This window comes from Panthera uncia, chromosome D4, assembly GCF_023721935.1.
Source record: "Panthera uncia isolate 11264 chromosome D4, Puncia_PCG_1.0, whole genome shotgun sequence".
NCBI classification, from domain to species: Eukaryota; Metazoa; Chordata; class Mammalia; order Carnivora; family Felidae; genus Panthera; species Panthera uncia.
This window is the reverse complement of record NC_064807.1, coordinates 58,778,262-58,921,515: the sequence shown is the minus strand read 5'-3', so window position 1 is coordinate 58,921,515 and position 143,254 is coordinate 58,778,262. Positions and strand designations below refer to the sequence as shown.

At 43.0% G+C, this 143,254-nt stretch overlaps 4 protein-coding genes, 2 long non-coding RNA genes and 1 other non-coding gene across 12 annotated transcripts; 3 read left to right on the top strand and 4 right to left on the bottom strand.

Moving 5' to 3' along the window:
* Window positions 1-1,011: 1,011 nt before the first annotated feature.
* Window positions 1,012-23,580, bottom strand: NANS (N-acetylneuraminate synthase). Of its 2 annotated transcripts, none has more exons than XM_049627076.1 (6): window positions 23,382-23,580; window positions 18,802-19,017; window positions 7,194-7,293; window positions 6,226-6,380; window positions 3,236-3,502; window positions 1,012-1,247 (listed from the first exon to the last, which is right to left on the bottom strand). In XM_049627076.1, exons 1-6 carry the CDS (start codon window positions 23,511-23,513, stop codon window positions 1,038-1,040), a joined length of 1,080 nt encoding a protein of 359 aa, XP_049483033.1. In that variant the 5' UTR covers window positions 23,514-23,580; the 3' UTR covers window positions 1,012-1,037. The 2 variants fall into 2 exon arrangements, with proteins under 2 accessions (XP_049483033.1, XP_049483042.1); XM_049627085.1 differs by lacking the exon at window positions 23,382-23,580 and adding an exon at window positions 19,984-20,004.
* A 40-nt stretch (window positions 23,581-23,620) lies between these two features.
* Window positions 23,621-34,750, top strand: LOC125920131 (uncharacterized). Its single transcript, XR_007456960.1, has 4 exons — window positions 23,621-23,928; window positions 26,250-26,368; window positions 34,195-34,323; window positions 34,483-34,750. It is a non-coding gene; the product is annotated as an uncharacterized LOC125920131 (long non-coding RNA).
* A 561-nt stretch (window positions 34,751-35,311) lies between these two features.
* Window positions 35,312-61,818, bottom strand: ANP32B (acidic nuclear phosphoprotein 32 family member B). Of its 3 annotated transcripts, XM_049627116.1 has the most exons (7): window positions 61,462-61,818; window positions 52,074-52,223; window positions 48,443-48,565; window positions 42,876-43,065; window positions 40,152-40,276; window positions 38,855-38,924; window positions 37,419-37,870 (listed from the first exon to the last, which is right to left on the bottom strand). In XM_049627116.1, exons 1-7 carry the CDS (start codon window positions 61,513-61,515, stop codon window positions 37,803-37,805), a joined length of 780 nt encoding a protein of 259 aa, XP_049483073.1. In that variant the 5' UTR covers window positions 61,516-61,818; the 3' UTR covers window positions 37,419-37,802. The 3 variants fall into 3 exon arrangements, with proteins under 3 accessions (XP_049483063.1, XP_049483073.1, XP_049483056.1); XM_049627106.1 differs by lacking the exons at window positions 37,419-37,870; window positions 61,462-61,818 and adding an exon at window positions 35,312-35,460 and having other exon boundaries at window positions 52,074-52,365; XM_049627099.1 differs by lacking the exon at window positions 61,462-61,818 and having other exon boundaries at window positions 52,074-52,298.
* Window positions 61,819-73,622: 11,804 nt separating this feature from the next.
* LOC125920063 (uncharacterized) lies at window positions 73,623-110,107 on the bottom strand. The gene is made up of 4 exons (XR_007456938.1): window positions 110,019-110,107; window positions 109,473-109,557; window positions 77,378-77,455; window positions 73,623-74,327 (listed from the first exon to the last, which is right to left on the bottom strand). It is a non-coding gene; the product is annotated as an uncharacterized LOC125920063 (long non-coding RNA).
* HEMGN (hemogen) lies at window positions 92,302-104,946 on the top strand. Of its 2 annotated transcripts, XM_049627006.1 has the most exons (5): window positions 92,302-92,412; window positions 94,799-94,925; window positions 96,678-96,771; window positions 101,060-102,273; window positions 104,794-104,946. In XM_049627006.1, the coding sequence occupies exons 2-5, from the start codon at window positions 94,847-94,849 to the stop codon at window positions 104,898-104,900; spliced, it is 1,494 nt and encodes a 497-aa protein (XP_049482963.1). In that variant the 5' UTR covers window positions 92,302-92,412; window positions 94,799-94,846; the 3' UTR covers window positions 104,901-104,946. The 2 variants fall into 2 exon arrangements, with proteins under 2 accessions (XP_049482963.1, XP_049482971.1); XM_049627014.1 differs by lacking the exon at window positions 92,302-92,412 and having other exon boundaries at window positions 94,825-94,925; window positions 96,678-96,776; window positions 101,064-102,273.
* On the top strand, window positions 110,034-129,651 carry TRMO (tRNA methyltransferase O). 2 transcript variants are annotated; one of them, XM_049627023.1, is made up of 5 exons: window positions 110,034-110,111; window positions 114,699-114,873; window positions 117,311-117,468; window positions 119,731-120,384; window positions 123,468-129,651. In XM_049627023.1, exons 1-5 carry the CDS (start codon window positions 110,036-110,038, stop codon window positions 123,725-123,727), a joined length of 1,323 nt encoding a protein of 440 aa, XP_049482980.1. In that variant the 5' UTR covers window positions 110,034-110,035; the 3' UTR covers window positions 123,728-129,651. The 2 variants fall into 2 exon arrangements, with proteins under 2 accessions (XP_049482980.1, XP_049482984.1); XM_049627027.1 differs by lacking the exon at window positions 110,034-110,111 and adding an exon at window positions 110,207-110,483.
* TRNAR-UCG (transfer RNA arginine (anticodon UCG)) lies at window positions 113,095-113,179 on the bottom strand. Its single transcript has one exon. It is a non-coding gene; the product is annotated as a tRNA-Arg (tRNA).
* Window positions 129,652-143,254: the final 13,603 nt, after the last annotated feature.

Genomic DNA, 143,254 nt, shown 5'->3' with positions numbered 1-143,254 from the left:
GGATACACTTTGAAACAAGAAGTGATAGTGAACAACGTCAAAGAAATATGAACAAAGATTAGGAATCTGGAAATACATTTGAAAAGAACTGTTCATCTTAGCACTCATTCAAAAGAACAAAGGAGAGTCCGATATGGACTCCCTGTGAAAGGGTCATGCGGTTCAATGAAGCAGTGAGAATCTTTCTTGTTAGCTGGGTTTCATTATGGATTAGGGAAGGGCTGATTTCAGCATTACCACTGTATTAAAAAATCACCACAAGCTACAAATACACCAAGCCCCACACCCCCATCTCCCTTACCCAGCCCTATTCCCCACTCCCCCGCCCCCACTGCACATAGCACCTTCTAACTTACCGTGATTTACTTACTATGCTTATGGTTTGCTGTGCATCTATCCCCATCTGAATGAAGTTCCATGAAGAAATGTGGGCTGCTCACCGCTGAATCCCAGTACCTAAAGCAGGGCCTGGCACAGAGCAGAACCTCCATATTGTTGAAAGGAATGAACATTTCTCTCTCTTCGCTCACAGATATATGCAGGCTTTTAACATTTCTCTGCCTGCAAGATCCTTGACCAACCCCTTCTCTGATGCCCACCAATCACTATACAGCTCACTGGATACAGAGGCCCAGGGCAGGGAGAGAATAAGGGCAACGGCGAAGAGACAGCTGGAGGTCAGGACAGAAGGGAGATTTGGGGTCATGTGGACTGGCTTTATAGGCAGGATGAAAGAAGGCTTAAAGAAGAGGGCCTTGTACAATGAGCTTTCGCCCCTGTGTACCCACACAGCAGCTGGACAACAATGATTTGCTTTTGAGCCCACCTCCCCTTCTGGGCCAGCCAACGTGAAGCAGAGACTGACATGTTTGCTCTTTGTATCCCTCCTATGGGATTGAGACAGGGCCTGGCCCAAAACTGTGTGTCTAGGGAGGAGGAGTAGATGAAAGCCAGGTTTCTGGAGACCATCACTCCTACCCCACCTCCCCTGACAGTACGAGCAAGGCAATTCAGAATTCAGAGAATGGCACTTTATTTTAAGACTTGATTTTTTTGCCATGATTTTCTACCGATTCTTCCAGGATGGTGTCATCTTCTTCAACAGTGACCAGGACCTTCTTGCCCACCAGACTAAAGATGTCTTCAGGAGGGTAGCCTTTGGGCTCACCCACCTTCACAGTAAGCATGTCCAACGTTAGAACAGTGCCTTCTGGAATTTTCACTTTGGCCACCACGGACTTGCCCAGCTGTGGATAAAATTAAGACTCAGTGCCAGCCTCCCAGAAGTTAACTGGAACATGTTGTTTTATACCCAAGGTCCCTGACCAGTCTTCACAGGTACCCTGGGAGCAGGGACTTTGTTCTCCCACCGGTGCCTAGAACAGAACCTCACACAGAGTGGGGACTCAGCCAGTGTGGGGTGAACTTAGAGACTCAGAGAGGGGCCTTAACAATAAAGTGTAAAGGAAAGGGCTCAGATTATACAGCCAAACAGAGCCAGGTCCAAATTCCCTTCAGGCGGGTACAAGCCGTGCCTGAGTTTCTCTGTAAAATGGGAAATAATAGCGCCTCCAGCATGTCAGACGACTACAAGAATTAGTGGTAATAATATGTCATCTACCTGGAACATGCTCCCAGTACGTGAACATTATGATTTGTCATCATTCAGTTCAACATCTCATTTTTTTTTTTTTTTTTAAATTTTTTTTTTTCAACGTTTATTGATTTTTGGGACAGAGAGAGACAGAGCATGAACGGGGGAGGGACAGAGTCTAGAGAGGGAGACACAGAATCGGAAACAGGCTCCAGGCTCCGAGCCATCAGCCCAGAGCCTGACGCGGGGCTCAAACTCACGGACCATGAGATCGTGACCTGGCTGAAGTCGGACGCTTAACCGACTGCGCCACCCAGGCGCCCCTCAACATCTCATTTTAAACGCGGAGAAACTAAACTGAGATCCATAGAGGGCAGAAAACTTGGCCAAAGTTGCAAGAAACTGGGATTCTGACTCCTGGCCCACTGCTCTTAAGGGACACAAACCTTACAGCCACCATGCTCGGTAAAATAAGAATATGGAGGGCTCACAAAAGACCGAGTGTGCCATTATTCAGCGGACGGGAAAAGGGGCCGCCTACAAAGGGGCAGGCAGGGACAGGCAGCCGAGGGGAATGAAGGGTACCAGAAGCTCATGACCAGTCTTTCTATGTCTTGTCCCTAAATGCTGTTGAACAAGTCACTGCACCATGTGAGGGCCAAGGAGTCAATTCTAAAAGTAAGTGCCAGGACAAAAGGTCTGTCAGCGGATGTTATCCGATCACGCATCCCACCATCCATCGCTGTTTGCCCAGGGAGCCAAGAGGCTCAAAACCAAAGTAACCAAATGCAAACTCTCCCGCATTTCTGGTGTGATTCTCTCTCCCTTTCTTCTGCAAGGCAGTCTGTTTCCTTTTACTGTTATTTTCATCTCCTGGTACTTCGCATCTTTAATTTGAGGGAGGCAATCAGGCCCCACTAGAATAAAAGATGAAAACATTCTTCACGCATGCCTGGTGTTTGGTCTTTGCCTCGACCCAGACAGCCACAGCAGATCAGGAGCGGCTGCAGTCCTGGCAGCCCCAGGACACTGGGCTGTATGACTAGAGGCCAGGACAGGTCTAGGCCACAGCTTCCAAGAAGCCCAGGTGGTCAGCAAACCAGGCAGTCCTTGGCCTCAGCGTCCCCTCTGTCTGAAGGTCAATGCTGCACAGCTCACACTGCTCCTGAGGGAAGATTCGCCACCCCCCCCCCCCCCCGCCAACCCCCTGCACCACACACGGCCCTGTCCATCTAGGGCCTCCTCCGTTTAGGGGTGCCTCTGTGTATCACAGGCCCTTCTCCCGGTGCCTCACGGAACCCCTTGGCCCAACTGTTTCTCAAGGCTTACCTACTCCAAGGGACCCCAGGCTTGACCACCCAGGTGCCTTCTACCCCCACCCCCTTACATCTCCTGGTGTCTACAGCACTGGTGCCACAAGCTTCAGAGACTTGGTGGGAAACCGTAACGTGATTCTAGGAGGCCGGAGAAACTGCTGAGACTCCCTTAAGTGACAAGCTTCTCCTGCGGCTGATATGAGCCCAGAGACACAGAGACGGTCGGCCCGGGCTCAGGCAGGGTTGGTACTGACTCCCCTGGCACGTAAGCCCACTGAGGCCCCACTCAGAGCAGTGCAGCCTGGCAGAGTTGTGCAGAACCCACCTTCTCGTTGCAGGCCATCTCACAGGGCAGCAGCTGCTTGGTCGGGGAGCCCATGGCCCTTTCCACAAGGCGCACGGACCGCACCAGCTCGGCCAGCTCTCCAGGCTCCAGCGAGGCAGAGTGGTCACTCCCCTTCCAGGTCTTGTCCAAAGTTATGTGGCGCTCCAAAACCTTGGCGCCCAGAGCCACTGCGGCCACAGATATCGCTATGCCTGTTTCGTGGCCAGAATACCCTATGGGAATGTCAGGAAAGAGCTTCTGATACTCCTTTAAAATAGAAAAAAAAGAGAAAAGGCTAAATTATGCATACAGTGCAGAGTCAGGAAGAGCTAGGTTGGAGTCCCAGTTGAGCTGCTCACTCTTTGAGCAACTACAGGCAAGATGCTGAGGCTCTCTGAGCTTCTCCTTCCTGGGATAACAGTGGTACCTGTCCAGGGCTGCTCCAGATGCACGAAAAGCACTCAGCGCGCTGGAATGCTGCCAAAATAATGGCTACCGTTATCAAGAATGCACTCCAGGAATGCTTCACACTACGCGAACCACCAGGAATAACAACAGAACCACGGCCGATTGCCGAAACTCATTCAAAAAGCAGCCGTCACATTTAATTAGCCTGAGCTGCTGAAAGCAAGTGTGCTGTATGCACACATATCATCATCAATAATATATGCAGCCCAATCTCGAAACAATCCTTTGGTGAAAATGCTAAATAATTAACTAATCTGTGATCTATAATTCACTGAATGTAACAAAAGACATTCGTCAAGTGAGTCTTGTCATTGAGGGTGACCGGAAAGCTTAAGAGTAGTAGGAAGACCCAGATGGGGTTTGATATAAGATTAGGGCAGCTGAGTGGCAAAGGCCCCGAAAACCAGGCTGTAGGGTGCATAATGAACACAGGAATGCAGGTGACAGGGTCAAACTGCTCTAACATGGTTGTACCGGGCCCGGGACGGGGCAAGCGGGCAACTGAATCCTCACTGTGCCCTGGTATCGAGAGAGGCCACGACGGCAGCCTGGGTGAGAATGGAAAGAGGGGCCACACTCCACAGAGAAAGAAAATCAAGGAAAATATCTGGAGTCTCAAACAGTAAACTGCCCATTATAGTGATCTCTGTGGGATGAGATTCCAGAGCACGTTTACTTTCTAGATTATGTTTTCAGAGCTGTTTGAGTTTTTTTTAAAAACCATGTTAAAATTTTTAAAATAACATGGTTTAGAGATAAGCTAGAAATGGAGAAAAAACCACCAACTGGGAGAGACACAAATTTAGGTAAAGAGACAGCAGTGTCCGTTTTCAAAAAAGGCTAATTTTTTTTTTAAGTTAAATATGAAGACTGTGTAGCAACATGCACAAAAGCTTATACTCTCGTGGAAAAAGCCAGAATGTCAAATACTGTTACTAAAAGGAAAATATAAAAGGGCACTGGTTAATTGCAGTATCAAGATTAACTGTGTGTCTGTGTATATTTGCAATTCCACTAGTATCACTACAGCGTTTCTGTATGATAATTACATATACATGTTTCTAATTTTTTTTTTTTAACGTTTTATTTATTTTTGAGACAGAGAGAGACAGAGCATGAACGGGGGAGGGGCAGAGAGAGAGGGAGACACAGAATCGGAAGCAGGCTCCAGGCTCTGAGCCCTCAGCCCAGAGCCCGATGCGGGGCTCGAACTCACGGACCGCGAGATCGTGACCTGAGCCGAAGTTGGCCACTTAACCGACTGAGCCACCCAGGCGCCCCACATGTTTCTAATTAAGTGGAGCTTCAGGTGCTACGAGGCGAAAGCACATAGGGATGGAGATGGCCTGAGACTACAAGAGACAAAGGGTTGTAGTCCCAGCTTTGCACCACGACGCTGTGAAAGCTCAGGCAAGAGTCCTTTTCCCTCTGGGACTGGATTTCACCATCTGTAAGATGACTGAGGTGGATAGACCAAATCCTGGGAGAGAGAAAGCTCCCTCAAGTCTGTCACTGTAACCCATCTGGGCCTCAGGGAGGCTCAGGATTATAGGTAGAAAACAACAGAGCTGGCAAGCAGCGCAGAGAAGGAAAAGCCAGAAGTTTCAAGAAGGTCTCCTACAACTCAGTATGAAGAAAACCGGACAGATATTTGTACACCACTGTTCCTACCAGCATTATTCGCAATAGCCAAAAGGTGGAAACATCCCAAATGTCCATCGACGGACAGATGGGTAAACAACACGCAGTACATACGCACAATGGAATATTCTTCAGCCTCAACAAGCAGTGAAATACTGGCACACGCTACAGTATGGATGAACCTCGCAGACATTACATTAAGTGCAAAAAGACAGACACAAAGGACACATATTGTAGGATTGCACTTAGATGAGGTCTCTACAGGAGTCAAATTCATGGAGACAGAAAGCAGAATGGTGGCTGCCAGGGGCCGGGGGGAAAAGGGAATGGGGAGTTCGTGTTTAACTGGGACAGAGTTTCAGTTTGGGAAGATGAGAAAGTTCTGGAGATGGATGGCGGTGACGGTCGCACAACGGTGTGGATGTACTTAATGCCACTGAACTGTACACTTAAAAACGGTTAAAATGGGAAATCTTTTATTTTGCCACACACATAGACACTAAAGACAACGTACTAAAAAAGGGTATGAACCAGCAGTTTACAGAAGAGGGACCTCTAATGGCCAATACACATGATACAGAAAATATAGAGAGGCAATTATGAGGACTCACACCTAAAATTTCATAGTGGGAAAAATTAAGATTGGTTTTCAGAAAATTTAATTTATAATCACCCTCTTTAGAATATATCTGCTTCCTTAACTGCACAGTTGGTTCTAATTTAATTCTATAACTACGAGATTGTGAATGGAGGGTCAAATTACACGAAGCATGTCAAGATGGGTTAGAATTTTGGTTACAACGAAGGCCCCCTCTTTCCCACAGTAAATGACCCAAGAAAAGCCATTTTGTTGTGGCCCAGTCAGACAACGGCTTGCTCACCGTGATGATGCATAGGTTGACGTCCTCGGGGGAGAGCGGGTACGCACTGGTACACTGGAGGAAGCAGAAGTTGGGGTTGAGGGGCTTCACAATCTGATAGACTTGCTTCATGGTGTCCATCGACTGCATCCCGCTGGAGATCACCATTGGGCGGCCTGAGTGACCCAACGCCAACACCATCATCACTTTCTCTTTAGGGGTTCTGACTGTCCCTCAAGCATACCCCAATTGCTCGTCTCATCATTCAAATGAACCCCACAGACATCTCTCCAACAGTGTGCCAGCCGCTGCGTGGTGAGAGGGGAGCTTGGTGGATTCTTGCCCTCAACCCAGAGGAAATGGAGACTCCCTTCACCCTCAATATTACTGTTTGGCAAAGTGAACTGAATCGAGGAGGCAGAGGAATTTCACGCTCCTCAGAGAAAGGTGAGCATCTCATTGGGGTAAGAGTGTGCACAGCATGGTCGGGTGAGCACTGCCCCCGACTCGAGAGCAGATGTGTGAGCCCCGGAGCGGCCGCCTCCCAGCTGTGTGGCCTCGCATGCCTCATCTATGAAGCAGTATGAAGCATCATAATCAAATAACCAACTTCAGTCCCAGGGCTGTTTTGAGAATCAAACGAGATGATTCAGGTTGCAAACCCACTTTCCAAACCATAATGGAGGAGGGTAGAGACTCTACAAGATCAAGACTATTTCTCCAAGTCAGAACTTCCTCTGTACTGCCATATCCTCAATTTCATATAAATCAACACAATAAAATAATTTTTAATTTTAAAAGTTCTTATCAAAACTGACTTGTTCTTAATTTCTTTCAAGTCAGCACATGCAACTGTGGAAGTATATGCTAATTGAAAAAAGAGGTTTCTAAAGTCTGTCTTCAGGAGACTTCATTAGCGGGTTCTACTAAAGGAATAAAAATGGGAAGGTTTGGACTCCCTCATTTTAGGGCAAAAATTAAACACTTACCTTTTTTGGCGGTCTTTTCCAGATAAGGAAAATTGTTAGTGTCCCCAGATCCAACTTTGAAAAACGGAACATTCAGCTCATGCAGAAATTCAACTGCCATCTATAAAAACCAAAGAAGGAGCTCTTTCTCACCACCATTCAAAATTACTGCCCTCGGGTCAGGCGAGGAGCCACAAACAGAAAACCCCCCTGGTCTTGCCCAGCAAGAGGGACTCTCGCAACAACATGAAAGCAGGCAAAGATGTGTTACCAGTCCTTTCATTCACATTCAAACCTTCTTTCATTCCTAGCCACCCATCCATCTGTCCAACAACACTGCATGCTGGCCTGTACTGGTGATGAGATCTGCCAAAGATTCAGACCCCAGGCGAGACATCCCTTCCCAAGGGACCCAGGGAGTGTGTGTTGGTGGTATAGTGGTGAGCAGAGCTGCCTTCCAAGGGACCCAGGGCCCAGTGAAGAACTGGAAAAGGGTTGAACAACCTAATCCTGACCCAGGAAACTGGGTGGTGAGAAAGTTGAATGGCTCCCAAAGGCCTCACCCTTTACTCAAAACCAAATAGCCAGGGAAAGAGGCCATTTCAATCCTTGCCAAAAGCGGGAAAAAATGAAGCATTTTATGGCCCAGGCCTGACATAGTGATCCACAGCTGGCAGGGCCCATCAAACCCAAACCCTCTCAGCCCCCAAACAATGCTGCCCACAGGAAAAACAAACCTCATTCACTTTTTTTGACACAACATCACTGCTTGAGGTTACCTATGGAGGGCCCTTTACCATCGTTCACCTCCACTGGGATTCATCAGTAAGACTCAGGATCAGGAAACTGGCAAGTGCCAGTGAACACTTGCTAAAGGAATCAGTGGGCCACAAGTTTTAAAAGTCTCAGTTGGTCATCAAATTACAAAAACCCCAAAAAACTACATTTTTTACTATTTTTAAAAATTGAAGTAGGAGATCAGAAGTGGGGAGAATCAATATCTCAGAATGTTTCCCTATACCTAAGTTTGATCTATTGTAAAATGCTGCCTGGGTTTCGGAAGTAGGTTTGGAAGGCCTGATCAGCTACGTCACTGCTTCTCACACTTTAATATGGGATACCAATCTCCTGGGGATCTTGCTCAGATGAAACGCCAATTCTGACTCTGCTGGGTTAAGGTGGGGCCTGAGGGTCTGTGTTTCCATTAAGTTCTTGGGTAAGACCGCCGCTGCTGCTCCGTGAACCCTATTTTACAAGGAGGTAGGTCACCGTGCCTGAAAATCCAGAGGGCATAGGGTGGCCAGGAACAGCATGAGGTCATTCGGCCAGCAGGCGCTTTAAGTCAACTCGCCGCTGCCTGAGCTTCCTTCCATCTTGTCGGCAGGTGATAAGTTACTCCAATCACTGGCTGCAATCAGAGACTAACTTTCCTCATCTGTAAATCCTCTAATATCGTGAAGGTTAGAGCCGCCAGAAAGCCACACCCGGTGCGTAACCAGCCAGTGAACAGTTCAAAGGCAGTTCACAATCCCCTGGGTCCAAGAGACGCCGTCCAGTGTAGTCTGAGTTCTACTCCCAAGCCTGCTAAACTACCTGTACTGCGGTTCTCACGGTCTTCCCTCTGCTATATTTCTTCCTCACCTCTCTTCTCCCTTCCATGTTGTTCCACCTGGTCTCTCCTGCTCACGTGTCTCTCACACTGCTGACCAGCCCTATGATGGAGGATGAAAAACATTCCTTCTAAAGTGTTTATTGAACAAAGTTGACTTCCCCCACTTTTCTCATTCTATCTGGCAGATAGAGTGTTTTCTATTGTAAGAGGGAAAACCCTATGCTAAGTTTTCTTCTTTATAATGTTCAACTTCTAAGAGAAATGGCTCCTGATGAAAAAGCCCCCAAGGGCACAGAGGATGAGCCCACTCAGGAGAGGCACAGGGCGAGCAGGAGCGAGGAAAAACCAAATGCAGGAGAACACACTTTGCAGAAGCTTACCTACGAAGGCTGGAAAATCTGCTTGGAATTCTACAGTTTTCAAGTGAAGAAAGGGGACAAATTCCTCCCCAAAGGGAAAGGGGCCTGTCTGCAGTCCTCCCAGAGAACCAGTCCCACCTAGCGGTCACTCCGAACACTACCACTGTGGCTTCATCTCTGCAAAAAGGGTGCCAACCTCAGTAATGGGGAAGATCCTAGCCTTCCATCCTGAGGCTGTCTTGCCGTGCCCAGGCCCCCTGAGGCTAGGTTAGCGCCGGTGCCACCACCCCCCCCTCCCCCGTTCTCCAGGGACTCCCTGGCTTCCCCTAGTCTGCCCACCCTGCTGTCCATCCCCTTTTCATCTAGGGGTACAGTGAGGCCAGGCAGCCTCACATCTCCCTCCCACCCCGCAGCACAAAGGCTTTCAGTCTGTCTGGAAGGAATTCTGCTGACAAGACCTTCCCTGGGCATCCAGCCGGCTTAATACACAGAAAAGGGCCCAACCAGCAACCTGGTTTCAGTGAAATGCTGCACTGCCAGAACTCCCTCTTACAGAGTCCCAAGAAATCACTTGTCTAGCATTTTATTTTTTTAATTCCAGTGCTTCCCAAACTTATTCAACTCAGAACCTTGCTTATTGGGGGGGGGGGGGGGGGGGCGGGGAGGCTTTATTGCCAAGAATTAATTGGTAATAATTATTATCAACGAGGATCGATAATGTGTGCCCACAGAGTCCCCTTTCTGCATCATGGCCCACAGATCTGAGGGGTAACCAAAGCAAGAAGAGGAGTTGGGATTTTTCTAAAGCCCCTTCCCCTGCTCTCAGCTTTTGGATCCTGTGGAAAAGGAAAAAGAAGCCCAGAGTGATGAGTCGTGGAGAACAGGGTCCTGGCGAGCTGCCCAGCGTGACAGAATGATGAGGGGGGAAGCATGGGACATGAGACTCCCCGTGGCCCTGTCAGAGTGCATCACGGCTTGGGCAGGGGGGTGCCCTGCTGGTGGAGGTGGCAAAGGAAAGAAGAGAGGAGGAAAGAGGGCGCCTCAAAGGGCACCTCTGCTAGGATGGGGCACCTGTGTGTGAGGGCAGCACGTCCTTCACCACCTCGACCGTCATGGCCTCCATTTGCTTTCTCAATAGAACTCTCCATTTAGACCAAAGGAACTCTACTCATCTCAGCCCCATCCCACAAGCCTCTCTGCAGCTTTGGCCAGGTGCCCTGGTAGTTTTCTCAGCCTTAATAAAATTCCACGACACCACAACCTCTCCTCAGCATATGAAGAACACCTCGGGACAGCACAAAGAGTGGAGAAAACAGGCACTCCACAAATGGCTACTGTCCACAAGGAAGTTAAGGTGGGTAAATACTCAGAGCCACCTGCCAGGTAAACACAGAACAAGGGACCAACCTACTTCCAATAGCCAGGCAGACAGGACGTGCAGGTTCAGCAAAGCGACCTGGTAAGCAAAACAAATGAACTCTTGTAAAGGCTCTTAAGAACGCATTTCCCCTCACTGCCTTCGCCCGGGTCAGCCGGGAGAATCCTTGGGAACAAATGGCATTCCCAGGGCAGAGAAGCCTCCTTGTCCACACAGTGTGAAACAGAACAACCCCAAAGGGTTCTGCATAACAGAATGGCCATCATTCGGTGGATGCAGGTCTGGCACAGCCCTCGCACCCAACACCTCGCCACTGCCACGTGGGGCGGGCACCTTTATTATCCTGTTTTTACGGATGGGACACCTACAGCTCAAAAAGGTCACATGAGGCACCTGAACCCACAAAGTGTCAACTTGAGAACCTGAACTCAGGCAGTGTGGCTGCAGAGCACGCGCTGCACACACCACACAGAAGGGCTTCCTGGGGAGCAGAGAGACAGGAACCGAAGGGAAAGGCTGAGGGGCAGATGCCGCCCACCAATCCCCGGGCTCTCCTCCATCTCCCAGCTGCTCCTGCTTCTAGCTCCAAGCCACCTACGAGCGAACGATCTAAAGATCTAAAGAGGTGACTTTTCCCAGGCAGCCTCACAGATGCAAGGTGGTGCCCTCTCTCCTTCAGAGTCCACATCCTGGAGCTCACATGCCTGGCGACACGGACTGAGAAGGAAAGTCCTCATTCCAGGTGTAAGTGCCCTTAGTGACCTCTTCTCCGGCTGGGAGAGCCCCTGGACGGCAGCGGGTTCACACTCGAAAGGAAACAGAGACCCAGAGAGGGAAGGGTCTCCACAAGCTCACACTTGAGATCAACTCAGAGCAGAGTCAGGCTAAGAAGCCAGCCGTCCTGACACTCGGCACAGGTTGCCTACCTTCACCGTAGCTAATGTTTGCTAAGTGCTGGCTGTGTGCTATGCTTTATATCAACAATCAGGTTTCATCCTCACACAACCTTGCAAGATGGGTTCAGGTACTAACCCTACTTAGCAGCCGAAGAAACAGGAGCACAAAGAGGTTCAACAACCTCCACACAGAATGACAGGCGGAACCACATTCAAACTCAAAATCTGACCCCAGAGTCCATGCACTTAACCATGAGATCAAACGGCCTGGGTATGTGACATTCGGCATGGGGTCTCAAAGGTTTACACTCTTTAAAATTACTATGGACCCTACAGGGCTTTTGTTTTTGTAGGTTCTAGCTACTTATATTTATTGAATTAAAATTACAACTAAGGAATTTGGGCTTTTTTAACTTTAAACTTTTAATTTTGAGATAATTTAGCTTAACAGGAAGCTCTAAGAAATAATACAGAGAATTCCTATGTACGCTTCACCCAGTTGTCCCCTATGGTGACATCTTGCAAAACTAGAACACAAAATCACAACCGGGAAATTGACATTGAGAAGAGTCTACCGATCTTACTCAGATTTCACCATTTTTACATGTATTCGTTTGTGTGTGTGTGTATTTAATTTTATGCAGTTTTACCATGTGCACAGACTCACGACTACCAGTCACAATCCAAAACTGTGCCATCACTCCAAGTATCCCATGTATTACACTTTTACAGCCACATCCCCTTGCCTTCCTTCCCCTCCCTAACCCCGATAACCCTTTCTCTGCTCTCCACCTTTGTAATTTCGTCAGTTCAAGATTGCTCTATAAAATGAACGGTATAGTATGCAACCTTCTGAGACAGGCTTTTTCACTCAACGTAATACCCTGGAGATATATCCAAGCCACAACATGTATCAGCAGTTCATTCCTTTTATGGCTGGAACCATTCATTCACCTACCTACCAGAGAACTATCTGGGTTATTCTAGTTTGGGGGCTGTTACAAATAAAGTTGTTATGGACATGCACGTACAGCTTTCTATGTCAATGCACGTTTTCATTTCTTTTAGGAGAAATTACCAAATGACGCATGGCAAGCAACATGATGAGCACACATCTAGTTTGTGGTGGTGTTTTTTTCAGGTATGCAATAAATGGTTATTTTCTACGGAGATAAAATGGACACACAGCAATGTATTAGTTCTGAGTGTACAACATGATTTGATATACATATATATTATGAAATGGTTAGTTCAGTCATTACCCATCCCCACACATAGGTACAAAATTCTTTTACATGTCTGGTTTTATAAGAAACTACCAGTATCCTCTAAGTGAGTGAATTGTGATATGACACCATATGTGAATTGTACTAAAATAGAGTTGTTTTTAAAAAAAGGAGACTACCAGGGCACCTGGGTGGCTCAGTCGGTTAAGTGCACGACTTCAGCTCAGGTCAGGATCTCCTGGTTCATGAGTTTGAGTCCCATGTCAGGCCCTGTGCTGACAGCTCAGAGCCTGGAGCCTGCTTGGGATTCTGTGTCTCCCTGTCTCTCTGCCCTTCCCTGCTCATGCTGTCTCTCTTTCTCTCTCAAAAATAAACATTAAAAAAAAAAAAAAGGAGACTACCATATTATTTTCTAGAGCGATTATGCTGTTCTACATTCCCACCAGCTATGTATGAATGATCCATTTTCTCTGTGTCCTTCCCACCTTTGGTGTTATTGTCACTTTTTGCTTTAGCCAGACTCACAGCTATGTAGCAAGACCACAATGTGGTTTAAAATTGAGAAATTTTTAAATCATAAGAATAGACAAGCACACACACACACACACAAAAAGATGAATTGGACAGCATCATAATTAAAGATGTTTGTGCTTCAAAGGATATCATCAAAAAGTGAAAAGACGATCCAGAGAATGGAAAACATTTCCACAAATCTGTATCTGACTAGGGACTCCTATCTAGAATATATAAAGACAAATAACCCAATTAAAAATTGGCAAAGGATCTGACAGATATTCTTCCGAAGAAGGTATACAGATGGCTAATAGGCATATGAAAATATGCTCAACATGATCAGCCATCAGGGAAATGCAAATCAAAACCACGACCAGATACTATTTCACACTTGCTAGGATACCTAGAATCAGAAAGTCAGATCATATCAAATGTTGGTGAGGATGTGGAGACACCGGAACCCTCATATACTGCTAGGAGGATTGTAGGTGCAGTCACTTTGGAAAAAAAACAGTCTGGCAATTGCTCACAAATTAAACACAGAGTTACCATATATCATCCCAGAGAGAAATGAAAACATGTCCCTAAAACCTGTACAGGAATGTTCATGGAAGCATTATTCACACTAGCCAAAAAGTAGAAACAATCCAAGTGTCCATCAACTGACAAATGGGTAAATAAAAGGTACTCTATATCCATAATACTGAATATTACTCATCAATAACAAGGAGTGAGGCACTAATACACACTACAACACGGCCGAACTTTAAACACATGTTACTATGTGAATGAAGCCAGACACACAGGACCACATACTGTCTCGTTCTGTTTATATGCAATGTCCAGAAAAGGCAAATTTATAGAGACAGAAAGCAGATTAGTGGTTGCCTAGGCCTGAGGGAATTGGGGGGGATTGAGAAATGGCTGTTTACGGGTACATGATAAAAATGTGCCAAAATCAATCGCGGTGATAGTCACAACTCTGTGAATATGCGAGAAACAACTGGGGGCACCTGGGTGGCTCTGTCACTTGAGCGTCTGACTTCGGTTCAGGTCGTGATCTCATGGTTTGTGAGTTCGAGCCCTGCATGGGGCTCTGCACTGACAGCTCGGAGCCTGGAGCCTGCTTCAGATTCTGTGTCTCTCTCTCTCTCTCTCTCTGCCCTTCCCCACTCACTCACTTGCTCACTTTCTCTCTCTTAAAAATAAACATTTAAAAAACAATAAAAACAAATGAATTGTAAAGCAAGCTTTAATTGGTGAATTGTATGGTCTGTGAAAAGAGTTGTTACTAAAACAGAGCATACAGCATACCTTTCCTTAGGTACTGCCAGCGGAATGGCGTCATCGAACATCATGCAGCTTCTGGAAAACTCCACTATACACGTGGGAGAGTATGACAGTGAAAAAGGCAAATCACATTTGAGTATCACTACGAAAATAGTCTGGACCTGGTAGAGCTTCTGAAAGGTCTCACGATTCCCCCACGGTTCCTGGACCACACTTTGAGAACTGCCGCCACACTCTTCCCGTTACTCTCATGTGTTATTGTTGATCTCAGGTGTCACTGCTGCGGAATTCCCAAATGACCTCTTCCACTTCCCCCTTCTATGGACTCAATATTGGATACAGTCAGGTTTTAGGAAAACTGTCCTGGGGAAGCAATTATGTGGTGGAGGAGGGGGGCAAGTACACCCCCGAGGCTAATTAGTTTTAACAAAAAGACCAGGCAAGACTCAGTCCTCAAATGCCAGTGCTTCTTAAAGTAGCCACTCTGGGAAAGGCTGTGTGCTTATTGCAAAGACAACACTAGGGATCCAAAATATTTGTTGTAATCTTCTTTGGAAATTCTCTCCAGAGCTCTGTGGGCCCTACAGAAACAAACCTGCCCATTACTGACTCGTTACTAAGTCAATCAGACCAAAAGTTTCACGTTTAGCATAGGAAGGATGAGTAGTTTCCTGAACCCAAACCTGCCCTCTGAGGACGGGGGCTCAGTTGTCTCTGAGTGCCTGAGTCCTAGGGACTGCTAAAGGGCAATCCCAAAACGCCACGAACCCGCAGTAATGCGAAACAGGCATGTTATGAAAACAAATGTCACTTTCTAGGTGTGAGCTTCCTTCCACCAAGGCACTGACTAAGCAGGTACTGGCATGTATCAGGATCACTATGTCAGGATCTGAGTTCACGGTGAACACACAGACCTAGTCCTGCCTTGAGACGTGTGCTTTACACATATGGTCTCACCAGTTCCAGAAAACAAGGCCTGCATGTTCTGTATTTTAATCAATGGGTGGCCCTTAAGAGGAAACAGGCCCAGAGAGATGAAAGGAGAGCGTGGTCAGGCAGGAGGGCTCTGGAGTCGGCCTGGCTTAGCTGATCCGTAACTACTGACACCCTCCCTGTGAAATGGGGATAATAACTATCCTACCCAGGGCGCCTGGGTGGCTCAGCTGGTTGAGTGTCTGACTTCAGTTCGGGTCATGATCTCATGATTTGGGAGTTCAAGCCCCACATGGGCTGGCTGCTGTCAGCTCAGAGCTTGCTTTGGATCCTTTGTCCTCCTCTCTCTTCCCCTCCCTCATTCATGCTCTCTCAAAAATGAATAACTATTTTTTTAAAAAAATTGTCCTATCTGAAGAGGCTAAGAGGAGTAAATGAATTGATATTTTTAAAATACCTAGCACAGAACTTGGTACATTGTAAATACTCAAGAAATGTTAGCTAATAGTAAAACCAAAAACAACACCCAAGTCTTTTAGATCCTAAAGCCCACATTCTTTCCTGCTTAAACTTTTTTTTTTTTTTTTTTTTTTTTAAATTTTTTAACATTTATTTATTTTGAGACAGAGAGAGACAGAGCATGAAGGGGGGAGGGGCAGAGAGAGAAGGAGACACAGAACCGGAAGCAGGCTCCAGGATCTGAGCCATCAGCCCAGAGCCTGACGCGGGGCTCGAACTCACGGACCGCGAGATCGTGACCTGGCTGAAGTCGGACGCTTAACCGACTGAGCCACCCAGGCGCCCCCCTGCTTAAACTTTTTTTAATTTACAGATCGTTTAAGAATCTGATAAAAACTATCTAAGTGATGAGTAACTAAATTCTACTCCTGAAATCATTATTACGCTATATGTTAACTAACTTGGATTTAAATAAAATTAAAATATTAACTAAAAAAAAATCCACTAGGGCGCCTGGGTGGCTCAATTGGTTAAGAGGCCGACTTCAGCTCAGATCATGATCTCAACATTCATGACTGTGAGTCCCATGTCAAGCTCTATGCTGACAGCTCAGAGCCTGGAGCCTGCTTTGGATTCTGTGTCTCCCACTCTCTCTGCCCCTCCCCAACTCGTGCTCTGTCTCTCTCTCAAAAATGAACTATTAAAAAAGACCAAACAAAAAAAACTCCACTAATCCTTTTTGTTTGGTTCATTCATTTATTCCTTCAACAAGTATTTCCCAACCACCTGCTGCACGCCAGGCACCAGGGATGCTGTGGGGCTCGGAGTTTAGTAGGGAGGAGTTAACACACAAGAGTACACAAGAGTACACACACAAGAGTAACACACAAGAGTACGCAATTACAAAAGTACCAGAAGAATACATCTGGAGGGGCCTGAATCAAGCCAGTGAACAGGAAGAATTCCCAGAGGAAGTGCTCTTTAAACTGGGATCAGAAAAATGCCCAGCAACCTCTTTAGGAACATTTTCCATAAAAAATCTCTCCCCTTGTTCCCAGGAAAGCTCTTGGGCTTAGAGACTCTCAGGCCATCAACATCAAGGCGGCGAAGAGCAAGGGAGATGCCCACAGGCTCTGCTGAGCTCTGCAAAGCCACACACACCTGCACGGATGCCCAGGCAGAACTGAAGGACCAGAGAAAGCACATGGTACCACACATCAGATCTGCCTTCAAGACCCATTTCCTAGCTGTATGACTTTGCACAAACCTCCCAGCCCCTCAGAGCCTCTATTTCTTCATCTGCAGAGTGGGGCACAGTAGGGATAAAATATATTTACTGGACGGGAAGATGCTCTGTAAGCCGTAACATATAACTCAAAAGTAGAAAATTATGATTATCAAATGCACAACTGGAGCTGAAGAATGTCATGCTTATGAAAGCTGCAAATTAAGGGATGAATTTGGGCCACAGAACTGAAGCCTGGATGCGTCATTTCCCACAGATGCCTAGGTTCTCTGCCTCCCCACCCTTGTTAAAACTACCAACAGTTGGGGCGCCTGGGTGGCTCAGCTGATTAAGCGTCTGACTCTTGATTTTGGCACGGGACACGATCTCGAGGTTCGTGAGTTCAAGCCCCACATTGAGCTCTGCACTGACTGTGAGGAGCCTGCTTGCGATTCTCTCTCTCTCCCTCTGTCTCTGGCCCTCCCCTGCTCATGCTCACTTGCTCACTCTCTCTCTCAAAATAAATACACATTAAAAAAAAAAAAAAAACTACCAACAGCCTACACTAGACTTCCGTTTCTTTTCAGCTCAATTTGCAGCCCTGTTTTGGGGTTGGAACAGTGGCACAAATGGTCAGAGAGGCCCACAGAATGAAATGGAAGTGTTTCAAATATTCTGATCAACTGAAAGAATTCCAGATGTTTCAAGTCATAAAAATGCTCATAGGTTTCATCTAATGATCCATGTCTAAAAAGCTATCCCGAGGAAACAACACAAAACACAGAAAAACGATGTCCATGTCCACGTGCAGCATTATTTATAAGCACAAAGAACTGACCACATGTCCAAAAGTAGAGAAACGGTTAGGTACATTATAAATCCTCAAAAGAAGCACTGTATTGCTATTAAAAATATTAAGCACAAGATGTGGGGATACATATGTCAATTATATCTCAATAAAGTTGGAAAAAAGAAAAAACAAGATATGGGTAAAAGCTGGTGATATAATGGTAAATGGGAAAAGCATGCACAACTAAATATTCACAAATGTAGCAACCAGGCAATGAAACATGTATATAAAAGACTTCAGGAGGAAATCTACAAAGAGAACCACCCTATAGGGATTATGGGTCAGTTTTCTAAACTTTCTGTGATTATCTATTATTTTTACAATTACAGTTTTTACATTCAAAAAAGAATTCATGAAAGGATCTCACAGAGGCAGGTCACAAAGCAGATGGGACCTGAGACTTGGCACCAGCTGGACTTTTCCAGGATGTCAGCATGCCATTCTGTGAGCAACTCAGGATGACACCAATGTCCCCCATCCAAATCACCGAAGGCCACTCAGCAAGTGCCTGACCCCTATCAGAATGGAGGTTTCCTGATTCCTAGTCCAGGCCATTTTCCACTGGGAGAAAACTGGTCTGGCACGGGTCTCCCACAAGCTTTGAGGGATTCAGGGATTCCGGTGTGGCTGCCCCCCACTCCCAAAGACAACTGGTTTGGAAACTTCTGGTATTCCTCCCACAAAACTTCACTGGGCCTCTGCTCCCATTGGCTTCCCATTTAGTGGGGCATTGATATGGTTAATGTGATGGGGAACTCTAGGTCCAGAAAGCACAAAAGTCTCAAGCAAGGGCTGGAGCCAACTCTAGGCCAAAACCCACCAGGCCGCCTGCTGTCCCCTGGGTCTGCTAAAGTGGCAGGTAACAGAGTGGGAATCATGAGGACTCACCTCATCCATTCCAGAGGCAGTGAAGAAGATGCCAATCTCCTGGGCATATCTCTGCAACTCCCTGTACTGGGCATGGCTGAACTCCAGGTGGCGCTTGTGCTCCCCATACGTCTTCCCCCAGGAATGCTTCGACGTGTAGGGCCTCTCCAAGGCTTTCCGATTAAACTTGTACTCCAGCTCACTCTTCTGGAACTTGGCACAATCGGCCCCACACTCCTGCAACACACAACAGGGCTCCTTCAGTGACTTGTCCTGGATTCTCACAGAGGAGAGAAATGTTGGAGCAACTGCTCTGACATCAGTAACTTTAAATATAAAGATTGACTGAGGGGCACCTGGGTGGCTCAGTTGGTTGCGTGGTTGAGCATCAGACTTCGGCTCAGGTCATGATCTCGCGGTTCGTGAGTTCGAGCCCCACATCGGGCTCACTGCTGCCAGCCTGCCGGCACAGAGCCCGCTTCGGATCCTCTGTCCTCCCTCTCTCTGCCCCTCCCCTGCTTGTGCTCTTCCAAAAATAAATAAATAAATAAGTATTTTAAAAAAAAAAAAAAATAAGGTTGACTGACAGTGGCAAAAGGGGCAGAAGGAAGAAAATCTTGAAATAAAGGCTGGGGATGGAGCTTCCCCCTATTTTTCCCCCTTAAAATGCAAAAAGGAAAAAATGAAGGCTTTTAAAATTTTATTTTATATTAGAATATTGAAAATAATTCAAGAGCTAAAGAAGATTTTAAGTTGGGTAACTCAGCAGAAGATAGCAAAATGAGCCCTAGGCCAGAATTGAGGGGAAGTCAGAATCTGCTAACCCTTGGAGAAATCACTTCCTGTCTCTGGACTCGGCGTCTCCATCTACATAAACAGCAGCTCTGGGCCAGCTCCAGGACCCTTCACCGTTCTGAGGAGCCCCTTATGGGGCAGGAAACAGACAGCTCTGCTTTAGCTGTTTTGCACTTGTGCGTTTTGCATGGCATCTTGTTTGAACAAGAGGTTCTGGAGCAAAAAGCAAACAAACAAGACTTAGAACTAAGTTCCAGTCTTACTGAACCAAAACTATAACATAAAATCTGGACTGTCCGACTCTAAAAGCCACAATTCTATTGCCACACAGCCCCCAAGCTCTTAAAACTGCTTTTAAAAACTACTCAATAGAAAGATGAAGGAAAACCCTCTGAAGTCTCAACTCACGGACATTTAGGGAGACAGAGTTATTCACGCTGCTGAAAACCTCAGCTCCGGAAATATCTGTGCTAACAGTTCTGCTCCCACTCCTGGAAAGACCACAAGATGGCATGGTCAGGAAGATTCAAAACACAGAACTGAAAGTGACCTTGGGCAACAGAGCTCTCATTGTCCACAGGAAGATCCCCAGGCCCAGAGTGACCCAAGTACAGCTGCACAGCGAATCTCTGGCTGGACTGGACAGACTGCTTCCCTAAGGCTGCAGGACAGGTCTGTCTCCTGGCTCACGACTACAACCTGACTGCAACCCGGATCTCGCTGCGACAACCAGGCCTCCAGCAAGCCAGGGGGTAGGGTCCCACAGAGCGCTGCTTCCTGCCTCCTTTGCTTCTCAGCTCTACCTCAAGGAGTGGACTTACCTTCAAGAAGTGAAATAGCTTGTCTGCTCTGGGCAAACGTTTCCTTTACAGCAAGATGAGAAAAGTAAAGTGGCAGAGACTACTAAAGACAAGAGGTCAGAGAAAGTTCTACCACATTCCACAAGACAGCAGTTGTATGAGGAGGAGAGCAGGGTCTTCCTCTGCTTTCCTCAGCTTCTTTCCTAAAACTGAGCGACGTCTTTTAACTGTTTAATTCTATGGTGAACTCCAGGTTCAGAAAACACAATCCCCATCCCTGTTTTACTAAAATGTTGATGGTTTCTCTGTTCAAGGTTTTATGGATTCTCTCCTGGCAAATGACAAGCGGCAGAACTCCAGACGGGCCAAGGTGTGATGCTCCATTTGCAGCAAAATTTGGCAATTAAAAGTACATTCAATTAGGCAACCTCTAATTATAATACATTTATATTTTATATATAGCATATAATTACAATAATATTTTGCTGTAAGAAAACAAAAATAATTGAATGAACTCAACTTTAAAAAAAATTTTTTTTTTAAATGTTTATTTATTTTTTTGAGACAGAGAGAGACAGAGCATGAACGGGGGAGGGTCAGAGAGAGGGAGACACAGAATCTGAAACAGGCTCCAGGCTCTGAGCTGTCAGCACAAAGCCCGACACGGGGCTCGAACTCACGGACCGCGAGATCATGACCTGAGCCGAAGCCCGACACTTAACCGACCGAGCCACCCAGGAGCCCCTGAACTCAACTTTTAATATTGCAAATAGATTCGTTTCATGGTCTGAGCAACTCTGGGTAACTAAACATGGAATGTGACTTTATTTGGCAGCAAAGACTTAAAAAAATCCTAAAATACAAAAGATTTCAAAAGATTCCACTACTGTAAATTTAAAACCAAAAACAAGCACACGCTATGAAACAAGTGACACTGAAGCTTAGAGAGGAGGAGTCACCCGCCCAAGATTATTCAGCTAGTAAATGGTTCTCTTGACTCCAGTCCAGTGTTCTTTCCACTACACCAAAGCCTCAACCTCTTCATTCTCCTCCCCTGTCCCAAAACTAACCTCCAAAACTAAAAGAGCAGGAAAACAACAACAACAACTCTGTTTCTTTCCATGGCCTCAACACCTCTAGGTATTTTTACAACTTTAGCATTCAGAGGTCACATCTCCACAAACAGGTTGTTCCCTAAATTAAGAGCAGGAATTTTCCCCCTAGAAAACAACGTTACAGCACAAAGGCTAGAGCCCTCTGGCTAGGAGCAAAGCTATGCAATGTAACATTTACTACCTGTGTGCCCTTAGGCAAGTCATTTCTCTGAGCCTTTAAAATGAGACCAACAGGGGCACCTAGGTGGTTCAGTCAGTTGAGCGACCGACTTTGGCTCAGGTCATGATATCGCAGTCTGTGAGTTCGAGCCCTGCGTGGGGCTCTGTGCTGCTGACAGCTCAGGGCCTGGAGCCTGCTTCGTATTCTGTGTCTCCCTCTCTCTCTGCCCCTCCCCCGCTCACGCTCTGTCTCTCTCTGTCAAAAATAAATAAACATTAAAAAAAATTTTTTAATGAGACCAACAGCATCTACCATGTATATTGTATTGTGGGAATGAAATGAGATGGTGCATTTAAAGCATTTAGCCCAGTATCTGATAGGGTAAGCACTCAAAAACAGCAGTTGTCACTCTTTAAAAGTGTTTTTTATGGGGACGCCTGGGTGACTCAGTCAGTTAGCATCTCTTGATTTTGGCTCAAGTAATGATCTCACAGTTCGTGAGTTCAAACCCCACATGGGGCTCTGCGTGGATGGTGCAGAACCTGCTTGGGATTCTCTCTCCCCTCTCTCTCTGCCCCCTACCCCGCTTGCTGTCTCTCTCAAAAACAAATAAATAAGCTTAAAAGAAACTGTTTTTATGATTCAGTAGACTTCCATAAAAGCAGAGTTACTCTGCAAAGAAGAGTAAGGGAAAACCTAATCACAACTGATGACATCAGGTGAACAGCTTTGACTGAAGGGAAGAGGAAAAAAACCCAGATGCAGTGAGCAATCTCTAAACCAAGGAATCACAGTGCAGACCTCATGCTGGGGGCTAGAATCACAATGAAAACACCACAGTCCCCCCACTCAAGTGTCTCACAATCTAAGACAAGAGAGAAAGAAACTTAGACAATGGCAATGCAATCTGGTGGGAACAAGGATAGGGGCCCATCCTTGAGGGGAAGGGTTGGAAAAAGCATCCAAGTAGATCTGTACAGAGGTAGAAATGTGCCAAGAGGGAGCAGTTAATAATATGCATAAACCTCCTATCGCTACATTTATTGAGTCCTCTGTGCCAAGTACTGTGCTAAGAGCTTAACATAAATCATCTCATTTGATCCTTACCACTCTGAGGTTAAGTACTATTACCAAGCCGATTTTCAAATGATGAATCTGAGGATCAGAGAGGTTAAGTAACCGTTATCCCATGTTCACACAGCTTATAAGTGGTGGCGTCCAAATTTGAACCCAAAGTCCTAGCATTTTAACCCTTTCATATTCCAAACACAAAGAATGGCAAGTGAGAGAGACCAAAGCAACTTCCAGGAACTTCTAGAACTTCCTGAAAGTAATTCACTGTCGCTGAAAGATATGGGAGATGAAAATGATAGGCAAGAAGGAACCAGGTCATTAAGGTCTTGAAGTCTATGTTAAAGGGTTTCGACTCTACCCGCGGCCAACGGGGAGCCCCTGAAGTTGTGAGGCAGGGGTATGACCTGATCAGACCTGTGTTTTAGAAAGATCACGGTGCCATCAGAAGGGGGTTAGGTCGGGTTAGGAGGCAACTGCTGTAATGCAGTCAGGAGCGTGGAGAGGGATGAGGAGAATTCCAAAGATTCAGAAACGCAACTGCAAGCTGGACGCCAGGTCGCACACGGTGCACCGAGAGGCACAGGAGTTCCCCGCCGACAGCTCTCCCGCGGCCCCGCCCCCGGTCCCCGCCCTCTATTTCGCGGGCTCTGCCCTTACCTTGGCCGTGCGGATCATGCGCTTGGCCACGTCCAGGTCGCCCTGGTGGTTCTGGCCGATCTCGGCAATGATGAAGCACGGGTGCTGCCCGCCCACCCAGCGCCCGGGACACAGCTCCAGTTCCAGTGGCATCGCGGCGGCTTGCGCTCCGGCGCCGCACTGCCCGCCGCGAGTCCGGTCCGCAGCCCAGCGGGGACCACAGGCCTGCCCAGGCACGTCAGCTCCGCCACGTCAGCCCGCCGCCGCGCAGCCAATCCGCGGGCCCCACCTCGATCCCGCCAGCCAATCGAGGCAGGGGGCGGAGCCACCCGTAAGATAGGCGTTGCGGTGGGAAGGGAAAACCCAGCAGGCTCTGTTCGCGAGATCTGGGCTCTAGGCTCACGGCAAGGAAACCAGGGCCCCCACTCCTGGTTGCAGCGTACCTGCGTGCACACTTTAGCAAATATTCCCGAAGAGGGGGTGGGGAGGTGACGGCTGCCTTGGGCGTGGGGAGAGTGAGCCCTGCGGTGTAATGGAAAAAACGGATTCTGGAGGTGGACTTACTGAGGTGGGTGGTTTGAGCACAGCCCCTCCCACTAACCGGCTCTTGATCGTGAATAGTCTCTCTGAACGCTCTTTTCTTTTTTCCATGAAATGGGAAAATGATATAGATTCGTGAGATGATGTATAGAAAGCCCTGCTCACGGTACTTGGCCTGTAGTAAAGTTTCAGTAAGTGGTCTCCATTCCTGTTATATGAGACGCAACAGGTTCAAAAAGTTCCACTGACTCGCCCAAAGCCACCCTGAAAGCCTGAGCAGAGCTGGGACCAGGACCCTGGACTGCCTCTCAGTCTAGGGCTGTTGCAATATGTTGTTAAGTTGCAGACAAAGTTCAGAAATAAGAGGCAGTTTGGAGAAAAGAAAAAAACACTGATTTCCAGCTTGACTTACCAGAACTGATGAGCAAAGTAACACTAAGAGAAAGGTAAGGAGGTGGCACCTCCAGGTGGAAGGCGAGAAGACATGTTAGTATAAATATGCAGGTGAAACTGCTTACCAGGTAGGAGGAAAGGCAGGGCTGAGGCTCAGAGTAGCGGTCTGGGCCAGAGAGAAACCTGAGCCATTCAGAGCAAGACCAAGACCAAGGGTAGTTAGACTGCTGGCGGAGAGAGCGTGCAGAGGAATGAGCCTGGGCAGATGGGAAGGCAGGAATGGAGAAAAGAGACTAGAAACCGGTGATAGAACTAGGGTGGTCCTGAGGTGGGGAGACCCACAGGGTCAAAGGCCCAGTGCAGTCCAGGAGAATAAGGAAGAAGAGACCAGGAGACTTGGGGATCTGCTGGAGATAGCAGATTTGTTGGCCAAGGGAGGTGAGGAAGCAGACAGGACAAAAATAGACCTTTTCTGAGTCACATTGGTTGTTAAAGCAGATGGCAAATGGACCCTGGGCTAAACAGGGTCCCAGAGTTGAGGGGTTTTGAAAAAGTGCACCTTTGGAGGCCAGGAGGAAGCAACCAAAGGAAAGAGGGGTTCACTCATCCGTGATATGTGGGTGTGCTAGACCGGATGGCACATGTGTTCTGTCAAGTTTAACTGACAGTCAACCTCTGGGTGAGGCTGAGCAACAGACCCTGACTACAGAGAAAATTAAACGCAGCGCTAAAGTAACTCAGGAACTTCATGCTAAAGAAAACCATTATGGTTTTGAATACTTTGTGAATAAGTGAAAATTAAAGGGAAAAAAGGTGAAACCACATTTAAAAATACAACCACACCACAAAAGCAAATTAGGCTGATGTCATTTGTGATGACATAAAAGACTTCGGTAAATTAAAGTAGTGCTATATACCTTACTAGAGTAAGGGGAAAAAGACAAATTTTTTATTTCATTCTCCCTTTTTAAAAAGCCAGTTTCCAGAGCTTTCTGAGGCGTTTTCTGCTTGGGTAATGAATCAATGTTCAATATATAGAAATGGGTGAGAGCATGTGGGAAGGTCTTAAAAACAAATTAAAACCAATGAGGGATTTTTTTTTTTCCTGTTATTGGCAAGAGAGGGCAAGGAAGAACTTAGCTTTGCAGAAACTGGGGTAACCCAGAGTGATGGGTCATGGGGATCAAGGTAGAGCAGGGAGACCCAGTTCCCAGACCTGAGACCCCTGGGTCTGAGGTTCCAGGGGTCAGCCCTACTATGCTAAGCCCCTTCTTAAGTTGGTCCCTATAAAGCATCCTACCACCTGGTAATACTGCCTAATCATTTGCCATTCTGTGCTCTAGCTACACTGAACTATTTTGGGTTCCCCTAAAGCGTCATGTTTCCTTACCTCCAGGCCTTGGCATAGGCTGTTTTCTGAGCCTGTAGGCTTCCCACTCCTCCACCTCCACGTACTGAGCCATGACTGACCACCTTCTGGTCCATTAACATAGAAGTCACTTCCTCTCACATTCTTCTCGGGTCTCCCCAACAATCTTCTCTGGGCTCCCAAAAGACTCTTATTTGCCCACTTATTATCTCTTACGGTAACTGCCCCTCGTCTTGTCTGTCTTCTCTTTAGATTGTGAACTTCTTTGGGTTGGGAACCATTTGGAGCACCTGCTCAGCACGAATAGCCTAGGGATACCATGGTGAACAAGATAGTCCATACCTCTGCCCATATGTTGCTTAGATCCTTCCTTGAATTATAAGTGTCCTGCAGGGCCAGGAGCTCCTTGCGAGCAGACCTGGACTGTTTCTGACTATATCCCTAGCACCAAGCACACAATTTCTTAGCACTTAATAGGTGCCAGTAAATATTTTCTCAGTGCCCAAGTGCAGAAAAGGAAAGATGGCATGAATACTGAGGCATAGCTGACTTCATATGTTTATTCCTCGGGCCACATTCAATCTTAGGCAAACATGACTGTTCCCTGGGTTGCTCCTGAAGTCAGCCTTCTGGAAAGTTCCTCTGAGGAAGAAGTGAATTGTTGATCCACCCAAGTTTCCCAACCCCAGCCGCCAAGGACCTGGTGGTAAGTGGCCAAAGTGTCTGATACTCCCAAGTTTCTCAGTTGTTCCATTTACAGGCACCCTTGCTAGTCACACTCCCACCCACACCTACTTCCTGCTTCCTCAACCTTGGTCCCCATCCCTGTGACATAAACATCATTTTTCTACTGTCGCTGAGAAAATAAGCCCACCATCACACCCTGGGGGGTATGGAAGGTAGAAGTCAGCTCATACTGACTCCCTCAGAGAATTTTGACCTGTGTATACACATCTTACCTGCCTCCGTTTTCCAAATGCGACCTCACCCCCCATTCAACAAATAATTTCTGAGTGCCTAGTATGTCAGGCACCTCGCCAGGCACCAGGAATAAAATGAGGAACAAAGAGTTTTCTTGCAACTTGTAGTTTACAATAAAGATCTTTAAAAAGTAAATTTGAAGATCTACTGGGGTTTATGAAACGGTTCATGAATTGGGCAGCACTCCCTCTAGCAAGTAGAGGAATTGTACAAAATGAAAGGTTTTTCTAGACAGAGAGTGGGGCAAGAAAGGTACTCATGAAAGAAAAGGATTGCTCCAGAGAAGGCTGCTTGCTAGGGAAAAACAAGGTATCTTATCGTGCAGATCACCTCATCTTTCTTTGGGGGATGGAGAGAACCCAGGTGGCAGATTTCATTGCCTCTCATGGAAAGAAAAATTTCCTGACCTGTTAAGACCATATTTCAGTGGGGGGTGGGGGAGGGTTTGAAACTGCAATTAGATTGGGTACTAAGCCCTGGTTTGGGAACTTGGTCTATGTGACACCATGTGGGGCCTATGGTTTTCTTTATTTAACAATATAAAATCATGAATTATAATAATAAGGGCAATGAAAAAAACAAGTTGAGTGCTGGTAAGACTAACAAGGGGTGGGGCTTCTTTGCATGGGGAGTCATAAAGAGTCTTTTTTTTTTTTTTGAGAGAGAGAGAGAGAGAGAGTGCAAAGTGGAGGAGGGAGGGACAGAGGGAGAGGGAGAGAGAGAATCTCAAGGAGGCTCCATACTCCACACGGAGCACGATCCCATGACTGTGACATCATGACCCAAGCCTAAATCAAGAGGGGGACGCTCAACCAAATGAGCCACCAAGGCACACCCAGGAAGAGTCTTTCTGAAGAGTTGACATTTAAGGTGAAAACCCCCATCCCAAATTCCTTCCAAATGATAACAATCTCTTCCTATGTCGGGTCACCACATGAGACTGAGACAGAACATTGTCCTGGAAAAAGCAGGACATTCCAAACAGGGTTTGGAATAAGTCAGGCCTGGGTTCCACTCTCAGCTCTGCCCCTTCCAGAGGAAGAACTTTTCAACTTCCTGCCACAGGCAGGCAAACACCACCAGAGGGCAGGAGTGAGGATTGCAGCAGAAGAAATGTGTGAGACCCCTAACAACCCAGATCTGTCCACCCAGATAGTGGTCTCATTCCTGAACTCTGATTCCCTGGTCTGTTTCCACTGCCTGTGGCCTCCTGGGACCTTCCCTACCCTCAGACCTCATCCGGACAGTCAGCAGCCTTATCTCCCAAATTAGGATAGTGGATCTCCATGATGTGTCTCTACTTGCTCTTCTCACCTTTAACTTCCAAGAGTCCCCAAAGCTTTAAGAACTTTAATTCTTCTCCCCTCACACTTAGAGATGTTGGCAATCTTATCTCTTCACTGGGTTTTAAGATCTCATGTGTCCTCATGGGCAACTCCCAGACATTCATCACCAGCCCAGACAAAGTCTTCTCCCTGGTTGTCTGCTCAGCTCACAGCCCCCAGTAGCTCAGAATGCCCCATAGCAACCCCGTCTCAACCATGGATACTGTCAACCTGAGGACAACCAGATTGATCCAGACACGTGCTAAAAGATACTATCCCAGGGGTGTCTGGGAAGCTCAGATGGTTAAGCATCATACTCTTGGTTTCAGCTCAGGTCATGATCTCACAGTTTGTGAGATCAAGCTCCTGATGGGGCTCTGCACTGACATTGCAGAGCCTGTTTGGGATTCTCTCCCTCCCTGTCTCTCTCTGCTCCTCCCCTGCTCTCTCTCTCAAAATAAATAAACTACAAAAAAAAAATATTAGAGAGCCTGGGTGGTTTAGTCGGTTATGCAGCTGACTCCTGATTTCAGCTCAAGTCATGATCTCACGGTTGTGGAATTGAGTCCTGCATTGGGCTTTGTGCTAACAGCGTGGAGCCTACCTGGAATTCTCTTTGACCTTCTCACCCCTCCCAAATAAACATTTTTTTAAAAAGATACTATTCCAGGGGCACCCGGGTGGCTCAGTCTGTTAAGCATCTGACTACAGCTAAGGTCATGATCTACAGTTCGTGGGTTCGAGCCGCACGTCAGGCTCTGTGCTGACAGTTCAAAGCCTGGAGCCTGCTTTGGATTCTGTGTCTCCCTCTTTCTCTGCTCTTCCCCCACTGATGCTGTCTCTCTCTCTCAAAAATAAACATTAAAAAATTTTTTTAAAAAAAGATACTATTCTAGCAAATAAGCACATGAAAAGATGCTCAACATCATTAGCCACAAAACCACAATGAGATTCCAACTCACACTCATGAGGATGTCTAGAATCAGAAAGACAGATCATTACAAGGACATGGAGACATAGGCACCCTTAGACACTGCTGCTGGGAATGTAAAATGGTGCAGTTGCTTTGGAAAACAGTTGGCAGTTCTTCAGAAGGTTAAACACAGAGTAAACATATGCCCCAGCAATTCCACTCCTCACATATACCCAAGAAAATGAAAACATGTCTATACAAATATAAATAAAATGTAATATAGCCATACAATAGAATATTATGGGAAAAGAAAGGAATGAACTAGTAATCCATGCTATAACATGGATGAACCTGACACTGGGGTCTTGTCATGGGGTATTCATTAGTTGAAACTTGCAAGAACATTCAAATGAGATAAATTTTGGGGAAAAGAGGTTGGATGTTGCAGGGGCATGATGGATATCATCAAATATTTACAGGACTCCACTGAAAAAGCTGGATTAGTTCCCCCCCCCCCCCCCCCGCGGCTCCATATGCCCAAGAATGTTAGAGATTTGGATAAACAAGAGTTTTGTATAGGGGCACCTGGATGGCTCAGTCGGTTAAGCGTCCAGCTTCGGCTCAGGTCATGATCTCACAGTTCATGAGTTCGAGCCCTGCATCGGGCTCTGTGCTGACAGCTCAGAGCCTAGAGCCTGCTTCAGATTCTGTGTCTCCCTCTCTCTCCCCCTTCCCCGCTCACGCTCTGTCTCTCTCTCAAAAAAAATTAAAAGAAAATTTTTTTAAATCTTAGAAGTTTTTTACAAAGACTGCTTCCCTAACTAAATAATAAAAGATAAAGATGCCTTATTATTCTAGAGATAAAGAACTTTGTTTTTCTAAGATGGAATATACTGGCTTATAAGGAGTGACCTCCCCATCACCAAGGCATCCAACTAAAGTCAGGCATGTTACAAGGCGGGGGCTCCAGCATTAGCAGAGGGATTCAAGTAGAAGAGATCTCGTTTCTTCTACTTTAGGGAGCTTGGATTTCTTGGCATTTTAGGTTCCCATAGGTGTCTGGAGATAGAACTTTGTTAGTTCCAGATTGGTGGGCCCTGATTTTGGGGTCAATACAAGACTTCCTTGTACTGATCTGTATTATTTGCTGCCACTTTGGCTCTCTGTTCCTCAAAATATACTCATTTTTCTGTTTGGGTTTAAAGGAGGGTAAGATAATTAATGTGAATTAATACGGTTTAAAAGAGAAATATGGTTTGAATAATGTGAATTAATACGGAAGAGAAATGTGGTTTGAAATAACTGTCACACAAGATCACAAAATTGATGGGAGGCAAATCAGGGTTTGTGCTCTCAAAACCAGAGTTCAGGCCCTCCTTTTAATCACATTGCTTGTATATCCAAACACCCAAAGGGAGATGGTGGGGGAGGGGGAACTAAGCACCTGACAGCCATTCTCTGCCCAGAGGTTTCACAATTCACTCATTTGGTGTTATGAATTGAATTGTGTTCTCCACAAATGCGTCTGTTGAAGTCCTAACATCTAGCACCTCAGAATGTGACCTTGTTTGGAAATAGCATCTTTGCAAATGCAAGTAGTTAAGATGAAGTCATTAGGGTGGGCCCTAATCCAAGGTGACCAGTGTCCATATAAAAAGGGAGAATTTTCACACCAACATGTACAGAAAGAGAACTCCATGGAAAGAGGCACAGGGAGGAGATGATGTCTATAAGCCAAGGAGAGAGGCATGGACCAAACCCTTTCCCCATGGCCGTCGGAGGAATCAACCCTGCTGACACCTTGATTTTGGATTTCTAGCCTCCAGAACCGTGAGATGACACATTTCTGTTGTTCAAGCCACCTAGTTTGTGATATTTTATTATGGAGGCCCAGGACACTAATACACTGGGTCATCGAGGAAATGTGCATGGAGTGCCAGCGTGAGGCACAGCAATGGCTAGTGCACACGTAGCCAAAGCACCCACTATCTGCAGGGAAGGAGACAGGAAGCAGAGAAGCCAGTGCCAGGATGGTGAGAGCAAGTCACCAAGGCCATCAAATGAGGACCCCAGGGAAGAAACCCTGGCTGCAGTCCACTGGGGAGGCTAACACCTTTGTGGAGGTTCTTGAAGATGGGGTGGGTTTTGCTCATGCAGGTGGAGGAAGAATGAACAAGTCTCGTGCAGGAACATGCAGATGGCTGGGCCAGGAAGGACTTGTGGGGACTGAGGGGCAGGGAATGAGGCTGGAAAGGTGGGGAGGTTTTGTGTGTGTCTCTGGGGTGAGCAGCGTAGGGATGACAGGTCCAGGGTGGGACACTGAAAGATTGGTCTCAAGTGGCCCATGACGTGGGAACGTGGATTTCCTCAGCTTCATTTCTTCTTTTTCCCTCTATCTGCCACCTACTGAAGCATCTGCATCACTGAGAGCTCTAGATTTCAAAAGTTCCCACCCACATGAGCTTCTCCCAAGTCCAGTGGACCTGGTCCAGTAGCCCCCATTAGCTCTTTCACACCAGCCTGCTATTCTCTGGGAAGAGCACAAAGTGGGAAGAGAAGCCGGTCTTGCTCTGCACTCTGGGGTCTTTCAACAGTCACTCTGAGCCTCAATTTCCTCATCTGAAAGATGGGGTCAGAATCCTCACACTACCTCCTTGAGTAAGATAATGGGCATGTAAGAGCCATACAAATTGTCGTGTGCCATGAACACACCGGGGCCAGCATTTCTTTTGTCAGAAGTGGGGCTCAGGACCGGTCAGACTGGAGCCGGTCAGGGTGGCAGGGTGATTGTTGGTAGGATTTAGACAGGTAGTCCTGGGGGGCACTGGGTGGCTCCGGAAGCAGGGAAACAATGGTCTGATGCCCCAGCAAGAGAGGAACCTAAAGGCCAATCAGAGACAAGGTGGAAGAGGACCTGGTCCCTGGAATGCACAAAGCCAAGAGCTGGACAGGAGTTCCCAACCCAGGAGCTGGCTGGGGTCCTATGGACTTCTCAAGTTTCCCCAGGGTCCTGCCATCCACTCCCAGAATCCCTCAATCCCAGGCTACCCCCCCTGCTAAGCTGCCTGCTTCTCATTCAACTGCTACAGCAGCTCGTAGGTGCACAGCTGGTCACATGCACGCGTAGCTTAGTCGACCACAAACAGAGGCCAATGGCATAGGCTGTTCCCAGGTCTTCTGAAGAAGTTACCCCTCATGGGCATCGAGCACTTTCACACTCAGCAGAGAGAACAGCAAAGCACTCCCAATTTACAAATGGACAAATGGGAGAACAGAATTCCAAGATTGCAAAGGGTCTTTAGCAAGTTCACCAAAGTGGTATATGACAGGACTGCCTTCCACAACACAAAATGGTTAAAAATGGGGACTGTATTTGCAGAATGCTCAGTTTGCCTGCCCCCCACCCCCCACAAGCATTTTACGTCTCCAGCTCTGAAAACCTTACACTCAGTCCTGAACCTCTGGAACCAACAGGGTGTGGTTAGCCAGCCTCTACTTTGTCCCAGAGTGAGGAGGAAGACATATGCCCACTTACCAGAACAGAGTCTGGAGCCAGAGAGCCCTAAAGAGGCACATTCATAGAGAGGAGAAGCTTTGGATTTGGGCATAGCTGGATTAGGATCCCAGCCAGGCTAGCTATTTACTGGCTACATGACTCTGGCTAAGGAACTTCATCTCTTCTGTTTTGTGTGTGTGTGTGTGTGTGTGTGTGTTTTGAGAGAGAGAATGGGAGCAGGGGAGAGGGGCAGAGGGAAAGAACCTTAAGTAGGCTTCATGCCCAGTGTGGAGCCTGACACGGGGCTCAATCCCAAACCCTGAGATCATGACCTGAGCCGAAATCAAGGGTCGGACCCTTGAGGACTGGGCCACCCAGGTGCCCCCGTGCACTTCACCTCCTGCTACTTCAGTTTCCACATCTGTGAAATGGGGATTACAGTTTATTATTTCACAGGGTTTGAGGATTAAAAAAAGAATCCTTTCTCAATAAATAGCCATCTGCTCCTTGACTGGAAGCATTAGCGCCCTCTAGTGGCAGATATACATCCTGCTCATGCTGATGAGTCTGCAATGTTACTTCCAGAACACTGAGTAGTCGGACTGGTCAAGGCGGATTTACCAGGATTTTTCTTTCTCTTTTTTTTTTTTAAGTTTATTTATTTTGAGAGAGAGGGAGAGGGAAGGAGGAAGGGAGAGAGCGAGAGAGATAGAGAACGAGTGGGGGTAGGGATAGGGAGAGGGAGGGGAGACTCAGGATCTGGAGCAGGCTCCGTGCTGACAGCAGAGTCCAATGCGGGGCTCAAACTGAGATCATGACCTGAGCCGCAGTGGGACGCTTAACCAACTGAGCCACCCAGGTGTCCCGCTAATATTTCTATTGCAGTTTTTGGAAGACATCTCACTCATCAGTCCTAGAGGTGCAGCCCACATCTGGCCTCCTCACTGGTCTCCAGCTACCAGTCTATCCCTTTTACTCCATCAGCCTAAAACAAAGCTGACATTTTCTATCAGTTCAAACCCTTACCTACTCCTTGGAAGGGCTCTGGGGTAACGGAGTAAAGCAGGAGTAACTGAAGGATTCCTGTTGCTGAAGAGAACTTGGGATTGTACCCCATTCAGATCTGTACAGCTGGAAGAGAGCTGTAAGCTCATTTTAGTTCAGGCCCTGTAATTTCAGCTGAGGAACTGGAGACTCACAGAAAGGAAGTGCGGTGGGGAGGGGGCCAAATACCAACCAGTGGCCAGGCTGGGGCTAAAACAGGGTCTCTGGATTCTGAGACCTTCCTCACCAAGTACCACTCCTGCTTCTCTAGGGTTGAGGTGGGGCAGTGCCTTAATGGATACCCATCTCCTCACAAACCCCTCCTGCCCTGGAGTGAAGTCCCTTTCATCAGACAGAATAGCTCCAAGGGTCATTTTCTTTCTCTATATGCCCTCCCAATACCTCTGGGACAAGTTATAAGATACTTGGTCAGAGATTATGAGGCTGACCTAATTGGCTCTAGGAAGAATTTCTACACTTGCTGCAATCTTGGTGGTTTTCCTGCAGAGCAACTGTTTGGCCGACCTAAGCTTAAGTCTAAGTCAGCTGGTAACTTGACTCCCTTTTCAAACTGTCAACACAGCGGTATCATCAGCCTCATTAAAATTGATGTCAGCACCACTTGACAGGGCTGGAGAAAAGGGAAGGTCATGGCCTAAGGGTAGAACCACCTTCATGGTTCTGTCTCACCTTTCTCTGGGGGTAGAGTAGTGTAGCCCAAATAGGAATGCCAGAATGGAAACATGGGACTGTCGTTAAGTACCCTCATGCAGGCACTGGTCAGGAGTCCTCATGCTGGTGAGGAGTGGGGACTAGCGTCTTACACAATGCTTCTGCATTCCTGTCAGAAGAGGCCAGCACTCTTGGGCTTGGATTCCTGGAGCAGAATGAGAAAACTAAAGGTAAGAGCACCAAGTTGAAAACTGGGCCATGTGGCTTCTAGGCCAGGTTCTTTCACTTCACCAGGAAACCTTGGGCTAGTCCTTGATTCACTTGCCTGTGCCTCAGTTTCCTCGTCTCCACAATGAGTATTGGTTCCTTTTTATTTACAAATGTTTCAGATGCAATCAAGACATTCCAACATATTACACAGGGAGAGAGCAGCTGCTGTGGCTGGAGGGCAGGTGTGAGGAAGAGACCCACTCCACCTACGCCCCGCACAAGCAAGGTGAGACCAGCCATCCAGCCCAACACAGCTCCCACCCAGCTTAGACAGTTGATAACTCACATTGACTGCAAAAGCTGGAAGCAAACCTGCTCAGTGAGGGTCTCCTTCAGATGGGAGACAACTCCAGAAATAGGGTCCACTCTGTGGCCTCATCACCAAAATGCTTGTCAACAATTTAAAAATAATCTTTAGTCAAGAGCAGGTGAGCCTCAAGGCCCTCCCAGAGGGCAGCATGTCACAGACTTCTGGAGAACCCTATTTAAAAAAAAAAAAAAAAAAAAAAAAAAATGATAGAAATGAAAACCTGGCTTGGTAATTTCCCAGACATCTTCACCGGCCACATGTAGTAGGTCAAACTGACATTTTACAAAGTGAATGCCCAAGAATGAATGACCTTCAAAGGCCCCCTAGAAGTCCCAAATTAGTGCTGCAGTCTCACCTGCCATTCCTGTATTCTTACCCATCCTCTAGGCAAACTTGCCCATTTGAATCTAAAGGTGCTTATCAGGTGCCAACCTCAGACCCCTGTTCATCATGCTCCTCCCTCCTTCCCCCATTCCTCTTCTAAACCGTTTTATTTCTAAACCTGTAGTGGCAGCATGTACAGCCGAAATATTTTTTCTAGTAGACATTCCCAATCCTTCTAGATGGATGCCACCTTTCCAGTCTCTGTATTACTCTCACACTTACCGGAGCTCTAGCTGCAGGTACTAGTTAAGTATCACTCCTGCGTCTGTCTTCTCTTCCCTACTAGTTACTGTGAGCATATCCAACAGCTCGCTTGTCTCCATCCCAGCCCTCTCCCACTTGTCCAGCTAAGGAGTCTGGCACAACCTAAGTGCTTTGGTAGATACTGGAAAAATTCTGTAAACTTAAAGAGGCAGGAAAACAATCATCCAAAGTTACTGTTTGATATTTGGCAATATATGCAAAACCTGGGTACGGAAGAAATTGCTTTATAATGTTCGAAGATTTGCCAAATGGCAAAGGCCTTGTGGCTGAAGAAAATATAGTAGTACCTGTTAAACCAGAAATAAAAATTTAATTTTTTGGAATTTCCTTAGCAAGAAGCAAACTCCACTTTATAGCCTAGAGACTTCAATTTTAAAGTACACGATTTGGGAGTACCATTGACACTATGTAACTTTTTCTACACACTCAGATTCCAATCTTTAACACTACTTCTCTGCATAAAAACCCTACTCCTATCAGTAGCTTATAGTGTTAAGATTTGCTAAAAGAATCCTCAAATCTTCTACTACAAAAAGCATTGACAACAAAGTCACGTATCTATTAAATGGTTGAACCATTGAACACGCAGACTGCCGAACATCTTACCCCTCCCCCAAATCCCTTTAGGATCTTTAAGAATAGAGAAAATTTCCATCTTCTGGAAAAGCTGAGTTGACCTTGGGCAGTGCCTACCCGCTTCCTTGGCAAGGCTTTTCACATGTCATTCCTCTTTAGCACGCCTGTCTTGATAACAAACCATACTCTGTTCACTTGTCAGTCAAACCCTACATGTTTTGGCCTTGATGCAAAGCCCGTTTTTTTTCTTCAGACCTTCCTGTCAGTGAGGGTCACAGACCATCAGTGCTACAAGAGACTTCAGAAGCCATTTGGTCACACCCCCTCAATTTTACAGACTGGGAGGTGATCCAGAGGTCAACACAAGGTTATAGAGGAAACCACTGGCAGAGGGAGTAATTAGAATTAGGATCTCCCAGAACCCTGAGTAAGGCTTTTCCCTTTATACTTTTTGTTTTCTTAACTCACCTGTTACTTGAACCTAACATTTTTTATTGGCTTTCAGGGACTCCAGGCACTGAATTTCAAATGTTGTTTTAAAAAAGTCTAGGGGGGGGCGCCTGGGTGGCGCAGTCGGTTAAGCGTCCGACTTCAGCCAGGTCACGATCTCACAGTCCGTGAGTTCGAGCCCCGCGTCAGGCTCTGGGCTGATGGCTCGGAGCCTGGAGCCTGTTTCCGATTCTGTGTCTCCCTCTCTCTCTGACCCTCCCCCGTTCATGCTCTGCCTCTCTCTGTCCCAAAAATAAATAAAAAAACGTTGAAAAAAAAAAAAAAAAGTCTAGGGGTGCCTGGGTGGCTCAATCAGTTAAGCGTCTGACTTCAGCCCAGGTCATGATCTCATGGTTTGTGGGTTTGAGTCCCATGTTGGGTTCTGTGCTGACAGCTCAGAGCCTGGAGCCTGCTTAGGATTCTGTGTCTCGCCCTCTTTCTGCCCCTCCCCCACTCATGCTCTATCTCTTAAAAATAAACAAACGATTAAAAAAAAAAAAAATCAGTCTACTCCCAGGGCACCTGCCTGGGTTGCTCAGTTGGATAAGCGGCTGACTTTGGCTAAGGTCATAACCTCATGGTTCATGAGTTTGAGCCCTGCGTCCGGCTCTCTGCTCTCAGTGCAGAGCCTGCACAGAGGATCCTCTCTCTGTCTCCCTCTCTCTTACCCTCCCCCACTCGTGTACGCTCTCTCTCTCAAAAATGAAAATTTATAAACAATAGTCTCCCACAGTAGAGAAATGAGAATCAAATTTAAGTGTTCAAAGATCCTATACACTTGTGCATTTCCTCTCAACCACCACCTAATACATACAAATGCCAGAGAAACCAGTTCTGTAGTGTTTTAACATGAGCTTACAATTAAAGTCTAATTTAAAAATGTAAGCATACAACTAGGCTTTACCAAAGAGGAACGTGTTTATTTCACTTAAATTCTTAAAAATACTTTTTTTGGCAGTTGACACACAAAATGTCCTAATGTAAAAAAAAAAATCTCATTAAAAAGAAAAGAAAAGCATGAAAAAACAGACCCAAAATGTTAAGATTTTATTTACAAAGCTTCTTTGTTGTACAGAAAGTAAAAATGCTGTTACAGTCTCGGTGTAACTGGTAGCCACAGACGGTTGACTCACCAATCACAGCTATCCACGCTACAGCAAGAGTCTTACACGAAAACCTAACAAACGCTTACAATTTTGTTGGGGTGAAGTCCCCAAGCTTGGTGGTGAATTTCCAAGAGGGACTAAATGGAGGAAGGTGGAATGTCACAGGAACTATTCTTTGGCTCTTTGGGTGGGTGGGTATCCTGGGGTTTGTATCACAGCTACCTTTTTTTTTTTTTTAAACAGCTACCAAATCCATATGAGCAGTCCAACCAATACTGAACAGTTCTTTTTTTGCAAGTTATTTGGGGTCTTAATCATCTTCTCCTTCATCGTCTGTTTCTCTCTTCCTCTTTTCACCTTTCCCACTTTCTTCCTCCTCTGCACAATAACAAAAATTCACTTTAAGACAATGGGAAAGGCATTTGTCTAAGTTACTGCTAACGGAGGTAACAACAATGAACTTCTGATGGTTGGGAGATGAAAAAAATGTTAAGACTGATCAAATTGGTAGGTTGTCGATTTTAAGAAGGACAAAATGCACAGCACATTTCAAATGACAGCAAGGTTAACCCAGTTTTCTCAACTTTAAGCTGCCATCTAAAAGATGACTCAAATTGTAGCAAGTTAATATTAACTCAAAACGTATTTCTTAGAATTCTTAGGTATTTGAGCCAAAAATACCTATACATCATCCTGTTCTTTCCAATTAGTAAAAATTCATGGCTATGTCAATAAAATTACTTAAATTTGCATTATGTTTCAGAAAGCTCCTTGAAGGCAGGTACTGGACCCCAACTCTTGTATTCAATGTAAAATCTGGTCCAGTACCTGGCACAGAGAGATGTTGAGAAAGTATGAACCAATGGAAAGCAGAGCAAATAATCTGGTACACTGAAACCTATACAGGTAGGAGAATCTATACTCTCAATGAGTAATAAACAGGTGTTTCACTGGTTTTGGCTGTGGTAGGGAAAAAGAATGAACAGTAATAAAACTGGAAAGGTACTATTTATACACTCTGCAAAAATTATGATCCAATTAGAAAGACTTTTTGTCAAAAGAGAGAATTCCAAAACCAGAAATCTCCTGTGTGGCAGTAACCCAAATGATGGGGTCTAAAAACACATTTAAAGTGCGGGACTGAAGGCCAGCCTCCTGCCTGCAGACAGGCATTATTAATCACCATAGAGTAGGAGGTCTGTACCAGCACAGGCTCACTGACAGGGCTATATAAGCCCCTGTGAAGACCACCAGGGCAAAGGGAATTTTATTTTGTTCCCTGTAGTTTTAAAATTCTAAATTCATGGACATTTCCCCATGACTTTTAACTTAGGAGGACCAACGTGCGTGCATCAGACCCACCTTCATCTTCATCTTCATCCTCCTCGTCTTCATCTTCATCAACTTCTCCATCGTGTCCAAATTCTTCTTCCTAAAGAACAGTAAATAGCAACCACTATTAGGTTGATCTGCCAAGCTGAGACGTACAAAGAGAAAAATAACTTGCCAATAAATGTAAAAATTCACCAAGGAGAAAACTTTAATATTATCTTTATCTACTTTAATGTTCTGAGATCTGTTCGTTTTTCTGAATAAATGAATTAAAATTTTCTTTAAAAACTGCTTTTCAGAAGTAAGCATTTTATTTGCCAGACATGTTTATTTAATATACTATTTATAATGGATAATTCGAGAAATGATTAAAAATTTTTTGTAATTTTTTAAATGTTTATTCATTTTTTCCCCCCAAGAAACAGACAGCACGAGGAGGGGCACAGAGAGAGGGAGACACAGAATCCAAAGCAGGCTGCTGGCTCAAACCCACAAACTGTGAGATCATGATCTGAGCTGAAGTCGGATGCTTTAACCGACTGAGCTACAGAGGCGCCCCTAAAAATTTTTAATTTTAGAACAGGTTCAGACAAAACTCTCTGTATTCCCATCCTTATAAAAACCTTTTAGGAACTTAATTTCATTAAATACCTATGAGATTACATAAATGCTCAGCCTTACTTTTTTTGTACTACAAAGAACATGCTTTTTGATGACATTTCATTTTCTTTGCCTGTCTTCACGACCTCCCTGAGGTCTGTCAAAGTTAGGTCAATCCTTTCTCCTGTCCTCCTTGGCAGTCAGCTCCTCAAAGATACTGTATTACTGGGTGTCCCATAAACTAGACTACCTGCTCTTTCAAGGCAGGACCACATTCTTGCTTAACTTTACATCCCCAAATCTTGAAAACGGCAATCGTAGAACATATTTACCGAATCAGGCTCAACATACAAGAACAAGTTCAGACTTGGTAAACATACCCTCCCGTCCCTTCTTCAACACAACAGAAGGGACAGACCATACATCAGCTCTCAACATTTCCAGTTTTCTCATCCTATGGAATGAACACCCAACTCACTACTTCCTCCCAATAAGTTAAAGGGTCAAGACTGATAAGTCCACAGAGCCAAGCATTTCACTTAGTATTTACTAAAAGAGGGGAACACGAATTAACCATCAAACTGTTAATGGTCTATTTACAAGTTTACTAATTACATTGGAAGTCCTTTTTCTTTTCTTTCCTTTTTCTTAAAAACAATACAAAATAAAATCACCCACATTTTTAACTACAAATAGGAAACAGAGCAGCAAACATAGTTGCACCAACCTCCCCACTGACTTCGTCTTCATCATCTTCCCCTTCTACATCTTCGTCTTCATCTTCATCGTCTTCATCATCAAACTCTTCCTCCTCACCATCCTCATCCTCCTCGTCCTCCTCATCTTCTCCTTCTGAAAACAGTCCAAAGGAATTCATTAAACACCCTTGATGGCCCATAAGGCACACCTGCTAAGGTGCTGGGGCACTTCAGGTTGAGCCACAGAACAAATGCTGTGCTACACCAACGTCCGGGAAACCCATGCCCCTTGGCCACCCCCTTTCTCCCAGGCTGCTGCAACTCAGTCCCTTTGTCCATCATGATGCCATTACATCTGGAGACCAGGAGTCCTGGCGGACTACATGTATGCTACAACAGTCAGTGATGAAATGATATTATCTCTGGGATTTGCTTCAAAATAAGGAAGGGGGAAGTGGGTAGGGATGTGTATGTATAAAATAAGATAAGCCACAAATCAGTGATTGTTGAAGCTGAATGATGGGAACATGAAAATTCACTTTACTATTATTCCTATCTTTGTCTAGGTCTGAAATTTTCCGTAGTAAAAAGTTACCCCCCCTCCCAAAATAAATAAATAATGAGCTCCTTCTCTGAGGGAAGGGCATCACCATAAAGCCAGCTGCCAGATGAGGAATCTAAGAGAGTAATAACCCTGTGAGAGGAAGGAAATAAGAGGCAGGCTGAGAGGTACCTGCACCCTCTGCGTCTCTACTCCATTTGGCTCAGGCCTCTAGGCAACCAGTTCTTACCTCTCCTGGTCCTGAAGCTCGCTGTGCTGTCCTGCTTCCTAGTCTCTGCATATTTTTCCCTTTCTTCTCTGCTTGGCTAACAGTGATTCAAACACCTGGGTCTCAGTTAAACATCACTTTTTTCTTAATTAATTTTTAATGTTTATTTCTTTTTGAGAGACAGCATATGGACAGGAGAGGGCCAGAAAGGGGGAGACAGGATCCAAAGCAGGCTCTGAGCAGTGAGGACAGAGCCCAATACGGGGCTTGAACACACAAACCATGAGATCACAATCTGAGCGGAAATCAACAGTTGGACGCTCGGGGAGCCTCAGAGGCTGAGTTGATTAAGCATCCGACTCTTGGTTTCAGTTCAGGTCACACAATCTCATAGTTCCTGAGTTTGAGTCCTGCATCAGGCTCTGTGATGACAGCACAGAGCCTACTTAGGATTCTCTGTCTCCCTCTTTCTGTCTGCCCCTCCCTTGCTCGCTATCTCTCTCAAAAAAATAAACTTAAAAAAAGGATAAAAAAAAAGCAGGGGATTGGGCGCTCAACTGAGCCACCCAGGCACCCCTAAACATCACACTTCTCCAAGGTAGACTCACCAGACCTCCTAATCCCAGCTCACAAGCTCTTACAGAAGCACCTGATGCTTCTCCTTATCTCATGCTTTACTCACTTGTGATTATTTAACATTTCTCAGTAGACAGTAAGCACCAAGAAGACAGGAACCAAGTCTGGTTTTTACCTTCAGAACTATATACCTCAGTGCCCGACACCTAAGAAATGCGCAAATTTGTTGTCTGACTGATACTCCCTCTCAGGAGCTGCTCTCCACCCTCCAAGTAATTTCCTTACATGCTCCTGCACACACAGCCATTCAACCTGTTTAAAGTGAGCTTAATTAAATAGACAAAAAGGCACAAATGGTTTTCAGGAATAACGGAGAACCTGCAAGTGAAGGGAGTAAGTGAACATTTGGAACAAAGGGAGATGTCCTATTCTGTGTCCACTTTACAACCTACATCCCATCCTTTATTACCTTGTCTCAAATCTGCCATAAAACTGCAAAAGTGCTACCAGAGTACTACACTATTAATTTGCACCCAAGCTGCCTGATAGATTTCCTCCTCTACTTTTCTTGCCCATTTCTTTTTGTGGATTTTTATCTTTAAAGAAAAAGACATTTAAAATAATGCTTCAAATACAGTAATACCAGATTCCAGCAACATCAGGAACTCTAAGAGAGTAAGTTTTCTTCATGCTGACTTATGTGAAAAGTGATCGCTCTGCTTCCTTTTAAGCCAGTGGAGAGGCGAGAAACTATTTATCCTAAGTGGCTCAGAATCAGTGGGTCACCATGCAAGGAAAGCTGCTTTATTTACATTTGGATAGAACGGACATGTACCTGGTATCTACGAAGTGCTAGGCCTTGTGAATAAAGATGAAAAAGATAGTTCCTACCCAAGAAGATCGTAATAGCATAGCTCAAAGGGACAAGAACAGCAGAGAGACAGGTTATGAAAGAAGTAAATGAGGGGATGCTTTAGCACGCACAGAAACCTAACCTAGCTCACGGGCATCAGGAAGTGCAATCTGGAAGTGCTGACAGAGCGTAGTTTGTGAGGATTAAGTCAGACAGTAACCAAGAAAGGAGAATAACTAGAACAGGCAGGGAGACATGAGAGATGATGGTCCTTTTAGTAAAGGGTAAACCACAATTACTTCAATATGTTAGGGCACAGTCTATGATCTCTCCAAATTCAAGACTAACTAGCTAACAAGCCATTTTTATTTCGAATCATTTGAAGGCTTCAATGTCCCAAGGGCTTCTTAAAATTCAACAGAAGTCCTAATCCCAAATTAATGGAATGCCTATACACATGCATACTATTTTTCTCCATAACAACAACATTCTGGAGCTTCTTCATGACCTTTGAAAGGCAAAAATTAGGTTCACTGGATGTTATGGCCACTCACCTTCATCCTCCTCTTCTTCATCCACACCATCCACCTCAGCATCTGAGTCAGGCGCTTCCCGATCCTCTCGGTCATAGCCATCCAGGTAGGTCAACTGAGGCAGGAGCTTAAAGACACTCTCTCGGTAGTCATTCAGGTTAGTAACCTCACAGTTAAACAGATCCAGGCTTTTCAGATATTCCAACTTTTTCTGAAGAAAAGGATCAAAAAACATACTTTCTAAACCAAAGGAACATAAGCAACAAAACCCATCTCTCAAAGAGGTAAAATTCTAGGCTCTGTTCAGTTAGCTGCTACCGACTCAGTTTTATACTCAGGAAAACATTTCAAGTCCTTTGCAACCTTTATAGTAAGTCACCAGATTTTACCTTCTACAATTTACCTTCTACATCTACCTTCTCAGAGAATGGTCTTTTTCTGGCAGCATTAGTAGTTTTAAGAAAAATAAATTTGAAAAAATATTTAAACTAGATCTTTTCACTGTATGAGACAAATCAAACAGGTTCAATAAATTTGGTTCAAAACTTAAGTTTTAACATCTAAGTAACCCAATAGTCAGTAAGAACCTGATGGATATCAAGCCTAGTCTTCAAAGCTCTGGGGTGACAGGATGGGAAAAAAATTCACTCAATCAATCAATTCAATCTTAAGGTAGTTGAGATTTCTATTCGAAGACACAGATGTGAAACACTAGAGAACGGAATATAATAAAGCACAAAGTGTAGTGATACGGTTACTCTCCAGGAAGAGAGGAGGCAGGACAGGCTGGGGAAAGGGTGGGGGCACTCAGAGTTGAAACTTCAGGAGAGGAACATTACTCTTTTTTAATTTGGGGGGAGGCGGGGAGATCAATACTATTACCAGAGCTTTCTGATATACAATTCTTCTGATTTTACCATACCCTGAAATTTTGTGGCAATACCTCATTTGTTTAGAACTTTGTCTTCTATCTGAAACACAAAATAGTTGAGCTTTAAAGCTTGGGCCAAGGAAAGTGCTCTGAGTAGCCAAAGTAGATAAGAAACTGTCCATTTTTTTTACTCAGAGATTCATTTGTTATTACAACTGTGTACTAGTATTTCTATCCCAGCTCTACTAAGTTGTGACTCAAGGTGAAAGAAGACATTGGGAGGGCAGAGGTAGTATATTACAGGCAAGTAAGGAAAGAGCAGCAGAAGTACAGCAGAGCCTCTTAGGAAGGAGAAGAGGGACAAGTGTTTAAAAAGCAAACATAAAACATGAAGCAGCATGTAGCCTGGAGCCCCCTAGAATATGGCCAATAAGCCCGGAGGGCATATGACCTACAGCTTCATAAATGTCACTTTTAATGGTTCTGAATCAGGAGAAAAAGCTTGGTATTCTCTGAGAAAGTAGTACTAACACAAAAAAACTAAGAGGATCTCTGTGTAAAGTTGAGTTGGAAAACATAAACATCGTTTGAAGGCTTTGATGTTTTATTGGGAAAACTATTTCAACGTTTACAAGAACCTGGGAAGAAATGTAGATGAAAAAAACCTTGTCATCAGGAGTGGAGGTATCTGACTAATTCTGGAGAGTTACAAAATTATTTAAAAATCTTTGCCCTAAAGCAGGGCTTGGCAAAAGTCAACTGGCCCATCCTGGTCCACTGCCTGTTTTTGTAAAACACGTTTCATTGTAACTCGGCCATGTATTATGTACAGCTTCTTTTGTGCCACAATCATGGCAAAGCTGAGCAGTTGCAACAGAGACTGTATGGCCTCAGAAGCCCAACAGATCTACTACCTGGCCCTGTACAGGAAAGGGTGGCTGACCCCTGCACTTACAGAATCTTCATCTTCCTGGTCAAAGAGGTTCCTACACGTGTTTTATTTTCACTGAGCAGCCCTTGGGAACAGACAGCCAGGCAGGGAACACCGAACAGGGTTACAGCAACAGGCAAATGCACTCCTCAAAACACCAATGTACGATGATCCAAGAGTTTATGGATCAAATAATGTGCTTATGTAAGTTAGTCCCCTGAGGTCATAAGAAAGCTGTCCCCGAACTTCTAATGACAGGGAGAGCTGCTTTTATGTTGTGTAGCTTTCAGATTAGGTTCCCCACTGGGCAGGCCCTGACCTCCAGAAGCCCAGGTAGGACTTCTTGCCAAAGAGGAAAAAAATGTCGAAATACCACCCCAGACAACTAGCTGACACACTGGGAACTCTTTTCTCGTCACAAAAAGGTTGACTCTATACCAGCTAAGATATAACCACAAGTAAATTTAGGCAGCTTTCCCAAAGTCTAAAAATTCTTTACTCAAGGAACGAGCCATTCACTTCTCAAAATTATACTTGGGAAATGGATGCATAAAAATACATACAACCCCTAATCTTTAATGTTCTACAGTGCCTCAAGCCCTTTCTCTAATTCCATCTACTATCACAGTAGACAGGCCTCCAAGGCTCACCTATTACTGAAACTCCATGTATCTGTGAGGTTTTTGGCTACTTAAGAAAAGGACCCATTATGAATAATTCAAACATGCCAAACAGTATGCTAGAAAACGAAGTGAAAGCAAATAACAAAATTCCAAGTAATTGTAGTACTCCAGAATTGCTTAAAGTATTAAAATTGTGCTTTAAGGCCCAAAATATACTACCCACAGATTATTCAGGACCCCAATGTAAATGTGTAAATACTGCTAAAAAACAAAAACAAAAAAGAAACCCAAAAATCAGAATGCTACCATACCAGAAATTTGGCCTAAAACTAATAGGCTAGCCATAATAAACATTAAACATTTTATTAACAATAATTTTGCTTGCCTTCTTAGAATTTAGAAGGGCTTTGGGGGATGGTTTGGATGGCCCAGGTCTCTTAAAAAAGGTGTCCAAGGAAGTTTGAATTGATGCCTTCTTTGTCTCTCGATTAATGTCCCTGTAGCAAGCAGAGGCATTCACAATCATTGCATTGACTGTAAGAACTGGGCTCAAAGTAGACGGTGTTCAAAATGTACGTGGTTAATGAGGATGAGGATGGTGTTTTTCCCATTGAAGAAAACTTTCAGAAGACAAAATGGACCCAACATTCCCCCCCTTCACCTTCTCCTACAGCTTTTTTTTTTTATTCCGGGATATAACTTCCGGAGACCTACCCTAACACCCCTAGGAAGGTGAACAGCAAGTTCAGGAGAATGGCAGGAGCCCAGGCTTTTCCACGCAGGGTGTGCAGCACTGTGGCTCTGTCACTGGCTAGCCAAGTGTGTGACTCTGGACAAGGGATTCAGACTCTCCCAAGCCTCAGCTTCCTCATATGTAAAATGAGGGCCATGTTATTTCTATTCTATTTGTAGAAATATTTTTTGAGGAATACTAATGAGACAACACACATAAAGCATCTACTACAGTGTATGATACGTAACAGATCCTCTAAAAACGGTAAATACAATTATGATTATTTCTCATTCTTCACTGTCCTTGGGGACTGAGACTTTCACAACCACCAAATGGCCCTCATTCATCAATGACCAGGTCAGAACGCCCAAGAAAACAAATCCCATACAAGGTTTGCTTCTGCTCTGCCTCTGTGTGCTAGGACACTGACAAAGGCTTCTGGTGAAACATCAAAGAGGACTCGGGTTGGCATAAGAATTAGGCAACAGCCAGTCATCCAGCATGAGAAGGTACTGTGTGGCACTCTGTTCTAGAAAAAAGGTGTTCTTACGCTCACAATGACTGTGAATCGATAGGCCTATCATTGACACATAAACAATAAAGGCTTGGTGTAGCCTGTCAACTGGGAGACACCAGCACTTACTTTAGTACTCCTGTTGGAATTCCCAGTTTAAGGTCAATTTGGGTATGAAATAAATTTGTAGGTAAAAAGAATAGGTCCCAAAGGCAGTGGAAAGAATGGCAGAGTTGGATTTGAATCGCTAGATATGTGGCCACTGAGTAATTATTTAAACTCTCTAAACTTGGTTTCCTCATCTCTAAAAGAGGTACAGCTCTTCTCTTTTCTCTGGGTTCTAGGAGGACACATTGGGCAAATGTTAATGTCCTCGAATACAGCAAAACTCAATAAATGTTTGCTTAAATATTGGAAATGGGGATTGGTTTGGAGGAAAAGAATAGAACCAGTAAAAAAGGAAGGAGCCCAAGTACCTGGGGTGTACCTATAACAGAAAAGGGGATAAAATTCATGAAGCAAAGCTAAGAAACAGGCTCCTAACATTTGAGAAATATGAGCTAAATGTGGTCCACTTAATGAAACATAAAAATAAAGGGACTCAATAAAAGGCAATTTAGCCTACATTGGAGTAGAGCCTTAATTATTGATTAGAAGGGAAAAGATGCTGTAATTCTGGCAGGAAATCCTTTGTTAGAAGAAGTCACAACTTAACTACCTTCCCTTCCTTGAAATACTAATAAAGCATTCTGTACAAGTGATGTGCAACCCAAATATTTTAATGTATTGTGACATCAGAACTGAAAGAGATAGTAGAGAAAGATGCCTTATCCTCTTGGGTTCTGCTCTTCCAGATCTTGAGACACCTCCTATATGCTTACATAAACCTCTTCCCATTAACATTTGTAAGGTTGAGTCAAATGGAAACACTTGACTTTATGTATACGTAAAAACAGTAAGAAGCCACAGGCTTCTCTGGATAGTATGAAACAAGCTGGAGTTCCATTAGCCATATTAAAATGGAATTCTGTATATATGCCAAATTTACAGAATATCATATTTAGAGAAATCAGTCACTTAACAATCTTAAATTCATAGAAATTTCCAGGTGGCAGCCAAACAGAACAGCTTGGGAGGCTGCCCCATACCTTGCATTAACCTCTCTCTCCAGCTTTTTTGGCCTACAATCTCCACATGGACTGGACCCTCATTAGTACAGCTTCCGGACTTACAAAGCAGAGTTAAGCATATTACCTTATTTTATTCTCAGAACTTCTAAGTAAGGTAAGGCAGAGATTATTAGCCTTCCTGCTTCATAAGTGAGGAAACTGAGGCCCAGGGAGAAGCAGCAATTTGCCCAAGGTCACACAGCGAGCCTGCAACCTAACTGGCACTTAAACTTATCTTTTCATAGCTTATCCTAGTATGTAAGACTGAGGAGGATTTTGCGGTTCCCATGCAAAACTTTAGCCAACAGCAATCCAGCTGGGGCACAAAATCAATTAGAAGACCTAAAACTTACTGGAGCTGTCCTTGGACTGTTCCACCTACAACTCAGATATGCCACCAGTATGAATAGCTTTTTCTATAAAAGTGTAACAGTATAGAATAGCCTGGCCAGTCTGGGGGGAAAAAAATTAAATGTTTAAGGCTATGGCCAATATATGAAACTCAAAAAAGACAAAGAAAAGAATTCCCCTGTGAAAGGACACCAGCGCAGTATCAGGTAGGGAGAGCAAAGCCATAGAACACAGAACTAGAAAGGCCCTGATCTTTAAAACTTCTCTAGAAAGTATTATAGTAAGAACCACCACTTTCTTGATCAATTACTATTTCCAAGCATTTCCCTCAGTATAAAGAAATATGAAAATGAAAATGACCAATAAGTCCTGGTTTCCAAATTCTCACATACTTACCAAAGGTTCCAAGGTGCTGATATCTTTCAGCTTATTTCCACTTAAGTTTAGATGTGTGAGATTTGGAAGTTTTTCTGCTAACATGTCCAGACCTCCAAAGATTCTATTGTCACTGAGCTCAAGCTGCAAGAGAATATACAATATACACACAAATACACACAGAGAAACACTTTTAAATACCAAATACAGTTTTTAAATATTTATCAAGATCAAATAATCTCTGTTCCTATCAGGGCATGTTTGTTCGCTCTATTTGATTAAACACAAATAGTTTATAGATTCCAAGAGCATTTCAGGGGAAGAGGAGAAACAGGATGGATAAGAAGAGCTGTGTTAGAAGTTAAGAGTTCCTTAACCAGTTGCTAATTGTAATAGTTTGCTCAAGATCTGGCTCCTAATATCAGTGAATCCATTTTCTAACCTAAAAAGTGGGTCAAAGCAAATTAGAATTCTTTGAGAAGTTGTAATACTCTATACCTGCCAGGAAGGGTAAATGGTCTGTGCATTCTAAGCAGCTTATTCCGTGTGCCAAACAAAGCTCACTATGGCGACTCGAAACCTAATTTGGTCTGTAGAGTTCTGACACATTGTAGGGTTCTATACCTGGAAGCCACCAGGGAATGTTGCTCTGAAGGCTACAGGAGTGGGATAGGCCCCAAAACAAGCCCTTAAAGAAGCTCCATGACCTCAGAAAAGTGAGTGGAGCAACAGCTTCAGGGTTGCCGAAACCAACTCCCCAGAGGCCACTTCTTGCATAAAGCCGCACTAGCCTTTATAAGAACCTACTCTTATTTCTTAGCTGCAGGTCAAGTAGCACAGCAAGCCGTGTGCCAATGAAGAAAGAGCCTTCACCAAGGAATCAGAATGGGAAGTGAAAGAAATTGGAGCCTGGAAAAGTTAGACAGTTGAGAGCATATAATTCAAACTCTTCAGTTTGCAGATGAGAAAACTTAGGCTATACAACTGGTTTCAATTCTCTATTTTAAGTGCCAACGACAACGGTAACCGCATCGAATTCTTACACGGTACCTAAGTGCCAGGCAATGTTTGAAGCACTAGAGATACACGAACTCATTTACTTTTACTAACCCTATGGGGTAGGGTAGAATTATTACCCGCATTTACAGATGAGGAAAAATGAACTACAAAGACGACTCTAAAACTTGGCCAAGGTCACAAAGTAGCTCTGGTGGTGACTGAGGATTCTGAAGCCAGGCAGGCTAGCTTCAGAAGACTTTGCCTTTCCCACCATGTTACGTGCAAAGAATAGCATGAAAACTTCATGTAATTTGGTCTTTGGCATGCTATGAAATAAACTACATGATGCAGAACAGAGAACTTTTAAAAACTTCAATATTTGTTGGAAGAATGACTTTAAATGACAACTCAAGTCTTCAACAACTTAGGTGTTATTAAATATTTCAGAAGATGAAACTGCAACATTTCAAAACATTTCTTCCTTCCCATGGGTTATTCCAGTCAAATTATCTAGTCATGGTCTAGATTTAAAAATACAAGTCTATAATCAACAAAGACTCAAGTGTTAGCTTTACTGAGATTTTAGTAAATCAAAACAAAGAGACCATTTCTCTTGGTTAGTTGGAATATCACATATTATGTAATGTTCGTATCCTTTCAACATGACTATCTTAGAAAGCAGAGAAACAAGGCAATCTGCCAAAGCATTTAGTGACATGTTTATTTTGAAATGAAATCAATGTGTAAATTTAGGAAACCTGTGACATTCGTACAACAAAATTTCTTTCAGAACCTGTTTCTTGTTAAAAAATAATCTGTGCTCTAGGACAGAAAGAAAATAAGGTCTGTATCAGTTGTGAGAACATCTTATCTGCCTTTAAGTTTGATTTGTAGGATCTCTCCATTCCTCCCTAACTCTGCAAGGAAGTGATTAACAAGACTTCAGAAGACTTTGATAAAGCCTATATAGATGGTCACTGATTCACTCCTCTTCTGAGTTAAGTCTGACAGCACACAGACCACAGTACATCAGGAAAATGTACCAGGATGCTAGGAAAACAACACAAAATACACACTAGAATCATACTAGCATCAAGTTTATGTAGATACATGCCAGAAAGCCACCAGTTGTTTAATGGGCTAATCAGAGCTCCCAATGTCACCAATAACCATGTAAATATAAAAAGATTATACTTGAACCTCTAAAGTAGATGCTTAACAGAAGAAAGGGAACTATTTACCAATTTAAATATAACATGATTATTCTTCCTGATAGGAAGCTAAGTTACCTGAAACTCATGAGGACTGCCTGAACACTTATTACCTAACTAAGGCAAATAAGTAAACATTTTCTGGTTTTTAATTCATATACTTAAACCTAAACAAGTTCCTCTCAGGACTCAGACTACAGGAACAGCCTATTTGCATTTTGTCTAATTCTGATTCCAGACTTCAATGTGTACTTTTGGATGACAGTTCTGCTTAAAATCCCTAATAACGTGAACACCAAAACAGTGGAAAATTCTGCAATATTTATGTGACCACGTATCTTTTATTATATAATAGAAAAAGCATGGTTTAGGAGAAATAGGAGATACGGATTCTAGTTTTGGCTCTAGTACAAACCTCTTTTGTAGGTGGCTTTAGGCAAATTACTATACCTTTCTGGGTCTATTGCTATGCTTATAAAATAAGGGACTAGAAGAGCAAAGTTTCTTCCAGTTTTAACATTCTGGAGCTCAGTGACAGTTACATAGGTAAGGACATGAGAAAACATTTTCCTTGAGGGTTTTTTATTGGTAGTTGGGGGGGTCTGATTGGTTTATAATTAGACCAATAAAATATGAACAATGAGCCATCAATTAGGATAGGGAAATACAGTAGCTTCATTACAGTGATTTCCTGCAGTCACGACACATTTTATTTTTTTTAATTAATTTCTTTTTCTGAAGGAGAGAAAGAGAAAAAGAGTGCAAATGTGCTCGTGCAAGCAGGGCACACACACAGAGAGAGGGAATCCCAACCAGGCTCTGCACTGTTGGCACAAAGCCCGATGTGGAGCTCAAACCCATGAACTGAGCCCAAATCAAGAGTCAGATGCTTAACTGAGCCACCCAGGTGCGCCTAATCACAACACATTTTAAACTTTCTTTCTAATCATTAAGAATTCGTAATGGGTTTGAATTATCATAGATTACAAATCTGAAGTCTTTACTGAAACTCACCCTTAATCAACAAACAAAACATGAAGAGAGGCCCCTGTGTCCTAAACCAGAGCATACTAAGACAAAACACATAGCTAACATATCAACAAATTTATAGCAATTAATTAGTAACTTATTCACAAAATAATTATTCTTCATAACTATTTATTGATCATCCAACATGTATTATTTCCAAACATCACAGCAATTCTGTAAGGTCAGGTGGTAGCACCAGTTTACAGGTGAGGAAATTGAGCCTTAGAGAGATTAAGTAACCTGCAGAAGATTACCCATCAGGGAAATGATAGAGCTGGAATTCAATCCCAGATATGCCCAGTTCCAAAGGCCATGTGCTTTCTGCTACACTAAATGCTTCCTTACAAGTAAAATCACCTATGTTTCTCTTCTCATAATGTTCTCTCTTTTATTGCTGAAGAAAAAGTACTTACCTTTTTCAATTTAGGTAGTTTGGGGAGATTTGAAACTGAAATCAAGCCTACATTTATTAAACTGAGGAACTCTAAGTTCACAAATTCAGCTGTTAAGCCCTCAATTTTCCCATCATTTGATTTGCAATTGTCCAGAACAAGTTCTCGAACCTGTGAATGACAAAGGGGAAAAAAGAAAAAAACAAAACAAAACCAAGCTTTCAAAAACATACATAAAACAAAGAACAAAGCAAAAACTACAACCATAAACACGGAGCAAAAACACCCACATACAGGGGCAGCCTCTACTTAAACCAAGATCACAGTTATAAATAAATGAAAAATGATTAAGCCTTTAGTAACAATATACTACTAGATATCAAGGATGGAATGTTACACCATGGTATAAAAAAGATTTAAACGCTTTACTTTCCAGAGACAGAAACTACAGTTCTTAAGATACAGGTGAAGAAACTATTATCTCCCTCATTCCTTTTCCCAAGTCTATTCTCCCAAGGCGCGGCTTTAACTATAAATGCAGAGAAGACCACCCCACCCCTTCCAGGGCTGAGTCTCCCTCAACGCCCAGGAGATGGACACAGGAAAAGAGGAAACATTTACTTTTCCCAACAAGATCGCTAAGAGATTTTGGCAACACGTTTCTGCATTATACATTTACTCATCTTTACTAAGGTTATCTTGACAATAGAAGGGGTCAAGACACAAGAGGCCTTAATTCAAAACAAAGATCAATTTGGGTTACATGTGATGAAGATATTTCCAGGGGAGAAAACTGTTAAACATTAAATTAGATTTTTCAGGCCATAAAATCTCCTTTGTGGATCCTGAAATTCAGAATTCCAATCCGTCCAAGGGTATCATATCTGAAGATTTTAGTTTGTTTGTTTGTTTGTTTATTTATTTATTTAAACTCTAAGCCCAACGTGGGGCTTGAAGTCACGACCCGGAGATCAAGGGTTGCATGCTCTATTGACTCAGCCAGCCAGGTGCCCCATGATTTTAAATACTGATCAATTAATAAACACTCTGTGAATACCTACCATGATAATCCCTATTCCATTCCTGTTCTGTGGTTGACTCTGAAACTTGCAACTTTTAACACTTTTTGGTCAATTTACAGTGATGCAAATTAGAATTAACGGCAGTAACGGCCAAAGGCATTCTTGTGGTGAATCTACCACGTTTGATAGCATTAATCAAGCAGGTACATGGAAGTAAGATACTCATAGTTCTAAAAAATATGAGCTAGTAATGTCTTCATCCTCCAGTGCAAAATCCAAGGATAGTATTCTGGTAATTGCTATCATTTACAGAGAACTTACTCATTATTCTTTGCACCACAACACCCTCCCCCCATTTACAGAGAAGGAAACAGATTTAGAGTCGTGATACACACAACACCACAACTTCTCACTTGCTTCTTCACTACTTCTCACTACCCTGTCTACTTCCTCCTCATAAGCCCTGGTTTCAGTTAGGATGCATGCAGGCCTATTACACCTTTAAGTCTTTCTTTCCTTCATTCCACATTTCTTCACACATCTCTGCCATTTCCCCCCTTTTTAAGGAAAATAAGCATTTCTGAAAACTTAAGGTGTCAAATGAGGAGAGGTGGGCTCTACAAACATGCCTGAGGTCATATCCTGGCTCTACCACTTACAACCTGTGTGATCTCAGAAGACTCACCTAACCTCTCTGTGTCTCAGGTTCCTCATCTGCAAAGTGAAGATAACAGTACTCACCGCATGAAGTTGCAGAGGAATAGCACCTGGAACATACTGAGTGCTAAAAAAGTAACTTCTGGGGAAAGGGAGTAGGGGTATGACAGGGACCTACCTCTGCTGTTTATTCATATTTGTAATGAGGTTTTTATAAGCATGTATTTTTGTATTAAAAAAGTAAAACCAACAAACCATAAAAATAAAGTCAACTGTAATTGCCCACACACCTAATACAGCACTACAACTAAAATGTTCTCACTTGGTTTGGGGGATTTTCTATGACTATCTGACAGAAGATCCAAATTATACAGAGTAACACTTATATGCCAAAAGCCAAATGAGGACGAATTAGATTTAGCCATATTGCTTCCCAGGTCACTGGGTGAAATCACCTTTTGGGTATTTCTTTCAACTGGTTTGTTGAACCAAACAGCAAAATAGGAATCAAGAGGAAGGAACTGGGAGAAAAAAAATGTTAAATGGTTCAAATCTGCAGGTTTAGTTGCTGGGTATGAAAGATGGTGGAGGGGAGTTGAGGTTCTGGCTTACAAAAATGGGAGCCATGTAGCTAGATGGAAATAAGCAGGGAATGGCTTTCTGAGGGGTGGATGTAATGAATACCATGAAGGCTACTGAGTTTAAGGTTCCCTTGGGAATGTGGTTTGGAATAGAGGTGGGTTGTCAGTTCTGTATTTGGAGTCATCAGGGCAGAGACAATAGTGGAAGGATGGAATCCCTAAGAAGAGGGCCAACGACAGAACCCTGAGGAACCTGCAAGAAAGACCTAAGAAAAACTGAGAGTGGTACCAATGGTGAAGTATTAGTTTCAAACATGTGTAAAGGCTTATGGAAATAAAGCATGAGAAGTTATTGAAAAAGGACTGAAAAATTAGAAAACAACTTAAAGCCCCATCAACGAGGGACGTATTTCCAAGATACACTGTGGGATGAAAAATGTGCAGAATGGGTATTATCCTTTATGCTATAGACCACACACTTTCTTCTATGTACAGAAAATCTCTCAGGAAGAGAAACTGAGTGGTGGGGAGACCTTGCTCTACATAACCTTATTTAGCATTTCAGTGGTGATAATGTTAACTTATTACAAGTATAACAATTTTAAAAGTCATTGTTAGACTTCAAGTTTCATGATGGGCAGGGTGATGTCTACTTTAGTTACCACTGTATCTCAGTATGAGAAAGAGTTTTCACAACTGTTAAATGAGGAAAACTGGTCACAGGCTTGTCAGAGTACTGTATTGGGATTTGTGTCAGGATTGTAGGGGATTGAGTAGATGATACAATAGAAAACTTGGATATAAAGAGAACCTCTTTCTGATCACAAGCATAATCACATCAATGCAAGTAATATTTATGTTTGTCACTATGAAGATTTTGGTATATTAGTTCAGCCTCTTTGTATATTTCAAATGTATTAAGATAAAACTCTATTACTTAGCTTATTTTAACAACTCTGAATATTTTTTAAATGACTAAAAACATTAGAGTATATGGATGTACCAAAAATTACTTTACAATCCTCCCTGTTGAATGTATTTCTAATTTTCCCTATCATAATAATGGCACAATACCTTCGTGTAAAATTTCTTTTGTAATTAGGATTCTCTCCTCACAATCTGTTGCTAGATGAAAGAATACACATTCAAGTCTCTGTTACTGAGTTCCTAACTTAAAATGGCAACCAACCTGTCTGTTAAATACTTTAAGTATTTAAACATATATCCAGGTATTTAAACATATATCCAGAATGTGACCTTTCTGGATATATGAAAATTTTAGGTATTTGCATTTATTTATCTTTTGCTCAAGGATACTGTTTTTACCCTAAGTGAGAAAAAAAATAACTCAAAAGAAGCATGGACAAAAAACAGACAAGCCATAAAAAATACAAATCACATTAAAAAACTGATGTTCAACAATAAATACATATTAAAAATGAGATCATTCTACTCTTGTTGGAGGCAGGGAGCTCTTCCTACAGAGGTCAGGATGGATACAGGTATAGGGGAGTTTCTAAGCGGGAGAGCAAGAAGTTCAGGGAATGCACACTGGAGACCTTTAATTTTCTCCGTGAGTAGAAGGTAACAGAATTTACTGGGGGGGAGTAGGGCAGAGGATTGTATGGCTCAGCAGAGAAGGCATGCCCCTTGACCTTTCCAGGAAGCTGAAGATGTAGTAAAGCATGCTATCTGCTAGAACAGAGCACCACAGGCACAGTAGGAGGATCAGCCACTGAGGAATATGCACAGAGCAGAGTGGGAATTACTGGAGAAAGCAGAGGCCACAGGAGGGTTCCACTTGGGGCTGTGCCCAGGATAATAGGTCTGGAAAGTCAACCCTCAGCAGCCTTCCCCCAGCCCGTTTAAAGTTCTAAAGAGCATGGCAAAAGGTGTCGGCTCTCAGGCATGGGGTCAGCAGCATTTGAGAAAACTAAGCCTCCTCCACCTCCACACCTTGACTATGAAGGGATCCTGACTCACTTGCAAGGGAGATAACAACTGCAGAAGAGGGGGCAGTGGGTAGGGAGTTGGGGACAGATAATCCCGTGACCTCTCAATAAATGAGGGATTCTAATCAAGAAAAGAATGGTCCCAGCTTCTCCTTTGGATGTTCCAAATCCTCCCAGAGCTACTATCTAAGGAGGTAAGGATGGGCAGGCACTTGTACATTTGTGTGTACAAGTCAGGGAGCTGTTTGGTCCAAGATGAAGTTAACTGGACTTCTGCTTGAAGATGGATGGGACTTTTAAGGCCAATTCACTCATCAGCACCATTTTCTAATTAAACTATATATATTTTTTCCAAACATGAATTCAGGATAAACAAAGTAATCCATATTATTTCCTATTTAACTCGTGTTTTTGTTTCCTGCAACTATCAGTAAAACAGTACTGTTTTCTAATACTTTTTCACTGAAAAATCTGAACTATACTGTAGCCAAGTTATGGCGATTGGTGCTAGGGGTCACAGAGAAAAATCAAGCAATTTTCCTTTCACCCTCTCCAACTTGCTCTCACTTCCCGTTCTCCTGGCTACTTAAAAACAAAACAAAACAAAACAAAACCTACCTGGTTTAAATTGCTTGGGTGATCTTCCCCAGTTATAAGTTAGGAGGGGGAAACATGGAAGAATTAGAGTTACCAATTCTTTTAATTAGAAAAGTAATACATGGTTATTGCAGAAAGTGAAATCATCCAAAAATGTAGAATAAGTAACTTCTGTCATCCTTGCCAATTTCCATTCTTCTGAGTTAACCAATGTTCAAACCTTTTTCCTTACCATTATTTTAAAATAATGTTTTCAAAATGACAGAACAAATTTAGATCAGTGGTTCTCAGCTGTGTTTAGGTGACAGAACTGTCAACATGAGAGAAGGAAACACTCATATCCTATTGGTGGGTAGGTAAAGAAATGAACCATTCTAAACAGCAATTTGACAGAAGATTCACATTACAAGAAGTTCATTTCAGTACTATTTAAAATGGCAAAAACCCTTCTAACCACCCCATAAGTTACGATCCATGCAGACATTAACAATAAGACTGTAAAATAATAGTGACAGAGAGATAAAGAAGCTTACTCTATTTATGTAATAAGATAATATATGCATTAACAGAATTTGACTTTGGAAAAAAGTAGACATTCTGGTAGACCATACACCAGAATGTCTAGATAAAAATCTCACACACACCTGCCCACCCTATTTTATTTCTGTTTATCCATATCCAGGATTTTTGGCTTATCTGTATCTAATTTTTTCTTCAATTTAGATTACTTATAAAGTGAAAAAAAAAAAACCCAACAATTAGTTGGCTATGCAACCAATCAGAATACCCCATTGTGCTCAAAATTACATTAATAGACACAAGATGGCAAAAGTTGGGGAAAAAATTTTAAAAGGCATAAAAGTGGGGAAACCGGAGATGTGTCTCTTAAGGAAAGACAATTCTTATGATGGGTGAGAAGTGCCTAGTCTTCGCACACAGCCCACCAGGGTCCCACATGGACATCCACTGTGAACCACAGAACTGCTGGGCTTTCTAACTTTGAATGGAAAACTCAAAAACAGCTAACATCAAGGCTAAGTGTGCTGGAAAAGAGTGTCATGTTTGGTGTAATGGAAGGATGAGAGCCTCACATAAAGAACACATATTTTTTCCCATTTTAGAATATAACTAAATTACATCTCACTATTGAATGCCAGTGTCTCATTTCACATCTGAAAATACCAATTTATGTAGTGTATACGGTATGTTCCAGCACTGCACAATTTGCTCTCAGTGAAGTAACTGACAATACAAATATTTTGCATAAAGTATTTCTTACCTTCGCCTATAGTTTTAAATGGTGATCTCCATTCTTTATGTAGATTATTTTTAAATGCCATCTTAGGCCATTTTTTCCACTATGAAAACACACCTGATGTGAAGAGCTCTTTTGGTCTTAGAAAAAAACCGAATTATACATTTCTTTGCAAGCACCCTCTTAAAGAAATGTCCATACTTGTTTTAAGGAATAAGGATATGGTAATAGGTGAACTAAACCTATTATCTTGGTCTCATGTATTCTGGCAAGGAACCTAAGAAGGTAAAAGTGTTACCAGGGTCATACTCAAACCTCAAAAAAAAAAAACAAAAAAACACAAAAAAAACAGCCATGGGCACAATAAAAGCCCATCTGGTCTAAACAAAGAAAAAAAAATGTGATTAAACCTTCCTCCTCCTCAAAGTCTTAGTTCTCATTTGATGATTTTAAGGTCAACCATGGGATGCATATATGCATTTAAGAGCTCCTGTCCATATTATACATTCAGTGAAGAAAGGGTTCTTTTTCTTTTCCCAAATGACAAGGGTCCCAGAGGCCAAGTCTGCTCTGTAACTGCTGGCCCCACAACAAACATAAATAGCCATGTGACTGAGTTTGGTTTTAAAGGAGTCATCTTCAAACTTTTCATTTGCCGCAAGGATGATTCTTTTGCGCAAAACACTGTTTAACTCCTCTTTTAGAATTTCCTTCAAAATCCACTGCATTTTTTTCCTGAAAAGCCTCCAGTTTAAGGTCAAAGCTTTCCTTTCTTAAGAACCTGACTCCTGCTGTCTCTGTCTCCTCCTCAGGTTCCCTAGGGCAGCCTTTCTTTGCCTATCCCCCAACCTTGGCAGGCTCCCAGGATGCTCCCAAAGCCCCTAAATCGCACCAGTGCAATAGGCGCCACCGGGTTCTGAGGCTTCAGAATGGATGTGGCTGCTCTTTACTTCACCCTGCTTTTCCAGGCCCTGCCATAATGCTGGTACTCAAATATTTAATAAACCAGTGGACTGCTGTAGGCTAGCTAGTCCTGTCCAATACAGTAGCCACTGATCACCTGCTGCTTTTGAACCCTTGAAATGTGGACAGTGCCAAAGATAAACTGACTTTTAACGTTGATGAAACAATCACATGACTCTGACCTGTCTTTGGCAAGAGTGTAAGGCCTAAGAGGATTACCTGAAAAGTTAAAACCTGCACCTATATACCCATTTCTAAGAAGTAACATATTAGATATCGCATAGGAAAAAATTCCATATAGTGAGAACATCATCCCAGCTGTGCTTCCCCTGATGGGAAGAACACTGCTCTTACTTTAGTTTACTACTTTAACAGCACTTTAGTTTGCGGACAAAGAATTCAAATTCCAGATTTTAAAGCGCTTTGAAGTCCCATGTGCATACTTTTAGAAATGTTGGCTAAATCTAACTACTACACATTGCACTGACGTGCAGCTACGCAGTAATAACGCAAAGGTATGAAATTAACAACTCAAAATGGGAACACCACTCTTCAAGTTTTAGGGTGCGAGGAGGCTTAACCGTTCATTACACTAGCACGTGGCCGACACAAAATGTCTGACTGTGGACGGAAGGGACGGCCCTGGTCAAACCTCAACCTTAAAACCCAGAGTGCCGAGCTGAGACGCCCATCTCCCTCAGATCCTCCGGGGACGCTGGGGGGAGGGGGGGCTTGCGGGGCGGCCCGCCCGGTACCCCATTTGTGGGGACACCAGGCAAACCCTGGTTGACGAATTTCCACAAGTTAGCAACTTATTACCCACCGCTACCTGCCTCCACGAAGCGCGCCCATCACTCGACTAGGATAGGGTGGGAGGACTTCCCCCGGGCTTCCCCAAGGCCAGGGAACGCCACTCACCCGAGGCCCCGGTCTGGCGGAGGCAAGGCCACACCGCGCGGGCGCCGGGGAACATGGCCCCGCGCCCGGCCGCCGCGAGGGCAGGAGTGGAGAAGAAAGAGGCGATTCTCAAAGCCCCGCTCGCCGCTCACGCAGCCGCGGCGGCGGGTGCCGGCCTCCCTGGAGCACGTGCGGGGGCAGAGGCCGCCGGGACTGCGCGGCCCACGAACCCAGCCGAGGCCCGCCAGTACCCCCGCTGTCTAGCCCAGGCGGAGGCGGCCGCCTGGCGTTGCCCTTTTAAGAACGGGGGCGGGGGACGGCAGCGCGCCCGAGAGGAGTCGAGCTGGAGGAGTCGGCTGCGGCCAGAGCGCGCGGCTCCCGCCAGTACGACCCGAGCCCCGGCGAAGCGGGCGCAAAACAAACCACGGTCTGGGCCCGGGAGCAGCGGCTCGAACCCACAGGCCGGTGTACGCAGCGGAGGGAGACGGGCGCCCGCCAACATGGCGCTGCGTCGGACCGTGGCGCGCCCCGGCTGGCGCGAGGAGCCGCAGCCCGCCCACACCGAGGGGCCAGACTCCGGGCAGGGGCCCCGGGCTCCGCCACCGCGGCGCGGAGTAAAGGCAAAGCCGTCGCCGCCGCCACCACGGCTGGCCTGGGCCGAACGGGGCGCGTCCCGGGAGACCGGGAGTGGGGAAGGCCCGGAGGACGAAAGGGGAGCGAAAGAAATGGGGGACAAAGTTTTATTTTTAGGCTTGAAAAATGGCGGGAACCGCGTCCTTTTTTCAAACTTGGCCTCGGGAGGGGCGGCGGTTGCGCCACCTCCGCCGCCCGGCTCGCCCCTCCCCCGCTCCGCGCGCGCGAGGCCGCGCCCGCCCAAGCCCCCCGGACGCGCGAGGGGGCTCCTTGCCCCCCTCGGAGGCCGACAGCCCCCCCCCTCACCCCCACGGCCCCGGCCCTCAGCCCGGCCGGCGCCAACCGTGAGGCCTGACCGGAGAAGTCCCCGCCCCGCCCGAGCCCCTTCCCAGGCCGTCCGGGAGCGCTCGGAGCCCGGGCGGCCGAGCCCCGGCTAGCCGCGCGGCTCCTCGGCAGGCCCGGCCTCCACCCGGCCGCGCATCCCGGGAGGCTGCAAACATGGCTCCCAGCGTTACACAACCCCCTCCTCCCTCCCTCCCTCGCCGCCGGCCACACGCACACGCGCTCCTCCGGGGAAGGACCCCGGCGGGCGAAGAGCTCAAAGTTTGCTTTCCCCCACCCCACTGCCTTCCCCAGACGGCCGCGGGGGCCCGCGGGCGCCAAAGAGTTAATCCCCGCGCGCTCGCTCCCCCCCTCCACGCCCGCCAACCCGCCCGCCTTCCCTGTCCGAGCCCGCGAGCTGCGCCCTTCTACGAGCCGGGGCTGGCGAACCCGCGGCCCGGGCCCCGCAGGTGGCCACCATTACATGCAAGTCATCGGGGGGAGAGGGCGCCCGACGGGGTCTCTGCTTACAGCTGCCGGAGTCCGGTTCCTCAGCTCCAGGTGGATCCTCCTCTTCATGTCCATGTTCCCCTCTTCCCCCCTCTTCAAACTTAACTTTCCGCGGCGGGGGCGGAGGGGGGAGAGGCGTCCCGGCCTGCGCAGCGAGGGCCGTCGGAAGGGGTCTGCTGGCGGCAGAGGCCGGCGGCGCGGTCCCAGGCGGCGGGCGGCGTGCGGGCAGGCGAGCGGAGCCCCCGGAGCCAAGTTACTCACGGGAGCGGAGAGAAACCATGGAGGGAAAAGGGGGCTGGAGCGCAGCGCTGGTCTCACTACCGCCGCCCCCGGCCGCGGCCCCGCACTGCGCTTAAACCGGCGACGCGGCGCGGGCGGCTGCTCGGCTCGACTCGGCCCTGCGCGGCGCTGCTCGGCTCGGCGGCCGCGGCTGCACCAAGGACGGGGCGGGGAGACGCGCGGCGGGAGGGGCGGAGGCCGGGGGGGGGGGGGGGGTGGGAAGGCGCAGCCCCGGGGACTGGAGCGACTTCCTCCCTCCCTCCGACTGCACGTGGGGTGGCTGATGTAAGACCTTCCTCGGGGGCTTCCCCGCCCGCAACCGATGTGAGACCCCCGCCCTCCCCCCCGGCCCCACCTCACCGCGCCGGGAGGCGGGTCTCCGGCCCGCCCTTGGACGTTTGCCCGGAGGGCTGCGGGGGTCTTTAAAGCCTAGTCTGTCCAGGGAGGCTCCACCAGGCCGGCCCGACGCCCGCGAAGTCGGGAGACGTGAAGGGAGCGCGGGACAGGGGCTTTCGGGTTCGCCTTCCTCTCCCTCATACGGTGCGAAGCCAACAGCCCGAACCCCACACCCCTTGGCCTGGAGGCGGGAGGCCAGTGCTGCGGGGACCCCCGTCGGGGGCGGAATAGCGGCCGTCCCGCGTTGCACCGCGCGGCACCGGGCGGAATTGGCCCTCGCGGCCTGTGGGCACAGGGCATCCCTGGCGCCCGCCCGAGCCACAGAGGGACCGAGCGTCCCCGAGTTTCGGAGAATCTCCCTGGGTTTCCTAACATTTAAACATAGGCTAGCAAGGCAGCAATTAGCATTTCTAATGGGGTCTCGAAGTTTTACGTAGTTTTTCCGCACACTTTTATCTCATTTATTCCTCAAGGTACCCCTGCGAGGTGTGTAATTCTCGATGGGCTGCTGGGCTGCGTTTCGGGGAAGTTTGGCAGGTAGCCTTTGTAATCGTCTGGCTCAGACAGCACCCTGAGAGCCAGGGTTAGAGCACTAAGTTTGTTTTGCAGACCTCCGGGGAGTCACTTCAGGGTGTATTCAGCTTAAAATAAGTAAATATGTCATGGGTCAAGTCAGATACAATCTTAATAGACAGACTCCAAAGATTGAAAACAACTTATGAATGGAGAAAAATGCACAATTCTATGCATTAACAAGGTTTTCTTGAAGTTAAGACAGACTCAATCCCTTCCATTTTACCTGAGTTCGTTTAGTGGCAAATGAAACCACCTATACCAATTTTTAAAGTATCGAATTAAAATTTCAAAGCAAAAAAAGTTTTAGAAGCATTTTGGGAAAAGGCAAAAACTTTTTAGTACGTTGTTTCTTGAGTGTTGTATGTAAAATGTTAGTCTTAGCAGACATCTCTGTGAGGGGAAAATCTGTGAGGGAAGTGGTCTTCAGGATGGCACAGTAGGTAACTATAAGGTTATGAGAACCACAGGGCCATGAAATAAAGGCTTTAATGAAAAACTAGCAAATCAGTTACATGAGCTAACAAGCAATAATTGAGCTGTTCACTTTTAGGGTTTGAATATGTTCTGTCTCATGTAATCTTCAAACCCTGTGAAGTAGACTGTGTTTTAATCATTTTACAGATGAGGAACTGAAGCTCTGGGTCCTTAAGCTGTATGGCTTAAGAGGCAGAGCTAAGATTTAAACCCAGAGGAGTCTGACTCCAAAGTCTGCCGTCTTTTTTCTGTTACACCATCAGTCCAACTGAAATGAACTCATAACATGGGGCCTGCTTTGAACAGGAGGTTGAGAGCAATTGTAGCCAGCCTTTAACACCAAACGGAGCATGCAGGTGCCATGTCGCAGGCAAAGGAGAGATGCTGAAGGAGACTGGAACATGGCAGCTCTGTGCCAGAGAGAGTGGTAACCTGGTGGCCCATGGGAGAGGTGGTATTGATCCTTGGGGAGAAAAGGGGCAAATCTTGAGATCCTGTCCTCTCTTTATAACCAACGCAAGGCTATGAAGGCCTCTTTCCCCATGCTACATAGCTCACAGGATAAATGTCTGTTTTATAAGATTACGCTACAAAGTAATTAATAAACATAGCCACAATGTGCAAGCAAATAAAAAGAAAGCAAAAGAGCCAAAGGAGGAGAGACTACAAACCCGGTACTGTCCCTTCTGACACAGCCGGTGCTGGCATGCACCTCTGTGAACAAAGAGCATGTGTTCCAGTGACATGCTTCTTTGTCAGGGGCTTCACTGCCAGAGGCATAAATAACACAGGCAGAACAGGGTGTGTCTCATTGCCCTGCCAACATCTTCCACTGGACGGTCAGTCCACAGGCCTGAAGGGGCTGTTGTCACAGTGCCCTAGTTTTGAGTGTTGCTGTACTTAACATCATTCTGAGTATGCATCTGGGTGTAAGAAAGAAGTAGAATATATAATTGTATCTAATCTACAATGATTACCATGTCCAGGAATTTATGGATTTGAACAAGGGCCGGAAGAGAATAAGCAAAAGTGAAAACCACTTAGTTTCTTAGGGAGTCTGAACTATGGGTGAATCTCTTTTTGCTCCCATTAATGTTAACATTTGCCTAATAAGTTTTTAAAAGTCTGTCAAATAATGCCCGGTTTGGGCACTCATTTGAGTCCTAGAACTGCCCGTTAATCAGAATGTGTATTCCAACAAGCTCCAAAATGTCCGAGGAGAACACTCTGAGCTAGTTTGTAACTCCTTGGCCCTGTTCCACCCCACTGCCTCAGCAACATCATCAGATGACCGGAGCCTTCCACAAACTTTGTCGCTGTGAACAGAATTGAATAAATCTGAAGACGGGAGGAAACAGCCCCACTCGAGCATTGGTGTGACTGGCTTTGAAGCCAGTTTAGCAGAACGGGCACGTTTTCTCTTTAGTGAAGATACTATATGAAGCTGACGTGTGACGTGTGATATAGAAATCATTGTTCTTTAAATACTGAATACTTTTATTCTCCCCCTACTCTCCCATGCATATGTGCGTACACTGGCAAATCTGCCTTTTGGGTTTCCACAACACCCTGTGTGTACCTGCTACAGCAGTCAGACCCCAACTGGGAGTCGAAGGATCTAGATTCTCAAATAGACTATGAGCTCATACAAATAGACTATGAGCTCAAGTATTTCTGAGGGTATGGAGAGTAGAAGTCTGGGGCCATCTTTAGGACACAGGTGCTCTGCAAATGTGTGTTATGTTGAAAAGAATGTCACATGTATTCAAAAATACTGTCTAGGCAGCTGAGATTCTTGAAACAAAGGGAGAAAGAGGCAAACAGTTAGATGAAAATGGGGTAAGGAATGAGATCCTATTAGTCTCCAGATGGTAAAAACAGAGAAGGAGAAGAGTGTCAGGTGTGTAGGCAGCTGCAGGTCTAGTAAGGGGCCCCTGCCAAAGAAACCAGATTCCTTTCTGCTCTCTGAAACAGCTGTAAGTGCTAGGCCTTCCTGGTGCAGCATGAAGAGCTATGACTCGTCAAGTTTAATATTTATTAAACACCATCCTTATGCCAAGTACTGTGCTTGGGACTTTCATGTACATTGCATCTCAGTTAATCCTGGCAACAGCTCACTGGGACAAGATTATGATCCCCTTTTATTGTTTAGGAAACAGGTTCAGTGAAGCCAAGTGGAACTCACGTAGCCAGTAAGAACCTGGATTTCTCTGTCATTAAGGTCTCACTATAATTCACTCTTGTTACTTTGATCCACTAGTCCTCACAACTGCTTCTGAAAAAAGTTTTTGTTTTCTCTGCTTTAAGAAGATTTACATGCTCATCATGGAGGAGGTGGAAAGGAAAAAAAAAGAAAAAAGAAAAAAAAGTCAAAACACCAAAGCCCAGACAATAAAATTTAAAATTTAAATTCCTACCACTGAGACATACCCACCATTCCACCATTAAGGCATATATCCTTGCAGCGTTTGTCCACCTGTGTATTCATATTTTTTGTAAACAAACAATATTTATATTTAGTATAAGTATTAATTCTGCTCAGTTTTTCCCTTTTCAGAGAGGGACTCCATTGAGTTGGGAATCGTGTTCTATCACTTATTGGCTGTGTGCCTTTGAACAAACCACATAACCTCTCTGAGCCTCAGGTTGCTCATCAGGGGACTGTTGTGAGGATTAGACCTGATCGTGTAGGTGAAGCTCCTACCTGGCAGAATGCCTGGCATTCTCCTCTGTGTCCCGGGCACAAGTCACCAAAAGCCCAAGTCCCTCCCTTACCCTAAACAGAGACCCAGAGCTTGCTGGCCTCCTCAGAGGCTGTTGAAGTTCTGCTGTGGCCTTCAGTCCTTCACCTCTGCTCCATGTCCTTCATCTCCTGGAGGGACCCTGTGCCTTTGGCTGAGAGAAGGGCTCACCCAAACCTACATAAGTTTTCACTCTCAAAGGGGATGGGCTTATTTTCTGTTTGACTCAGTCCTTGGTCTCTCGTGAGGAATTGGGAATGTGTCCCTGAGCTAGCCTGGAAAATATCTGAGTGGCCTCACAGTGTTGGGCATCCCTCTCCATAATTAGCCAGCGTCCCCACCATCTGGACCCTCTCCTCTACCTCACAGGGATTTCCTTGTCCACACAGTACTAAGACTGATCTCAGAGTCCTGTTCCTGTTGATTGAACTTTCCATCTGTTCTGAAGCTTGCTTTGCCAGCTCCTGCCTGGCCAGGGCCCCTTGGTGGGCACGCAAGGTACTCCTCCCTCACTCTAGACTCTGACACTACTCTGGCAGTATATGTGCTCCCTAGTTTGCTAGGATTTTTTTTTTTCTTTTTTTGGTAAAGGCCGTAAGTCCCACTCTACTTCTTCCTTGAAAAGCAGAGCAGTCAGGTTCCTGGGTGGCTTATTTTTTTTTAATGTTTATCTACGTACACACTATAGAAAACTTGGAAACTATATTTAACGAAAAGAAAAAATTAAAATCTCAATTCAGGGCTAAGCACTGCTCATGTTTTGGTGTCTATTCCTCCAGTCTTTTCTCTACACACATATGGCATTTTCTAAAGTCTCAGATTGCCAGAAGCATCGTCTCATTAATAACAGCTTTTCAGGAGGGTGAGGAGGGGGGAGCCTACTACATTAAATATTCATATTGATTATGAGAGACATCCTTATTTCAGAAATAGCAAATAGTGAAAAAAAACATAGTATCTAGGAAATGCTGTATATATTACATTAAAATTTTTTGATAAGTGGGATGATACTGTAACCTGCTTTTTTTGGTTAACAATAATATATTATGAACACATTTCCATGCAACTGAAGAGTCTTCCACAATATACATTCCTTGAGGACATTCTTCTACAAAATGAAAATAGCTTTTCTTTTTCTGAATATAAAGACAATACATATTCATGTAGCAAATTCATGCAATGCAAAAAAGTATAAAGAAGAAAATACAAGCCAACCAAATCCCATTACCTAGTGGCAACCACTGTTAACATTTTTGTGAATATTTCCCGAGCTATCTCTATGAATGTAGATGCACATGTAAAATACGTAATATATAAATGGAATCCTACTCTAAGTGGTGGTTTGTGACATGCTTTCCTTTTTCTCTTAGCAGTAAATAGCTCCAAATCAATAAATCTAGGTCTCCATCATATTTATTTGTTTGTTCATAAATTTGTTTATCTCCATTTTTACAGTCTGCATCATATTTCATTGTATGGATGTGGCATAATTTATTTACCTGGTCTTCTACTCATAGCCATTTAGGCTATTTCCAGTTGTTCACCACTATGCACAACATCTTTGTACAATTAGTTCCTTGAAATAAATTCCTGGAAGTACAATTCCTGAATCAAAGTATATATATTTCAAATTTGGATGTGCACAGTGAATTGCCCTTGACAGGCTGGATTTCTTTTATATTCCCATTAGCATCGTGTAAGATTTTCCCTCACCCTTGCCTAAATTAGGTATATTATCTTTTTATAAAAACTTTTAATGTTTATTTTTGAAGGAGAGAGAGACAAAATGCGAGCAGGGGAGGGGCAGAGAGAGAGGGAGACACACAATCTGAAGTGGGCTCCAGGCCCCGAGCTGTCAGCACAGAGCCTGACACAAGGCTGGAACTCAAGAACAGTGATATCATGACCAGGTGCATTATCTTTTAAAGATCGTTGTCAGTCAGTTTTCAACTAATGACAAGGTTGAAAACTTAAGGGCACCAAGACAATTCAATGTGAAAGAATAGTCTTTTAAAGAAGTGGTGCTGGGAGTATTATATGTCCACATGCAAAAGAATAAAGTCGAATCTCTACCTCACAGAATATACAAAAATTAACTCAAAGCAGATCATAGACTTAAATATTAGAGCTAAAACTATAAGACTCAGAAGAAAACAAGTTCATCTTCATGACCTTGGATTAGGTAGAGCTTTCTTAGTTGTGACACCAAAAGCCAAACAAACAAAAAAGATAAAGTTGACTTAATCAAAATTTAAAACTTTGTGCTTCAAATGACACCATGAAGAAAGTGAAAAGACAATGCATGGAATGGGAGAAAATATCTGGAGATCATATATCTAATAAGGGACTTGTATTTAGAATATAAAAAGAACTATTAGAACTCGGCAACAAAAAGACAACCCAATTAAAAACGAACAAAAACCGTAAACAGACATGTCTCCGAAAAGACATAGAAACGGCCAATAAACATATGAAAGGGGCTCAATATCAGTAGGCACTGGGAAATGCAAACCCAAACCACAGTGATACAACACTTCACACCCACCAAGATGGCTATAATAAAAATGATGGACAACAAGTGTCGGTGAGGATATAGAAAAATTGGAACCTTTGTGCATTGCTGGTGGAATGTAAAATGGTGCAGCTGCTTTGGAAAACAGCTTGGCAGTTCCTCAAAAAGCTAAACAAAGCCAGCAATTTCATCCCGAGGTATGTACCCAGGGTAATGAAAGTATACGTTCATACAAAATTTGCACGTGAATGTCTATGGCAGTGTTATTCATAATAGCCATAAGGTGTAAATAAAGCGAATGTCCCTAAACTGATGAATGAATAAACAAAATATGGTATATGCATACAATGGAATTTTTTTCAGCCATAAGAAGGAGTGTGGTACTGATAGATGCTACACCATGGATGAACCTTAAAAATATTATGCTAAATTAAAGAAGCCAGACATGAAGGCCACATACGATTCCATTTATGTGAAATGTGTAAAATAGGCAACTTCATCGGGGCAGAAAGTAGGCTAGTGGTTGCCAAGGGCTGGGAGTAATGGGAAGTGAGTGCTAATGAGTATGGCAGTTCTTTTGAAGTAGCAGAAATGCTCTGCAGTTTGATAATGGTGATGGGTTTAACTCATATGCTTAGTGCCATCCCCTCCCAAATGTTTAAAAGGATTCGAAAGTAAAGTTGAGGAAATTTTCCCAGAAAGCAGAACAAAAAGAAAAAAATTTACTAAAGGCAAAATAGGATTAGAGGACAGCCCAGGAGGTCCAATATTAGATTAATCAGAATTCAAGACAGAGAGAAGAATAAAATGGAGAGAATTAAGTGGAAGTCTATCTGCATCCCAAACTATGAGATATCCTTCCAACTCCCCTTCCCCCACTTAGTTCCAGAAGACTACTAGCTGATCTCCAAAGGCAGAAGATTGGAGGATTCTTTTTAGGGGAAAGTGACTGATTTAAGAGAAAATATCTAAAATAACCAGATTTGTTTTATCTTAGCTATAACATTTTTAATATCCGAGGGCTTTCTCTTCTTCTTTATAATTGTTCATTTTTCATAGCATCCTGTTTTTATTTCATTGATGTAACATCTTTTCTTTGAGGAGATAGTTTTATTATCATATCTGAATTGTGTTCATTTTCTCCACGTTCCTTTTTACTAACTCAGATTTTTGGCTCTTGTGTTAGTCTTTCCTGAGCATCTGATCATTCTTGAATATCCATATTTACAAGAGAGGCACTAAAAATATGAGTGGAAACTCTGTGTGCATTGATAGGTCTTAAAGACTAGAGGGCATCACTCTGTGGTGATCAGGAAGCAAGCTGGTACTTCCACTGAGAGACCCTCAAATGTCAGTATGTTCAGTACCTATAGCTGTAAAGGATGAACTTATCAAGCAATAATGCAACACGGTTCCTTTGGATTTTCAGATTGAAATGGCCCACCAAATCATGGTGTAATGAGATTTCCAAAAAACAGAGATCCTGAAAGTATCCTAAGGGAAAAAACACAGTTCCTTTGGATTTTCAGATTGAAATGGCCCACCAAATCATAGTGTGATGAGATTTCCAAAAATCAGAGATCCTAAAAGTATCCTAAGGATAAAAAATCAAATGTTATGGGGCTCCTGGGTGCTCAGACAGTTCAGCGTCCAACTTCGGCTCAGGTCATGATCTCGTAGCTCCTCGGTTTGAGCCCTGTGTCGGGCTCTGTGCTGACAGCTCGGAGCCTGGAGCCTGCTTCGGATTCTGTGTCTCCCTCTCTCTCTGCCCCTCCTCCACTTGCGCGCTCTCTCTCTCTCTCTCTCAAAAGTAAATAAACATTAAAAATTTTTAATCAAACGTTATGTGACTTAATAGATCATGGGAAGCTAGAAGACAGTGGCGTAATTGATGCCTTATGAGAAAATTCTGAGGAAAAGGATCGTCCTCTAAGTACTTAACATACAGTCAAATGATCATTCAAGAGTGAGAGAAGACTAAAAATGCTTTCAGACATTAAAGATCTCAAAATAGCAACCCTGCATGCACTCTTCCTCATGAAGCTCCTGGAGAATATACTCCCACAAGGGTAGCAGTATGGCAGGCCTCAAGAGCAACCCAGTACAGATTGAGCAAGAGGTCAGAGGACTCCAGGAGGATACTGGAAAATGAAAACAAGGATCACCTCCTGTGTAAGCACACTGAGAGAGAATTTCATAGCTCTGATGGAGAAATGAAAACAATGAAAGGAGGTAATTCTTAACTCCAGGAAAAATAAAAAGTTGTACAAGAAATACAGTTTTTTAGGTGGCTTATCTGCAAACATGAAGTCACATTAACATAAATAACCAGTACTGAAAGGAGGGGTAGTCAAAGCTGTGCAGGAGTGAGGGTGTAAGAGAGCGAAATTCCTATTTTTCATAGTAGGAAGTCAATAGTAATAGTTAATGTGTCAAATAAAAACAAAACCCAAAGAGTAATATAACCACATTCTTTATATAAAAGGAGGCAAACACCAGAGGCAACAACTAAAAGAACGGGAAGCCCTGTCTGGGGAGAATGGGGAGTGAGCTGGGAAGGGCGGGGCAGGAGCTGCTGTTTGGGTAACAAGTGCTATAGACCTATTTGGTGTTAAAAACTGTCTGGTGTATTAAATCTGAAACAAATGAAATTTAAACAGTGAGCAAGCTGGCAGAGGAGGCTCGTGTTGGTGGCTGTGGATACTAAGAAATGGTGTTCTGGCTGCCTTAGATCTGTTCCCAAAGGGCTGGATGTCCCCAGAGTTGGCAGAGGACAGATGGTGTGGGAGGGGCCACGGAGCTTCATACCCTTTCTCAGGCATCTGCTCAGGGAGTGAAAGTGGTAGGACATGGGCGCCCGGGGGGCTCGGTCAGTTAAGCTCAGATCATGATCTTGCATTTGGTGAGTTTGAGCCCCATCTGGGGCTCTGTGCTGAGGGTGCAGAGACTGCTTAGGATTCTCTCCCTTTCTCTCTGCCACCCCCCTCCCCTGACTGCTCATGCTCTTTCTCTGTCTCTCTCTCTCATAATATATAAATGAACTTAAAATTTTTTATTTTAAAAAAAGTATCATAGCCTGGAGATACCTTAAAAAAAGTGGTAGGATATGATTTTCTTTCCTTTTTTTAAAATATGATTTTCTTAATCCAGCTGCAACATGTACTTTAAAGGAGAAGAATTGATGCCAAGATGCTGGCATTGCATTTCTGTCAGATTTTGTATGGTGCTGGGAGGCTCCGAATTTCCCCAATTCTTCAGATGTTTTTTAGTGAGAAGTTGAGAGAGGGCAGGGGACTGCTAAGAAGCCATTGTTTTTCACCAGACATCTGGGTTCTTCTTTCTACAACAGCCTCTTAATTTAAGGAATAATTACATACAGAAAAATGTACAGGTGTTAAGCATATAGTTGGTGAGTTTTAACAAAGGTATACCCATGTGTGACCAACACCCCAATTAAGTTAGAAAGTACATTCCCCTGTATCCCTTCCCATGCCCTATCAGAGGCAACCCTTATCCCAAATTATATCCCCAGGAGATGATTTTGCCTGTTCTTGAACTTCATATGAATGAAATCATACTACAGGTACTCTCTTATATCTGACTTCTTTCACTCAACATGGTACTTTTGAGATTTATCTGGGTTGCTGGGTGCATCAGTAGCTCACTTCTTTGTATTAATGAAGAGTATACTAATGTATAAATACAATGCACCTTGTTTATCCATTTTCTGAGCAAGTTTCTTCTTTTTGGTGACCAGCCTTGTTTCTGAGCTGGAGCAAGTCTTTGCGTGGCACTTATGGAGTTTCTTTTACTACGTGGAGTTGAAGGGTAAAAATCTAGGCTTTTTAAAAGACCAGCATAATTTACACACATGCTATAAATGAAAACCAGATGTAATACATGCTCATTTCGGTTTAGGCTATTCCTGCAACCCAGAGGAAGTGAACTAAAAGCCTGTGACAATAACCTACATGTGGGGTAACTCAAGTCCAAATCAGGTTTTTGTGTCTTTGTTGTTGTTGTTGTTGTTGTTGTTGTTGTTGTTTTTTCTGTGAGAGGAAAGAGGGAGGGCCAGGCAGGATAAATATTTCTCAGGAAGACTCAAAAGGGCTTTGTGTCAGATTAGAGGTATGGGATGAAGGAGCACGATGAGACAAGTCCTGTTTCAAGGTGGTCATCTCCCTGTTGAGTCCCTCTTCTCTTTATAGCTTGGGCCAATCAGTCCCTCTGCAGGCTCTGTCCTATTAGGGAATTTAAGAAGCCATGGTTCAGTGGCTCAGCCTGCCCTCCAGGCCCACTTGTACCTTTCATCCTGCTCCTGGTGGCTAAAACCATGGCGTTTTTTTCCAGGCATAGTGACATCGTGGAAAGAACACTGAATTTGGAACCATGTGGACCTAATACCTTTAAAACAAGTAACCACTAAACATAATGAAAGAAACAATCTTTACAAATAGTTGGGCATTCTAGGCCACTGAAAGGGAATGGCCGCCAGAGACTGGCTTCCTCCTAGAACCTTAAAGTCCATTAGACCAGAAGTACTGTCATTCTGGGATAGCTGGGTGATGGGGAATTATTTCAGCTTAATGACAACAAAATATGTCATCTGAGTTGCAGTGGGAAGAACTGTGCTCCAAGAGTAAAGATATCCAGATCCTGGTCATGGTTTTACTGTGTAATTTAAGTTCCTTCCCCTCTCTGTGTCTCCCATTAAATGGAACAGGACTGCATGATCTTTGAGATGCTTCCATCTCTGACATGCTAGAATATAATGCTAGAGGTTATCATGATGTGATATCTGTACAGGATTTGCTAGTGGCATCTTTATATCTAAGACAAGATACCTTTGTTCCCCTTGATACTTAAGTAAATATCCAGAAGTGATAAGTCAAGTGTATTCCATGAAAAGGAAACTGAGTCGTGTTTCAGTAGTCCTATTGGTACAATCCCAATTCTGGTTGCTGTTAATATTGGGATAAGGAGGGGCGCCTGGGTGGCGCAGTCGGTTAAGCGTCCGACTTCAGCCAGGTCACGATCTCGCGGTCCGTGAGTTCGAGCCCCGCTTCAGGCTCTGGGCTGATGGCTCGGAGCCTGGAGCCTGTTTCTGATTCTGTGTCTCCCTCTCTCTCTGCCCCTCCCGCGTTCATGCTCTGTCTCTCTCTGTCCCAAAAATAAATAAAAAACGTTGAAAAAAAAATTTAATATTGGGATAAGGGTGTATCAGTGATATTTTGTGAATATAGGACATGTTCTATGGATATCAATGAATAGGATCTCAAAGATCATATACTTCAAATTCTAAGAAGACCCAAACATGAACCTTGGTGCCAAAGAATTCACCTCCTCCTGAGATGCTTCATTCCATTTTCATATTGCTCAAATCATTAGGAAACTGTTCATCAGGTCGAACTGAAATCTTGATTTCACATAACTATCAGTCCTAGCTTTGCTCTCTGGGGCTACAAACTATACCCGTGTTCTTTCTGGCCAAGATTGCAAACTGCTGAAATGTTGGGCAATGTCTTCTCGGCTCTTCATCAACATTTAAAAACATCGCAGTTAGTTTCCAATGTTAAAACATCATGAGATTCTGGCTTCTCTTGAAAGATCAAAAAAATCTGTATCATTTCCTCCCCAATATGATTTTTCTCTTTTTTATTAACAATTCAGTTTTGTTTCAGTCCCTATCCTCTCTGCTTCAGCCCATGTGCTTTGGGAGAGATTGATCCCAGCCCTGGTCTATAACATGGCGTGCAAACTAGTCCTACTTCATCAGCATAGTCCCACCTCTTGTCACCTTTGTTGATTCAGAAGCTGGCACTGTCTTAGACTGGGGTCCCTGGGAACAGAATCCAAGATGGAGAATTAGCACACACAGGTTTATTGAGGAGAGTTCTCAGGACAGACACCTGTGGGGACATGAAGAGAACAGAGTGGGCGTGAGAAGCTGACCAGCTAACTGCAGTGTAGTTACAACCAAGGCCTCAGCTGATCCCACCAGGAACTTGAGAATGGGGATGGCCTTTCAGAATTGTCCCAAATTGAAGTACAGGAGCCAGGCATTTGTATTCCTACATCAACCAGTTGCTGGCCTCAGGCTGCACCCGGGAAGAGGTAAAACTTTGTAAAACCTTGGGGGAAGTGGCTTTTTGAGACCTGAGACTGACTGCCAGAATATTCCTAGCAGCTATGCCTGCCCTGAAAAGGGGAACTGAGGAGACCTCCCCAGTATCCACTACAGGCACATGACCCAATCTAGACCAACAGAGGTTTGCTAAGGAGGCTTCCAGAAATGACTTTCACCTGTCTGGATATGGGTGAGGAGCTTGTGGACTGTTGTTGGCAGCCAACTCACATGGAAGTCAGCATTGATGACATTGGTGTTCGGCTGAATCAAACCAACCTGGAAGCTTGAGTCACCCTGAACTTCTGGTGGAAGCTTCATTGTTAAGGCAGTTTTGGGGCTGTGTTTTGATTACTTACAAATTAACATACTTTGATCCATACTGTCAGCCTGGAGCTGGATTCCTGGCAGTAACCTGATAAGTAGGAGCTGCCTCCCTTTCAGATGGGCCACTTGGCTTCCAGTTGACTGGTGCACACCTGGTTTTTAGGGGTGGCATTGGAGAGCTAAACCCTAATCTTCTAATACTAGGAACTCAATATATAATGTCTAAAGTGGGAAAACCAAGGTAAAGCAACAGAAACGTGTTTATAAACATGGAGGTAAAAATCAGAAGCTGAGTTGGCGGTAGTTGCTTCTGGGAAGATCTATCAGGGTGATGTGGGATAAAGAGATACAGCTGGTTTTTGCGGGAAGCCTTGTGCTCTTTGGTTTGAGACTCTGAGTATCCCCTGTAGAGCATGCATGCTCTGGGGCATCTTGTGCTGCTCTGTGGCTCTCCCATCTCTTAGTTCTCCTGCCTTCCCCTGGCCTTTCTCCTGGGTAGGGGGTTTCCTTAGTGCTGGTTGAATAATTGTCTTAAGCTACCATCTCTCACGGTTAACTTATTCACTCTCTCCGCTTCTGGGAGACCTCTTTCCCCGCTCCTGATCTCCCCGCTTCAGCTCCAGGACCATGTTTCTTCCACAGGACCGCCTGGGAGCACCCCTGCCCTATCTCTAACTTGCACAGGGAGATAGCCAAGGTCCCTCCCAGCTCTAACACTCTGTGAAGTCTAAAAACTATATACAAACATTTAACAAGTCATAAGAATAGAACTCTTTTATTTACCTAATGTTCTTAGCCAGTTTTTCTTTTGCCAGAATAGGCATTTATTGAGCACCAACCATGTGCCAAGCTATAATGTGGTTTTACTGTCACGCAACTTTGCTGTTTTAACATCTTGTGCCCCAAAGTTTTTGTTTCCTCAGGTGAACCATCTATAAAATGTATGTATATAAAGTTATAAGGATTAAATGAGTCAATGTTTGTAAAGCCCTTTTAAAAATACTTAAGGGGCACCTGGGTGGCTCAGTCAGTTGAGCATCTGACTCTGGATTTCCACTCAGGTCATGATCTCACAGTTTGTGGGTTCAAGCCCTGCATCAGACTCTGTGAGAGCCTGCTTAGGATTCTCTCTCTCTCCCTCTCTCTCTGCTTCTTCCCTGTTTGCACACGTGCTCTCTCTCTCTCAAAATAAATGAATAAAAAAACTTTAAGTACTTAATATAAAGTTATTAATTGGTACCACATTTGGAGAGCTGTGTGTGTGTGTCTGTGTGTGTCTGTGTGTGTACTGGGATTTTGGGGTAATGAGAAATACTCCCGCTCTTAAGAGTCACCTTTTAGGAGAGACAGATACATTAACAAAAAAAAAAAAAAAAATGATTTATTGTGAGTAACTGTGATACAATTCCTTGCATCAGGAATATGATATAAGGAATATCACCAAAGTACTATAAGAACCCAGACTGGGGGAAAGGGGCCAATTCTTCCTGGGGTAGGGTTGGGGCTGGAGGCCCAGGAACATTTCACCAAGGGAGTGTCATTTTTAGATGGGCTTCAAAGATAAGTAGTAGCTTTCCAGGCTGATAGAAAGGATAAGGCAAAAGGATAAAGCATTAGGCAAAGTCCAAAGAAATGGTTTTAAATAGCCTCGCTTGTCCAGGAAATAAGAAAAATGTTTCCTAACTATAAGAAATATAGCTATTGTGGGGCGCCTGGGTGGCGCAGTCGGTTAAGCGTCCGACTTCAGCCAGGTCACGATCTCGTGGTCCGTGAGTTCGAGCCCCGCGTCAGGCTCTGGGCTGATGGCTCGGAGCCTGGAGCCTGTTTCCGATTCTGTGTCTCCCTCTCTCTCTGCCCCTCCCCCGTTCATGCTCTGTCTCTCTCTGTCCCAAAAATAAATAAAAAACGTTGAAAAAAATTTAAAAAAAAAGAATTATAGCTATTGAAAGGGCCTCACAAACAGGAGAACTTCCATGACTAGAAAACCCTCAAGAAGCTTAAAAATTCTGCATAGGAAGAATTTCTTATGCGGGACAATCTGCAAACTTTCTCCCTCTCTCGTTTTTTTTTTTTTTTTAATGTTGTAAAATTCACGTAACTTAAAACTCACCATTTTAACTATTTAAAAAAAATTTATGTTTATTTATTTTTGAGAAAGAGAGAGAAAGAGACACAGAGTGTGAGCAGGGGAGGGGCAGAGAAAGAGGGAGACATAGAATCTGAAGCAGGCTCCAGGCTCTGAGCTGCCAGCACAGAGCCCAACACGGGTCTCCAACCCATGAACTGTGAGATCATGACCTGAGCCGAAGTCAGATGTCTAACCGACTGAGCCACCCAGGCACTCCCCGTTTTAACTATTTTAAAGTATACAATTCTGTGACATTTCGGAAATTCACAATCACCACTACCTAGTTCCAGAACAGTTTCCTCACCCCAAAAGGAAACTCTGTACCCATCAAGCAATCGCTCTCCCTTCAGGGCCTCCCCTGATCTCTGGCAATGGCTTACCTGTGTTCTGTCTCTATAGATTTGCCTGTTTGGGACATTTCATATAAGTTGAATCATACAGTATGTAGTTGTTCAATACTGTGAGAAAGACAAATAACACCTTAATATTATTATACAAACAATTTGGTCTTATGGACCTCCTGAAAGAGCAGCAGGATCCCTGAGAGGTCTGCAGATGAGACGTTGAGAACTGCTAGTCTAGGTCATGCAAGGCACGGGGTACCAGGTCCCCAGTACAGCTTCTAACCTAGCACAAGGTGATTATCATGGCCCCACGTCCAACCTGAGGCCCGCCCTCTCCCAGCTCCTCATCACCCTTGTAAACCCTGCCAGCCGTTTTCTGCAGAGTTGAGATTAGCAATATAGCAATGGGTTCACATCTAAACTGCTCAAACGAACCAAGCATCGAAATGGGGACACATTTTTATTAGTAATAAGTCGAACTGGTGCAGCCACTCTGGAAAACAGTATGGAGGCTTCCTCAAAAAATTAAAAATAGAACTGCTCTACAACCCAGCAATTGCACTACTAGGTATTTATCCAAAGGATACAGGTATGCTGTTTTGAAGGGACACATGCATCCCAATGTTTATAGCAGCGCTATCACCAATAGCCAAAGTATGGAAAGAGCCCAAATGTCCATCGATGGATGAATGGATAAAAAAGATGCGGTGGGGCGCCTGGGTGGCTCAGTCAGTTGAGCATCTGACTCCGGCTCAGGTCATGATCTTGCAGTCCGTGAGTTCGAGCCCTACGTCGGGCTCTGTGCCAACAGCTCGGAGCCTGGAGCCTGTTTCGGATTCTGTGTCTCCCTCTCTCTCTGACCCTCCCCCGTTCATACTCTGTCTCTCTCTGTCTCAAAAAAAATAAATGAACATTGAGAAAAAATTTAAAAAAAAAAGATGTGGTATATATATATGTATATATATATACACATACAATGGAGTATTACTTGGCAATCAAAAAGAATGAAATCTTGCCATTTGCAACTATGTGGATGGAACTGGAGGGTATTATGCTAAGTGAAATTAGTCCGAGAAAGACAAAAATCATTATGACTTCACTCATATGAGGACTTTAAGAGACAAAACAGATGAACATAAGGGAAGGGAAACAAAAATAATATGAAAACAGGGAGGGGGACAAAACAGAAGAGACTCATAAATATGGAGAACAAACTGAGGGTTACTGGAGGGGTTGTGGGAAGGGGGATGGGCTAAATGGGTAAGGGGCACTAATGAATCTACTCCTGAAATCATTGTTGCACTACATGCTAACTAACCTGGATGTAAATAAAAAAAAAAAATTAATTAAATTAAAAAAATTTAAAAAAATTAAAATCTGAATGTGGTTAAAAAGAAACCAAGAACAACAAAAAACACAAGTGTACTGCATCCTTACTTCCAATAAAATTCTGATCACTTCCTGCCACTATCATTACAGTTTATAATCACAGTAATTACCTTTTACCTGTGAGGAGAGCCGTCATGTATTTTTGAATATCAAGCAGCAGCCATGCTATAAATTGCTAGCCCCTTTCTCTTCTAATGATCACGGCTGATTTTATTCTTCAAGTATTCTCAGAGTAATTAGCATGCTTATTATACAGCATATTCAAATGTTAATGTGCATGCCATACTGACGCTATTGTGAGACCCATTTTGCTCAGGAGCTAAAATTATGTTGCCATTCTGCTTGGTGCTAGAGGTTCTGTGCTTGAAACCTGTTTTCCACATGCAAGGAGCCAAGGTTATTTAATTAGAATGCTGAGCTAGAATGAGAAGAATCTGACACTTAATATAGAACCTGCAAGCTAAACGGGGTCAGCAAGTGTAGGGCCTACACATTTGAATGAGCCATCCATCACGATAGAGACAATCCATATTTGAGCAGACTGGCTTTGGGGCATGTTTAACATTGTTCCTCCAGGGTCTCTACCAGACTCTGCCTCTGTAGATTAAACTGCCAAAAATCACAGTTCAATTGGAAACATTTTCCTCCCACTGAGCTGAAGTCCGCTTGAATTTTCACTCATTTGTTTTTTGCTCTGCCCTCTGGAGCCCCTTAAAGCATGTCTGCTCTCTGTTCTGTTACTGCCCTGCAGAGACTGAGGACAGTGACCCTGTCCCTATGGTCTGCTCTCCTAAGGCTCAGTTGTTCCAGTTCATATATGATAGGTTTCCTGTCCCTTGACCACTGTGGCTAGTTTATCAATGTCCCTCCCCTCCCCCCACCTTTTTAAAAGTGCGAGCTCAGAACCTGAAACAATGATCCAGGTGTGGTCTGATTGGTATGGAAATGAGCAGATCTCTCTTGGATAAGAACTTGCTTGTTGGATAGGATTCTATAGTACTTTCCCAGAGTATATTACCTTTCTTGGTATCCAACACTGATTAATAATCAGCAAAAAAACACCAAGCTTTCTAAACTGTGCATTGGTACATAGGTAATTAGCCATTTAGACCCAAACACAGGATCTGGGATTTGTCATCATTACATTTCGTCTTGTTAAATTTGGCCAAATGCTTTGGCCTATCAAGAGCCTTTTTTTGTACTCTGAATCCATCCTTTTCATCCACAAATGTAATCAATCTATTGATACTGCTATCTTTATACAAATCAAAGTTAAAAATGACCAACAGAAAAGGCCTCAGGATGGAGGTAAACAGGCCTTTACCTGTTACCAGAGACCTCAAATCCAAGTATTTATTCAAAGTATTTATTGTTATAACCCTCCCTCCCCACCCTCCATTTTTTCCAACTGTCCCATCCTCTAACTCAGGTTGTCAGGGAGGGAAAACATCCAAGAATAGTCCAGGTTACCAACTGGCTAAAGTGGCCGAGAAAAGAAACCAAGGAAAAGGAGTGAATAAGGCCTGTTGAAGGGCCCAATGTGGCAAGACAGGATTCTCTGAATCCTACTTTATCTAGGTATCTGTTGTGATGAGAGAGAAAATCAATAACCAGGAAACAGAACCAATGTTGGAAGCTGGACGACAGCCAATTAGTACATCAAACTGGAAGGACTAGGCAGACGAGAATAGGGACAGGGGAGGGTCACAAGGAGAATGAAGCAAAGAATGAGCATGTAAAACAGAATCTGGGCATGCCAAATGTACTCCAGAGCTGTGCTGTCCAATATGGTAGCCACTAGCTAGAGTGGCTATTTAAGTTTAAAGTAATACGAATTAAGTTAAAAAGTCAGTTCCTCAATCATATTAGTCACATATCAAGTGTTCAATAGCCACATGCAACTAGTGGTCACCCTATTGGATAGTACGGAAGAACATTTCCATCACTGCAGAAAGTTCTATTGGACAGCCCACCTTCAGAGCACTCTAGGTGCCAGACCGGGTAAGATATCATTTTAGTGCATTTGTTTTTCCTTTGCTTTCCTCCAAGACCCAGCTCAAATATCAATTCTTTTGGGAATTTGCCCCATGCTTGGTCTGTAACTGTATGCTATAGGCAGCAGAGTATTCCGAACTGTACAGTTCTTAGTGATAATGCATGAATCCAGATAGGACTTAGCAAGGAGATCTTAGCACAGCTATTTGCCAATCCTTAACCAAAATGTGGCCTTTTTCTATTTGGGGAAGACATCCTCCTTGACAAAGCAATTGGTTTTGGGACTAAGACATGTGGAGCATGAGAGAAGAAGGAAGGAAATACTGGCTCTGTCAGCCAAATCTGCTGACTCCACCTCTGCAGCTTTAAAAATCATTTGTAAAAAAGAGCTTTTGACCTCCTGTCCACAAACATTCCATAGGCCATCTTGATCGGGCAGTCAAGAAGTTGGAAGTCAAGTTGATGCAAGATATCTTGTCATCTTACCTGTGGGCCCTCACTAAAATTTCAGTCTGCCCTCTTTCTCTTTTAATTTCCTGTGCCAGAAGCTCTTAGACCTTCTCATAATAAGATCTATCAACTCTACTCCCTAAATCTCTCTAGAATCCATCCCCTCCTGCAATACTCTCAGTTAATTTGTCTTCCCTCTGTTTCCCCACCCAGCCCTTACACTGAGACCTAACTGCTCAAAGAACCTTACCTGACCATGACATTCTCCTCCCTAAAATCCTTCGGTGCTTCCCATGACATCATACAGGCCTGCTGCTTGGGCCCCCACTACCTTTCTGATTTCAAGTCTTTTCACTCCCTGGTGTGCATCACACCACACACTCCGGCCTCCCTGTTACCCAGAACCAAGCTGTCCTCCCACATCTCTGCCTTTGTACTTGCAGCTCCTGCTGTCTGAAATCCCCACCCCACCCCCTTTCCCCTGGGGAATTTCTACACCCCTGTGAAGGTTCCCTTTAAATCTCTTCTCTTCTGAGAAGTCAACCCAGAGCCCTCAGCCTGACTTAAGAAGTGATCCAGCGGCTATGCCCGAACACCGTCCGGGCTTTGGTCATAACACATCCTGTGTTTGACACTCATGAGTCTGTTTCTCCCACTAAACTGTGAGGTCTTAGGGGAAGGCAGCATGTCTGACTCATCTCATATCCCCCGTGGCAAGCACAGGACCTGACTCATAACAAACACTTACTAAATGCCTGTTAAAATGAACAACAGTCTGTGCCATTATGAGGTTCCACTGTGACTGAAAACTGAGGACTAGGAGGAACCTCTCTCTGTGTGGGTTGCTACTGCTGGGCTCATTAAGGTTCACCCATGCTGATAGAGGCCTGTGGACAGGTGGTCCTTGTCAAGAATGTGGGGAGGAGCAAGAAGATGGCTGTTCCTGCCAAAAGCCCCTGTGCATGCTGGCCCTTCCTCTGCAGGTGGCAGGCACTGCATGGGCACAAGCCCATTCCTTGTTTGTCATGAAAAAGCACAGGATCCCTTGGTGAACGCTCTTGTAGGGACCCATCTGTGGGTAACTCCATAAAAAGAATTATGGGCAAGGTGAGGAACCCTGTCGTAGAATGGAGAGGGATAAAACACTGCTACTCTTGTACAGCATGGGGCATGTCGCTGGTGAGAGAATATAGAGGTAATAGCAACACTCTTTATGTTTTAAAAAGTACACCATACCTTATGGTTACCAAGACACTTCCACTTCTGTTGTCTTCTTTAGCGTGTTATCCATGCTGAGGGGCAGGCAGGAGAGATCTGGGGTTGTTATTTATAGATGCAGAAACTAATAGCCAGAGAGGTCACAGTTTTGAGCAAAAGCCCACAAAAACGAAGTGACTTTCCCAGGGTCATGAAGTAATAATCATAACTATAACAAATGGGGGTTACTTAAAAAGTCTCTGCTGGGTTTTCTTTAGCAAACTGTTTAAAATCAGAAACATTTTCTAGTAAACTGAGTCTGTAGAGGGCTCTCAGGCGTCTCTTGGGAAATGTGACCAGATGAAATTAAAGGTTTCTTCCAGCGATGAGATTCTATGAAATTTAGTGTTTACTGTGTCCCAGGTTCATACAACTCCATAAAGTACAATTACGAGCTTGCTCGTAATTCCCCAAGTAACTATCCCTCCTGCCCAGCCTGGCATCCCTGTCTGACTTAAGAAGTCTCACGCCCAGTACTTATTTATTCCACCACCTGGTCATCAATCTCTTCTTTCCACTCCTTCTACTCCCTACAACATGGCAACTCTATTACTTGATCAATGGTTCACTTCCTCTGTCAGCGATAACTGGGATTTAGAGCCAGAGGCATGATTTCTATATAAGACTAGAAAGCAGAACTGTCATCATGTATTATTGAGATCTTAATTTAATTCCCATTAAAGGGGAATTAAATTGCCTGGATTAGTGAAGGTTCACTCTATTCTTTCCTCTCAGAGAGATGACTAAATCCATTTTGGTGCCATATTTGGTTGTGGGATATGGGAATGGAGGTTTCCATAAGTCAGAGTAGGTGTGTGGTTTTCTAGAAAGGAAAGTCTGCCTTCACTGGATGGACCGATGAAGTTATTTAAGTTCTGTCTGACAGGATTCTCCCCAGTCTCCGTGCATGAGAATGAAGTATTGTACACCCATCTGAACTGGGTGAAAACAGAAGCTAATAGCAGTTCTGTGGAAATAGATACTCTATTTATCTTCTGATCCAAGAGTCCAGGCTCTATCCACTGCACCACACGCCATTCAGGGTGGTAGTTGCTTCTTCAAGTTAATGTTTACTGAGAAGTGAAGTGCAGTGTCCAATTATAATGATAAAGGCCATATCAATAATAACATATAACCTCCTATTTCTGTTTTCATCATGAAGCCTAAGGCCCTTCAGATAGAAGAATTATGGGCAATTCTGGGTGTTACTGGCAGTCTTTGAGGATGGCTATTCCGTCTGGGTTTGTTTTAATTTCTCTCTTGATTACCAAGAACAATCTTGCACTCACATATAAGAATAAGATGTGCTTCCTGCCGATGGGGGCTTGGGGGATCCACTACCAAGTGCTGGGCCAGGACTGCCATGTCTCCTGTTGCAGTGGAGTATCAGACATTGTTATGTGACTCCCACACAGGTGTCTATCATGGCTGAGCAGGGCTGGCTTCCTTAAAATGAGATGAGTGTACTAACAATAAAGAGTGGCAATACAACACATAAAGAAGCACAAAGGAAGTCTTCATCCTCACGTTGAACTTGCCCAGGATATATGCTGATAAAATCAGATCTGAGCATATCCTGAACTCCATCTGTTAAAGGCGTTCACAGCCACTTAGGAGAATGCCAGGCAAGAAAGACCTGGCAATACATTTTCTGCCTTCCAGAGTAACTCCTTCTTTTCCTTCCCCAACCTGGCTAAAAATACAACCAAAGTGATACACACACACACACACACACACACACACACCACACACGTGTATGTGCACACACACACATACACAAAAGGCAAAACAAAAAACCCCAAACACAAAAAACCTAACATTTGTTGAGCAGATTGTGACAGAATATCTATTAGCCAAGTGTTTGGTATGCAAACATCCCCAGTGCTCACTCACCCAGAGGAGGACTTGGAGGGAGGGGAATAGAGAGTGTCAAGAGAATGAGGGAGCCGGGCAGGCTCCGCCAGGGAAAGTGCTGGAGCCAAAGCTCTGACTTAATTGGCAGGTGAGAATGGTGCAGTTGCCATCTCTGTCCACCTAGTGGCAGCACCTCTAGCCAAAGTCACCTCTACCTCAATTGGTTCTGGTGAGGACTACTGGAGGCTTACCTGTGCTAGGCCCTCTGGCAGGCACTGGAGGTGGGCCCATTTGGAAGGTTGCAATTCATCACCAGTGGTCCCTTTTAGGTAGGGATTCATCTAGGTTATTCCAACTCTAAACTCCAAGTCTAGGGGATAGAATCTACTGGAAGCAGGGAGTTGAAATTTCCAAATAAATGGAACTAAAGCATCATGTTAGCTTCTTAGTATGTATTCTATGCCAGAATAGCTAAAACTCAAGAGGATGAAGAAATAGCAAAAATAGGAGAGGCTACTGTTCAACTAGAGACACTAACAAAAGTAGCTGATACGAATAATAGTGGGTCAGTAGCAGGCCAGGGAGTGAGGTGAGTCTTGCTTTCTTCCTTCGGAGTTATAAACCAGCCACTGCAAAGGGAAGTTTCACTTTAGGATAGATTTGGACATAATCTAGAAGTTCCATGAAATGAAAAGAGTTCACTGATTAATTACACAGGCCAGTATTTCCCAAGATGTGGTATACATTCCACTGGGGAAGTGCAGATAATTTAGATGAAACATCTTTTATTTTAATAGTTTGGTATTTATTTTAATGTGCCTTAGATGAAATATAATTTATTATGCCACAAGCCTGTGATTGGTTTTCTGTTCATAATGGTGATATAAAATTTCCATTTGATATTTTTTAGTAAAAATGAGTGTATCTGAAGAAAAATTTTAAGTAAGTAATAATATAAAGGACATTATTACAAGAATGTGGCAAAAGTCACAAATAGGGAATGTCAACAATTGTAAAGTTTGGGAAATACTCATTAAGCCAGGGAATTAAATAGACTGATTTATCGACAGGAGAGTTTAGAATACCAGACAAGTGAAGGGAAAACGGTAGAACTCTTGAAGGATCCAGATTCCAATTCCAACCGTCACTAAGCCTGTGTGACATAGGCCTCCCTCTGGATCTCCATTTCCTTATCCAGAAAATGACTCTATTGTTTTGCTCAGCCTTATTATCTAGCTGTTCTATTTCGCTTACTACTAGTGAGATTATGAACAATCATAATAACAGCCAGAGCATTAAGGTTGGCTGTGAGCTGGATGCTTTCCATAATTCATCATTTAAAATTTCCATAATAGTCATGAGAGGTAGGTGTTATGATGCCCATTCCATATATGAGGGGATTGAAGCTGGAAGATTTTAAGTAACTTTCCCAAGGTTGTACACAACTTGATTGGAATGAACATAGATCAGACTCCAGAGCCTGTGGTTGTGGCTCCCAGCCTTGCTGTGTCACAATAGTTAATTTCTATTCACTCTTCAAAACTAAGCTCAAGGTCATCAATTCCAGGAAGACTTCTTTGACCCTCTCTCTCCATAATGGCTAGTGTTCCTTATCTGTGTTCCCTTACTTTTCTGTGTATGCTGTTTTTTTAGATTTGCCTTTGTAGGAGAGCCTGGGTGCTCAGTTGGTTGAGCATCCGACTTCAGCTCAGGTCATGATCTCACAGTCTGTCAGTTTGAGCCCCACATTGGGCTCTGTGCTGACAGCTCAGAGCCTGGAGCCTGCTTTGGATTCTGTGCCTCCCTCTCTCTGCCCCTCCCCTGCTCATGCTCTGTCTATCTCTCTCTCTGTCAAAAATAAATAAACATTAAAAAAATTTTAGATTTGCCTCTGTATCCCTGACACCCTGCATTGTTTGGGGCAGAATAGATAGTCAACAAATGGCAAAAAGAGGGAAAACATGAGGGAGAGGGAAAAGGGGAAGACAGAAGAGAGAGGGGATTGGAAAAGAAAATAATATATATTGCTACTTTATTTTATTAAATGTGAAAGAAGTAAAATTGAGAGGTAGGAGAGCAAGAGGGTTAAATGTATGGTCTCCTAGATCCTACCCACCCAGCTGTGCCACTTACTAGGTGGGTGACTTATGGCACAGGGTCAATGCCTGTGCTTCAGTTTCTTCATCTATAAAACAAGGATATCAATAGTTACTTACCTTAAAGGATGGTGTAGAGACTAAATTAATTATATATGAAGTGCTTAAAATGGTGCTTGGGATATAGTAAGCAAGTGTTCAATAAACATTGGCTATTATTATTATTATTACTATTATTATTGTGAAATGAATTATAAAGTGAAAGAAATCCCACAATACCATCACATACGTACAAAACCTCTTCATTTCCCCAATTCTTTTTTTTTTTAATTTTTTTTAATTTTTTATTTTTTAATATATGAAATTTACTGTCAAATTGGTTTCCATACAACACCCAGTGCTCATCCCAAAGGTGCCCTCCTCAATACCCATCACCCACCCTGCCCTCCCTCCCACCCCCCATCAACCCTCAGTTTGTTCTCAGTTTTTAACAGTCTCTTATGCTTTGGCTCTCTCCCACTCTAACCTCTTTTTTTTTTTTTTCCTTCCCCTCCCCCATGGGTTTCTGTTACGTTTCTCAGGATCCACATAAGAGTGAAACCATATGGTATCTGTCTTTCTCTGTATGGCTTATTTCACTTAGCATCACACTCTCCAGTTCCATCCATGTTGCTACAAAAGGCCGTATTTCATTTTTTCTCATTGCCACGTAGTATTCCATTGTGTATATAAACCACAATTTCTTTATCCATTCATCAGTTGATGGACATCATTTCCCCAATTCTACTTGTTGACCAGTACAAATTCATACTATGGCAGTTCTGAATAAGAATTACAGCCATAGGGTACACGATATAATATCCTTATCTTTCCACTTCTGTGGCAGTAGAATTAGCACTCCTTTTCTACTCTCAGAACATTTGGAAATATCAATATTAAAATTACCACACTGTATTATAATTCAGATTTACTTGTTGTCTCTCGTCCTCAATCAGACTGAGTTTCTTGAGGGAAAGGACTTTTGTTTCATTCTTCTCTATGTCACCAATTCTTAGTGAAGAGGCTGGCAATAAATGTCCATTATCTGTTTGCTGAATGAATAGTGTAGCAAAGATGTATACATGTGAACAACAAAATTAAAAATTTTATGTGATATTTATCATACAAAAGTTCAAATCAAGTGTGATTATAGCTCAGAAAGGAGAGATCACTTCTAGGTAGGAAAAGGTCGTAGAACAGAATGGTGAAATCTGAACTTTACAGACAGCCTACCTTGGTTTTGAGCCCTAACTCTGGCATTTATGAGCTTATATATCTTGGGATATAACCTAATCTCTTTTTTTTTTTTTAATTTTTTTTTCAACATTTATTTATTTTTGGGACAGAGAGAGACAGAGCATGAACGGGGGAGGGGCAGAGAGAGAGGGAGACACAGAATCGGAAACAGGCTCCAGGCTCTGAGCCATCAGCCCAGAGCCTGATGTGGGGCTCGAACTCACGGACTGCGAGATCGTGACCTGGCTGAAGTCGGACGCCCAACCGACTGCGCCACCCAGGCGCCCCTATAACCTAATCTCTTCAAACCACTAATGTCCTTACCAGGGAAATGGGGATACTATGAGTTGGACAAATGAAATGAGATAATATATGTAAAATTTCAGGTACCTATTATAAAGTGACTAACATATCATCATCACCATCATCATCAAAGGCTTTGTGATGGAGGCAACTCAGTACCTGGCATCAAAGGCTTTGTGATGGAGGCACTCAGTATCTGGATGGACAGACACAGGGAGGAGCACTGAACAGTCAGGAGGTGTGAATAAAGGTACTGTGGGTGTTAGAACGAGCCACAGCCAAACAGGGAGGGCAAAGCACTGTTTAATCAGAACAGCGTGGGGGTATTTTCAGGAAAGGAATGGGAGGGAAGGTTGGGAAGGTGGTTTTAAAGGCCAGGCTGAAAAATTGAGTCTGTATCTTGCAAGTATTACTGACACTTTACAGTATTCTACAAAGAGTAGAACCGAGTACCAAGTGAGCCAGTACTGAGTCAGCCATAGGGGGAATGTTCTGGCTGTTAGTGCAGGACAGTCTGGGGAAGGTGAGGGAAAATGGAAGCAGCTAGACCATTTAGGAAGCTTTTCCAGTACTTCCAATGAGAAGTTGAGGTTCCCCTCTGGGATGGTGGCATGGGGAAGGATAAAAGGGAATGAACATGTGGGACACTGGGAAGACGAAATTCATTGAACTGTGCCCAGCTGGAGGCTGTGTCCAGTGAGGAGGCAGAGGCCAAGACAATTGTGAAGGTTTACAGCTGGATGACCAGGAACGTGGCGCCACTACCCTAACAGAAAGAAACCAGAGGAGACTGGTCTTATGGGGAGGATAAATTTGCTTTTCGCTATGCTAAGTTTGAGGTGCAGTGGGATATTCCATAATGAATGGTATCCAAGAACACGTGAGCTTAGAACTCAGACTGATATTTATTTAGAAGATATCTGTACAGAGATAATAGCTAAAGGGATACGGTTGGATCAACCATCTAAGAAGGGTGGGAGTATACAGAGAAAAGATCAGGGAGTCATCCTTGGGAAATACCTCCTACATCTAGGGATGTGAAAGAGAAGCCTGGGAGCAAGGATGAGGAAGAGGGAGAAAGGGGAAGAACGCACCGCCACAGATGCCAAGGGCAGGGCAGGTTTCCAGGAGAGTGCAAGTGCCAGGAGGAATCACGAGCTATAGGAGGTCAGAGAGAACTGTGGAGGGGCCACTAGGAAGTCACTGATGAGGCATGAGAGAACAATATGTGGAAAGAAAAACTAGACTGCAGGTGTGAAGGAATCTAGGAGGTATGGGGGTGGGGGGGAAGAGGTCAAGTTAGTATAGGATGAGTTTGGGAAGTTAGGGAAAGAAAGGATAGAGATGGAATGGGGGCTCAAGGTGGGAGCAGAATTGTTCTTCCCCACATAAACCACCACTCACAGCTAATCCAGAGATGCTTATTTGTCTGTACATTTAGAAATAGAAGCCTTGGGGGAGGATGCCAGAGGAGGAACTTTGGAACAAACTAAATTGAAAGTCAGGTTACTGCCATTCTAAAGTCATAGACCGTGTTATCACTGTGAGTACAGCAGCATCTGTTTTAGCAGAGACAGAACTCATTTATCATGCATCAACAGACTGTGAGAGAAGGAAACCAGAAACTCTCCCTCCCCACTTAGGAAAACAAAGCTTGATCCACACTCTTTGAAAAGAATTCAAAAGCTTTGGAAAAGGATTTTAGCAAGGAAGGAATGCTAAGAGAAATAAATGCACAATATCTTCCCTTCCTTCATTTGTCTACCCAACCGCACTCTAGGAAAATGCCTAGGTGCACCATTAGAACACTCCAATAATACTATGCACACCACCCAAGTTTATGGCACTCCGATCTACACAGTGCTTTTCATTTTACAAGAAGCTCTCACGATCACTTTCATCCTCACAGAATCCCTGTGAGGTTTTACTTTTTTTGTCTTACAAGTAAAGAAACCGAGGGTTAGAAAGAACTGAGCGATTTCCACCCCTACCCGCTAATTACACAGCCAGGAAATGGTACGGCTACATACCCTTTGCTCTTTCTTGTACACATTCTCAAATACCACTCACATGGTCCTCACAGCATGATGTTCTAGGTGTGGTATGACAAACCGAAGTGTAGCAGGACTCTGATCTACCCCTGGTGTGGGGGCTTTATAATTACATCAGTATAGCCTAAAACTACATGAGCTCTGGAGCACTTTTATCAGATCATGTTTTTGACTAGATAGTATCCCGTGCTCCCCTCTCACCCCCATCATCAGAGCCCCGGGGCAGAAGTTCTTAGCAATGTTTCCTTCCTCCCACACCTTCCCAGTTCAATCAGCCCTCTGAAATGCATGAACAAGGCCTCAATATTTAAACTTGCTCCAGGGGTGCCTGGGTGACTCAGTGGTTAAGCATCCAACTTTTGATTTTGGCTCGGTCATGATCTCACAGTTCATGAGTCGGAGCCCTGAGTCAGTTGGGCTTTACACTGGTGGCACAGAGATTCTCTGCTTGGGATTCTTTCTCTCTCTCCCTTTCTCTCTTCCCAGTCTCTAATTGTGCACTCACTCTCTCTCTCTCGCTCTCAAAATAAGCATTAAAACACACACACACACACACACACACACACACACACACACACAAAATAAACTTGCTCTAGAGTTAGGAGGCAGGAAAGCAATTCTCTCCCTCAATACCTGGTTTGATCTTGTGGGAAGAAGGCTGGACCAGGAGGCTGAAGGCCCAGGTTCCACACTTACACTGCCAGTCTAGCTCTGTGACCTTAAATCACTCGATACTTAGCACCAGTGTCTTGATCTGAAACATGAAGATCTGTTTTATGTCTGCCGCAAGGATCCGGTGAAACACTTGTGAAATAGGGCCCTGTGTGGAGTTTAATTTTCTGCTGTAGCTGACTTGACCTTCTTAATTTTTGAAAGAGGAGCTGTGCATCTTCATTGTGCACTGGGCCCTGCAAATTAGGTAGCTGGTCCTGCCTGTATGACCTTGACCAAGTAACAACCTCTCTGGGCTCCACAGTCCGTAATTAACTGAATTGAACTGTTAGGAAAGAGACAACCCCCTCAACCCTTCTTCTATTCTACTCGTTAGCAAAATTCACCACAATTGATCACCCCCTTCTTCTTGAAATGTTTTTTTCCCTGTGGCTTCTGGGATACTTTACTTTTCCGGTTTTCCTCTGCTTCTCTGGCTGCTCCTTCCCTGTTTTCTCCCTAATCTGTTAACATGTCCCAAACTAAACTCCAATCATCTTCTTCAAGCTTGCTCCTCCCAGCCTTCCTCATATATTCGTGGTAACTCCGTCTTCCAGCTGCTCAGACCAAAACTCTTAGTCTTTGACTGTCTCTCACTCCACCTCCAATTTAGAAGCTACTCTAGAATCTGATCACTTCTTCACCACTCCCATCACAGTGCAAGGCTTCTTCACCACTCACTGGGATGACTGCAAGACCCTTTTAACTGGTCTCCCCGCTTCCACCTCCTTTCCTGCTGCTAAGAGTCTATTCTCCACACAGTAGTCAGAATAATCCTTAAAAAATATAAATCAGATCATATCACTCTTCTCTTCAAAACCATCCCATAACTATCCATCTCAATCAGAGTAGAAATCCCTACATGGTGCAACAAACTTACCTCTCTGAACCTACTTCCTACCACCACCGACCATTTGCTGGTGTCCCTTTGCCTAGAATGCCCTCCCAGCTATCAGCCTGGCTGGCCCCTCACCTCTGTCAATTCTGTTCAACTGTCACCCTTTCTGTTAAGCCTTCCCTAATCACCCTATTTAGTTAGTTAGTTAGTTAGTTAGTTAGTTATTTTAAAGTTTATTTATTTGAGAGAGAGAGGGCAGGGCGGGGAGAGGCAGAGAGAGAGAGAGGGAAAGAGCGAATCCTGAGCAGGCTCCTCACTGTCAGCACAGAGCCCGACACGGGGCTGGGACTCATGAACCGAACCATGAGATCATGACCTGAGCCAAAATCAAGAGTCAGATGCTTAACTGACTGAGCCACCTAAGCGCCCTTCACCCTATTTCAATAGCAACCAGCATCAACTTTCCCCCTCATTCCTCAGCCTGCTGTTCCCTGCTCAGTTTTCTCCAAAACACTTATCACCATCTGATATATTACATATGTATATATTTTAAATTTGCTTAGTGGTTCTCTCTCCCCACTAGACTGTAGGCTCTGTAAGGGCAGGAACTTTTGTCTTTTAGCTGCCATATCTCCAGTACATAGGATGGTGCCAGTGAATGACAGTAGGCAGAGTTCCAGAACAGATGATGGGATTACTATTATTAAGTCACAGCCACGTCAAGTCCTCTGAGTGTATAAAGTGCCTTCACAGGCTTCCTGCCCTGCATACAAGAGTGTGGACATTTATGGGGAACCACTGTGGCAGCCTCCCACTGGATTAAACTGTGGGGATGGAAAGGTGAATCAGGAGAGGTAACTACCCCCTAAGAGTTTGTGGCTTAGAAAGAGGTTTTGTGTATATATGCAAATAACTCTAGAACAAGGCAGCATTTGTTTAAAAATATCCACCCTTTAATTTAATGGCTAATATCTCACATTCTGGTAATGACTCCAAGGTTTTCCATAGGGAGAAGGGACAATGAACTATGGCTTGTGAACTTACTATATGGCTACTTCTGTGTCCCAAACAAGTTCCTGCTCTGGCCTGCTTATCACATCAAAGACACCTTGCCTGGCTTCCAATCTACTTTGCTTTGAAGTCTTTCCACTGGCCTCCTCCACCCAAAATTGGCTCTATTTACTGTTAACTCAAGTCCCCACCCTCTTATAGTCCCTCCACACTCTGCTCCCAGATACAGGGAACAGGCAGGGGTGAAATCAACTTAGGAAGGTTGCAACAGGGTAGACAGTCTATTAGCTCTTTGCAATCAAGATGTGGATATATATACCTCAAGTGTACGGTGTACAGAATCCAGGAACTACATCTGTCAGTCTTTGCATCCTGACATTGTTGCTCAACATGTGCACAATACGAGGCGTTCCCTAAGGTTTGCTGAATCATTGAACTGAATGTAATAAGCCCTTAGTAAGGATAAATTTTTTAAATTTTTTAAATCTTTATTTATTTTTGAGAGAGAGAGAGAGAGAGACAGGGTGAGCAGGGCAGGGGCAGGGAGAGGGAGACACAGAATCCAAAGCAGGCTTCAGGTTCTGAGCTGTCAGCACAGAGCCTGACGCCGGGCTCGAACTCACGAACTGTGAGATCCTGACCTGAGCTGAAGTTGGATGCTCAACCGACTGAGCCACAGGTGCCCCGAGGGCCCTTTCACTTCTAATGCCTTAAGAGTCTAGAGAAGTAGGGGGCACATATTCACTTTTTAAAGTTTTTCTCTTTATAAAGGATTCTTTTCAGATTTCCTGAGTTTCTTTAGCACATTTATTTTTTTTTAATTTTTTTTTAACATTTATTTATTTTTGAGACAGAGAGAGACAGAGCATGAACGGGGGAGGGTCAGAGAGAGGGAGACACAGAATCTGAAACAGGCTCCAGGCTCTGAGCAGTCAGCACAGAGCCCGATGCGGGGCTCGAACTCACATACCGCGAGATCGTGGCCTGAGCCGAAGTCGGACGCTTAACCGACTGAGCCACCCAGGCGCCCCTCTTTAGCACATTTAAAAGTATGACTTGGTTTACCAAAATCTGGTTACTGTATTTTATTATTAATAAAAGCAGCTAATACTTGTTAAGCAAGTTCAATATTCCAGGCATATATAAAATGTTTTATACAGACCATTTGATTTAATCACCCCAATAACACCACAAGATAGATACCAATACTGTCCCCATGTTGTAGATTGGTAAAGTGGCCCCTAGACTATCTAACTTGCCGAACTAAGCAACTTTGGAATTCAAACTCTCTTCAATCCAATCTATGACTCTAGAATACTGCTGCTCCTGCATCTCTCAGAAAGGCTGCTCATAGCAGGGTGTGTTCAGTGGTCCTTCCCTACTTGAACAGCCATAGTCCTCTGTGCTTCCTTACCTTCTCAAATGGGTAACCAACTGGGGATGGGGTAATTCCTTTGGTTTCAACTTAATTTCTGTGACATAACATGGTCATATTTTCATTAAGAAATTCTTTTTGCCCTTCCCTGGATGAGTAACAGTGGATTTCACTAGTCATCTTGAGGCACTTGTGAATGATCAGGTGAGCAGAAAAGGGTTCAGATTTGCTTTGAATTCCTAATTTGGTTCCTTGGGTCTATTATCTAAATGTCACAGCATATACACATGTGAAATTTATTTTGCAACAGATTAAGGTAATAGTGCCACATGCAGGAAAATAACGTAAGGTTAATTTCATAGCTTCATCATTTTCACATTCATGATTTTCACTTTTTCACAAGAACTCTGTAAGGTGGGCAAGTCAGGAATTATTTACCCACTTTGCAAATGAGGAAAGAGCCACAGAATGGGGAGGTGACTTATTCTAGGACATGGACTGGTTAGGTCTTACAGCTAGGGCACTTTCTACACTATGCCATTTCCATCTGGAAAAAGGACCATCAGACTCAGGCACTTCTTGGCAGACAGAAATAAATGACTGCTGTACCGGAGGCTGCACGATGCCAGGCTGTGGCCGTGGGGCTCCCTGTATAACTAGCAACTACACTACAGGATGAAGATAGTAGGACCAACCATGCCCCCTACTCACACCTGTGCAGTGTGATAAAGATAGTAGAAGTAGTCAGCAGCTGTGGTCCAACCAGATAAAACTTTTAGGCGGGAAGTAAAGTGACAAACTCGTGTGTGCGTGTGTGTGTTTAACTGTTAGTTGCTTTGATATTTTTAAAAAGGCTGTTTGTGGAAGTCAGACCACATAGCAGGAAGAGTTAACAGCAAGATGGATTTGGGAAAGGACCAATCTCGCTCGACGCTCCATCAGACACCTGGTCCTCATCAAGAAGAGAACCATGTTCCAGGTAATGAAAGAGATCTTAAGAGGTCTCTACTGGCCACTAAGATGTCTTAGTGACAGTTGGGAAGAACTGGGCTGTGATTATTTTCCTAATTTTTATGGATCTGGCCCTCAAAAAGCACATAATTGAGTATGTTCATATAACCTTAGATGGGAAGGATTGGGGCTGTATAACCTTCTGAGGTGACTTCTAATACATTAAGATTCTAATAAGCAGAGAAACACAAGGACATAATAAATTCTTGATACTATAGTTAAGTGAAAGATAATGTTAAAATACCCGGTACTGAGTGGTTGAGGTAAAACAACCATTATACCCCTATACTTCTATGGTAGGGTAAATTTGGTATAATTTTTTGGAAAGAGATCTGGTCTACCTATTGTCAGATCTTTAATAGTGCTTATTCTCTTGACTTCCTAATCTTAGTTTTGGGTCTATCCTAAAGCAGCATTTCTCAAAATGTTTTGCAGAACCCTAGGTCTCGAGACAGTTCTTAATTTTTTTTGTGCCATGGATCCCTTTGGCACTCTGAGGAACCTATAGATACTTTTTTATAATAAATATTTAAAATATATAAAATTAATAGATAAAATTCCAAAGGAAGCAATTGTAAGATACAGCTATTAAAATGAAAAACTGTGATACAGTAATATATATGCTTATTTATAGACACATTACATAACAAGATTATAGTAATGGTGAATCTAACAGCATTGCATCAAATCAAATATATCATCTCAAATAAATTGTGTTTTTAGGTGTCTGCAACAACTGTAATGTGATGTGGAAAAAATCTGTGATTTCTTTTGGTGACAAAGTCACTTACTGCACAAAAATTTCTGTGGTTTGTCACCTACATTCATAATTGAAGGAAATGGTAAATTAACTAGACATCGATAAAAATACACATATAATATCCCCCCAATCCAAATTTATCATTAAGAACTTCTGTCTTAAGAACAAAAGCTGCTATGGCCCAAGGAGCATGCTCTGTCTTTTGGGGCCCTCCATGCAAGTTTGTCATCACTTTACAGGCTCTAAGAGGACCCATTAACTTTTCACAAACTCAGATGGCAACAGAACCTTTCTTTTGATAATAACTTCCCAAAGAGCTTGGAGAGACATCATCCTAAGGAAAAAACTCAAAAGGAAAAAAACTGTATGCATGAATATTTATTATAGTTTGAGCTACCGTGACAAAAAAAACCCAACAGCCCATAAAATTGGCAACAACCAATACATGTGGAATGACTGGGCAAGTGGGAATACACCAACTTGATTAAAGTTATAATTATGAGGACTATACCATAGAAAATATTTCTGACATGATGTTAGGTTAATAAATGATAAAATTATGGTATGCTATCATTACAACTTTGTGTAATATGGAGACTAGATGGATATGAGAAATAAAATGAAAACAGGTTATAATGTTAAGGATGGCAGAACACGGCTGATTTTTTTCTTTTATGTTTGTGCGATATGTAAAATTATTTTGAAGAAACTAATGGGTTGATAGAACACATATGTATAAAAACTGAGCCTTTCATTTAAAAATGCTTACTGAGCGTTTGCTCCTAGGCATTCTTTGGAGGCATAAGGATGAATAAAATGTGGTCCTTGTCCTTCAAAAGCAAGGAGAAGAACAGACACCCAGGATGGGGTGGGGGGGGGTCTCCATCTTGCCATAGGACTCTTGCTGATAAATGCCACAATTTATCACTATCTCCTATAACTTCCATCTTGATCCTACAGAAATCATTGGAACTTGGAATCTGCGAAACAGAGAACAACTCAGGAAAAGAAAAGAGGAAGCACAAGAGAAGCAAACTTCACAATGGCAATTTGGGTATGGTATCATTGCAGGGGAAGAGGAATGGCTATTTGTCAAGTATATGCTATGGGTCAAGTAGTGCTGAGTGCTTTTACACACTATATTTTATCCAACAATTCCATGAATCAGGAGCTGGTATTCCTATTATACAAAAAGAAAAAAAAAAGAAGCCAAATCTCCAAAAGGTTCAATCTCTTGCCTAGAATCACACAGCTAGTGAAGTGGTGGGAATGGAATTTTATCCCTGTTCTTTTTAAATTAAAGCACCAGGCAGTTGAATTCCATTGTAGAGAGGCCTGGTGTTCTTTCTACTACTCTGGTAATATAAACATAGAAGCATCTTGTCGGGAGCAGGAGATACCTTTGAGGAGAGCTCCTGGCTAGTTTTCCAAGCTTTCTATTAGTAAAATACTAATTGAATGAGTACGATTAACTCTCCATGGAGCAAACCAAAACACTTTATGTAAATAAGTGACAGGAGAGTTTAGGAGTTTTTAAATCTCCAAGCAAAGTCACTTGTATATAATCTTAGGGAAAGAGTACAAGACCATGATTATAAGTGAGACAGCATCTAACTGCATCCGTTTAAAATATGACTATGAAAACAGAGGAGGTGCTTGGAGATAGAAAAGGGGAGCCCAAGGAGCTCGTCTAAGCCTGGGTTTCTCAACCTGGGTACTATTGGTGATTGTGGACAGGATAATTCTTTATGTGGGAGGCTGTTGTGTGCATTGTAGATGTTTAGCAGCATCTCTGGCATCTAGAGACCAGTAGCACACCTCCCACCTGCATTGTGGCAACCAAAAATATCTCCAGACATTGTCAAATGTCTCTTGGTGTGGGGGACTAAGGGGCAAAATTGCCCCCAGTTGAGAACCACTGATCTAAGCACTCTTTTATTATAACAATAATAATTATTATATTATTATTAGATTAGTAGGAGTTATATTTGCATTTCTTCATTGTTGCGAAAAATGTTTCTTTTGGTGGCAAAGATAAAATAGATATACATTAAAAAAACATACAATATAGATGTTTTAGCACTTTTCTTAAGAAAGGGCACCAATCTCCCCTGGGGACTGAGAATCTTCTGTTCTGCTATAACACATGTTTCTATAGCACCAATCAACTCACATATGATTGGTAAATAGGAGAATGATGTCAGTGTAATGTAGAAGCTGTATTGGTCCATGATTTTTCCTAATCAAAAAGGAATACAGTTAAAACCTTCAGCAGGAAAGGGAAAAGCCTTCAGCTTGGCTGCTGCATAAGCAGGGCCCCTTTCAGCCCACATCCAGGGCTCCCTCCCCAGAGGACACCACCAGCTCCCCATAGCTCTCCATGAGTAGGCTGCACTTCCTCCTGGGCCCAACCCAATGGCAGCTGGCTCAGAGCACCACCAGCATTTACAGGATCTCAGCAGCTGAAAGCCTGCGTTTAAACTGTTGCTTTTGCATATTTTTGCTATCCCCCAGGCAGCCTTCTCATAGTAAGCTGCCTATCTGGACTACTCAAGATATCTCCCCCAGTACCAATTATTGTTTTTGTTAGTGTTAGAAAGTTGCACAAGATTTGAGTTGTTTGCTTTAACTCTATTTTCCCCCATAAGCACTGCACTTTTAGTGTAGGATTTTGCTGAAAGTGAGGTTTTTCAGGAATGCATATATTGTGTTACAGCAGAAACTTCTGTACTCGAGTCCTGTGGCAAGTGACTCTGTTGAAGAATATCCTTATATTCCCTAATTCCATACTCTCCGGGCAACCTTCTGATCATTATTTGGCTTCTCAAATACCTGCTACAGAGAAAGAGTGCATTCATCTGTGAGTGCAAGCATCCTCTGCTGTGTGACTTTGCATTTCTCACTGTTCACTTGAAAATTGGTTTTTAGGTTTATATATCAGCTATTTTCAGCTGGTTGATGAGTTCTATCCCAGATAAATGGAGCTGGTCTCAGTGTGCTGATCCAATTGGATTTCTGGGCTTGCTGGGTGGGGGGAGCAAGGCTGAAAAAGTCACTGAAGTAGAGGACACCTTGGTGAGCCTCTTGGCAGCTGGCCGGCCATGCTCTTAGGACATATCTCTGTGCTACTGAGGGCTATTCTCTCTCTCTTTTTTTTTTTTTTTTTAACATTTATTTATTTTTGAGAGACAGAGAGAGACAGGGCGTGAGTGGGGGAGGGGCAGAGAGAGAGGGAGACACAGAATCCGAAGCAGGCTCCAGGCTCCAGGCTCTGAGCTGTCAGCACAGAGCCCGACGACGTGGGGCTCAAACTCACGGACCGCAAGATCATGACCTGAGCTGAAGTCGGATGCTTAACCGACTGAGCTGAGGGCTATTCTTACACAACATACCACACAGCGAAACCTAAGTGGTTCCAGAGAGAAGCAGCAGAGTGTAATGGTTAAGAGCCTTGGCTGTTAAAGCCAGAATGACTACTACATTTGAAGCGTGGCTCCCTCACTTCTAGCCATTTGACTTTGGACAAGAACGTGTGTCTGTTTTGTCATCTGCAAAGTGGAGATAATAATAGTATCTACCTCATAAATTGAGGTGAAGATTATATGAGATAACAGAATAAGCAGATTACTTAAAACAGTGCCTGGCACATAGGAAGCACTATAAGTGTTTCCTATATTAATACGAATACTAATTTATATTTGAATAACTCATTCCTCTAAGTTATTGTATGCGATTCTTACAACGACCGCATGAGGTTGGACAGATACCATTTACTCCATTTTGCCTGTGAAGAAACCAAGGCATAGAAGTTTGAGTGACTTACCCATGATCACATAGCTGATCAGTGACAGAGTTCAGATTAAATTTTAGACCACATAGATATATATGCATCTTTTGAAAAACTACCAGGAAGAACATGGAACATTACTCAGATTCCCTCATACAGTGATCTATGTGACAAGTTATTTAGTATTCAATATTAGAATAAAATAAGTGTTTCCTGAAAAAGTCACATATACCATCTTTTAAAAATCTGACAATTAGGACTTTATAATTTATCCTGTTACCTTTGTTAGTTGGAATTATACTTTAAAATGGTGAGGTGCCTTTCCATCATTTTTACATAACATTTTCTTGTATATTATTTCTAATATTAATTTTTGACTGTCTTATTACATGTTTACCTTTTTAATATTGATTTCAAACTGGTTTTAGGGAGGCAGTCTTTAAAAAATTTTAATTTTGGAAATTTCAAACATAAAGGCAGAATAGGGTATACATTTAAGTGCGCAAGGACTTACGAGCACTGCGAAGATAGAAAAGCACGAGTTTTATCTCATTTGCTAACAGAAATAAGAATATTTACTACAAGAATATTTCTCCACAAGTAACAACGGTATGAGGCAGCTCATGTTCCTCACCTAAAAGCATGGCCCTCACAATAAATCCTGAGCAAGGAGAGCATTTCAGCCCCGTGGTTGGCAAGAGGAGGCTCTGTGGAGCAGGTAGCATGGAACAGAATTTCAATAGGTTTAGAAGAAGGATGAAATGTTTATTTTTAGTACCTTTTCCTCCCCACCACCAGCCCATCTGTATTAGCCATCTGTATTTGGTTATAGTTGCAGTACCTAACGAGTTGTCATTGGCCGAAATTTCCATGCATATCCTTTTATCTTTTAGATCCTTAATCTAGCTATTCATTTGGAGCAGGTATAAAATGGACACTCGTACCTTTCCACCAGGCTTCTTTACCTCAAGAGATGTTTTTGAAGCTTTTGACCCAGCTCACAGAACGTCTCATTTGACATGTATTGCTGCTCTTTAGCATTCTCTACACAAGACACTGAATTAGATAAGCAATTAGATATACATCTTCCGTCTGCAGGCTGTGCAGACAAGGAGCTGTGCCTGGATTGCAGATCCAGAAATGCAATTGTATCAGTTTACCCAGGGCATAGTGGGACTAACTCACACATGCTAAACCCAGACAGACCACTGTATAAACCACAGTGCCAATCTATTAATTTATAACATCAATTATATGTTCTCCATAACCAATCTTTAAGTATATGCTCTCAAACACACATACTCTCTGCACTCACCAAGAAGGTTCCTTGTGAGCAAGGCGTCAAGAGACAAAAAGTCCCTGCGGGACATCTCCTCTCCTGACAACTAGCACTGGCTCCTTCATTTTACAAACAAGGAGGTTGAGGCCTAGAGAGATTAAGTGATTTTTTTCATGGTCATGCAACAAGGCAGCCGGAAGACCAGCGGCTGTTATTACTAAGCATTTATTTGAATCCTGTAGGCCCATTGCTGACACTAATTCTGATCTTTCACAGAGAGAAAAAATGCAAGAGGCCAAGGATGGGAAAAGGAAATAAAAGAGGCAGAAAGAGACAACAAAACACAGACCTGAAGGTGGAGCCTCAGTCACAATTTAAAAAGGACATGAGGGAGAAAGCATTAGCACCTATGGAGAAAGAACTTGAACCGCCTAGGACTATAACTGAAGCGCTCTATCTGGTAGCCTCTCCCAAAAAAGTTGTGCCTGAGAAACAAATTTTTGCAATGGATCAAGAAGGCATTATACATCAGGCCAATTCTTCTGAGATACAAGAAACAGCAATACAAAACCACTCTTCTGAAACATGCCAAGATATGGCTGATCCTGAAGTCCTCTCTCCTAAAATAAGCCAAGAAACAGCTGTACTTCAAGGCCATCCTTCCAAAATGTGCCCTGATATGGCTGAACCTGAAGCCCTCTCTTCTAAAATGTGCCAAGAAACAGCCATACTTCAAAACCATTCTTCCAGAATGTGCCCTGATATGACTAAACCTGAAGACCTCTCTCCTAACTTGTGCCAAGAAATAGCTGTACTTCAAGGCCATCCTTTCAGAATGGCTGAACCTGAAGATCTCGCTCCTAAACTGTGCCAAGAAACAGCTGTAGTCAAAGTCCTTCCTTCTAAAACTGAAGACACAGCTAACCTGGAAGGATGCTCTTCCGAAGCATTCACCACACCAGATGTGCCTAAAGGCTATGCTCATGAAACATACCAGAAAAGAGATGAACCTGAGGAATACAATTCTGAACCAGATCAAGGAATTGCTGAGATTGAAAGCTTCTTGCCTAAAACAGAAGAAATAGCTGTGCCTAAAGACCTTTCTACAAAAACACACCAAGAAACAGTTGAACCCGAACACTTCTCTCATGAAACATATAAAGAAATTGCTGTGCCTAAAGCACCCTCTCATAAGACAATCAAAGAAATGCCTACTGCTGGGGAATATCCACCTGAAATATACCAAGAAACACCTGAGTCTGAAGACTCTTCGCCTGAAATATACCAAGAAACACCTGGGTCTGAAGACTATTCGCCTGAAATATACCAAGAAACACCTGGGCCTGAGGACCTCTCCACCAACACATATAAAAATAAGGATGTGTCTCAAGAATGCTTTCCAGAGCCGTACCAAGAAACAGATGGGCCCCAAGGCCAGGATCCTAAAGCACACCAGGAGGATGCTAAGGATGTTTATACTTTTCCTCAAGGTAGGGATGGTTTGTTGGGACAAGTCACTGAAACTACCACTTAATAGGATTCCCCATTTATAATTAGAGCACCTACATAGGTATCCATATCCCTCAGAGTGATGATTTATAGCCTTCTTTCACAATTTAGGATATCCCCTGTTATCACAAGGGTATCATTCATGTCATTAGCTGGTTTCAAGTAAAAAATGTTTTTTATTCAACCAGGGCCTGTTTGGCACATTTACAAAGAATTAAAATAATTGGCAATATAAGTGTGTATACCAGGTACTTGACAGAGTATCCATTCTGGGAAACTTTAGCCAGTGAAATGAAATAAACCCAATATAGGATGAATTATGTGCAAAATATTTTAAAGAACGATTAAGTTTAAATTAACAAGAAAGTTTGATGAATAAAGTTTTTCTTGAGAATTAAAATGTCCCAGCAAACTAAAGGAAGTAAAGTCATGGTACAAGGTGCCAATGGGGTTATAAAGGTACAAGATATGATCCTGTTACAAAGGGAACTTGTTTTTGTAGGATTTATCAGGTTTGCCAAAAACCCTTTCTATCTCAGTATTTGTTCCTGAAAAGCATTCTCCTAAGCATGACACTTTTAAAGTAATGTGACCTTTCTTCAATTTGGCCTTTGCCTCAGGGATATAACTGAGAACCTTGGTTCTCTTTGTACAAAACCATAGACGGTATATGAAGTGGCCTGAGTCTAGCAGACCATATCCTTTTCTCTAGAAATCCTTCTGGTAGCTTATAAACAAATAAGCTCTTTCCTAAAAGATAACTACAACAGAGACATGGGGTTAGTTGGGTTCCAACGGGTGCAGGTTTTCAAGGGTGAAAACATTAGAGTAAAAAGCAGCCACGTGAAGCACTGTCTGGGCTGACGGGAGCCCCTGTTGGAGAAGCACTTCTTATCCACACAGGGCTCGGTTCGAGCAGTTTCATTCCTGCCAAGGTTAATGTGGGCAATTAATTCATGCTTTTCTTGTTTGGGGTTTTGTCTGGCCAAACAAATGGAAGTATATACCTTTTTACTGATTAGAAAAGGCTCATAGTAATGAATTATAAATGTTCATTATGATAAATTAAAGCAATATGTAAGTGAATATAGAGTAAATCCCCCATGATCCCATCTCCTATCTCTGATCCCCATCCTGGAGGTTGTTTTCCCTTGTTTTAACAAATGACATAGTATAATACATTCTATTCTGTGTAAGCTGCATTTTTTCACATGCAATATATATCACGGCCATCTTAATGACATCTTTTGTAACAATTGTATGGTACTGTGTTATATGTACAATAATTTATCCAACCAGTCTCTGAAATGATGAACGTTTAGGTTACTGCCGAGTTTTACTATTATAACAATGTTCAGTGAACATCATTGGAACTAACATTTATTTGGCACTTTCTATGTGCCACACAAAAATCTTTTGTGTGAATTATTTTATTCAATGTTAAAAAGCTTACCAGAAAAATAATATTATCCCCATTTTATAGATAAGGAAACTGAGGCACTGGGAGCTTAAGTGTGTCTGATTATATCCATTGGATAAATCCCTAGAAATTGAAATGCTGGGCCAAAGGGTACCCACATTTAATGTTTGGATACATTCTGTCAAATGAGCCTCCCAAAATGTTTTAGCAGTCCACACAAACCAAGAGTTTATGTAAGTGCTTTTCCCCCAATACTGCACGATTACATTTAAAAAATCTTTTCCTATGTGTTAGGTTTAAAAAAAACCAAACAACCTAATTGTTTTAATTTCCACTTTTCTGATAATGACTGCTTCTAGGCATTAGTATTATTATGAATTTGAATTTCATGACTGTTATAAATTTGATTTTTTTCTTTTTAAAATTATTTTTTTAATGTGTATTTATTTGTTTTGAGAGAGAGCATGCACATGTGAGCCAGGGAGGAGCCGAGAGAGAGGGAGAGATAGAATTGCAAGCAGGCTCCATGCTGTCAGCGCAGAGCCTGACACAGGGCAATATCTCATGAACTGCGAGGTCATGACCTGAGCTGAAATCAAGAGTTGAATGCTCAACTGACCAGGTCACTCAGGCGCTCCTGAATTTTTTCTTTTGAGAATTGCCCGTTTGAATTCCTGTTCCATTTTAAATTTGATCTTTTTGGATTGACTTAGAAAATCTCTATGTAATAGTTAAGACTTTACCTACATATAAGTTGTAAATATATTTCCAGTTGTCTATGGTTTAAATTTATAGTGGTTTTTGTCACCTACATGGCAAGATTTTAATTTTAATTTTTGGTAATTCAAACTTGTCATTCTTCTCCTTTCTGGTTTCTGATCTGTTTCCTGCTTAGAAAGGCCTTTCTAATCCTAAGATTATAAGAAAATTTTGTTTATACAACATTTATGGTATTTTAATATTTAAATCTTTAATTCATCTGAAATTTGCTTTTGTGCAAGGTGTGAGGTAGAGTTTTTTAATCTAGTCAATTGTCCCAGTTGACCATTTATTTAACCTATTTTCATATTTTATTTTACAGAAATGAGAGAAAAACCCAAAGCAGAGGAACCAGAGATACCAGCAATTCCAAATGTTCCTCAAGAGATTCATCCAGAAAATGACGTCTATAGTTATGTTTTGTTTTAACGATGCTCAACCATCAGTTGTCCAACAAAATACACATCTTAGTATATGTGTGATTCTCAAAATATTGTATCTCTACAATACTCATTAATATTTTAAGTGGTTTTTTTCCCACATATAGACTACAGCTGAAAGAGTGAACTAAGGTGTTTTTTGAGGCTCTACCACGTAGATGATATCCTGCTAGTTTGTGCGTGTGTGTGTGTGTGTGTGTGTATGTATTTTGGAGTAAGGATAGCGGTGGGGAGAGACAGAAATGGGAAAGGGGGGGTGCTGAATAACTGATTTTTACCCTCAAGAACAAACCTTTCTTTGGTTGATTTTTTTAATTTATTTTTTTCCTTGGTTAATTCTCAAAAGTAGAGAGAGTATATTGTCTGTTCATTTAAAATTTGGGGAGTAATAGTTTTCTTGTAAACTTTGTTCAATTATCAATGTAACAATAGCATCAACATTTTATTCAGGCTTTAGTTGGCTTTTTAAGTTAATTTTAACAATTTATCCTTCTGGGACTCCTTCAAAGGTATTTTGAGGTAATGAGTAATAAATGTAGTTTACTTAAGTATTTGAATTTTGATTTTCTATTTTTCCTTTTTAAATATTGCATTTGTGCAAAAAGTACATTAAATCATTATCACATGCTTCACCGTGTGGACAGCATTGTGGTAAGCACTGTGAGGGTTAGAAGACCTATAGCATATAGTCCTTACCCAGCAGGGGTTTAATCTAGTTTTATGGGGGAATAAAACAGAATATAATTACAAAAGAAAGAAAGGCTAGTGTCATTTGAATAGTACATAGAATAGAGGAAACACTCCCCCCCCCCCCCCCCCTTTTTTTTTTGCTGGAGTGACCTGAAAAGATTAAATCTCCAAAAGATGAAAAGATGAAAAAGATTTGTATTGTAGGTGAGGATCACAGCATTATTGTATGTGACACAGAGAAGGGTGAATTCGAGACATATTCAAGAGAACTACTTGCAAACTACAGTTAATGCAGGGTCCATGTGGAATAGCAGGCTAATAGGCTAAAAATCTCATATTATTAGTGTGAACAGAATTTTCCATACCAAAGATTACGTAAGGTAATGGGGAACTAAGTAAGACTTTTGAACAATGGAGTGGCAGTTTCAGTATTTTAAGAATATCTATCTGGTGATAATGGTCACGATTAGCTGAAAATGACAAGAGACTGGGGGCAGGAATAGGAACTCTTCCAGGTGGGAAGATGTCTGAAAAACTCCCTGGGATTTGGTTGGGGGGGGGTTGTTTGCAGTTTTCCCTCTGTAGAAGACTAAAGTAAAGGAGATTTCTGTGAGTAAAGGTTTAGTTTAGCAAGGGCGCAATTGCATAAGCTCTATAGGCACATAGGCACTGTGCTAGGTTCTAGGCTATACAGTGAAGAACAAGACAGAATCCCAGTCCCTCAAGCATTCGTAGTGTAGAACAGAGGTTCTTAACACTCAGGATATATTAGAACCACTGAGGTAGATTTAAAAATTACAGGGGCGCCTGGGTGGCTCAGTCGGTTAAGCGTCCGACTTCGGCTCAGGTCATGATCTCGCGGTATGTGAGTCCGAGCCCCGCGTCGGGCTCTGTGCTGACTGCTCAGAGCCTGGAGCCTGTTTCAGATTCTGTGTCTCCCTCTCTCTCTCTGACCCTCCCCCGTTCATGCTCTATCTCTCTCTGTCTCAAAAATAAATAAACGTTAAAAAAAAATTAAAAAAAAATAAAAAAAAATAAAAAATAAAAATTACAGCTGTGCCTCCCCAGGGATTCTGATTTACCTGCCTAGGACGACATCCAGGCATAGGTATGTTAATTTTTTAGTTTATTTTTTTTTCTTGTTGTTTCAAATATTCTTTGAGGAATAATTTTAGAAATTAAAGAAAATTTGTAAAGACAGTACAGAAGTTTCTGTATACCTCTCACCCAGTTCATCCTAATGTTAACATGTTCTATAACCATGGTCCATTTATCAAAACTTAAGAAATTAAGACAGGTGACATTACCATTATTTGGATTTCATTAGTTTTTGTGCTAATGTCCTTTTTTGGCTTCAGGATCCAATCTCCGATATGACATTGCATTTAGAATATTTAAAAAGCTCTCCAGGTGAACCTTGTGCAGCTACAGTTGAGGACCACTAGTGTATGGGGAGGGTACAATGCTCTTTCCTTCCTGTTTGCACACATTCCCCCACAAACATTACATTTTTTTCCTCTTGGGGTGTATGCATCATACAATGATTACTCATACTCCATTATATTACTCAAGTGACATATTGAGGGCAGAATAACCATATAATAGTCCTTTATATCTGGATGGCACTTCAGAATTTATACTTTGATATATACTGATTTGCTCAGGAGTGTATGAAATTGGCAGGGCAGTGATTATCATTCCAGTTTTATAGATGAGGGAATAACCTCAGAGAGGCTGGGTACTCACCTAAAGTAACATCTAACTTCCTTAGTACTTTTCATGCTGGGTCTAATCTTAGAAAATCTGGTCTCAATTTCATCTGCCAGAGTGGGTCAACATTAGTCAGAAAAGGGTAGATGGAAGTTTCATGTTCTAATAGTGTTGCATTAAAGAGGAACCATAAGAGATTTGCATATGTGCCATGCACAGGGGCATAAAGATGAAACAGGTGACAAAGTAGATGGAATGAAGAATATAGAATGTTAGAAGGAGAGGGATCTTCTCTTTTTACCTTTTAGGACCCTTTCTGCTTGCCCTCTCACCCCACTCCCTGTATACACACAATGTCTGCTTTCTCACTATTCTTATTCAAACACCAGTGTGCATCTAAACATTTTCCAGTTTTCTTCTTGGCTTAAAACGTTGAGGTCACAGAATCAAAAGTTTTGCAACCATCTAAGCCCACTTTGTACTACCCTCCTCTCATGGTAGGTACAATGGTGGTTCTTAAAAATCCATGAAACACATGCTACTAAATCTAAAATGATCTCATGAGAAGTCCCAAAACTTTAATTGTTTTTCAGGGATCCTTCATCCAAGTGAAAGATTAAGAACCATTGCAAGGGGAAGTGTTCTGTAACTGTAGGCTCATGACCACCTGTATTAGAAGCATTTAGTGTTTTTTTTTTAATTTTTTTAACGTTTTTACTTATTTTTGAGAGAGACAGAGACAGAGTACAAGTGGGGGAGGGGCAGAGATAGAAGGAATCACAGAATCTGAAGCAGGCTCCAGGCTCCAAGCTGTCAGCACAGAGCCCAATGAGGGGCTTGAACTCACGAACCATGAGATCATGACCTGAGCTGAAGTCAGACGCTTAACCAATGGAGCCACCCAGGAGCCCCAGCATTTAGTTTTTTTAAAGGCAGATTCCTAGATTTTACCTCCAAAGAAAAGATTGCCTTATAAAGTTTTTATTTATTTATTTTGAGTGGGGAGGGGCAGAGAGGGAGAGAGAATCCCAAGCAGACTCTGTACTGTCCGTTTAGAGCCCGACAGAGGGCTCGAACTCACAAACCTTGTGATCATGACCTCAGCCAAAATCATGAACCAGGTGTTTAACCAACTGGGCCACCTAGACGCCCCAGAAGGTTGCCTTATAAATTACAAATAATCTTACATAACTCTAGAAAGGATAATAAAAACCTCAAATCATATAATAAAAGTGTTACATATTTAAATTCCTATTTTCCAGAACAAAAAATTTTACCTTTGAAATTTAGATGTGGCAATCTACATCAGTGTCTCCAAATTTGCTTTGCATCTCAGTACTTGCCACACTTGGTAATGCATTTTTTTTTCGTGATTATCATTAGATAATGATATCTAAGGTCAGGAGGGCAAATACATTTCCACACTAGTCTGTCCACAAATTAAGCAATACTATCACTTTCAACACCACCATCTAGTGGCAAACACAGCTATTACAGTGCCAGTTTCACAGAGTGTATATAGCTTAATTGTTCTCAAACTTGTTTCTGCAGACACACTGATTAACAGCATTTCCCCTGGAAACAGATAAATGGCATTTTTTTCCAAATTTTCATGGACAGACGACAGAAGACATATTTATGAATGTGATCAATTTTAAAGTGTGTGTGTATGTGTATGTGTGTGTGTGTGCATGAGTGTGTTTTCAACCACAACCTTCTCTTTCAATCTTTGGCTCCTGCTGGTTATTTTCTGCTAGTGATCTATTTATTACTCCATAACAAATGAAAAGGTTTAGCGACAGCTTTTCATGGTTGTGCGTTTAAAATCTGTGGATTTGCATGCTTTTGAATATTTTATATTGCAAGCCATTTATTCTCCCCACCACAAACAGGATAAAAAGCCCATATACTGAATTACATACGCAGAGAAACTTGATATAGGTGAGAGATGACGTTACAAGTAAGTAGGTAAAAGGATAGTATCGTTACAAGGATAACTGGTCATCGCATGGGATGAAAATACGATTCTATTTGGCCCTTTTCAGAGCTGTCCAGAAACAAAGATTACAATCTCTTCTATGTACATGGCATATTGACCCTCAATTTCATTCTCGCTTCAATTCCCGCAAAGTATGGAGCACACAAAAAACTCCCCACTTACCCCCTATTCCAGTGTGAGGCTCCCCATCCATTAGACTTTAAATAAGGTTTACTTGGGGTTCCTTGCTGACAATACATCGTTTTTACTGTGGAAAAATTGAATATACATAAGTATAATCATCTGTGTATTCCTACCACGCAAGAATTTCTAACATTTCCCAACATCCGATAATTATGCTAATGTGCTAACTGCATATATCCATCCTTTTTCTTTAAAAATTCGAGAGAGACATCTTAGTGCATAAATCGTCACCGAATGTCCCCACTGGCAAGCAATGGAACGCGGAGTCGCTGACTGGCGGGGAATCGCAGCGGATCCGCTAAAGTCAACGGAGGCCCGGACCCGGGAAAGGAACCGAGGCCGGGCAATGGCTTCAGCGCTCCAACCCTAACTTTACAGGGGCCGCCAGCGCCACCCGCAGTGAGCTCGCGTCCCTCTCCGCGCATGCGCCAGCCCCTGAGCCCGCACCACCCCGCCAGCGCGGCTTCTGCGCAGGCACCAAGTTCGGACACAGGAAGCGGAAAATCTGCCGAGTTGGGTCGGCACCTCAGTGAAAAGTAGCCATGCGCGTCTTGGAGGAGACAGGGCCTGAAGCCACAGCGACCCCGTGCGGGTGCGTGAAGCCGGCTTTGGAAGCAGGTAACTTCTAAGAGACCGGCGGTTCCACACCCAAAAGAGGCCTAGGCTCAGGCCTCCGACTTCAGTGCAGAGAGGGACGTAAAATGTGAGAACTTGAATCGAAGTGCGTCATTGTACTTACCGCGAAGCCACGGATCACGTGCACCAGCGACCACGTGATTTTGCTGAGGCGAGCGGGATGATGTCATCTGTTCTGGGTAGCTGTGGTTGGCTTGGTTTAGGCGTGATGGCCGGAACAGCCACGTGCAGTGTAACGGCCTTTCTCTCAGGGGGTTCTTGCGCCTGTGGGAGAGATAGGATGTGAACGTTGGTGTTAACGCGCGTTAGGAACTAATAAATGCCCCAAGAGAGAGGCCTCCTGTGCTGTAGGAAGTGAGGAGGGAGACGTGGGAAAGTTCTGGGGCGGAGAGACGGGAAATCTTTTTAAAGTGGGCCTGGAAAGATGGGCATGGGTTTATTTTCCCTTCATCATAGCAGAATATTACTTTTAGAAATTAGAAGCAAATGGAAGAAAGTCAAAGTGCACCATCATCCAGAGAAAACCACTGTTAATATCTTGGTGTCAACCTACCATACTTGTTTCAGTGCATGCACGCTAGAAAAATGAATTGATATGTGACCCCATTGTTTTGTAACTTCTTTCTAAAACAAGTTTCATATAAATCTGACCATTAATAATTTTAAGGGATTGCACATTATTTTTCTTTAGAGATGTGTTCTAACTAACCAGTTCGCTATTGCTGGACGTTTAGGGTACTGCCAGTTTTCATTGTTCTGAAGAAAATTGTTAAAACTAAAATCTTTGTGTGTGTGATAAATGTTTAACTTAGATTAAATATGCTAAAAGTACTTCTACTTGGTCAGAGGTTGTGCTCATTTTAAAAAGTTGTTGCACAGTGCCAGATTGCAGGCTTATATTTTGACAGGAAGGAGCAGGGCTCAGAGGTCTACATAGCATGGGATTGGGGAGCTGTAAGTCTGAAATATTGGATGGATGGGGGGCGGGGGTGGGTGGGAACCGCTGATTGGATTCAGGATTGTAGAGAACCTTAAATACCAGTGTAAGAAATAGAAAGTCTCTTAATGGTGAAAAGTGGAAAATTTAAAGTTAGAGGGTAGCGGGGCGCCTAGAGTAGCTCCGTTGGTGTAGCTTCCGACTCTTGATTTGGGCTCAGGTCATGATCTCATGGTTGGTGAATTGGAGCCCCTCAGTGGGCTCTGCCCTGACAGTATTGAGCCTGCTTGGAATTCTCTCTCTCTCCCTCTCTCTGCCCCTCCCAACTCCCCTGTGCTCTCTCTCAAAATAAATAAATAAACCTAAAAAAAAAGGGGGGTAGCATAAAATTAAGGAACAGAGTCTAGAGGATTGGTGTAGTGTATTTTAACAGGGAGAGGGACCTGCGTGGGGGACATGAATTATATAGTAAGGGTAATTTAACAGTCCAAGCAAGAGGTCAAGAAGACCAGAATTACCTTGTGTACAAAAACTCTGCATTAATAACTGTTGGTTTTTCTCTTATTACACAATTAATACAATTGTAATACTGTTAAAATGAGGGAAAGGCCTAAGTAAGAGCTTTGAAAAACACTCTTTGCTGAGCACTTGGTGTTATACTAGGTGCTTTAAATATTTTTTCCATGATATTGAAGTATTGTGAGATTCTTCACAACTGTTAATTCCACTGTGATAAGAGTTCTTGTTGTTTCTTTTACCCAAACTTAGCTCAGTGTCTGGCAATTGTATACACCTGGAAAGTGTTTGTTAAATGAAAACAGGACACAGGGATCCCAACTTACTAGGTTAGGGCTGTTTTTTTGGCCATGTTTCTTTATGACATTTTAATGGAACTCTAGAGACTTGTTTGGCCTCAGTTTCTTCATCTTTATTTACTGTCTTTATTCCACAGGAACATGGATAAGGATAAACAAAAGAAGACCTGTAAACATATTGAAAAAATATTTAAAGTCCTCAAAAACATACACAGTATGGAAGTATCTTAGAATCATAATATTGAGAGAGAAAAAGCAAGCCTGAGAAGATAACATGTAGTTTAATACCAGTTTTTATAGAGTTCAAAGACAAAATAAAAATTATGTAGGCATGCATATACATGTGATAAAATTATATTTAAAAAACTACATTAGAAAAAGAAGTGAGTGACAAAGACCCCATTCAGGCACCTGTTTATCTCAGCGGGAAGGATGGGTGTGCCCTAGGAGAGAAACAACATTAAAAGATAACAATTTGTTGGTAAAACTCTAGTTCTTGGGATCTGTGGTGAGTACACAAGATTTCATAATATGATGCTCTAATATATATGTGTTACATATAATATTTTATATGTAGCCAATAATATAGTTTTTATAAGTGAAAAGTAAAGAAGGGTGCTGTGAGGGACACTACCAGGCCTATAATCTCACCACCTATGCTGGTAATGGAAGCTGGAAATAAAATGATGGTCTAGAGTGTCTTTATATCATCTCTTAAAAGAAGTTAGTAAAGCTTTCATGAAATGTAAAGAAAAAAAAAAAGTTATTTGTAAATTAGTTGTGGATACATTGGACTTTAAACCTATATTGATACTGGCTAGCCAGATTTCCTTCTTTTTTTTTTTTTTTTTTTTAACGTTTATTTATTTTTGAGACAGAGAGAGACAGAGCATGAACGGGGGAGGGACAGAGAGAGAGGGAGACACAGAATTGGAAGCAGGCTCCAGGCTCTGAGCCGTCAGCCCAGAGCCCGACGTGGAGCTCGAACTCACGGACTGTGAGATCATGACCTGAGCTGAAGTTGGACGCTTAACCGACTGAGCCACCCAGGCGCCCCTGGGTTTCCTTCTTTTTTTTTTTTAATTTTTTTTTTTTTTTTTAACGTTTATTTATTTTTCAGACAGAGAGAGACACAGCATGAACGGGGGAGGGGCAGAGAGAGAGGGAAACACAGAATCGGAAGCAGGCTCCAGGCTCCGAGCCATCAGCCCAGAGCCTGACACGGGGCTCGAACCCGTGGACCGCGAGATCGTGACCTGAGCCGAAGTCAGACGCTCAACCGACTGAGCCACCCAGGCGCCCCTGGGTTTCCTTCTTTTGAAAGGAGTTGCCACTTAGGAAAAAAAAAAGGGTTTCTAATTATTATAAAAAGTTCAAATATTCTATAAATTACAAAGTCAAATATAAAAATAATCCAAAAATCTCACTATCCATTTTACATGTTACCACATCCATTTACCAAAATGTTAACATTTTGGTGAACATCCTTCCAAATAGTTTTCTCAGCATACGTGTACATATTTAGGTGAATGTATAAACAAACTTTCATAAATGGGATTATGTTCTTTCACTTTTTCAATTCCCATTTTAATCAGGTTAGACTTAATGCTTTTTTCCATGTAACATGAATTTTTTGAGTATCTACCCCCGTGCATGCAATATAGACAGTGAACACTGCAGTAAACAAGACAGAAAAACTCCTGCCCACAGGGAGCTTACATTCTAAAGGGGCAGAGAGCTACTGGACAAGCCTAATCTGAAATCTACCCTGTGTCTAGACATTTTAGTAGTATGATCCCATGTACTCCCTTTATTGCTTAAACAACTTTGTTTTGTATGTTCTGTTTTTAATTGAATGCATCCCTATTTGGACACGTTTTCCCCACTATCCAAAAGTAGAGCATCCCTACAAAATGTTTCATAAGCTGAAATGGCATAATGCAAAGTAGTTACCATTAATTTATATGGAAAATATTTTGAGCATTCCTCAATGCAAAAAATAATCTCTCTTAGGCTTTTCTGTTACCTGAGGACACATCTTGCTAGTGGATGCACAAAACAAGATAAACCACAGATGCTCACAGACAAAGTTCAAAAATCTAGTGTCTTGATGCTCAGATGCTTCCTGGGGAAGGACCTGGGTGGGGCCGATCTCACACCTTGAGGTGCACCCTGCATCTATAACAGCTCTCTGCAAAACAGATACTGAACAGTATTTTCAATTTTTGCCTTTTTTGGTAAAAATAAACATTGGATTTCTTTTGATTAGCAAAAACAGGTACTAATGTAGGTCTTCTGTAAATGTGCAGTGGCTTAATGCAGACTTATGAAAAGCATGAGGATATCTGTATACAACCTCTGTCTCCTTATCTTTAATTATTCTTTGCCTTATCTTTCATACTCCAGCCAAGCAAACTAGCTTGTTCCCTACATGTGCTGTGACAGTTCTCATTTAACTTTGTGTGGGTGTTATTCCCTCTATAGTAAATACCGTTTTAGCCCTGACCAAAGTCACATGCCTTAGAAAATGGTAACATAGAATTTGATTTATGGTCATAGTAGAACATCTAAAAATGCTCCCTTTCTTTTCTTAGACCTGTACTCTTTCTGGCTCATCATCCAAAGGGATATAATAATGTGTATGTAATAATGAGGCTATTTATATATATTCATGATACTATATGAATCATTTTTAATAGTTGCATAACACTTGGTAGATGTTAAAACTATGAATTCAGTGCATTAAAGAAAACATGTTTTCCTACATCTTTATTTGACATTTTGACTAATGATTTCTTACCTGATTTTCTTCTGTAGGGAATCTTTTAACTGAGCCAGTTGGCTACTTGGAATCCTGTTTCTCAGCCAAGAATGGTACTCCAAGGCAGCCATCTGTTTGTAGCCATTCGCGAGCTTGTTTGAGAATTCGGAAGAGCATCTTTAATAATCCTGAACATTCCTTGATGGGCTTAGAACAGTTTTCTCATGTTTGGTAAGTTGTTTTATAATTAGAAGTGGTTCTTTGGGCCAGAACTTGCCCTTGAGTAAAGTACTCCAGTTGAAGGCAATCTTGGAGTCTGCCATCCAGACCATCCTTCCTATTGCATGGAATTCACGTACCATGTTCTCACACGTGATTGTCTGTATATCTTGAGCAACCTCATGGAAGCTTGGAATCCACTGAGGGGGCATGTTCCCATTTGCAGTTGGTTCTGACTATAATAAATGCCTTCTGTCGAGCTGAAATCTGCAGACCTTCTTGATTCTGCCTGTGGGTACCTATTGTCTTCTGGACCAGGGGTCAGCAAGCTACAGCCCATGGACCAAATACATCTACCTCCTATCTTTGTAAATATGTTTATGGGAACACAGCCACTCCTATTCATTTATGTATTGTGTGTAGCTGCTTTTGTGGTTTAGTGGCAGAGTTGAACAGTTACAACAGAGACTGGTTGGCCTGCAAACCCTCAAATATTTACTGTTTGACCCTTTACAGAAAAAGTTTGCATGACTCTACTCTAGACCCATGAAGAATTAAGTCTATTCTTCCTAAAGACAAAAGAGCTTTAGAAATCTGGATACTTTAAATAATAAAGTGTTCCCTATATTAGGACCTGTGTTATACTAGTGTTACTGATTGTCACTTGGAATTCTGTCTCTGTCCATTCTTCCTCACTCCAGCATCACCAGTATGGCTTGGTCTAATTTTAAAGTGAAGACCTAAAATTAGGTATTTATTCTGAAATAGTTTATATTTCACATTAATTTGGAGATGTGGGTAGAGTAAAAACATGAGTGTCTGACCTAGTTTGTAGGATCTTGGTTAAATTAATTAAGTTAAAAACATTTACTGATATAAAAAAAATAGGTCTGGATCTATATAAAGAGATTTTTCTGTATCCCTCCTATTTTTCTCCTCTCTCATCCTCACCCCCTTACACTCTTCAGAGATTATTGTTGTTAACAGCTTGGTGTATATCCTACCAGGCTTTTTCTTTTCCTTTTTTAATACACATAGAAGCATAGACATACACATTGGGAGTGGGTGTTTGTTTTAAACAATGGAATATGTTTTCTTCACTCAACAGTATATATCATGACAGTACATAGAGATTTATCCTTTTTGCTTTGATGGCTGTCTGCTTTTGGAAAATATGGGTATACCATGATTTGACCATTCTCTTGCTAATGGATAGTTATTTTGGTATTACAGTAATGCTGTAACAAACCTTCTTAGACACAATTCTTGACACTTGGGTATTTTTTACAAATAGGGTATCAGAAATGGATATCGAGCTAGACGGGGTGCATATTTATAACTTTGGAGACCTACTGCCAAATTGCACTTTAGTAAGCTTAATTTGTGTTTCAAAGATGTATAAAAATGACCTTTTCTCTGCGTTCTTGCTGACACTATATGCTATCAGTTTTTTTTTTACATTTTTGCCTGACAGGGAAAAACAGTATTTTATTTTTCAGTTCAATTTCTAAATTATTAGGTTCAACATCTTTTCATATGGTTGCTATTTTTCACTCTTTTGTGAGTTGTCTATTCATGTTCTTGGCTTAATTTCTTATGAGTTGTCCTTTTCTTTGTGATATGTAGGAACAGTTTATATACCACAGATATTAACTCATCATCCATTATACAGGTAGCAGACATTTTCTCCTGAGATGACATTGTGTAGTCATAAACTTAATGAATTCAAATCTGTTGTTTCTCTTCTTGGCTTCCTTCTTTTGTGTTTTGTTTAGGAATGCCTAGTCAAGTTATTTAACATTTCTGAGCCTCATTTTCCTCATTTTTTTTTTTTTAAAGACACACTTTTTTTTTTATATTTATTTTAGAGAGAGAGAGAGAGAGAGACAGAGCGTGAGCAGGGGAGGGGCAGAGAGAGAGGGAGACACAGAATCTGAAGCAGACTCCAGGCTCTGAGCTGTCTGCACAGAGCACAATGCAGGCTTGAACCCATGAACCATGAGATCATGACCTGAGCCGAAGTCGGATGCTTAACCAACTGAGCCACCCAGGCACCCCACAATTTCCTCATTCTTAATGGGGATAAATTACAAATCTTACACTTGTTAAGAGAATTAAATGAAATGAGTATAAAATTGTCTAGCATACTGCCTGGCAAACAGAAGGCATTTACTTCGTAAATTTTGCTCATTTAGGCACTTCACAAACATTTGCTAAGTTCCTACCATATGCCAGTAATTGTGTTAGAGGCAAAGGATATGGAAATAAAACTCTGCCTCCCTTCGGGGAATCAGAATGGTATTTTCCCCCTCATTGCTTACATTGTAATACCATTAAAAGCATTGTTTCAGTTCTAATTTATGGGATTAAAGATTGTTTCCCCTCAAATCATTATGATACATTAACTTGTGTTCTTTTCTTACTCAGTGGTTTGGTTTATTTTCAATAGGATTTTGTTTGTTTTTCACAAAAATGGTCATTTGAGCTGTAAGGCAAAAGTGCAGCCTCCTAGGCTGAATGGTGCAAAGACTGGAGTTTTCTCCACAAGGAGCCCTCATCGTCCCAATGCAATAGGATTGACTCTGGCCAAGCTGGAAAAGGTAGAAGGTAAAACATTTCCTTTCTACTTTTATCTTTTTATCCTTACCCAAAAGAAGTCTTCTAAAGCCAATGTAGTATTCACCACTGCCTGTTATTCAGATGATTACCAATGGTGCGAACCCCTGAGAACTATCAGACGTTGAAGAAAATGAAATGACTCAAGGAATGTTACACTTAGAAATCAGTGCTCATAGGATGCTCAGAGTCTGATTATATCATCACATATGTCAGAAGCTATTAAGTTATTTTAAAATAATGAAAGATTTCATAATCTTTACATTAGTAACCAAATTTTCTTTGACTTGGAATACAATAAATACAAAATAATTCAAAAATAACTGGTCACTTTCAGAATTAATACACAGTAACTGGTTGTATGTGGAGATATGGTAAACACACAGGGTGGTGTTGTATTATTTCTTCCTTGCACCTTTGAGGAACTGGACGTGCGTCATGGCTGTAGCACAGCTGTTAACTCTGATGTGTGGCAAAGGATCTGTGATGAATCTCACTATAATATTTAATACCTGTCAGATTGTGGAAGTACCTGTGTAGAATATCAGATTAGTCTTAACTGTGTGTTCATATATAGCCTAGTTAATGGACCATACATTTTTTGGAAGCATCCCTTTCTTTTTTTTTTTTTTTTTCCTTATTAAAGTATAAATGATATGTTAGTTTCAAGTGTACTATATAATTCAATATTTATATGCATTGTGAAATCATCATCGTAATAAGTCTAGTAACTATTTGTCACCATACAGAGTTACAAAAGTTTTTTTTCTTATAATGTGAATTTCCAAGATTTACTCTCAACAACTTTCAAATATATGAGACCGTATTATTGACTGTAGTCACTGTGCTATACATCACATCCCCATGACTCATTTATTTTACAGTTGGAAGTTTGTACCTCTTGGTCCATTTCAGCCATTTCACCCATCTCCCCACCCTCTTCTCTCTGGAAGCCACCAATCTATTCTCTGTATTTTTGAGTTTTGGTTTGTATCTTTGTTTTGTTTGTTAGTAAAGCATCCTGTTCTTGAATCACTCTGACCTAATAAGCACATTTGTTAGGCAAAAGATGAAATAGGTATACTGGGAATCAGAAGACCATTCCAGGCCTTAGCTTGCTTGTTTGTAAAATGGGCTCAGGAGCAGGACCTGCCCTCTCTGGAACTCCACAGTATTTTTTAGGATCTTATGAGACAAAAGTTCTAAGAGTAGTTTTCAGGCTGCTTAGTACTAAATAGGTAAGACCAGTTATTTTGTTTGTTTTATCCCAGAACTTGAACTTCCTCCCCTGGATTGTATTCAGCTGGGCCTTAGGGAGGTTTTCCAGGAAAATTCTGTAGCCAGTTCAACTTGAGCTTTATCAGTTTGTGATGGCTAACCAGCTTGGGTAGTAGTACTGGAACATTTTATGATCATTCATGTAACCCACACATATTTTCTGAGCACTATAAATGTGCCAGGCATTGTTCTAGGTGCTGAGGTATAGTGGTAAACAAATCAGATAAAAAATCCCTGCACTGCAGAAGAACTTAAAATTCTAACAGAGAGATCAAATGAGAAATGTAAAAGGCAAATACAATAACACTGTAGACATTCTTAACAAATAAGTGTTATGGTGACTTCTAGTATTTATGTGGTGCTTGACAGTTTGTAAAGAGGGTTCACATATGTTCAGTGTCTCTTTGGGCTTGATAGGGTAGCAGTCTTACTTCCATGGATGAAGGAACTGAGGCTCTTTGATGTTTGATAATTTTCCTAATAGCATCCAGCCAAGTGGTTGTCTGACTAAATCCCATGAATTTTTACCCATGTTACAATGCCTTTCCTCCTTCTGCAGACATTGTTAGGCATAATCCATCACCTAGGAAATCCAAAGTCCTCATTCCAAAGTTCCAGGCTCATTCACAGTGAGCATGTTGTAGAAATCAGTTTCCTGTGTTGGTCATGTTTAAAAAAATTTTTTTTTTCTTAACATTTATTCCTTTTTTGAGAGAGAGAGAGCCAGAAAGGCTTTGTAGAAGAGATGTTATATTAAGAGCCTTAAAGAACATGCAGGAGTTTGACAAGTAAAGAAGAGGATGGGTTTCCAGGTAGAATGAAAAGGGTGTTTTGGTACCAGGTATCAGAGAGCCTGGCGTGTAAGAGAATTGTGAGTAAGCTTGGTGAGACATAAAAGGATGGTGTTAGTTTATAATTGTTTGCACTATTCTTCATTGTTATTATTTCTAAGACGAGGTATTTTTCACATTATAGGTGGAGCCATATACCTTTCTGGAATTGACATGATTCATGGCACACCTGTCCTAGACATAAAGCCCTACATAGCTGAGTATGACTCACCACAAAATTTGATTGAACATTTACAGGACTTTAATTTACAGAATAACCAATATAAGCACCCAAACACGCCCCGGTCCGGTGGCAAGACTGACAGCTGTGACCAGCAACAGCTCTCAAGGTATGATAAACCACAATACTATGGTCACACTGAGGAGAAACTTAAATGTGCCGAAGACAGAACTTCAGGAGAAAACTATATGAAATGTGACAGCTCAACACAAATCCGGCGAAACTCCCCTAAGCACAGAGAGATAGTGGGAGATTTGGGTGTCGAATCCAGAAGTGATCAGAGTCCAAGTGTGGCAGAAGAGCAAATCGGCCCATATTTCCTGGAGAAGAGGGGTACAGAAAGGAGGCAAAGGAGAGGGAAAGAAGCAGTGATTGCACAAGGAAGTAGTACAGAGGTCCAGCCTGTGGTCCTTCACTGCCGTCCCAGGAGGGCTGATGCAGCCCACTGCAGCGTGGTCCCCGCGTGGGTGAGAGAGGCCCCTGTGGCCACCTTGGAAGTGCGGTTTACTCCTCACGCAGAGATGGATCTTGAGCACCTCAGTTCAGGAGGTGTACCAGGTACTTTCTGTTTCTTATTTCTGAATGAGAACTTTAGTCAAATTTGGTATTTCTGAGGGCAGTCATACAGCATATTTGTCAGGATGACTGGTCGTAAGAAATGCAGGAGTATAAAATAATATTTGGGCAACACCACCATCTGACGACTTCCATTCAGCCACGTTGTTCAGTACAGTGAGTCCCAAAACTCAGTAAAGTGTTTCTGAGAATGGCTGTTGCCTCATGAGGTGGCTCGTGATTTAAGTCCTCTTATCAGTCTGTTACAGTAGTTCCTGGGGTTTTCAAACAGCATTCAGAAGCTAAATTATGCTTGTTCTATACTTATGTCAATTACATTTTTTCATCTGTTTTACTGTCTGACTAGAGAAATATCTTATCTTATTCCATCAGGTGGCACAGAGCCCAAGAGTAAGAGGTAAAGGGTCTCTTAGCACAGTTATTGTCACCATAAAGTCCCAGCCCTAAAGACATACCTTTCACTGTAGAAGAGGGGCCACAGGGCTTTTATTTGGAGCATGTTTACTTTACCACATGGTTTTTAACAAACATTGTAATCTGGTTTCCCCTGTCCACAGCAGATCCCGAGCAGCAATCTAGAGTGAAGGAAGGGGCTGTTAAGAGGTAGCTGCAGTGATTCCAGTAAGAAGTAGCCAGTTAAGTTGCCAAGAGTGTGTCTGATTTCGTCCGCCACTCCAGGATGTGTTTCTCGTTCTTCCCTAATGCTTTGTGTTTAAACAAAGCATTTAATTTTTAAATTGACCTCTGTATTTAAGAAGTTCTGTTTATGGGGCACCTGGGTGGCTCAGTCAGTTAAGCATCCACCTCTTGATTTCGACTTGGGTCATGATCTCATGAGTGCAGAGCCTGCTTGGGATTCATATTCATTCTCTCTCTCTCTCTCTCTCTCTCTCTCTCTCTCTCTCTTTCTCTGCCCTTCTCATGCTTACTCTCTCTCTCTCTCAAATAAATGAATAAAAAACTTAAAAAACAATTCTGTTTATGAAAGTTGTTTCATCATTGTATACAGTTGATGGGAGGAGGAAGGTAAGTTTAAAAGGATTTTGTGATAGAACAAAGAAAGCAGTGCTGCCTGGAAGATACTTTGTATTTATACTTACCCTTTGGCCTGCGGTTATCAGTGAATGCTTCGTACTTTGGAAAGTTTTATCTTTTTCAAACTCTAGTGCTATGTGTCTGAGAGATTACAGTATGCCTTATTGATTTAAAAAAATCATTAAAAAGAATTATGAAATGTAACTTTAAAACAAGGACTGATTTAGAACAGAATTTGGAGCCAGTACAGAAATAAGAAATGACCTCGGGAAGTTTATAGTCTAGAAAAGAGAAAAGATATTGAATGGCAGCGTGTTGTGTGTGTTGGGGTGGGGGGGGAGGACGTGGGGATTGGTGCTGGAACGGAGTGTTGTGGGCACATGAGGCAGAGAAGGATTGTGACTTGGGGAGCAGAGAGGAAACCTGGGAAGGCTTCCTGGAGGAAAAAGTATTTGAGCTAAACTTGGAAGGTTTAGTTGTCAGAGAAGTGAGGTGCCAGGTGAACAACCAAAGGCCTGGAGCTTTTACCAGTTACACTATTTAATTAAAGAGTGTGATGTTTTTAAAGCTCCTCTTTTTTGAGTGGCCCTGGAGTCCTTTTATGAGCCATGCAATAAAGGAATATTAGCACTGCATAATTGGTCCTTCTTTTTTTTGTTTTTGTCTTTGTTTTTTTAAAGGATTCTGTGTGATCAGCATTTGAATTGGTTGGTCCTTCGTTTTTGACCAAAAATTGAACTTCATGGCTTTACTTACAAACTTACTTATTGGATATAGCCCAGAGTGATTTTTGGCTGTTGTCTAAAAATTGAATTTACTTGCAGAAGAATAAAGATCTACCACCACTCCAGACGATATTTTGAATAGGGACAACACTGTTTAAATCACATACCTTCCTGGAAGGGCCCAGCCTTCATTTGGATGTATGTTATGTTGTAGCTATTAAAAGTTAGGTCACAGTTGGGGCTCCTGGATGGCTGAGTTGTTTAGGCATCCGACTTTGGCTCAGGTCATGATCTCGCGGTGTGTGAGTTCAAGTCCCGCGTCGGGCTCTGTGCTGAAAGCTTGGAGCCTGCTTCAGATTCTGTGTCTCCCTCTTTCTCTGCCCCTCCTTACTCGTGCTCTGTCTCCTTCTCTGTCTCCAAAATAAATAAACATTAAAAAAAAAAGTTAAGTCACAGTTAATTTTTTATTTAATTTTTGTACATACTGTATTTTTAAAAATTATAATACATCCACAATTATATAAATGTAGGAAGTTTGCTACTTAACAGGGTTAAACATCTTTTTACCTGAAATATAAACCTGGGTGGCATGGGGTGGCTTGTTCCCTCGTGATGGTGTTCAACTTTCTCAGCGTATCTGTTTTGTCATGTCCTTGTTCCTTAGGGAATGTGGTGTTACTTTTTTTTTTTTTGTTTATGTTTATTTTTGAGAGAGAGAGTGCAAGCAGGACGGGGCAGAGAGAGGGGGACAGAAGATCCAAAGTGGGCTCTGCACTGACAGCAGCGAGCCCAGTGTGGGCTCAGACTCGCGAACTGTGAGATCATGACCTGAGCCGAAGTTGGACACTCAACCGACTGAGCCACCCAGTCGCCCCTGGGGTGTTATTTTAAGTAGGGGTGTGACACCAACTATCTGAGGCACCTTCTCTTACCTATAGCTGGAGCTCTGGGTATATGTGGGTTTAGTCCTCTTTCTTGTGGCTTTCTGAGAATGCTGGGACTGTGAATGCATTTCCCTGACCATACTTCCTTTCTCAGAAGAAAATGACAAGGAATTGAATTAAAGTCTGTGTTGAGATTAGATAGAAGATTTTGTTTAGCACATGAAAATTGGGGACATGCATAAGTTTAATGATAGTAAATACTACTTGAAAGTGACATTCTGTGTAATGACTGAATAGATTGGCAAACCCAGTTCATTTTACGTGATCATCAAGGAACCAACCAAACTCCACATTAAAGTTCACTGTAATGAAATTTGACGTGCATGACTTTCAGCATTAAGTTGTATTATTCTCATTGCAGATGGCAGTCAGTCTTCATTTAAATATTTTCAATCAGCAGAGGAAGCAAGGCATGCCATTGAGGCTGTGCTGTCAGCTGACCCTCGGTCTGTGTATCGACGGAAGCTCTGCCAGGATCGCCTTTTCTACTTTACTGTAGACATAGCGCATGTCACTTGCTGGTTTGGTGATGGCTTTGCAGAGGTTCTAAGGATCAAGCCAGCTTCGAAGCCTATTCAAATGACTGACCCTACAGAGTCCTTGGTGTCTCTGGGATCGTAAGTAGCCTCTATCGTGTGTTTTAAACAGCCTAATTGACTTTGGATGGGGCTGTTGGATTATCTGCATGAACTAACAATGTGCCGCCTTTGCAAAAAGAAGCAACACTTTGTGATCTCATTGCTTTGATTGATTTAGGTTGTTCAAAATATTTATTTGAAAAACCTATATTTTAATAAAGTGAGAGATGTAAAATTTAGAGAAGTTGCCATATGCTTTTCAGTTGGTTAATGTTGAAGAATCCAAAGGTGTTGATGTCTCATTGATTTCTGAAAGAAGCTGATTATTCTTGGCACTTGGTAAAACTGGGCGGAGAGCATTCTAGCAGGAACTTACAAGCTAAGGGGATCTGTTCAACAATTCATACTGGTTTTCTTGTCTGGAATAGTTTGACCCCTCTATTTTATTTTAAATCAAACTGAGTTAACATTGTTTTAAGAAACTAACAGATCTGGGGCACCTGGGTGGCCCAGTTGATAGAGTGTCCGGTTTTGGCTCAGGTCATGATCTCACAGTTTGTGAGTTTGAGCCCCGCGTCAGGCTGTGTGCTGACAGCTTGGAGCCTGGAGCCTGTTTCGGATTCTGTGTCTCCCTCTCTCTCTGCTCCTCCCCTGCTTGTGCTTGGTTTCTCTCTCCTCTCTCTCTCTCTCTCTCAAAAATAAATAAACATTAAAAAAAAATAAAAAAAACGAAACTAACAGATCGAACACAAGTGGTTGTAAAGATTTTTAGAGATTAAACCCCTGTATATCAGAGACTTTGGCCCATACACATATATATGTATGTAGTATGCATATATTTAATCCTGATTCCAAAATAGACACTCTGAAGTTTCTCTGGATGTCTTTGTATCAGAAAAGAAAGTCACTCCAGAGGTCCAAGAAAATAACTTAATTACCGGGTTATTTCTTACTTATTGTGTATTTACTGAAAAGCTACTGTGGGTTAGGTTTTGGTGATAAAAGGAGGTAAAAACAAGATGCAGTTCTTGTTGCAGGTCATAGTTAGGGGAGGAATTATTTTATTACAGTTAGATAAATATAGTAATTAAGTCTGTTCATGGTTCCTGTGTAGTACCATGTAGGAAGCAGTTGTAAGAATGTATTGCCTATAGGTGATTTTAATGATGTGATCCCAGATAACTGAAGATTTATGATCAGCATAACCAAATTAGATACCTGTCAACATGAGAGGCTTTCCTAATCACAACTGTAAATCTTTTTTCTTTAATTTTTTTTTTAACGTTTATTCATTTTTGAGAGACACAGAGAGACAGCATGAGTGGGGAAGGGGCAGAGAGAGAGGGAGACACAGAATCTGAAACAGGCTCCAGGCTCTGAGCAGTCAGCACAGAGCCCGACACGGGGCTCGAACTCATGAACTGTGAGATCATGACCTGAGCCAAAGTCGGCCGCTTAACCAACTGAGCCACCCAGGCGCCCCACAACTGTAAATCTTAATAGCTGATTGGTCATGGTTTTGAAATGAGTCCTGCTGCCTGTAGATACTTGGACAGAGTCATTTGCGGCTGATGACACTGCACTCTTGAACCAAACTGGATTGCCTTTGAGGTTGCTTATAACCTCTTGGGGAAGTATCTTTAATTTGATTTTTAAAATCTCTTTATTTTGAGATAATTACAGATTCACAGGAAGTTGCAAAAATAGTGTAGAGGCCATGTGTACCCTTCACCTGGCTGCTTCCCATGGTAACATCTTACATAAACTGTAGTATAATGTTAAAACTAGGAAGTTGACATTGGTATAATCTTTTATTTCGATTTTGATGCCTTTTCTCTTAAAATTATTTTGAGACTAAATCAGGGCTTGAAGCACAAAATGTTGATATTTGATATTGAAAAAATAGTCTGAGGATGATAACAACCAGCCTTCTAGCAACAGGACTGTTCAGTTGTTTGAGATTTTAATATACATTCTCAGGATTTTAGAACTAAAATCCTAAATATAATCCAGGTTAGTTCTCTGCCCACTTACCAGTCTCTTCAGTATTCCCAGTGTTTGGCCTTTAAGCCCCCACTTAAACCCCTCAGTGATGATCCTTCACCCCTGCTCTTTGTAGTTCATTATGTATGATAGTGCTCATTATTAAAATACTCTTCCTTTCTATGAGATAAAGTCTGTTCCCTGATAACCACTGTTATGTAGAGGGGCCACATAACATATGGCTGATAGTGCCCTTGTGTTAGCCTGTCAGATATTATTCTAGCTCCCTACCCCTCAGTCCTGTCTCTCTGCTGAGCCACCCCCCCCGCCCCGTTTCCTTCAGCTCTTTCTCATTTAACATGATGTTAAGCCTCTCCCCACTCCCAATCTTTGAATCCCCCATGTGAGCTTTTGTCTCTAGGTATGCATTTTCAGTGTCCTGTTGTGAGGCAGTTTGGATCTCTAAGTCATGAACTTCCATCCCTCATAAAGAGAAATAGTTTGAAGTAAGTCTTACATTCCTTTTCATTGTGGGAACTTTTCCAGAAGAAGGAGGTACAGTACTCTGTATCGACCTTAAATTTTAGCCTTTGCTTTTTGGTGCCTGTAGGGGGAGCCCTTGATAACTGTTTCTTTTCATTTCACTAGACTGGAGATAAATTCCAGTTATTCAAGCTGTTTAGGTAATTTTGGCTTTCAGCCCACTTGTCCCAGCTTTCCTGAACGGTAACTTCCACAAGAAATACTGATGCTTATCAATCTCTTATAGGAATAGATTAGAGGATGTGTGGCATTTATTAAATCTTTAAATTGTAGCTTGGCTTAAGGGCTGGCATGGATTATTTCAGCATGTGGAGGCTGTTCACAACCAGAAAGACTCATTAGCCAAACCTCTGAGCATGCATATACATGGTATTCATGCTTTTTATGTATTTGTGACTTTTTTCTTTGGAGAGAAGAAAATGGAGCTAAAGATACAAATCAACCTCTTGTTGGTAGTTTCCTTTTTGTGATAGAGTCCCAAAGAAGGCAGGTGAAGACTCAGTAATGAAATCTGTATCAGTTACTGAACTTCTTTCCTGTCCTTGGCATGAGGGTACATGCTTTTTCATACATTGGTCAGAGGTTAAGTAACATGCTCAAGCTCACACAGCTGGTCAGCCATGCATGGAGGATTTCAACCCATCCAGTCTGGCCCCAGAGTTGGCTCCCTTCCCAGCATGGCTCTGCTGCCTCCCCCTTGCAGATACAGATGCCCAGCAAACCATGCTGGTTTATTTGACGGGTCAACAATTTCATGTGCTTAGTAAGTGTAGGACACTTAGAGTGATGTTCATGGGAATCCAGCCACTAAATGAAGAACAGGGGGAGGAATGAGAGTAGAAATGCCCATTCCAGATCTCCGTGGGACCTCCTGGGAAGTAGCATGGGAGATGTGGAGAACACTGACTTTGGCCTCAGAAACTTCAAGTGCTGTTTTCTGCTCTGCCCTGTGCTAGCTTTGTGACCTACAGCAAGTCATTTTACCCATATCCAAGTTCCCACCCTTTGTTGTTCCAAGGATAATGCTTGGGAAGGTATTTTCTAAACTCTTCAGTGGTCTACAAATTTAGGTAATATTTTTATTGTGCCTGTTATTACTGACACCCTTTCTGGCTTACCTGCCTGGACAAGCAGACTCAAGGGAACCAAGGGGTCCTTAAAATACAATGTGTGGGTGACCTCTGTTTTGTTTTAATTACAGTTTTTTTGTTTTTTGTTTTTAGTAAGTAGACTTCATACGCAGCATGGAGCCCAACACAGGTCTTGAACTCACGGCCCTGAAATTAAGACCTGAGCTGACATCAAGTGTTGGATGCTTAACTGACTGAGCCACCCACGTGCCTCCAGAATTTTTTTAAAGGACTCCTGTTAGCAAGTTATAGGATATTTTGCTAAGGGAGATATCACAAAGTGTCCTACCTTAAAAACCCAGGTGACATTAAGCCACATGCCTAGGGCAACGTCTTCCTTCCACCTGGCCTTCCCTTCTGGGATTGCACATGAGCTGCCTTCCCTGCCTGTGTGTACAATCAGAAGACCAACCCCTTTCTCACACATGATCCTCTCAAGTGTCCTTGGTCTTCTACCTTCTTTCCTGATTCCAGCCCAGATACTTCAGGAAAATCTTTGCATTTCTTTTCTTTTTCCTTCTTTTCAAGTTTTTATTTAAGTTCTAGTTAATTAACATGTATGACAAAACTGGTTTCAGGTGCAGAATTTAGTGATTCATCACTTATATATCTGTATTTATTTTATAATAAAATAAAATTGTAGTCATGGTATGAAATTATTAAGGTAAGTTCTACCTCTTTGACAAAGAAGAAGCAAGTCATAAGGATTAAAGCTCAATGAAATATGACAGGGTTTTTTTGTTGTTAAAATAAGGCTCCTGGACGCCTGGGGTGGCTCAGTCAGTTAAACATCCGACTCTTGATTTCGACTCAGGACATGATCTCACAGTTTGTGAGTTTGAGCCCCGCATCAGGCTCTGCACTGACAGCTGTGCAGAACTTGCTTGGGGTTCTGTCTTCCTTTCTCTCTGCCCTTCCCCTGCTTGCACGTGTACACATGTGCTCTCTCTGTCTCTCAAAAATAAACATTAAAAAATAATAATAATAAATAAGGCTCCTAATATAGGTAGTCACCAAATGACTCTCCAGCATCCACTCTATTCTACTCTGTGTCTTCTCCACCTTTGTAGGTTCTAGCAGGTATAATTCACAGAGAATTCAAGGGTTAGGTCAGTGCATGTGACTGTGAACAGGCACAAAAAAAGCCTTTTTGATGTGCATAGGAGGTAAAAATTCAGTGATCCACTCTGTTTTTTGATGGAGGGGGCCACTTGTCCAGTGAACTCTCATACCACACTAACCAGTCAGTTTTGAGTCAATGTGTGTTTGTGTTATGCTGACAAAAAAGGTAGGATTGTATGTAACACAGTGTCATCTACCTGTGCTGCCTTGTAGATCACTTGAGAATTCTATCAGATTCTTTGCTAAATCATGCAATTCAAGATCTATAAACCTTTTTTTATTCAGTGTTAACAGTTTCTATTTAAAAAAAAAAATTACCCGCATGCTAAACACTGCAGAACTGTCTAATAATTCTTCACATTGGTAGAGACACTATGGTTTACAAAGCAATTTAAAGTATATTATCTCTTTTGGCATCTTAAACCCATTATGGGTTAATCTTGCTTCTGAGACCTAAGCTTGGCACCTAACTGCTATTTAGAACAGGGGTCAGCAAGCTATAATCCAAAGGCCGACTTTGGCCCATGCCCTGTTTTTGTGTAACAGCCTAAGAGCTAAGATTGGTCTTTACGTTTTAAATTTTTTTTTTTAACGTTTATTTATTTTTGAGACCGAGAGAGACAGAGCATGAACGGGGAGGGTCAGAGAGAGAGGGAGACACAGAATCTGAAACAGGCTCCAGGCTCTGAGCAGTCAGCACAGAGCCCGACGCGGGGCTCGAACTCACGGACCGCCAGATTGTGACCTGAGCCGAAGTCGGACGCTTAACCGACTGAGCCACCCAGGCGCCCCAACGTTTTAAAAAGATTGTAAACAAAAACAAAAAAAACAAGAACATGTGACAGAGAGTGTGGCCTGCAGAGCTAAAAATACTTATATTTGGCCCTTTGTAGAAAAGGTTTGTTGACCCTGATTTAGAATATTACTCCTCTGAAAAGATGTTTTGAGTTCCAGAAAGGTTATTTACAAATTAAGTTTTTGGGTTATTACATGCTTCTAAATCAGGGATTACCTATGTTTTTGAAAGGACCTAGTCATATAGCCATGTGAGAAAACTTACAAATATGACATAAGTACCATGTATGTTTTAAAATATCCTATTTTTATGTATAAAATGAGGTTGTACAAGTCCATGTTTACACACATGTAGAACATTTCTGGAAGGATAAATAAAAATATGCTAACAGTGGTTGCCTCTGGGGATTGGTCTCTGGGAGCTCATTGGGGAAGGGAACTTTATTCTCTTCAGTATGTTGTGGGTTTTTTCTAGTCATGAACACATTATTTTTATATGTGGAGCATAAGGAGAGTAAAATGTCCTAACTAAGATAAGTTAGATTTCTACATCTAAATACATAACAGTGTGCCCTCCTCCTCCTGCCCCAAATCTGGTAAATACAGTTAGAGACATTTTTACTTTTTCCTGGAGCATCACATGTGGATCACAAAACCAGAAATGGCCCTGGTCACACATCAGCTGTGGAGCTGAGCCACTTTGGGGCAGGTAAACTGGTGGGACCTAGACAGCTTGTCCCTAAGGGTACACTGACATCTGTTCTTCCAGAGACAGGGTTTTGGGTAAGGCATTGTGCCTATAGATAGAAGACAAGCGCCTGTGTGGATGGTGTTGCTGGCAGAGGGCTGAGCCATGGAGAGCACCTTAACCCAGTACTCACCAAGCCTGTGCAATTCATCCAGTCTGGACTAAGGGATAGGTCTCTGCTTGTAGGATCCATTCACTCATCAGCTCCACCCACTGTCCCTGTCTACTTGTATTATTTAGTAAGCTCGCACACTATGTGACTTGGTGGGGATTTCTGTTCCTGCATCCTCAGAGCTGGCCCTTACCCACTGTCAAAATGGAAGCTCCGTCAGCAAGAGAGGAGAAGCTTGGAGCTGGGATCAGCTGTGCCCACTGGGTCAGGAGGCTGTGCTGAGGTAGAGGTAGGGCAGACTAGAAGGAAGGGTAGGCTGGCGTGTTGGCAGGTGGCAGAGCAGAGCCTGTGTAAGGGATGGAGTAGGGCTGTCGACTTATTTGGAGGCTCAGGCTCTGCCTGGGTTGGGGAGGAGTTGAGGTCTGAGAGGCAGAACCAAGTCCCAGAGGGGTTAGGCAGGTTATCCAGGGGAGCTCAGGGACCCATCATATCAGAACTGCTTGAAGCCTGCTTGGGATTCTCTCTCCCTCTCTCTCTCTCTCTCTCTGCCCCTACCCCACTCACTCACATTTTCTCTCTCCCTAAATAAATAAATTTTTAAAAACTTTAATAATAATAAAAAAAAGAACAGCTGATTTTTCTTTCTTAGTTCTTTGCCTAATGTCCTATCTTTGCCAAGATAAACAGTCACATTGAAAGATACCTTTAATATAGTCAGACAACACGAGTATAGAGTGCATGCAAATGACTATAAGGGGAAAATAACTGACATAAAATTAATGAAGCCAAGCACAAAATATTCACTGGGTCATAAGGTGGGAGGAGCTTCGTCATCAGGGCTTGCCCTTCTGTTCTTCCTCTGGGGAATCCTTCTACTGCCACGTGAACAAGCCCAGGTTAACCTGCTGGATGATTCTCTAATCACGGCTGAGTCTCAGCTGACACCGAACCAGTCACCAGGCATACAAATGAAGCTGTCCTACGTCGTCTGGATCTGAGTTGTCCTAGACCAGAAAAACTGCCCAGCCAATACATAGAAATGAGAAAAAGTGTTAATTTAAGCACAAATTTTAGGGTTATTTGTTACAAAGTGAAAGCTAGCTTTTGTGTATTTAGCTACCACACTCTTGAGGGGAGCAGTAAAAAGCTGATTTATCTAACAGGAGGGGTTAACATGAAAAAGTCCTTAAATGATGAAAGGGTCTTTACAGTAGTATAGATTTTTTTTTATAATAGTAATGAAAGAGTAAATAATGGCTAATGTTTATCAAGCACTGTGGGTCACATATGGAGCTTTACATGGATAACTCACTGTGGGGAAAGATACTACTATCTTTTCCATTGTACATATGAGTAAACTGAGGCTCAGGGACAGTTAATTACTTTATAAGATCACATAGCTAGGAAGGGGGAAGACTTAGGATGTAAAGCCTGAGTCAAACTGCAGAACCAACATTCTTAAATACTAACTTCTTAAATACTGGGAGAATCTACAAATGGCAATTCCATTAAAAAAATGAAAAAGCCAGAAAGCCACCTCTTTCGAATCACATCTCTGATTTCTGGATAAACAGAAAGTCCATGCATTTGTTTCTGCTACCTGCTAAAATCCCAATAAACGACAACAAAAAGGGAAAATAAGCCCAAAGTAAGCAGAAGAAGGAAAATAGTAAAGATCAAAGCAGAAATCAATGAAATAGAAAACAAAAAAATAGAGAAAAACCAAAAGCTGCTTCTTTCAGAGCAAAAAATTGATGAACTTCTGGCCAGTTGGATTAGAAAAAAAGAAGATACCAGTTAATAATACCATGAATGAGAGGTGACACCTCTATAGATTCTACAGATATTTAAATGGAATATTATGAACTTTAATATAAAAGATACCAATTATCAAAATTTGCGTAACAAAGAATAAATAACCCTTGTATCAAACTGAAATCACAGTTAAAAACCTTCTCACACAGAAAACTTAAGATGCTGAGGGCTTCACTGGTGAATTCTATCAAATATTTAAGGAAGAAAAATTCTAATCAAACTCAGAATATGAAAAAGAATGTTTTCCAACTCATTTTGCAAGCCCCAAATTACCTTGATACCAAAACTAAACAAAAATATTACAAGAAAGAAAACTGCAGATCAATATCTCTCATAAGTATAGTTGCAAAAGTTCTAAACAAAACTTTAGAAAATTTAATCCAACAATATATTAAGGGATAAAACATCATGGGGCGCCTGGGTGGCGCAGTCGGTTAAGCGTCCGACTTCAGCCAGGTCACGATCTCGCGGTCCGTGAGTTCGAGCCCCGCGTCAGGCTCTGGGCTGATGGCTCGGAGCCTGGAGCCTGTTTCCGATGATTCTGTGTCTCCCTCTCTCTCTCTGCCCCTCGCCCGTTCATGCTCTGTCTCTCTCTGTCCCAAAAATAAATAAAAAACGTTGATAAAACATCATGACTGAGTAAGATTCATCTCAGGAATGTGGGGTTGGTTTAACATTTAAAAAAAGCAATCAATGTAATTCACCATATTTACAAACTAAAAAAAAGCATGGTTTCAGTAGATGCAGAAAAAGCATTTTACCAAATCTAATATCCATTCCTGGTTCAAAAACCCCTCGAAACTAAGAATAGAAGGGAACTTCCTCAGTCTGATAAAGGGCATCTACAAAATACCCACAGCCAACATCATAATGGTGAAAGACTGAATGTTTTCCACCCCGAGATCCAGAACAAGGATATCTACACACACCACTTCTATTCAATATTGTACTGGAGGAACTAGATGATGCAGTAAGGCAAGAAAAAGAAAAGGCATGCAGATTAGAAAGGGAGAAATAGAAGTTTCCTTATTTACAGATAACATCTATGAAGAAAATTCTAAACAAAAAAAGCCACTAGAACTAATAAATGAGTTTAAAAAGTCATGGAATATAAAGTAAAAAAACAAAAATAAATTTATCTCTATAAGCAGTGAGCAATTAGAAGTTTAAAAATACCATTTAGATAAAATTTCTAAATACATAGGGATAAAATGTATTGAAATATGTGTAATGTCTATATACAAAATTATAGGACACTGATAAGGGAAATTGAAGAAATGGAGATATCTACAAGGTTTGTGAGTCAGAGGACACAGTATTATTAAGGTGTCAACTCCTCAAATTGATTTATAGATTCAAGGAAATGAAGTAGGCCGGCTATCTAAGGCACGGGGCACTTCAGCGGGAAAACCCTGAGGCTTGCTCTGCAGCATACCTCCAATATGAGCCTCAGTCCATCAGCAATCTGCTCTTTAAGGCTCGGCTGTCCCATATCTTGGGCAACCAACACTTGGAGTGGGGCAATACTTCATCACTGGAGCCCCTTGACCACTCAGATAATTCAATTTCTGAGCATCTCTCAGCTCACTGACTCTCAGAACATCTTCCAGTTGTGACTTAGGGGCTGGAATCTTCTTGGACTTCACTATCTCTCTGGACTATTTGACCCTTGAAGGAATCCCTAAATTAATCTCCAGTAGTCTTTTCCTAAAGTGGAAACTCCCAAGAAGATGCTCCGGTCTGTGGTAGTCCCCTCCAGACACTCTTCCCTCTGTTCTCTGCCTCTGGGACAATGCTTCTCCATGGCTGGAGTCTGTTGGTATACAACTCCACTCACATCCCTTGGGTTTTGTCCTGCCATCATTTGACTGGGAATGACTCTGGACTGCCTCTCTTGTCCCCCATACAGTCATACTGTGCCACAATTTGTCGATGATGGGCGAAAGTTTGTCTTCTCTTCTTGGACTGGGAGTCCTGTGTGAACCATGACTAACATCACAGGGCCTTCTGGCTTCCTTGCTCACAGCTGAGAGGGCAGGGAAAGAACTATTCAGGGTAGGAACTGAATTTTTTGTGATCAGCTTGTCTCCTGACTTGCCCAATGGTTTCGTTCAAAGAGCTAATAAACACCCTTGGCTTAGTCATCCCTGAAACACAGTGCTGAGAGAGAAAAGCAGACCAGGGAAACTATGGTTTGGTCTCTATCAACTTAACAGTTTTACGGATTCAAGGACCTTAAGAGGTAAGTTCTACCTCTGCTGTACCCCAAACCATGTAACCTGGGTTTCTAGTGCTTATCTAATGCCTAGATCAAGGAAGGAAAGCTTCCAAAAGGAATTCAGGCAGTGTTCCTGATTCATTGAAGGTGCCAAATCTCCAGTTTCCTATTGGCTATAGTACTTCACAGGAGGGGGCAATTGGCAACAAGCCTTGAACTATGTACACCTACAGGGGCTCCTGCCAGAGATATCTACCCAACTTTTTGTCCAAGTGAATCTTCAGGGTGTTTTCCAGTTGCTTCTTGATGAGCCTTCCTTGAGACAAGTCACTTTGTCTCCTCAGAATCAGACCCTAGACTCCTCATGGGATAGCTTTGTAAATACTAGATTATTGAGGGGGGGAGGGGCTTCCTTGGGCTATGTTCCAGAGTTTTCGCATGTCATCTCTCGCTGGCACTTTGCCAGGCTCCTCACATAGCAGTTTCCTGGATGCCTCCATGTCCTCTGGGCTAGATCCTTCCCTGCTGCTTTGGCACCTATGATAGAGGGCTGTAAAGGTCCACATTTGCCCTTTGTTGGAGAAGTCCCTGCCAGTTTGCCTGGAGGCTGTGTCTGTGCTATATGGGCTCAGTGCTGGATGAAACTTTCAAAGGTGGTGCTGCAGCTGCCCCAGGTCTCATTGCTAGGAAATTCTCCAGCAAGGGTGGAACCTGGTACTTAAGAAAAAGAGGCCCCTGTAGGAGTGTTGGGAGTTGGAGGATTAAAAATTTCCTGAGATCTTTGGGCCAAAAGAGGGTAAACATCACAAATGTTCCAGCTGCTTCTACAATAAGTGCCAATCCAGGGATTGAATTTCCTTTGGGATGAGTGACTGTACTTCATCCTGGGGTCTAGGAAAGGACACTCCACAGGCCCTAATTGGGGCTGAAAGAGTGGGAGAGAAATTGAAGAGGGGCCTGGGGTAGAGGCTGAGGCCAGTGGGGATTCTTTAGTCTGTATATGAACTGGGCCCATTAGGGAATCCACTAAATAAGACAAAGGGAGATGCTAGTGGGGGATCAACCCTGTCCAGAGACCCAGACAGTAGCCCCAAGGACTGGTGCAGACTGGGGAGACCCTGGAAGAGCTGGTTCCATTTCTGCTGCAAAGAGCCTTCTCCCCCCACCCCACCTTCAGTGGGGTTTGGAAGCTGAAGACTGTGCAGTTGCTCTGGTTTATCTATGTTACTTCATAAGGTTGGGAGTCTTCAGTGTCCTGTGTGTCAACAAAAGACTAAAGTAGTCCCAGAAGAATTCACTAATGTGCTTCAATTGTTTGGGAAGTACCCTTCCTTCTGTTCTTTCTCCTCCATAATCTGGAAACTTAGTCCCTTTGTGACTTATGTATTCGGGAGCTCCTAGATATCAGGGCTGAGGGAGAGAGGCTACCACCTCAATGCAACTGCTTGCAGAGTTCCCCAGAGATACCTCTGAGAGAGGGGAGGGCTCAGGCAGAGGAGACATGGAAGCCAAAGGGAACACAGAGGGAGCAGCATCTTCCCCAACCTCCCCAAACATCAGAAGATAAGCTTCTACAGTCTCTCTATTGATCCTCCCGGCAGGGATCTTGCTGTCCTCATTAAGAAGTTAGCCCAGATGGCTGCACAAGACAAGAGGTACAAGTTGCAGCTGGGAACAGAATAGGATGGGGGACCCAGAAGTCCTGGCAAGAGTCACATTCCCCTATATCACTTCACGACACTTCTTTCATTTCTCAAGCAAGGCTTCCTTTCACATATCCTTCCCTATAGATTTACCCTCCCATGCAAGTTCAGCTGCACTGGGGCCCTGGAATCACACAGGCCATGCTAGGAATAGAGGTACAAGAAAGAAGGAGAAGAGATTCATTAATACCTGCTTTTCCAGGGAACAAGCAGGTCCCTGTCACGTGAGCTCCTTTCTGGCAAGCTCTCCAACCTGGGACACCAGGAGAATTGGTCACATGTGGTGAAGGGAGAAGCAAATGGATCTTCCAGGAGGCTGAGTAAAATGGTCCTTTGGAGGAGGCTCTTGGGACACTAGACTCTGAGAGCCCCAAGCATTAGTATACAAGACCAGTCAGTGAAAATGGACAGACTCAAGTATGGAATAGTGCTTTATACTTTATCCCAACATATCCTCATAACCATGCTGTGAAGGATGCAGGCCAAGTATATCTCCACAAGGAATATGAGCCTTAGGAAAGTTAAACAGTTTGCCCCAAAACAGGACCTAAAAGGCCAGCCTCCAGATAGTCCTAGCACTGCACCTCACACCGCCACCTAGTGGACAAGACCCACTGGCCAGCTCTCTTACTCTGCCATTCCCTTGGATGGGCCTAGCAGAGAACCCCAAAACATTCTAGGTTCTGACTCCTTCTTATGAGTTCCCCTGCTGAAAGCTTTGTTTTCAAAGAAAGATGGGCTCTGGCAGCTGACATCCTCAGAGATTTATAGACTTCAGTGAGTCTCATGGGAAGGAGAGACTAAGTTCAACCCTTGAGAGCTCTGGACTGTTCAGGCAGAAACTTACCTGCAAATGCTCCCTCTTGGCACCTCTTCTTACCCCTGCATTGATGCCGAAAGACAAGAACAAATGAGGGGCTTGGACTCAATTCTTCCTCTTTTCTCTCTAGGCAGATCAGTATTCATGGATAGTCTTTCTACAGTGCATTAATGGAGCTCTGCGTCCCTTCCCTTTTATTCATTTGTAAAGTGGATAAAAGTATTTTCTATTTTCTTTTTTTAAAAACCTCAGAGAAGGGTCTTTTCTGTAGGGTCCTCAGTTTATTTTCTTCAATTAGCAGACCTCTCCTGAGGAAGGGCACAAAATCTCAAATGGCATTTACTCTAGAAGGTAGGATTCTGTTCCATGAGGACAGCAGTAAGTGGGGTTCCAGCACCTGATTAAAAACTTTCAGAGGCTCAGCATTGCTATCCAGATTAATTGTAACACATAGGAAAGGCTGAGACAAGACACCTAGGTTGGAGGGTGACTGGTGAATGAAGGTTGAGGACTCTGTTCTCCAGGTTTTCTGAACTCTCTGAATAATTTAATTTGTGGTCCCTAAATTGCATGACTGGGGTTTTACCCAGAAACTCTGTACAGCACCCAGACAGGGGGTCTATGAGTGTTGTATAGAAGCCCCTGTCTCTACTCCAGCCCTTCCCTCCCCACAAGGGTGATTCTCTCTTCTTTCCTGAGAGTTTCCATCTCAGTTTTCTCTCTAGGACAACATAATTGATTTAGAAAAGTAGGAAGAGGGATAGGGGGATAAAAAAGACTAGATCTGTGCTGGGGGCCGGTTGTCAGTTTCTTTAGGGTGGTGGCTTGAGGGGGGACAAGATATAAGGTGAACTAGCCTCTCAGCCCAGCAGACCCCTCAAACCTCCAGCCCTTTCTAAATCCTCCCTCCCTCCTCTGTGCTCTCCTGTTCTCCAGCTCCATCTTTTCATCATGTCGGATGTATACGTCCTCATGCTATTCCCTCCCTATTCCCCTCACCTAGAACCTAGATATTAACTGGGTCCTTCATTACCCCTTGGAGATCCCAGCTTGAACCCCACAGCCTTTGAAGACCTAAAGTAATCTAAAGGTCTAAAAAATAAAGTTTTACTCATTTCTAGGGATTCACTCAGTAGCCTTTAACTCCAGCTTCTTTGAACAATCTGGTTTTGCCTTGCATCGACACAGGTGTACAACTCATCCCCACCCCCTTTAGAGTTCCCAGAAGGATCCACTTTCACATGAAAGAACTAGTGAGCAACACAGCCTTTGCTAAAGACCGTGAAGGAGTGACCAGAGGGAAAGAGGCCCATAGCAACACCATGGCAAACAACTTCAAAATCCTCTCTGATTAATTCTTTCCACCCAAAGTCCCTTTTGTGTTGCTGTGCCCCTAAAGGCTCTCAACTCTCCCTCCTCCGCCCATGCAGCATCCCACCCTGCTGACCCTTTCCCCTCTCTCGCAGGTACCTCCCCTTTCCCCAGCATGATGATTCTTCTCCTTTATTTTACTGAATGATCCCCTCTTCCCTGGCCCTGTGCCAGCCTGCACAACCCAACCCATCCTGACCTGAGGAGTAGGAGAGGCCTTCTCTTTGAGGTAGTCCAATTTTATTTTATTTTTTTAAATATGAAATTTATTGTCAAATTGGTTTCCATACAACACCAAGTGCTCATCCCAACAGGTGCCCTCCTCAATACCCATCACCCACCCCCCATCAACCTTCGGTTTGTTCTCAGTTTTTACGAGTCTCTTATGTTTTGGCTCCCTCCCTCTCTAACTTTTTTTTCCTTCCCCTCCCCCATGGTCTTCTGTTAAGTTTCTCAGGATCCACATAAGAGTGAAAACATATAGTATCTGTCTTTCTCTGTATGACTTATTTCACTTAGCATAACACCTCCAGTTCCATCCACGTTGCTACAAAAGGCCATATTTCATTCTTTCTCATTGCCACGTAGTATTCCATTGTATATATAAACCACAATTTCTTTATCCATTCATCAGTTGATGGCCATTTAGGCTCTTTCCATAATTTGGCTATTGTTGAAAGTGCTGCTGTAAACATTGGGGTACAAGTGCCCCTATTTTTAATGTTTATTTTTGAGAGAGAGAGAGAACGAATGGAGGAGGGGCAGAGACAGAGGGAGACAGAGAATCCAAAGCAGGCTCCACGCTATCAGCAGGAGCCTGGCACGGGGCTTGAACCCATGAACTGGAAGATCATGACCTGAGCCAAAGTCCAATGCTCAACTGACTGAGCCACCCAGGCACCACTAAGGTAGTCCCACTTTTAAAGAGAGCCGTTGGAGTTATTACGAAAATATATTTGGTTAATTTTGAATCATGCTTATACTTACTTCTTCTATGGAGGATTTCTTGTTTTTTCTTATCTACGTTATATATTTTTACCAAAATCCCTATTGATATCTTAATATTTTTGAGATTATGTATTTCACATAACTATTCATTTTTTTTCCTTTTTACAGATTTTTTTAAAAAAGATTTTATGTTTAAGTGATCTCTATACCCGATGTGGGGTTTAAACTCACAACCCTGAGATCAAGAGTTGCACACTCTACTGACTGAGCCAGTCAGGCATCCCTCTTTTGACAGATTTTTTTGAAGTAAATTATTTCACATGTATGACTGAGGGGGACCTGGGTGGCTCAGTTGGTTAAGTCACCAACTCTTGATTTTGGCTCAGGTCATGATCTCACGATTTGTGGGATCGAGCCCTGTGTCAGGGTCTGTGGCACTGACAGTGCTGGAGCCTGCTTGGGATTTTCTATCTCCCTCTCTCTCTGCCTCTCCTACACACACACGCTCACATGTGTGCATGCTCTCTCTCTTAAAATAAACTTTAAAAAATGTATAATTGGATGAGTTATGACATATACATATGCCAGTAAAACCATCACCACAATCAGGAAGATGAGCAAATCAACTAATTTTCTAATAAAACAATAAGTTCCAGTCAAGAAGTCTACCTGGAAAAAAAGAAGTCCAATTGAAGACTCATGATAGACTAACCAGATTCATCTGAGAGTGAGGAAGTGTGACCCAAAAGTGTGGGGATGGGAAGTACAAAGTCTTACAGAAGGTCATTGGGCCTGATGGTTATTGGGGCCACTGCCACTTCCACCCCTTGGTTCCCAGGCCATCTATCCTTCCTAGTGGGGTCACACCACCATATAGGCATCTCTGATTTAATGAATACATTACATCCTAAAGGATGGCTCTCTATCCTTTCAGGGTGTTGCCTCAGAGGTGGTACCTGGTGACTTTAGTAGGGCGTTTCAGCAATCTATGAGGCTAGCTCCTACGGGTGCAATATGTGATATCGAGAAGTGCTTCCCATGACATTGGGCTCATTCCTATGCCTCGTTCACTATGAAGTGAATCCCCTGATCATATGCTATGCTCGGTGGGATTCTGTGCCTGTGGGTCTGGCAATCCATATGACCATAGTGAGTCAAAAGTAACAAGATGATGAAAATGGAAATCATATAGAGAAAAGAGAGTGTGTCAATATACAGCAATAGGCAAAGGGAAAGAAAAAACGATTTTGTAGAATCAGAAAGTTAATCTTATTCTGCCAACTTGGACACAAGCTATCTATTTCCAAAATCTGTAAATTCCGGAAATTCCTAAGAACCCTCAGTCTGAGGTCTCCTAATGGAATGGATGTCTTATAGTCAGGAGAAAGTAATGTGTGTTTTTTCAGTTTAGCAAGTATGTATCCAAGGGTTAACACTTTGGAGTTTTATGCTATGTCAGTTTTTTTTTTAATTTTTAATGTTTTCATTTATTTTTGAGAGAGACAGAGTGTGAGTGGGGGTAGGGGGCAGAGAGAGAGGGAGACACAGAATCTGAAGCAGGCTCCAGTCTCTGAGCTGTCAACACAGAGCCTGATGTGGGGTTCAAACCCATGAACTGTGAGATCATGACCCTAGCCAAAGTTGGACGCTTAACCAGCTGAGCCACCCAGGCACCCCACTATGTCAGTTGTTTTAAGTGGTTGATAAGACCCTTTCCATTGAGGTTCAGGGAAGCGTTCCTTGATGTCTTTTCCAGAATCCAAATCTCCATATTTAAGATCCTACAGAGGCTGCCTAGGTGGGTGTTTTGGCAATTTATAAAAACAAAGTAAAAAAAAAAAAGTTTCATACACCTTTTTCTCTTGCATGTCTGTTTCTTCCACCAATCTCCCCAAAGATGGGAGCCATGTTTTCATCGGGTCTGTCTTCCTTTGTCTTCTTCAGAGACCCACAAAGGGCCAGGTGCAGATAAATATTTAGAAAAAAAAATGTTGAACAGAATGGCATTGTGCCCACCTTGCTTGCAGTGGGCTCGCTCTCAGCTAGCAGCCACTCATTCTTCCCGCGTGTCCAGCCTGGCGGATCTGTGCTGTGGCATGCACTGCTTGAGTCCTGAGAGACTGGCCAATTTCCAGGGCAGTACTCACTGCTTGATGAAGCCAGAAGAATGCCTGAAGCGGATGAGCACATTCCCATCCAGTGTGCAAATGGTAGTGAAATCACTGCAGCTTCCTGGGAGGGAGTCAAACGCCATGACCCCAACCCCAGCAGGAAGATGCTGGTGGACACAGTAATAGAAACAGATTTCCCAGAACGCAGAGTCTTTGCATCTTATGCTACCCAGGGCCATTACCATTGGAGTGTAGCTTTATTTTTTCCCTTTGACCTGAACCTGGTGAGACTGCATTTGTAAGAAAAGGTTTTCTGATGTCCTCACTTGCTCAACAGTGGAATGGCTGCCGTGGGAAGTATGAGTTCCCCGCCTGGGGTGCTGGATAACTAATTGGCAGAGATGTGGTGGAGGTGGAGAGGACTCCCAGCCCCGAGATGCTATGAGTCCCATTGTCCCCAGGATGCTGCCAGAGGTACGCAATCTGATGCGGATTTCACAATGCAGTTTTGAGGTTAGTGATGCAAGTTCATTCAGGAGAAAACTGTGGCTAGCAAGACGGACCCCAGGCTGCTGCTGGGGCTCAAAGGGCCTGACTCACGCTTCACAGCCCCTGCCAGCATTTCAGAGGGAAGCGATGTTGTCTCTCGTTCTTCTTCCTCTGCTCATCCCCTGAAGGTAGGCGGCTGGTCTTCAGCCCTCCTCTCTTCATTTCATACAACCCCCCACCCCCAGCCTGAGGAAATCTCAGCCACACCCCTGACTTCAACCCCTACCTCTGTGGTGATACATCCTAATTCAGTGTCGCCAGCCTTGACCTCATCCCTTGACAACAGACCTATCTAACCAACAGTTTATTGGACATCTCCCTCTTGTCCTACATTGCAAACACAATGTGTCCCAAATTAGGTTGTTTTCTCCTGCCTTCAAACCTGACACCGTTCACCCAGCCAGTCACCTCATACAGAAACCTTCTCCCATCTCCCTCTTAAGTCCACTTCTACCTTGTGGTCATGTTCTTATATTCCACCTCCTCAGTACCTCTTTTTGTCAGCCTTTCCTGCACCCCCCCACCCCCGCCCAGTTCTATCACCACTGATTTCATAACCCCTCTCCTGGGCCTTACAGTCTAGCCTCATGACTGGTCCTTTTGTGCCAACTCCCTCTTTTCTAACTACCACACGATGCTGCTGTCAGAGTGACCATCCTTTAGCCTAGGTGGGATCGTGTCACTCCCTCCAAACAAACTAGCATAAAACATACAAAGACTGACAATATATAGAACAACCCGAACTCCATGCATTCCTGGTGGAAGTGCAAATGGACAAAGCAGCTTTGGGATACTAACAGTGTCTATTCATACAGATATTTGCATTCCCTATGACTCTGCAATTCTACCGCTAGATAGGTAGCCAACAAATGTACCTCCACGAAAACACCAAAAGACACGCACAAGAAGATTTGCAGCCCCTATCTGGAAACTACGCAATGCTTGTTAATAATTATGATACATTTATACAATGGAATATTAGCAACGGTAAAGGAAAAACTACATTTATGTATAGCAACATGGATGAGTCTTGAGAACATTATGTTGAGTAAAAGAAGCCAAATGCAAGAAAATAGGGAAAACTAATTTATGATGTTAAAGCCAGGCTAGTGCTTTCTTTTGTGATTGGGTAATTCCTGAAAGGGGGCCAAAAGGGATTTGGGGAGTTTTAGTAATGATTTGTTCCTTTTGCTGGGTGATGTTTGCATAGGGGCGGTCAGTTTGGGAGAATGTTTACAATTTTCTGTATGTATGCTATTTTTCAAAATAAAATATACTAAAACATGCCCACCCACACATACACACCAAAACAAAATTGCTTCCATGTTCCTGGTACTCAGAGGAAACATTTCCAGGCCTTAGCAGAACAGTCAATATTCTCAATGGGATGACCCAGGCTACTCAGCACCTCCTTCCCTCCCGTGTCCTGACCCCAGTGTGCCAGGCCACCCCCTTCCTGCCTGTGGCATGTGTGCTGTCCACACTAGGTCACTCCTTAATCCCCTCACACATCTCTGTGCCCTTGCTTTTGCAGTTCCTTCTGCCTAGAATTCCTTTCTCTATCTGGCTTTTTGCTGAAAATGCCTCCTCTGTGAGGCCTCC

Coding starts and splice junctions, on each gene's coding strand:
- NANS (XM_049627076.1), bottom strand. CDS start 23,513: ATGCCACTGGAACTGGAGCTGTGTCCCGGGCGCTGGGTGGGCGGGCAG. Junction 19,018..23,381: donor GCATGATCCGCACGGCCAAG/GTAAGGGCAGAG, acceptor TGTGTGTTGCAG/GAGTGTGGGGCCGATTGTGC. Junction 1,248..3,235: donor AGATGGCCTGCAACGAGAAG/GTGGGTTCTGCA, acceptor TTTTATCCACAG/CTGGGCAAGTCCGTGGTGGC.
- ANP32B (XM_049627106.1), bottom strand. CDS start 52,319: ATGGTTGTAGTTTTTGCTTTGTTCTTTGTTTTATGTATGTTTTTGAAA. Junction 40,277..42,875: donor TGAAGAAGAGGAGGATGAAG/GTGAGTGGCCAT, acceptor GACTGTTTTCAG/AAGGAGAAGATGAGGAGGAC. Junction 38,925..40,151: donor AAGACGAAGTCAGTGGGGAG/GTTGGTGCAACT, acceptor ACTGTTCTTTAG/GAAGAAGAATTTGGACACGA.
- HEMGN (XM_049627006.1), top strand. CDS start 94,847: ATGGATTTGGGAAAGGACCAATCTCGCTCGACGCTCCATCAGACACCT. Junction 96,772..101,059: donor ACTTCACAATGGCAATTTGG/GTATGGTATCAT, acceptor GATCTTTCACAG/AGAGAAAAAATGCAAGAGGC. Junction 102,274..104,793: donor TGTTTATACTTTTCCTCAAG/GTAGGGATGGTT, acceptor TTTATTTTACAG/AAATGAGAGAAAAACCCAAA.
- TRMO (XM_049627023.1), top strand. CDS start 110,036: ATGCGCGTCTTGGAGGAGACAGGGCCTGAAGCCACAGCGACCCCGTGC. Junction 114,874..117,310: donor GAACAGTTTTCTCATGTTTG/GTAAGTTGTTTT, acceptor TATTTTCAATAG/GATTTTGTTTGTTTTTCACA. Junction 120,385..123,467: donor CAGTTCAGGAGGTGTACCAG/GTACTTTCTGTT, acceptor TTCTCATTGCAG/ATGGCAGTCAGTCTTCATTT.